The sequence below is a fragment of the Pygocentrus nattereri genome, chromosome 1, assembly GCF_015220715.1.
Source record: "Pygocentrus nattereri isolate fPygNat1 chromosome 1, fPygNat1.pri, whole genome shotgun sequence".
NCBI lineage: Eukaryota > Metazoa > Chordata > Actinopteri > Characiformes > Serrasalmidae > Pygocentrus > Pygocentrus nattereri.
Window position 1 is genome coordinate 17,322,824 of NC_051211.1, and position 143,367 is coordinate 17,466,190.

Genomic DNA, 143,367 nt, shown 5'->3' on the forward strand with positions numbered 1-143,367 from the left:
TAGTCTAAAAGAGATAAAGTGATTGAACATTCATTTGCAAGAAATTTAGCTTGTACGATGAACACCAAGAAAAGTCTTCAGAGACAAAAAGCACCATTACATTATTATCTTACGTGCAGCATCTGTAAAGCCACAATCAGGGATCAATAGTGATTTTTGATTACACTTTAAACACTGAATTTTGTAGATAATATCTGCATTATGATTTTTCTTATATCCCCATATAGACACTAGACAGCATAACCACAATTTTGATAAGCATGTTCATGAGTAGAGATCCTTCTGCCATTAGTCTAGCTGTACATTCTATATATATATATATATATATATATAGCAATTACAAACTGTAGTCCATCAGTTTCTCTGCATAATTTGTTAGCCTCCATTTACCATTTTCTTCACTGGTCAGGACCCCCACAGGACCACCACAGAGCAGGTATTATTTGGGTGGTGGATTATTCTCAGCCCTGCATTGACACTGATGTGGTGGTGGGGTGTTAGTGTGTGTTGCGCTGGTCTAAGTGGATTACACAAAGTAGTGCTGCTGGAGTTTTAAAACACCTCAGTGTCACTGTTGGACTAGAAATAGGCCAAAAACCAAAAACATCCAGCCAGCAGTATCCTGTGGGCAGCATTGCCTGATGGACTACAGTCTGCATTTGAAGAACAATAAGAAGGTGTACTTAATGAATAGTTATGGTTATATATATATATATATATATATATATATATGTATATATATATATATATAAAATCATAAACTGAATGATATATATAAAACCCTAGTTACCAATACATTGTGATACATCCCTGATTGTGGCTTTAAGAGCAGTCCTGTCTCAAGGTCAGATTGGCTTTTCAGTGCAGCATGAAGAAAATGAGACAGAACAGGTTGAGGACTGATCCCTGGACAGTGCTGTCAGTCTAAGACGGCTGGTTAATTCGACCCAGAAACTGCCAACACATGTAGCATGAAACAGCGCGTGTATGTGAGAAGGATGTGTCAGTTGTTGTGTGTTGTGTAGATAGCTTGTCCAGTGTGGTGGTGTGTGTCTGAGTGTGCTTCTGTGAGTGCTGCCGTATGCAAAAGTTTGGGAGCCCCTGGTCAAATTACATTGCATGTTGACATTCTAAGTAAAAATAAGTTAACACACCCTCTACAGAGAACACACGTCTTAATGTAATTACTGTTTATTTTCTGACTTTAACATACTGGAAAAAATAAACACATTAAACACATTTATTTTGTTCCAATATGTTAAACTGTTGAGTTACACTAATCCCAGTCTTTCTCTTCTGATACCAACTCCAATACCTGAACTCTAGGTATCGGCCAATACAGAGTTATATCAGGGCTTTTTTTCTAAAATTGTTTTTAATTCTGTACACCTCAATGTGTCCAACACGTGGCTGTAATTAGAGCAAAAGAGTAATAAAAATGAAAAAGAATGAAAAACAAAAATGAAGTATTACAAAAAACATGTTATTAATATGCTTCTGAATAATGCAACAGGAAAATAAACAGTAATTATAATTACAGTGTAAACATTTCAGTGCAGTAAAGTTTAGCTTTTGAAATATTACAGGCTGCTGCACTGCTAGCAGCTGTATTAGGTGTAAAATACCTCCAAATTGCAGACATGTCATTAGCCAGCATGAGTCCTTCTGCTTGTCTTGTTACATGACATTTAAATTGAGGGTTTTTAAAATGAGGCACCCTTATTATTCATTTTATATTTAACCAAATTATTCAAGTTATTAAGTTTATTAACTATAATTTTTTAGGCTACATGAAAATGATAGCGCAGTCCTATGAAATAGTTTTTCACTTGCAAAACTGATACAGTTCAGAGAAAAGTTGCTGCATGGGCTTTTATTCTGATGCAATTTGAGAGTTTTCTGTTATGTTTATAAAAACTTTTTCTTTTGTTTATCACGTTTTGGAAAAATGCACTTCAAACACTAATGCTGCTTAATCACAGCAATACGTGGCTGTTGGAGGCATGATGCTGCCATGGTGACAGAGTATCAGACTGGTGCATGAACTATAAAGTTCAGCACTAAAATTAGCAGAAAAATGCAATCTTTTAATGTGCTGTATTTAGAGGATGTGTTGACTTGTTTTCACATAGAGAATCAGCAAAACGTGATTTGACAAGGGGTATTCAAACTTTTGCATACGACTGTATCTGCTGAGAGTGTAAAGAGCCGACTGAAGAAGTTTAGCTGTGATTATTATGGCTGTTGATGACATTTCCACCTGGGGGTGCAATATGGATGGAGTCCAGGATGGGCCTCAAAACCTGACCAAACGGGCTAGATGGGCAAAAAAACAAAAACATAAAGAGATGTACAGGTTAGAAAATGAGAGCTTGCAACATCACACTCAGCTGTCTTCAGATGTTTATAACATGTTCAATTCAGAATTGGCATGTCATCACCAGAGATGCGTGAAAAGAAAATTCTGTTTCACATTTATTCCAATTAATTTATTTCCAATTCTAAATTCTTTACAGCCAAGTAGTCTGATTTTTATTAACCTTATTTAAAACTACAACTTGCACTGTGTGAGGTCAAAGAACACCAGAAACATTAACCAATTTCCAGTCATTTCTTTTGCCAAAATCACATTATGAGTAACATTATTTGCTCTTTAATGAATCAGATCGGCATTATCAGTTGCCTACTTACGTGGAGAGCACCTCAGATGGCAGGTCTGTGATGTAGGAAGGAATCTTCTTGCCTGTTAGAAACTGAGCCACTTCATTGGTGAAGGTGTTGCAGTTGTGCTCAAACAACCTGTACCGCTCCCCTCTATACACAGAGCGAGAGAGAGAATAATATTTTGACAACAATTAGTGACACTATTCTTTCGTAGCTCATAGACATTTGTACACTAGTTATACTAGCATCTGTAAATGCTGTACTTTAACTAGAGGTCTAAACGCAGGGTGGATGGGTAGGTTTCTGTTATGCTACTCAGCCAAGTCAGATAAGCCAAATCTGCCTGAAGGGGGAGCTACAGTGCAGCTTTTCATGCTCCATGAAACTTCTTTCCTTCACCCTGATTTGTAGCTCATGCCCTCAAATCTAAATATATTCAGGTGAGCTGACTAGCATGTGGATACACATGGCCACCAGATCATGTAAATCATGGAAAGAAGTTTTATTCAATTTTTCAGGCGTGGCCAGACCAATCACTAGAATTGTTTTAAGCCATCTTTAGGGCACACGCTTGTTTAATTAAGCATACACTGGTATGCTAAAGATTGGCCGCACCTCATCAAATGTTTCTTTGCTTTTCTAAGTAAAATGTTTTATTATACACATCTATAACCTAAGAATAGCTCAACTAGTTTGCATTTAAGTTTGTGTAGTAACTGAATAATAAGCCTTTGTATGTAAGAAGTCTGGGTTTTTAGGGGATAAGCCCAAAGTCTAGCTCATCCAATAGGAAAAAAGCTAAGGGACAGTCCTCATCTTTGGGCTTAAGTTATCTGGTTAACTGCAAAAAATTTTTTTTTGTGAAATACTTCCCTTTTTTAAGTTCTTGCTGGTTTTGGCTTTGATGGACCTCACCCGTATCTAATCTGTTGCCCCACCCTGTAATTGTGCACAGGTGTTTCATATTCGTTTCCCCTCCTGTATTTGTACCCCTTGTTCCTTGCCTGGCATTGTTGGTTCTGCATTCTCAGATTCTGATTTTGTGTGTTTGTGTGTTTTGTAATCTGTTCTGTTTTGTTCAGGTTTGTTTAATATTTCTTTCATGAGTCTTGTTTAGTTTTTTTTGTTTTCTTCTGTGCTTACTTCATTAATACCTTTTAGTCATTCAGATTAACTGCCTTTTTGATCATTCAGACAAAATTGAATAGGAGTTGTTTTTTTTTTTTCACCTCTATTATCCCAAAAATGTGAAACAAGCTTTTCTCTTTACAGTGTACTTTATATTAGCTATAACCATTGTGTGGTCTGTTGAACTTATAAGGTTTAAGAACTAAGCCTTTTTTTAAACAGCAAAAGCACAGCTTGGAGTGTTTTGCATGACGTGTGCACTGTAACCATAACAACACTGCTATCATAGAGTACATTACTCTGCGTTTCTCTGAATAGCTGAACTTAGTCACCTTTTGAAAACACTCTTTAAATACAAATCACATTCCGATAGCTTTGCTGATGTTTCCCACAGGATTGATGTAAAATATGTCCTGCCGGCTGAAGAAAAAAAAAACGCTTGATTTGAATCCAACCAATTACCTTATTTAAGTAAATATTAGTGACAGGGGAAACAAGCCAGATATTTTTATTCTTTTTGAACTCTTGTGCTAAAGGCAGAGGGTTCAGAATAGCTCAAAGCGAATGTTTTCTGTGTAATCACATATTGGATTCAGGTCAAGGTGAAAGCTCCTTTCAGAATGACCAGTACCTGCTTTTGCCTAATAAGCTAAAATAAAAAAATAATAATAATAATTTTTGCAAATTCACAGCTATGAATTTGTCTTGAAATCATCAGTGGAGCCTGTAGGTAAACAATTATTTTTTAAAAATCATTTTTAGGGCTTCTAATGACCCTGCAGATTTAAGTTATAGACCTAATCTAACACCTAAGGTTAAAGGTATGTGGGTTAAGTTAGTGTCAGAACTAAACTTTGTAAGACTAAGTTTAGACAGCCTTGCCTGCCAATTCAGAGGTTGCCTATACATTTTGCTGCTCAATATGGGTGCTAAAGCATGTAATTAGCGCTTTATCTTTGTTGTGTCTTCAAACTAGCTTTTAAGAGGAAGGTGAAAAACTCAAAAACTCAAAAAATTCAAAACTACTCAATTACTTTAGCTTGAAGATGCATTATTTAAGCCAAATTATTCATTTCTTTTAGCATAACTTTGAACACACTTTGCATGCTTTTCAAATTTACTGCTATTCATGTTGATCTCTTTGTTAATAAAATTATTGCTTATGATAAAGAAGTCAAAATGTCCATCTGTTCAAAATTTGGCATAGATCTTCTTTAGAGACCACCCATCAAGAATAATGACAAATAGAGGCCTTTTGAAAAACGCTGATTTCCCATCATTTATCATCTATCTTCTTCAGTCAGGGGGTGAAGCTTTATTGTGCTGAATCGTGCTTGGATCCAATAAGGTTATGCTTGCAGCTGTATTAACTTATGATTCTGTAAAAATGTAGCACACACTGACACACACACACCTGTATGTGGTCTCTCCGAGTGATGATAGGTAGTCCATAAAAATCTCTTCGGTAACCTCAGTGTTTCCCAACTCCACCACTGTATCTGGTGGGCCAAGCATTGTGCCACCCTGCAAACACAGCGCATGTATTACATCCTGCAGAAATACCATGAAAGAGGTAAGAGTAAAAAAGTTGCTGCTGCTATAAATAACCCACGCGACATTTATAGCGAGAAACATTTGCATGTGTTCAAAACACTTCAAGCCAGAAGACTTCAAGAAAGATTTAGATTCTGGACTTTTGAACAGCATCAAATCCAGACTGAACTCTTTCCGTGGACTCTCGACAGAAACAGAAAACTGAGGTAGGCTGTCTATAACCGAGAGACGCTGCTTTAATGCTGTAAAGAGAGCTTGCTTCACAACTTCACACATTGTTAGCTTCCGCTCAGCAGAGTCAGCTGAAATATTCTGAGCTGAATTCATTTTTCATTCATGGACTCCAGTGTGTGTTTCTCTTTCGCACTGCAGCTGCAGTTATCACTCTTCTATCACTTCCAACTTGACCTTCTGTTAAAATGATGCGGTTTTCTGGTCGCTTCAGAATCAACTCTCAAACTGTAAACGTGTCACTAAGCTCCAGTGGCAGAAGCAACTCATGTGTGCTTATTTTAGAGAAGAGTTTGTATTGTTCCATTTTCATTTATATATTTTCCAAAAATTATCTTCACTGTTTAAGTTAACTTTGTATTTTCATTACAATGAGAGTGACTTCCCTCGCCCACTGCTGGCCACACCTGTTCTGAACCCCAAAGCAGCCTAATACTGCTTTTAAACTTTTTTAAAAATCATCTAACATTTTATCCATTGAATCTCCCACACAGTGCGAGTTCCAACAATAAATGCTTTGTCCAGAATGAAAGAGCAGAGAGGATGATGGGTCAGTTATATGTATACATAGTCATCTTTCACCTCATTATAGTGCAGTTTGACACATTGTGTTTGATGTAAAGTATCAAAAATCTAAAATAGAAAAACCTAAATAATTTAGAATAATGTCACTGTTCACATCACATACATGCTGCTTAAAATTTCAGCACTTCCAACGTTAAACAAAGTACCTCATCCATGCTAAACTCTGTTAGCTTTTAACTCCAAACTCGTAGCTAGTTATGTATTTGGCCAAGTTGTTATGACTGCCTATTCTGTTGTGAGTTATAGGTTAGTGGATGCTTATTGATAGACTGTTACTGTTGTGTGTGAGTTTTAAGGAGTTGAGCTAGTCAACAGAAGCATCGTGCTGTCGTGAGGTGTCCTCTCTCTGTTTAAAACCTGTTCAAATATCTGGCAAAACACATCACCATACAGCACAAAAAAATCAAAGTCATCTTCCCCTTTAAGTTCACCAATAAATTACTGACTAATGTGTTTTGACCCTCACTGGGGGCTGTTACTGCGGTAACTTGGCTGACCATCACCGGGCACAGGCCTAATCTATACTTTAATTCATTTTCATACTCAGCAGACGTGATGCATGTCTAACAAAGCTATAACAACAAGCTGGTGGCAAATATAATGGTCCATTAAATCCAGTCCCTGAGCTTGTAGCTGTCTCAGCTGTAGTGCAGCAGAGTAAATGAGGGGAGGTTTACCGGGGGACAGCTGGAGATGCCCACGCCTCCAAAGAAGAACTCCTCTCCATACACCACTATGGAGGTATGCCTGCATGAGCAACAGTGATATGAACACAACACTTTAAACTATTATTACATGTTGTTACACCACCAAAGCAAATGCAATACAAAGGAAATTGGCTAAGAGACAAACTGCAGCCTGGCACAACTTACCAAATTCCATCAAGCTGCTTCCCTGTAAAAAAAAAAAAAAAAAATTGTTGACACCATTTAGGCAAAAACCATACGCTGATCAAATAGACAATAATTTAGACTGAAGAGAACCAGAACACAACCTTCCTTTGCCGTGAATAAGAAACATAAGTACTATCAAATCATCAGTGACCACTTGACCACAAGAAAGTAAAAAAGTGGTAGTAATTCCTCTGCCTTGTGCACCAAGACACTGCAGTCATGAACAGAAAACACCCAAAGCTGGTAAACATGTCAGCTAATTTAAATTTATTTATATCTAATAACGGTGGGTAGCGTTGTCGCCTCACAGTGAGGAAGGCCTGGGTTCAATTCCCCGGCCGGGTGACCGGGGTCCTTTCTGTATGGAGTTTGCATGTTCTCCCCGTGTCTGTGTGGGTTTCCTCCGGGTTCTCCGGTTTCCTCCCACAGTCCAAAGACATGCAGTTAGGCCAATTGGACATGCTAAATTGCCCCTGGGTGTGAGTGTGTGACTGTCTGTGTCTGTTTGTCTGCCCTGCGATGGACTGGTGACCTGTCCAGGGTGTATCCTGCCTTCCGCCCGAAGGATAGGTCTAGCACCCCCCCGTGACCCTGACGGAGAAGCGGCTTAGAAGATGGATGGATGGATGGATATATCTAATAAATGTCAGTGTAGATAGCATATGCCACAACATACAACATGTACAGATATTCACATTGCTGTCAAGGAGCTCTGAAGTCCCGTGAGTGTAAATGAGTTTCTTTTCATTTAGTTTTGCAACATCATTGCTGCCATAGCAACAGCTGGCAATGTTAGGTTACATTAAATGAAAAGTCCTTGATTCTGATGCTTCTAAGGTGTTCAAAAAAACAATCAGTTCATCTTTGAAGTGTTCTTTGGATCTCTTGCAAGAGATTTACAGTATTGTGGAAAGGTCAGCGAGCAAAGCACCCTTCAATTATCACATTTTCAGGAGATGTTTCTGGGAGACTTGATATAAGAATGAAGGGAAAGTTACAAAAATAAAATAAAACAAAAATAGTCCAAACAATGGTTCAAAGTACAAAAATAATTAAATAAAACTGAAAACATGTAGATCAGAAATGAAAAACACAGTTAAAAACTACAGATTAAAAACAATCCTGAAATTAAAATTCAAATAAAAACAATTATAATTTAGCAGGGTTTTAAACTGAGCTGAAAGCTGCTCAAATAGGAATGTTCCACAATCACTCCTCTAATGCTCTCTGCTAACTGGTTCCATTTAAAAGCAGCAAAGTAGCTAAACGCTGCTTCTCTGAGTTTAGTCTTTACGTTCAGCAGGACTGACTGGTTCCTAATGATCTGAGAGTTCTGCTGGGCTCATGTCACTGCAGCATATCAGATAAATACAATGGTCCTACACCATTAAGCAATTTATAGACCAGTAACAGTACCTTAAAGTCTATTCTGTAACAGACTGGCAGCCAGTGTAAGGATTTAAGAATGAGGGTGAATATGTTCACTTCTTTTACTCCTTCTTTTACTCCTAGTGAGAACTCAGCTGCAGCTGCATTTTGAATCAACCGAAGATCCAGGTCAGGTTTAGTCAGACGATCTTGATGTTCTTAAGGTGATTAAAATGCTGTTTCAGTAACTGCTTTGACCTGACTGCTAAAACTAAGACAGTAAGTAGAAGTATTAAGTGTGTTATTGCCAGAACTCCAGTATTTGTCTGGATTTGTTCAATTCCATATACAGCACACCTGATTTAAATCTGTAAATGACTGTTTAGGTACAGTAGGTATTAGATGGTAACTGTAAACACTGAATAGTTTGAAGAGAACTCTGGAAATGGTTAAAGGGAAATTCGTTCACAATTTGGGCATAATTAAACGGTTAAGATGTAAACAAAGTCATGGTGGTTTGATGTAAAATGTTCTTTTCTACAGAAACCTACAGAGTCAGATTTGTTCACAGTGGCGGTGACAGGAACCAGGCGTCCACCTCTAAAAGCTCTACATGAAATGTTTATAAATGCACTACCTAATGCATGAGACTTTGTTTTCCTGGTAGTTTTCAGATAAAGCTTTGGCCTAACCTTTTAATTAAATTATTCATTTTAATCCATTCATGGTTCAGGAATACATGTAGGGTGCTGACAGGCAAAATAGCCCCCAAAAGAAAATGCATTTTTCTGAGATTTGACACTATTTTACCACAAGCATTTGATATAAAAACTCAGAAGACATACTTAGGTGGTATTGGATAATAAATAAAATGGCTATATTTGTGATGTGGACATTGCAACCCCTGTTTCCCCTTCACTACCACTGTAAATATATCAGAGTCTGTAACTTTCTCTACAACAAGCCATTTTATATTAAACCACACTGAATGACTTCGTCTACATCAGAACAATTGAATTATGCAAATGCATAATGCAAATTTTGAAAGTTTGGTGGAATTCCCCTTTATGCTAACACACATCAAATCACAAAGTATTGTATATTTGTATTTATGCTGACAACACTATGTGTTTTTGCTATAATCTGACAATAACATCTAAATTAGTTATTAATAACATATTCTATCAAAATATGCTTCTTCTCTCATTGGTAACAAGGGTGGTGTTATGGTACTCATAGACCACAATTTGGGACGGTCCTGCTTTAAGGCATTCCCAGTTCATTCATTTTAATGTAAAGCAGTTAACTGTGATAGACTACGGCTCCACTGTAGCGATCAGGGTGCATTGATATACATATTTTCAGGTTTCATATGACGTTTGATTCTGAGCTCAAGATTCGATCTTTTTTTTAGATTTACTGTGTGAAAATGTTGTGATTTGACAGAGATATAATAATATGACTTACTACACAGACTGGCTAGCCTCAGATAAATAAAAACTGCGCCACCCTTTACCAAAGTACAGCAAAAATCACCCCTAGACTTTAACACAACAGTCATTTGAGTGAGAGTGCATGCATGATATAATCCCTGCCCTTATTACGCTGATCGGATGGATCCAGATGTCTATCAAATGACACGGCTAATGAGAGACACTCGAAACCGAGGGGCGTATCAGAAACACAACTTTACGTTTGATACACAGTTTCAAATTCAATTTTTTTTATTGTATTGGAATCATTCCACACTTAATATACATACTTACAAAAGATGGTTCTTCAAGGGTTCTTTAGCAAAGGCAATGGTTCTGTATAGGAACTGCCAAAGATGCAGTGATATGATATTGTTATTTTACTTAAGTTACAATATTCTTGCGATTATAAAGACACTGCAATATGCTAAGCATTGCGACTTATTACATTTTTTCAAACTGCAAATGCAACCACCAGGTTTTTGTCAGTAATTTCTCATTCTTACGTCACATTTTGCAGGTCTTTGCACATGACGTAGGTAATAGATATAGAACTGGAAGAACTGGAAGGTAGCTTTGTCAAACTAAGTATGTCCAGTTTTGTTTGGTCTTGTGGTTGGAGCTGATCTAACCTAGGCTTAGCCATAAACAAAGCAGTCAGCCTCTCGTTCGCCTCTTTCTTGTACAGCTTTTGTTTTCTGGCAGCTGAATTCTGGGGCACCAGAATATAACCGCTGCACCATTTAAGATGGAACAGAAAAAGTAGGTATATGAGAAGCTTAAAAACTCAAACAAGAAGCTCCCTAATACCCCAGTGAAACAAGAAGTTATGGGCGACCACCAAACAGGTTGTAGACCTATCATTTTCTGGTGCCTGAGGCCAGTAACTGCTGCACCATTTCAGGTGGAACAAGAAAATCTGAACAAGAAGTTGATCAATAGAAAGCAGACTACAGCCTTGATTGTCATCATCTGTTAACGTCATCTTTGGATGGTGGCGTATGAGGTGACCCCTCATGTTCATAGTATTTCGCTACTATTGTATTTTATTTTATTTTTTGAGTATTTTATTTTCAAAGGACATTCCTTGCAGATCACGTGTCCTATCCGCGTCCTTTGTCCTTCCGCTGACCTCACTAGACCTCAGTCCTCATCTTCTGTTCATATTTGCTATTTATTTAATATAATTTCAATATTTGGGATTTGTGCATTGACACAATATTGCCATGTAAAACATTGTGATAATATGCTGTATTGATTTTTTCCCCCACCCCTACTGAATGGTTCCTTGCATGGTGAAATGGTTCTTCAAATTAATGGAGAATGTGTTGTATATGGTTCTGTATAGAACCTCTTTGAAACTGGTTCTATATAGAACCAAAAGAGTTCTTCTGTTATTACAAGCCTTTTTTTTTTGGTTCTATACATACATCATTTTCAAAGAGGTTCTATAAAGAACCATAAACAACACATTCTCGGTTAAGCTGACGAACCATTTCACCATCCAAAGAAATTGATGGTTCCATTTCAAATTCATGATCCTTATTATTAATTAATCCTTATTAGTCCCACAATGGGGAAATTTCACCTCCACATTTAACCCATTCGTGAAGTGAAACACCACGTACACTCTAGTGAGCACACACACACTAAGGGGCAGTGAGCACACTTGCCCGGAGCGGTGGGCAACCCTATCCGCAGCGCCCGGGGAGCAGTTGAGGGTTAGGTGTCTTGCTCAAGGACACCTCAGTAATGTGCTGTCAGCTCTGGGGATCGAACCAGCGATCTTCCGGTCATGAGGCTGGTTCCCTAACCTCCAGCCCATGACTGCCCATTCCAATAGAACCATTCCCTTTGCTAAAGAGCCTTTAAAGAACCCTCTTTTTTGTGTGTGTATATTCAGTTTGGAGATGCAGTACAAATGCAATTAACATTAACATTTTCAAAAATCTTTACTGGTTTCTCTAATAAATCTGATTTACTCTTAAAGGGAGTCAAGTAGTGTAGTGGAGCTCTCAGCCATGGTCCAATCAGAGAGCCACCTGTGTTCCTTTCACTAGAGAACATAGGTTTGGTTCCTGTGTTCATCCAAAGAGACAGCAGTGTAGGCTACACACCTACATGTTAAGGTGGATCATTCAATTCCCTACGATAATAAGAATATTAATTTAAAAAATCATCCGTGTTACATGGCTGATGTTTCAGTTATACAGCGTGTCACAGTCACGCAAAAAAATGCAGAAACCTTTTTTTATTTGCTTAGAGTGACCAGACTGACTGTGAAATGAAGGCAGAGGTCAGCAGCACCGGTGCTGTTGCTCCATCCATCTATTCAGCGCCCTTATCGTTGATCACTGTGTTTTCCTCACCCTCGTCCACTAAGCACGATATGAAAATGCGCATTATCTTCACTCACCCAGCATTATAGGGCTCAGCTGGCGAGCCATCCCCCTCGACAGATCATAAATATAAAGCTGGACTGGAAAAGCTGTGCCGTTAGGATCCATGCTGTGTTTGTGATGAGCTGGTGAGCAGTTGCAATAAATACGCAGTCGGTAAAATCAACTACTTCTACACTCAAATGTCTGTTTTTCTCTGCTATCTGAATTAATGTCACTGTGGACGCCACTAACCTAAGGGGTTTATAAATAGCCTACTTGTATACGGTCATCAGCATCAGCCCTAGTGTCCGACTGAACGACGTTGCAGCACCCTCTGCTGTTCAGGAGTCAGGCAGCGGTTCTCTCTCTCACCCACCAGGGGGCGACAACACATATATATACATTTTTTCATACACAAGTTTTTAATTGGTTCAAATAATGGAAAACTTATGGAATCTTGCTCGCTCTTTGGAAATAAATTAGTTTGATGACATGTTAATGTTTCAAAATACACTGCTTTCTCCCTAGTCCAGTGCACATATGGAAACTACGTGACCAAAACATGTTGAAGTTAAAAAGGAGTGTTTGGAAAGGAGATTTTTTTTAGCAGGACAGCAGAGCCAATCAAAACAGAGAGCATTTACATATATCAGTCTTAAAGGCAAAAGAATAAGTATAGATAAAAGACAGGTTGGGGGTCATGAGAAAATGGTGAAAGATGGTGAAGATGGTGAAAGAGAAGCCAGAAGAGTGCGGCAGAGGCTGGTAGAAGGCCTACTCTGTACAGCTACAAAAGACCTCCTGATATCATGGCTGGATGGTGGCTATCACAGCGATTTAGCTGTGCCTAGCCCTGGAAGGAAAACAGCTCACTGCCCTGGTCAGCCTTCAAGCATCAACACAGTGCTAAACAGCAGAGGAGCTTGGGCAGGTGATGATGTGCAGAGCAGGCCCAGAAGCGAGCATTGGGAGAGAGACTGGTGTGCTGGCAATGCAGGAACAGGGGACATCATACTAAACAATGGCACAAGCATGAGCTGGCAGGGAAGCCAAGGCTACCCAGGAAGATCGGTGGCCAATGTGGACTGGGGGTCAAGTGCAGCATAAACGGCAGACAGCTCACCATCGACACAGGCACATTTCCCTGCTCTGACCAGACGTACTCCTACACACTAATAGGGGCATATCAGAGAGCTGTGAAGCAGCCACCCCCTAGCTCAGGTCAGTTACAAGTGGCCAGGTCCACCTGGAGAGGAGAAAGCAGCTCTTGGTCATCCTGGGGGGTCTGAGCCAAGTACACAAGTTCTCAAGTTCCGGCTCTCACCCATATGGGATGTGTGCATACTCGGCTAAGATTTCCTAGTGGCAGCTGGGGCCCTGCTCAATCTCTGGAAGAATTGCTGGGCTTGGCGATGGGACAAGTGAAGCTGATCACAGTGGCTAGCAGAGGAGCAGACAATTGAGGCAGTGCACACGAGCAGCATCCTCGCCAACAGTCACGTGCAGTGGACAGGGGCAGAAAGTAAAGGGGTGTGGAGAGGAATGCTGCTGCTGCTGCCATTAAACCCGGTAATGATGGACTTCACACAGTGAGCTGCAAGGAGTCCCGTTGTGCTCAGGAGGAGGATGCAGGGCTAAGACAGCCTCTCTGCTCTGGCGCATCAATCGAGAAAACAACCAGTGAGCTGCAGTTTGGCTGCCCACCAAGGTCAGAGGAGGATGGCACACCCAGGACAGGGTGTACCAAGGACTGGTGTGCCAGGAACTGTGTGCAGAGGACTGGGGGCATGCACTGCCAAGAGCGGGTAGTCCTGGACACTTGTGCTGCCTGGGATGTTACATGTTTCAGGGACTCTGTATTGGATTGTATAGGGCTGCATTTCAGAAGGTCACAAGGCTCTGTCCCTAACTCTGTAATGAGACAACTGTTGCTGTTGTTGTTGTGTTGTTGTTGAGTTAGTTTAAAGTCAGTATGTGCTATTTGTGTTCTATTATGGTGGACTGTTCTACCATAAGAAGAAACAAATGGCTTGAACTGACCTGCCTGCTCCTTAGCTGTTTATGCGCTTTTTCCACTTGTGTAAATAAAAGAGCACCTCTCATGGGCAGAAACAATGGCCTGAGGCTGAGAAATAGACTCCTCACCACTGGAGCTTGGTTTTCTGTAATGTAGAAATACAATACTCTGTCTCTGTGCTGGTTGTGGTGTTTAGGGCACTTGCTAATGTTGCTAATGGGTCAGAAACATCCCCTTTTTCATCTATCCATAGGTGTCACTGGTGTTTCCAATCCTCATTGGTGTTACACACAAGAAAGGTAACACCAGCAACACCAGTGACTTTTCAAATGAAAAATGCATTTTACAAAACGGCTGCTACAGAGCATCAAACCACATGTTGTCAATTATGGAATATCCACTAAAATATGTAATTTCATCCATTTGTATTCTATTTTTTCACAGTTACCTAAGAATAAAGTAGGTCACACCAGTGACAAGCATAATATGACATCATGAGTCAAATGGGAACGTTTCTGATAACTGAAAAGACACAGTGAACTTATCATGTGCTTTCCTTCATAGATCCTCAGAAAATAGGTAAAAGAAAGTCCAGTGATGTCAACAGAATGATTTTTATTTCAAAATAAGAGATTTTTTGTTATGTGGTAACACCAGTGACATGACTCCTGGGGACCACAGTTTTCATTATATAATTTAGAATATCTATTTGACATTTGGTTTCTTTGTGTCATTTAATTGATATATTTCATAGTCATATACAGATTACTGCAGTTAAAATAGCAGAAAAAATCAAAATATGGCACTTTACACATTGTGTGAGGACAAGCGCTTCTGTGGTGCTTTATTATTCTATGTGATTGATTTTATAGCCAATATTGCTAAATTGATAACTCAAGGTTGTAATTGTTTTATTTTAAAAAATATAAATTGTAATCGTAACATGTTTTTCAAGGGTAATATATCTGTAAAGGCTAGGGACACAAAAATGGACGTTTCTGTAGAATGACCCTAATGTTTACAGGGGCTGAGTAGGAAGAATTAAACCTGGGGGACCTTTTCTCCAAAATGAAGCGCAACAAGTTCAAATCTGTATAGAGATGTGCGATGTGGTGTTGAACATAAAGATCCGCTCTGCTGCTTCTCCGCTTTGCAAAACCTCCTCAGGGTTCCGACACAGATTTTTTTCTGGAATAGGTTCCACGTCTGAATGCAGGTGCTCTGACACAAAGATCAGCGGCGCAGCACAGTCGTCTACCAGAGTGTACTCTGTTTACAGAGCTCCACAAAGTAGTAAACAGAGTCCAGAGCCACAGACACACAGGGTCATACAAAGTTCAACTTGTTTTACGTTTTACAAAAATCTCTTGTGCTGTTACTGGAATAATCTTTGACTCTCATGCTGCTCACATGGACCACTGAGTGTACTGATAAAGTAAGAACCTGCTTTGTGTTTAACCTGAAGGGGCTGGTAACCTATTTTCTGAACTAGAATTAGGCTGGTCAGACAGCTAACAGGCTAAAAGATAGTGAACAGCCTACACAACTCCATCATTAACATCACATCTTTTAATTTAAGTACTTGTAGTGGGATTGCCCGTCAAACTGCAATATAAAAGTCTAAAGAATGTCACTTGAATGGATTACATGCTTCAAAAGGCAGAAGTCGTGTCAAGCCCTGGCTGAATCCCAAGCGCCTTACGTACTCGCTAAGTAGTTTGCTATGGGGTGGTTGTGGGCTAGAGGTTATGGAACCAACCCTGTGACCAGAAGGTTGCCAGATCAATCCCCTTGGCTGACAGTGCCCTTGAGCAAGGCGCCTATCCCCTGATTGCTCCCACGGGTGCCATGGATAGGGCTGCTTGCTGCCCCTTGTGTGCGTACGTGTGTTCTCTAGTGTGCATGTATGTCAGTTTTTCACTGCATGGATGGGTTAAATGCAGAGGTCTAATTCCACAGTGGGCTGATCATTTTGAAATCAATAGTTATGGAAGTTTTGAAATTCTAGCCTCTACAGCCAAATAGAGTACAATTTGTTGAGTATGGATGTGGCTGAATTGTTTTTAATGGCTATTTTTAAGCTTTATTATGCACAGTTGGGGTGCAGCAGCCAGTATTTGATTTCTTACATTGTGTGCCCCCGCGACCCTGACGGAGAAGCGGCTTAGAAAAATGGATAGATGGATGGACATTGTGTGCCACACAGGGAGCAGGGAGCAGGGAGCCATTTGAGATTCATCAAGGCGCTGTTGGATCGAGGCTATATAAGACTTGGGGTTGCAATTTGGCGACCAAAAAGTACTTGTAAAGCAAAGGTTTTTACATTAAACAGTGCTGTGTTACAACATGTTCATTGTTATATGACAAAAAGTTAAAAGTTTCATAAAAATGACGGCAGCCATGGGCGACCTAACCTTCTTCCCTTCTTTCAAGGGTCCATGGTTGCTTGGGAATGATACCACACCTAAAGGAACTACATTTCTTGGTGGAATACTTGTATATGTTGATTATTAATCATAATACTGTGGTTGGTGTAGTGTAGTGGGTAACACCTCTCCCTTCTACGCTGTAGATTAGGGTTCAATCCCCCACCTGGGTAAGCATCCTACACTACACCAATAAGAGTCCTTGGGCAAGACTCCTAATACCACCTTCACCTACCTGTGTAGAAGGATCACATTGTAAGTTGCTCTGGATAGGAGTGTCAGCCAAATGCTGTAAATGTAATAACTTAAATCCTATTCTAAAAATGTGTATTTAATCCTGTTTTATGTTGTCCGCCACTTCATAAAAGCAATAAGCCACGAGAGGCTGTAAGTTATTTGATCTTATCTCAGTGAGGGGAGTTTTAGGCACTCCGCTTCACGCCACAGCGACACATGGCCTTCAGTGGCTTACTGCTTTAAAATAAATTGCAGTGAAAATTAGGAAGCAGACAGGGCCAAAACAATCTCCAAAGTCCAAATGTTCCCTTTTCCAGTATATATCATTTTAAAATAGTTTTAGAAATGTACGGTATAAACTGGAACTCAACAGTATTAGATGTAGTTCCAGATCAAAATGAGCTCATCTAGAGATAGAAACTCTGCTGCAGCAGGGATATTTTGCTTTGATCTGCAATATGAGTAAGAACATCTTCACAAATCCATTTAATAAAACATAAGAGTAACGAGGAACTTACGTCATGGCCTTCCCGACGCGCGTGTCATACCTGTGATGTGTGCTGTTTTTTTCCTGGGGAACACTGGAGGAGGAGGAAAGGCCGAGGAGAACAATGAACACGCTGAGGCCATTAAATGACTCACCACTCAACCCCCCCTCTGGTCTCTTCACTTACAAGAACAGGCCCACCTTTTCCTGCATTTCTGCCCCCCCCCCCCCCCCCCCCCAACCCCCGAGCGCGAGAAAAGTATGTTCACAAAACTAAATGAAACAAAATTAAAACATAGAACGAATGAATGAATGAATGGATGGATGGATGAATGGGCGGATGAATGAATGGATGGATATTGATAAATAAATGTTAGCATTAGCAAATATATAAATAAACACATGAGGAAGAGACACCAAACTCCATGGATTAAACCCCTAGGAGGACCTGAATGTGCACGTGCTTTATTACACTAAAAAGCTTTTTATAACTTTTTTGTTGCTGTCGTTCGGGGCTGCTCCTCGCGCAGAAAGCGAAACAGAAAGCGGACACGCGCGCTGTTTTACAGTACTCGTGAAATGTGCGCGTCATGTCTTCTCCTGTGATCCAGGTCCAGCTGTTTTCGGTGTTTCGGCCCTCGCACTGTTTCACTTCTGTGGCTCTGTTTTCTGTTTTATCTCTGCTGCAGGGAGTGAAACCGAACACCAGGGGGCGCGCGCACAGAACTTTTCCCCCCCAAAGCAGCGCGAGAGGGAGCGAGATTGTGTGCGTGTGTGTGTTTGGAGTGTGTGTTTTGTGTGTGTTTGTGTGTGTGGAGTGTGTGTATAGTGTGTGTGTGTGTGTGTGGAGTGTGTGTATAGTGTGTGTGTGTGTGTGAAGTGTGTGTGTGTGTGGAGTGTGTGTGTATATTGTGTGTGTGTAGTGAGTGTGTGTATAGTGTGTGTGTGTGGAGTGTGTGTGTATATTGTGTGTGTGTATTGTGTGTGTGTGTGTGTGTGTGTGTGTGTGGTGTGTGTGTATATTGTGTGTGTGTAGTGAGTGTGTGTATAGTGTCTGTGTGTGTATATTGTGTGTGTGTGTAGTGAGTGTGTGTGTGTGTGTGTGTGTGTGTGTGTGTGTGTGTGTGTGTGTGTGTGTGTGTGTGTGGAGTGTGTCGCAGATTTTAAAAGCTGGGAGCGATTCCGAAAATGCTAGAAATGGAGCGCGAGGCTGAAGAGGACGGAGAGAGAGGAATAGAGGAGAGCGGAGTTTAATACTGGGCTCTGAAAAAGGAGAAAAACAGAGGAAGAGAGAGAGAGAGAGAGAGAGAGAGAGAGAGAGCGAGTGACTGAGAGAGAGAGAGAGAGAGAGAGACTGCGAACGAGAGAGAGCGAGAGAAAGAGAGAGAGAGAGAGGGAGAGAAAGAGAGCGAGAGAGAGAGAGAGCGAGTGACTGAGAACGAGAGAGAGAGAGAGAGAGAGAGCGAGTGACTGAGAACGAGAGAGAGAGAGAGCGCGAGCTGTAGAAAGTCGTAGTGCGCGCTGCGCTGCTGAGCTGAGCTGGTCCGGATGGAGCTGTCATCGCTCGGCGAGCAAGTGTTCGCTGTGGAGTCCATCACCAAGAAGAGAGTTCGGAAGGTAAGAGCGGGCAGATCGACACGGACCGCGGACACTTCCGTTAACTCTGTTTACCTCGCGCGTTCAGGTTACGTTTGGCAGTGCAGGACACTTTTACACCGACCCCCCCCCTCCCCCCTCCCCCCCTCCCCACTGCCCCCCGAGCATCTTCTGCAGCGGGGACGTTCGGAACTTTATTGTTGTTGTTGACTTTCTATACAGAAAACAGTAAATAAACAAATAACCCGAACTCGCGCGCTCCTTTCACTCCACTTTTATTGCGCGTTAAGTTAAAGCACTTGTGCACGAATCAGGGGTGCGCGTGCGCGCGCGTGTTTTCGTGAACCCGTCAGGGTGCGTGTGTGTCATCGCTGTCGATGTGCGCGCGTGCAGGAGTGTGTGTAGAGGTGCGTGCGCAAGTGCAGTGCGTGTGTGTAGGTCGAACTCGCTGCGCTCTCGAGCGCGCGCTCAGCTCAGAATGAGCGTGCTACGCAGTTTTTATTTACACGCGGGTCAAGGCCCAGCTGCTGGATGACGCGCTGAGCGCGCGCACGAGCGAAATGCCGAGAAAACACTACAGTACTAAGCGCGTGTTGCTAAATTCAGGTCTAGCTGCTCGGGCCGTGCGCGCGTGCGAGCCCAGCGCGGGGCGTCCGCGGGCTGCTGCAGGGCGGCGCTGTTGTTTTCGTCGCTGGTGTTGTTGGTGACTAACGGCCAGAGCTGCATGTGCTCTCGTGCAGCAGCAGTAAAGAGGGGGCGGGGCCGCCTTGCGCAATCGCGGGGTTGTTTACGCTGTCGCCGTGGCTCCGCCCAGTCCATCCCATAAACGTTCTAGAATCTACGATTTGATTCGAGATCGCGAGCGAGCGCGCGGGCACACACCCCCCTGCCTCGCGCCTCGAATGGAACGGAATGGAATGACGTCACCGCCGCCGAGTGCTGCTCCTCAGCTCTGCGTTCGGCAGCGCGCGGTGCGGATTCCGCGCCTTAAAGGGACAGAAGCGCTTTAACAGTGACGCACGTGCTGCTGTTTCGTCTCTTCTCCCATTTTTTCTCGCTCTTTCCATCTGTTCTCCCTGTGTTGATCTTCCTCTCTCCCTTCTTATCCCGCTGTCGTTCTTTGTCTTTTTCATTTCTCTCTTCTCCCTCACTCTTTCTGTCTGCTCTTACTCCCTTGCTCTATCCGCTTTCTCTCCCTCTTTTCATCTTCTTTCTTTCTCTTTCCAACACTCCTTCTTTCCCTTCCTTTCTTTCTTTCTTTCTTTCTTTCTTTCTTTCTTTCTTTCTTTCTCTTTTCCCTCACTCCTTCTTTCTTTCTTTCTTTCTTTCTTTCTTTCTTTCTTTCTTTCTTTTTCTTTCTCTTTTCCCTCACTCCTTCTTTCCCTTTCTTTCTATTTTCTCTCACTTCTTCTTTCCCTTTCTATCTATCTTTCTTTCTTTCCTTCTTTTCCTTTCTTTCTTTCTTTCTTTCTTTCTCTTTTCCCTCACTCTTTCTTTCTTTCTTTCTCTTTTCCCTCACCCCTTTTTTCCCTTTCTTTCTTTCTTTCTTTCTTTCCTCACTCCTTCTTTCTTTCTTTCTTTCTTTCTTTCTTTCTTTCTTTCTCTTTCTTTCTTCCCTCAGTCCTTCTTTCTTTCTTTCTATTTTGTCTCATTCCATGTGCTTCCTTTCTGTCTTTCCCTTGTTCTCTTTTCCGTTACTACCTTCCCTCTTTCCATCTCCTTTTTTGTTCTTGCTCCCTCAGTCCATCTGCTTTGTCTCCCCTTTTAAATCTCCCTGTTCTTTCTTTTTTTCTCTTCACTTCATCTGCTTTCTTTGCCTTCTCGTTCTTTCTCTTTTTCCCTCACTCCATGTGAATTCTCTCCCTCTTTCCATCCCTTTCTCTCTCTCACTCCTCCACTGTTTTCTCTGGCTGTGCTGCTATTAAGAGCAGCTAAAAGTTGAATGTTTGTTACAGGCTGGTGTAAAAGGTTTCAGTCATTAGTGGACAGTGTGGGTGTGTTATGGCATGATGATGATGATGATGATGATGATGAGTTTTTTAACATGGGCAAAACTCGGTTTTTAACTCTGATATTCTGTCTCTTTTTAGGGAAATGTGGAATATCTACTGAAGTGGCAAGGATGGCCCCCAAAGTAAGTAGATTGCTTTGAAATAAATTAGCCAAACAGACTGTCCGACAGGATGTACATGATTATGGCCAAGAGAACTGAAATGGTATCAGGTGTGCTGTAAAAGAGCGAGGGTTCCCAAACATTTTCATGCCAGACCCGACTTTAAGACATAAATGCATTCAAACGTTATGAGGCTTTCTATTAAGTTAATTTTGTGCTGGAAATTTTGAATAACATAAAGCATTAAAAACATCTAAAATACACTACAAATACAAATAATGACCAGTCAAACATTTTTCAGAAAGATAGCTACATTTTACTCATTTTGATGTAAAGAGGGAATTCACATGCACTGTCTATTAGTTACCTGATTTGGAGTGGCATGGACATGCCCACTTAGTGAGCCCTGAGTAGTAATCCTTTTTGAAAAGTCATTATTTGTATTTGCTACATGTTTTGGAGATTTCGATTGTGGATTTTAGCATTTTATCTGAAATGTAACTCCATAGCTTCAGCCCACTCTGATTTATTATACTGTTAATATACATATTATACCTTCACTTACCCTATACTTACTATACACTTACCTAACTGCACTGCTGATGTGGAACAACAAAACACATGCACAGTTGAGGATTCCTCGCAACCAGGAATCATCCCCCAACTCAGACACTGCCAGTTTGTCCTGACTCACAGTTTGAAAACTACTACTTAACTCGATGCCTTGGGCTGCTATGCTTATGCAGTAACTTCCGCAGCCCTGACTCTATTAACAGTCACACACACTGAGCAAAATAGGTTCAATGGCACACACAGTACTGTGCAAATGTCAGAGACCACCCTTCATTTATTTAATTTCCAATTAAACCAACCGTTAAGTTCACCTTGCCCATGTATCAGTGGCAGGATGAAAGCAAAAAAACATTTATAAGCATATTTACATTTCATTTACACAGAAGCCTGTCTTTATTACAGCTTCTGTACTTTTCAGGATACTTGCTTTCAGTATTGCTTTCAAGAAATGTGCAGGGATGTTTTTGCACACCTTCAAAGTTCAGTCTTAGAGGTTGGTTGCATTTTCTGCTTCTCATAATCCAAGTAATCCCAATCTCATTAATTGATGTCAAGGTCTGGACTGAGTGGTGGTCAATGGTCAGTCCATTTTTCTGAGAACAGCAACAGCTTCTTGGCTTGATTTTGTGCCTACTTCCTTGTCTCAGTGATAGCTTCTTGACAGCTACACATCCTTTCAGACCCATAGTGTTGAGGAGTCTTGTCACAGTAGAACACTGTAGAAAAACAGCCGTGGATTTTTGTTTAGATCTGAAGGAAGAGTGGATCTTCATTTTCTGCACTCTCTCAAAAATAAAACGAAGCACTGTTTATGAGCTACTGACTGTTTTAGTGGTCTACCATGGCTTGTTAGGAGTTAAATATTTTTTCTTTTTCTTTTCATCTTTTTTTGGACTCCAGTTTAGGAACTTTGCTTATTTTCCTTCCAGATGCAAGTTGATTATCTTACATTTAATCTTCTTAGAAATATCACCAAAATATCAACAACATTTATTTATTAGCTGTTTTGACTGGAAATGAAATATATTTAGGTTGGTCTCTGACTTGACTGCTGGGATAGGCTCCAGCTCCCCTGCGACCCAGAAGGATATGTGGCTTAGAAGATGTGTGTGCAAAGTACTACATTTGACACTGTGTGTTTATATATGTTTGGCAGATACAGCACATGGGAGCCAGAGGAAAACATACTGGATCCTCAGCTTGTTCTTGCCTTTGAAGAAAAGTGAGCATCTCTCTACTGGAGCAACTTCATTTGTTCATTTATTTGCATTCAAAAACATCGATACACTTCACCCCCTCCCATTTTCATTTGGTCTCTTCATTTTTATTTTTCTCTTTGTCCTGACAGGGAGGAGAAGGACAGAGCCCAGGCTCACAGGAGGAAAGGGCTGAGGCCCAGAAGACTCATCTTACGGGTATGAAGAACTTACGGGTTGTTTTGGTAATGCTTTATCTGAAGGCTGCCTACATAAGGACTACATAACACATGCATAAACAGTGATTAATGAAGCAGCACATGAGTATTTATTACTTATGTCACTAATCGCAGTTGTTTTATGAAGTTCATTTAAACTCTGTATTGACATAAGGGGCCACAGAACTGATACACAGTGTTTGTAACAAGGCATCTGCTTTATAAGTTCCATTACTTATGAATGTTTCATAACAGTGTTACAAATAGAACAGATGTCCTTTCTGGCCCTTTTTGTCAACATAAATGTCATTAACCTTAATGAAACATCTTGTGATTAGCAGCATAAGCTGTTTATAAGTATTCATGTCGCTGATATCCGAAAACAAAACCTCATATCTCCTCTTTTGTTACTTTGTACTTATTTAGAGTTTGAAAATAGCAGCTGCTCTTCACAATATGCTAAGAGTTTTATGATGAGTTGACCAACAGAATTGTTCCATTCTTATGATGAGATTGTTAAGATGAGTTGACCAAGAATTGATCCGTAATTACTTGAAAAAATCTAGCTCTATTAACTTGTATTCAAATTTAAGGATATTTTCCACTTTCCTATAAAGTTTCCATTTTGGAGATATGAGGTTTTGTTCTGGCAGCAGTGATATATTTATAAATTATGATATGCTACATACTCTCAGTGGCCCTTTTATTAGACACATCAGGAACAATTTACTGTAGAGCGGTGTTCATAAGGCTTCATGACACCTACATAAACTCATCATGACGATTGATTTACTCCTACAAAAGCATTTACAAATGCTTATTCCTTTAGCCATTGTCAAGTTGGTCGAACCACAGTGAGCATTTTCTTGGCTTTTCAGTAAACCTGTCATACAGGCTTTGAGGTCAATTGACATTAAAGCCTCTATGACAAATGTTTATGTAGGCTTATGTCAGTTGCCACAAAGGGCTGTTACAGGTGTCTTGTAGTGTTATGAACACGTCCTTAAGTAAAGTGTTGCACAGACACCCACCTTGTAGCTCCACTTTGCTGTAGAGAATAGAGCCCTTCTTTTGATATTTCTGACCACAGAGCTGCTTTTTTGCTGTATATGTTTGGGTTGTGGACCACTCTCAACCTAGCAGTGACACTGACCCCAGTAACACCACTGTGCCTCATACACCCATGCAAACATCACACACAGTACCATCCCACTACCATGTAAGTGTCACTGCTTTAGTGGATTCAGCTACTTTTATTCATAAGATGAGCTGAGTTCTTGGGACAAAGTTAACACTTGATGAATGTAAGGAATCAGAAGACGCAAGGAAATCTGACCAACCAAGTTTATGAACCTGGAATTCTCTAAGGACTCTCTCAACCCCCCCATTTGCATCTTTTTCACCTCATGGTAGCACTGTGCAAAGGAGAAGGCCCTGACCTCGATCACTGTTCTCATACCAACCCAGTATGTCTGGAAACTTTTGATTTAACAAAAGTAAATTTTGGATACAAACTAAGCTTTAAGGCTTGGAAATTCCCTCCTGGGTTCCCTCTATCTATCTTGCTTCCCCACATACACACATCTCATAATCTGACACCTTACCCAACTCTTTACAGCCATTGTGTGAGGGGAAGATGTCCGGCTCAAGACTCAAGATAAAATACACCATGACCAGACAATCCAGTCTGCAACCACAATGGACCCACTCACAAAATGCCTTTTTGCAAACATTCCGAGTGCATTCCATGAATCAAAAATTCTCACAAAAAATGCAATACTCCAAGCAAAATAGAAGTTCTGCCGTAAACATCCACAGGAAACGTTAATATTATGTACTCAGCGTTTTTTTTTTTGTTTTTGTTTTTTTTACTCTATACTATGTAACTTCTTTGTCATTTAACCATTGAAGGCTTTAAATAGGTTATATGTTCATTAGTATTGAGTATCCCTCATTGAGTATCCCTTTTTTCCATGCTTTAGCTCTGCCCACAAGACGTCTATTCATATACAAGGATGGAAGTAGTTAAAAGCTCATTCCCAATGCATTTTAAATCTGCAGATTTGTATTTTTTTCTTTTTAAGTTTTAGTTCATCATGTCTGTGTTGAGTTGAATTTTTTATTGTCATTCACACAGTAACCTGACAGACATGTTAATTATTAGACTTACCACGTTTGCACGTTGAAAAGTCTTAAGCGAGCTGCGGTCGTTTTCAAGTTGTGCCAATTCATTTAAAAATACTGCTTGGTCAGCAATAGGTCATTGTGAAATCTGTGAGTGTAGTTCAAGAATTATGCTTAGAAATAAAACAGCGCCAACAAGTCATCGCAGAAGTTTGTTTCAGCAGCCCGTTATTAACCTCCTCCCTGACGTCACCAGCCAGCCACCGCAGAAGAACCAGAAGGGTCTGGCATCCTTACGAGAGGCCGGCTGAGCCAACTGATAGCCCGCCTTGCCCATCCAGGTCTTGTTGGCTGCAGCACTCTTGGGGTTCACCTCTCTAACTGCATTGTCCCTAACCAGGGACCATCAGGTCATGCATGCGTGGCACCAGGGGCTCTCACCCTCTACGAATAAGCAGTAAGGCACTTTCTCTTCTGTATATGATCAGTCTTGAAGCTGTGTTACACTGCGCCCTTTTAATTTTATACCTAGATTTGTTGTTACGGTAGCACTTATATTCGATTCTGTGTACTGCTCAAATCCTATAAAATAACTATTTCTGAGTTTCAGCTGACCACAGTATGATCATGCAGTGAATCTCATGTCTCTTTTGTAATCTATCCTTTGGTGCCTTGTTATAAACAAATGACCATTTATTAAAGTTATTATGTCTTTGGTTGTGTGTATAATTATCACAGCATGATTAATCGATCAATGACTACAGGAAAACCTTAACAAGAGTTGAATACAAAGGTAAGTTGTGTTTATGATGCAATTGGAAACAGAATGATCCACTACCCAACTAATACCTGGTAAACAGCAGTCCTGTGTTCAGAAACTGACCAACAATCAGCGTAGTACTGGGGCGGGTGGGTGGGTTGGGAGGGGCTCAAAATGCTGTACATCTGTTGGAAGAAAACCTTGTGTCAAGTTCTTAATTTGTAATGGAAGTTAAATACAACTTTATAAGTCATTTCTAGTAGTCCATTCATCATGAAATTTTAACAAATGTAAAGGGAAGTTGGCAATTTGTATAGCTCTAATAATAGACATGTTAATCATGCTATAACATTGGTATTTATTGTATGTGTAAAGCCCACTCCAATCAACATATTACAAAACAAAAAGAAAACTCTTAAAAGTGGCTTATGATGTGTTTTGGAACGAAACCTTTCAACTGTAATTTTTCTTTTTTACACAGAACATCTACACTATGGAACTACGAAGTGCTCACAAACTCCCAGAGAAGCCCACCCCCCGAATCCGCCTTTCACTCACCCGCGCTGTGGGGGCAGAGCTAGACCAGAATGGGCGTCGCTACAGGACAAGGGAAGGCGGAGTCTATCACCACAGGCATGAGAAGCGCAAGAGTAGGCACTATTCATCCAAACCGCCGGTCATTGCCGAAAATCCACGGCAACGACCTTTGACCCATCAAAAAGACATTATGGAGGAGGAGGAGTGGGAGGACGAGGAGAAGGAGGGAAAAGAGCAGGAGAAGAGAAAGAAGAAGAAGACAGAAAAAGACGATGAGAAAACAACATACTCACGTCATGACATTCCAAGTGGTATGTGTAACATGGCATTGGCATGACAACAGTTGCTAAGATACCATGCATGTTGCATGCGCTGAGGTCAGAGAGGCCATGCTGAAATCTCTGAGTTGTCACGACTCAAGAGTTAGCGATCCAAGCTAAATACAGATGGCTAACTCACTGTGAACACATCAGAGGAGGGGGAAAAAAGCACCAACCACAGCACAGATGAAGAAAAACACCAGTCATACAAGAGCTCTGTGCTCAAGTTCAGTCCCTCTGCCATGCAGCACTATGACGAAGCCATACAAAACGAAAAACACAGTCTGCCTAGAGATAGTTGGTGTGAGGATGAGGTGTCAGTGATCAGTTGGTTGGTGATCTAATGTTATGCAACATTTTCAACAACAACAACTAAAAAAAACTGGCACGTTTTAGGTGTTTTTCCTCCACCGTTAGAGTCACAGCACTATCATTTCAGGCATTATCATCATCAGCAGGGTGAAACTCAGAGGCAAACACACTGCGCACAGAGATGCCTTTCACAGCAGCCACACACTCACAGACCCTGCTGTTTGTGAACACATCAGCTTTATGAAACGTAGCTCTGTATGGACATTCTGCAGGGTTACACCCTGCTAAGCCTTCTCCATGTGTTTTCACAAACCCCAGCTTCTTTCATATTACAGGCTTTATTGGTCAATTTGGACCTGATCTTTCTCCCTTCATGGTTCACATTCACATGTGTAAGTGACCCATATCAGTCCAAAGCGTGAACATGCTGCTGTTAACCCACTTCCCCTCTGTACTGGTTGATGGCCATAGTGATTTGAGCATGTGCACTGAAATATATAAAAAAACAGTACAAAACCTAAAAGAACAATTCTGATTTGACCGCCCTTATCATGGCTCAGATCTAATTGATCTAAAAGGTCAGAGTTCACGCTGCTCTGAAAAAAAAAACACATCCGCAAAGGATGCATTTGTGGTGTCAGAAGTGGGGCAGTACTTTGGGGCAGTGGGGCAGTACAGAAGTTGGGCTGTAACTATGGAAATGTAGCATAACCATAAAAACACTAGCATAACTGTGGAAATGGGGTGCATTGTAACCATGGAAACAGTGCAGTGTATAACTTTGGAAATAGATGACAAACCATATCAGTGGTTCAGTTTGACTTCAGATGGATTATAATCAGTCAACCTGTGTTATAATTCTGTCTATAATCTGGATTATGATAGTAAGACAGTAAGAGTAGACACTATTTGGCCTAATTTTTAAAATTAGGGTTAGGGTTAAAGTAGGGTTAAAAGTAGGAGACATGACCTTAGCCATAATACTGGTGAAAACCAGTAATAACCTATGCAATGTAGATTTAAAGATTATAAAGTACACACACACACATTATATATATATATCATATATATATATAAAGGTATACAAATAGGAAGGTAGTCTTATGTGTTTTAATTAACACAGTATTTTGGGCACAACAAGAAATTATGAAATAATAATTTAACGTAATTATCTATTTAAAATCATGTTCTCTGAAGTCCTTTCCGTCAAAATTTGATTGCTACCTTTTAAATAAACTATGAATATATATTTTATTAGAATTTCAATCTTCAAATGTCAGTCATTTCAGCATTATTTATAGCTCTACCCATCACTTCAGGACAAATCTAAATTCATTTTCCTTTACCAGCTTCTTGAAACCTTCAAAGTTGCACAAGATTGACATATTAATACCATTCTATACATTTTATCTGCAACCAAATAGATTTTATTTTATTGAGAATATTAGTTTTAAATTGTGAACGTTTAAATATAGCAAAGAAAAAGCAGGATAAACAAATGTTCTCCACACCTCAATGCTTTCTTTTTCTGTTGTGGTTGTGTATTGAATGTCTAGTCAATGATCTGGCATGCATGAGCACAATAACACAGCATTAGCCTAAAGTTTCTCTTTCTCTCTCAGCCCAAGAGATGACCGGAGACCACATCCCTTCAGCAAAACAGAAAGCTGTCGTCATGGCCAACCAGTCAGAACACTGCGCTTTGTCATGTGAACGCGGGGACCAGCTAACCAAGCATGTCCACACCGAGACCATTTCAGTTCAGAGACTAACAGACCAATCAGCGGTCAGCACAATCACAGAAACACATGAGCCAATCAAAGACAGGTCAGGAGGCGTGGCGTCTGCACCAGTGTCGCATAATGAGACTAAAATTGACCAATCACTGAAGAGCAGCTCAGAATTGGTTTATTCAGCAAAAGAAGTGGGTTTGATTGACAGGGTCCAAAAGCGAGCTTCAGTAATCTGCTTGATTGACAGCTGTATGCAGGACCAGGTGAAAGAGGCAGGTCAGACAGACGTGTCGGCGGACAGTACAGAGAAAGAGACAGATGAGGATGAGGTCACAGCCGAGTGTACGACTACTTTACAGCTGAGTGCTGAGGTCAGGACAGACCAGTCGCAGGGACCTGGCAGCACAGAGCATCCTGGGAAGGTGATCGTGACCGACGTGACTATTAACTGTGTGACTGTGACGTTTAAAGAGGCCATGACCGCAGAAGGGTTCTTCAGTGGCTACGGCCTGCAGGTCTGAGAGGCAGTGAAAAATAGGAGACAGGCATCAGAATTACAGCTGTTGAAGGAATGTTGTGGCAAAAAATATGTTTCCCCACTTACTCCAGATGTAGTCAATTGGTACATCAATACATGACTACAAATTTAGTTTCTTTAGTTTAGAACTGGAGCAGGGAGGCTAACATTGCTAACACGAGAACTCAGTGGTCATCAAAGTCATTTCTGTAAACATGCATCACCAAAACTCTCAGCCTGCTTTGAGGCATCCAGGTCTTCAATAAGGTTGTGTGAACTATTATGGACAGTAACAATGAACAAAACTTCAGGGAGACACATTAAACAACATGGTCTGTTTTCACGTCAGGAAAAAGACCGTAGCTGCTTCCCAAATTCAGGGGCTGCATCCTTTGGAAGCTGCATTTGAAGGCTTGCGTCACACAGCGTGACTTGTCCATCCCATTTCCAAGGCTCCTTCACATGTGTGCTTATTTCCCGTGGTAATGAAGGACCCAACGGATGGACCCTTCGCCCTCCAGTATATCCCGAGGTTCATTGTGTGTCCGCGAACATAGCTGAGGAGCAAACTGCAGGTTTACTTTTAAATGAATGTATTGGGTTAAACTGATTCGAATAGCTAATGATACAGATGTTAAAAAAGCCAGGGAATGTGGTCTGACGCAAGACTTATTCTAACATTTCGTTTTGTTTTAGGGAGCAAGGAGCAGACAGAGAGAAGCACCTCCAGCTCTAATCAAGGAAAAAAAATCTTTGAAGAACTTTAAAATAACTTTGTCAGAGTGGCATTTTGTGACGCACCGCTAAGGTCAGGAAAAGCGGTACTGTGACACCAGCAGGAAATCTGCCATAAAATAGACTGATTCATTTCAGTTCAGCCTCCACAGGACATGCCGTCGTAGACTGCATCCTTCGAAGAATGCAGCCCCTAAATTGGGACACAGTGAATGACCATCATAAATATGGAGGAATCCGATTGAACATCAGTCCTGCTTTGTCAGTACTAGACCTCATAATAGTTCACAATATGCCGTATTCTAAACCACATCAAGACTGCACAACCTTAATGAAGACCTGGATGCAGTTCGAGCAGGTTGAAAGTTTTGGTTGTTGTATTTTTACAGAAACTGTGCTCTTTGGGTGTTAGCGACATTAGCCTCGCTTTGCCAGTTCTAAACTAATGAAGCCCAATTTGGACACCAATCACGTCTTGACTGATCGACTACGTTTGGGCAAAGAGTAAAATTGGGTAAGTCTGATTTTTGAACGGTTTCTTTAAAGGAATCCTTCACCTCTAATTGTAAACATGGCTAAAAAATCTGTGAGTGCTAATAAGGACAAGCTTGCTTTTTCCTTTTAATACTTACCGGCACCTGCTAACTTTACTAGCAGTGTATTAGCAATGCTAGCCGTTCTAGGTGAACATGAGAGAGGGAGAGATTTCCACAGCGGTTGATTGATCTGTCAGTGTAGTGAGGTCTTTCAATATTTATCCTTTACAGATGCTCTCATTCATGTCTGAAGGCTTTTCTTGGTTTTTCTCTCTTCGTTTTAGTCAAAGAGTGAATAATCGGTGAAGGATTTTTGATCATGTTCAGTGTTGCTGACAGTGAAGCCTTAAATGCACGCAAACACAAACATTTGCTCTCAAAGCATAGTCTGTGTTACTGTTCTAACAAAATGGAAAAAAAAATGGTTAAAAAAAGTTTACGTAGCTGACATTACTACTTTGTAGAGTCTATAGCTCTGTGCGACCTGTCCAGGTGGGCTGGAGAAAGGCAAAGGCTTACCTGGCTCAGGTTTGTCCTACCTGTGGCAAGAGTGTGCACCCTCATTGTGCTTCAAGGCCTTCCTGCATTTTTAAAGAGACAGTATCAGTTTACATTACAAAACACTGCTGCAGATGCTGTACTGAAGCATAGGCCCTGTTCGCAAACGAATCCAGTGTGCTTTCGATGTATTTATAGCATGTATCCAGCTGAATTTAACTTATGCGATCGGTTAATGTGGTGGAACTTCCAAAAAAAAAAAAAAAAAAAAAAAAAAAAAAGAGCCTTTGTCAACTTGTAGTTCATCTATGGCAAGGTGATATTTTTATTTGTATTTACAATAAATAAAATGACAAATGTGTCAAAGTCTGTTTGTTAGTCACTGTGATCATATCGACAGTTCAATCCTGCAAAAAGGTGCATGGTTTTTAAGTTGGAATGTGCTAAGATTTTTCACAGAAAGAGAAAAATAATCGTTATTAATGATACTAATAATAATTATTGATGTAGAATGTTCTGTGCTGATGTCAAATGAAGACTGGCTGACAACAAACTCTTTTGTACAAGGATTAGCATTGACCGCTTTGGTCGAGGTGAAGATTACTTGGCACATCACACATTAACCACAGCCAAAGTAAACTGTTCCTGTGTTACACTTTCAGGAACAGGGCAAAAGGGCCACATCTGGGCTTTCTGTGCAGTTCCCTTCATGACCTCAAGAGGTCACACACACACATGAAGATGAGAACTGTATCAGGAGCTTCATGAAATGGGTTTTCACTGGTAGAGCAGCTGCATACAAGCCTAAGATCTCTATGCGCAATAGAGTCCAGTGTCAGCTGGAGTGATGTAAAGCACCCTACCACTGGACTCTGAAGCAGTAGAAACGCTCTCTGGAGTGATGGATCACACTTCACTGACTGGCAATCTGATGGACAAATCTGGGTTTGATGTATGCCAGAATGTACCTACCAGAACACATAGTGCCAATATGAAGGTTGGTAGAGAAGGGATAATTGTTTGGGGCTGTTTTTCAGGGTTTGGGCTCAACCTTCCAGTTCCAGTAAAAGGTAATGTTAATGCTACATCCTACAAAGACATTTCAAACAATTACAGTGGTAGAAGTTTGTCCCAGCATGACTGGGCCTCTGTGCACAAAGCATGGTCCATAGAGACATAGTTTGATGGGTTTGGTGTGGAGGAACTCCAGTGGCCTGTATAAAGTACTGACCCCAACCCTAGTGAACACCTTTGGGACGATCTGGAATGTTGATTGTGCGCCAGGCCTTCTTGCCCAATATCACTGGCTGTCCTCGCAAAGTCTTTTGACTGACTGAGCACACATTCCCACAGACACACTCCTAAATCTTGTTGAAATCCTTTCCAGAAGAGTGGAGGCTGTTACGGCTGCAACAAGGGGGGGGGGGGGCAACACCATTTTAATGCCCAGTTTTGAAATAGGACATCCAACAAGCTTGAGAGGTGTGATGGTCATGTGTCCACATAGTTTTGCCCATATGTTGTGTATGTTTACAGGATGACCCAAAAAGATGAAGTGAAACACCAACAGCTCAGAGCTGGATGACAACCAAAATCACAATGAAAGAGCCGTGAGTACGGCGACACCCGACATGCCTAATCGAGTATGGGATGAATTTGACTATGATGTTGTTGATGTCTGTACAGCTGGAGGAGGTTCATATTGAGCACCTGTAAATTTATGTAATAAACTTCATGCCCATTGAAACCATTTACAATTTACTGCACTGTTCTGTAACAATTTACAAGTGAAATCATTTTGAGATCGGGTGAAGCCTTTTGAGTCATCCTGTATTTTCAGTACATACAGCTACACCTCAAGCTTGAAATGGGTTCCATTAGGCTCACTAGTGTGTGTTAATTTAAAAATAAAAGGGTCCAAATTTAGGAAGATCCATTATGTAAAAAAGATCTACAACTCAAATATAGTAACATGGACTTAATCATGTGGTCAACCATTTCTCCATGTAAAACTTTAATGGCCAATATACAATACTGTGCAAAAGTCAGAGACCATCCTTAATTCAAATAAAGTCTAGTCCAAATGGCCATGAAGTACATCATTCATTTTTCAGGTGATACATCTGAGGAGATTAGATAAGATAATCTGCTTGCATGTGGAAGAACAAAAGGGAAAAACTGAAGTTCAAACAACTACAAGAGAAAAATGGGACTCCTAAAACATGTAAGACCTGGTCGACTACCACAGATGTCCTCTTCAGATGTACAGAATTTAAAGCTTCTACCTTTGACAGGAGAAAATCAAGCTTCACTCTTGTTTCAGATCAGTTTGTCGAGTTATCTTACAGTGGAAGGATCAACACCATGGGTCAGAAAGGAGTGGTAGTGGTCAAAAAGCTGTTACTGAGAAAATGAAAATGGGCAAGAACACCCCAGGTGCAGACCTTAATACCTTCTAAAACTAAACTTTGCAGATTTCTTTGAAAAACTAAAAGCAGGTCTCCTGAAAAGAAGGAAAGCTTTCTGCTTTTGTTCCTGATGATGAAAATGGAATAACGGAATGGCCTTTTAACTGGTAATAAACGAGTGATGACTTTTGAACAGTAGTGTGGCTTGATATGTGACAAATGAACAAACTAAAAGTGATGACGTATTTTATCTTCATTTTATTAAAAAAAAAAAGGTAAGGAGTCCACAGTTTGAGTTTTCTTTGTACAGTAAAAAATAATTAAATTAAACTCCCAAATTTCAGAGCAATGACATTTCTGAGAGTGGAGCAAGGGCAGAGGGGACGGAGCGAGAGAGAGAGAGAAAAGAGAGAGAGAAGAGAGCGAGATCAGTGGCATTCTCTCTGTTGGATAAACTCTAAATTCATCTATTCATCTTGGCATGAATAGCAGCTAAACAGACAACACACAAACTTTGATGAAGACACACCTCCTTTCCCCAGCAAGTGTCACATGGCGTGTGCACACCCAAACGCACCCATACACATTCATAAGCAAACACACTCGCGGAGCAGGTTGTACGGGGTATGTGCATTCAGGAGGTTTGTCCCATGCGGGCAGAATGGCTAGGCATTTCAAAAGTGGCACAACTTATTAAAAAACAAACAAAAAAAAAACCCACCACCACTGGCCAACAGGACGCACCACTAAACCTTTTCCTCCAAACACTGATTCTTACTCTACTCAATCTTATAAACTTGCTGTGGATGTAAAGGAACGGCTTCCCCATTTTGACGGGTATTAACAAAAATAATCTATGAATTGTAGCAGTCTCCAGGAGCAATAAAAACCCCAAAAAACGCTGGAATAAATAACAGAATGCAAAACCAAGACAACCAAAAACTTGACAAAGAAGATATGCATGATGTTTGGATAATTAATAATTTTAACAATAACAAAAACAATGATAATCAATAACATTTGTAACACTCCACACTGTAAAACTAGTAACAGAGACTGGTTCATGGAGCAAAAATATATATATATATGTATATATAGAAAATAAAGCCCATTGCATTCAATGATTCGGTCTTTTAAATTTAACAGTTTTAAAATCTTAAAAATATATCTTAAAAAAGGTAAATACTCCCCTAGACCCAGCCCCAAAAATATTACCTGCATCATATTCTCTGAGTCTGAGAAATAATCCTTTCTCTGTACACAATTTGGGGGGAAAAAAAGCCATAATTTAGCATTCACCTCTTATACACGTTTATGTTGATTAATTGCTGTATCTCCCATAGGAAGGTCAGAGTTCAATGTGTTCATACTGACAAAACATTAAATAATTCATCACTGCAATATAAAAAAGGCTAACACTGTCTCTGGCAAGTGTCCATGAGTTCCATAACTACATAATGTCTAATGTCATATTCACACCAAGATCCTGTCCACTAGGGGAAAGCATGTCGTTTGCTCCTGTCGTGTGGAGTCCTGCCATGCCACTCAGTTGTGGCAGCATAGAGTTCTGATCTGTACCGAATCCGCCAGGGTCCATAGCATTCTGCTGCTGCGGAGGTGGTGGGGGTGGAGGAGGCGGAGCCATGCCTGGCAAGTGTTGTTGAAGGTGGCTGGGGTGTGGTGACCCTGTCTGGGTCTGGGGGGAAATGTGGTGGGGCGAGGGCTGGGGCTGCTGGGTGCGTGGAGACGGGCTGGAGTGTGGCGGCTGTGACTGCGGACGTGGCGATGGCTGAGGTGAACGCACCTGGTTGCTGAGGGATGTGGAGAGTTGCTGTTGGCCCTGCAGGTGTGGTGACTGTGACATCTGTTGTTGCTGCGGGCTCATAGGATTGTTCTGCTGTGCAGGTGAAGCTCCACCGAGGTGCTGTTGCTGCTGCTGAAGCAGTCGCTGGTGCAAGGCTTGCTGCAATAGTGCAGGGGACGAGGGGGGCTGAGGCCTTCCCTGCGTGGGCTGGGCCTGTGGACCACCTGCACCAGAGCCTCCATCAGGCCCCTGTAGTCCTGCATTCTGCTGCTGCTGCATCTGCAAGTGGTGTTGGTGCTGCAGTCTCTGCTGCAAGGCTGCTGCAGCCTGTTGCTGAGTAGGGTTGCCTGGGTAACCCTGTTGCTGGGGCTGCTGCTGCCCAGGTTGTGCCCCTGGTGGCACTTGGCTCACTGGAGGTACCTGCATGTTTCCTTGCTGACCCATATAGCCTTGCTGCTGTTGGAATGCAGCATGATTTCCCATCTGCTGCTGTTGCTGTTGGAGCTGGAGTTGCTGTTGCTGTCTCCTTATTAGCAGCTCTCTGAACTGTGGAGTCATGTTGGCCATGTTGGGAGGTGCCTGCCCAGGCATTCCTTGCTGTTGCTGCTGCTGCAATGCAGCAACTTGCTGTTGCTGTAGCATAGGCCTTTGCTGCTGTTGCATTTGCTGCTGCTGCTGGAGTTGAGCCAGTTGAGCTTGCATGTTCATACTCTGTCCCATATGCATGCTTGGCTGAGGCCCACCTCCACTGACTCCAACTGGCTGCCCACTCATGGCCCCTGGCACTCCTTGAGGCCCAGCTGGGCCTCCGGCCCCACCTTTATACTTGTGAACTCTCTGCTTTATAAATGCAGCCATCAGCTGTGGGTTGGAGCGCAGAATGTGGAGGACTTGCTGTTGCTGCTGCGGTGAACTTGGCGACCGTAGAGTTCGCAAAAGGTCCTGTAAGGCTCCTTGAGGGAGACTCCCACCCGCAGGTCCCCCTGCAGCACCGCCCTGCAGGCCTGCCTGTACCATATTCATCAAGGCGTTGCGACTGGGCATTTGCTGTTGCTGTGGCTGCCTGTTGTTGTGACTGCTGCATTTGCTGCTGCATTGCAACCATCCCAGGTTGACCCATGATTGGAGGTCTCTGTTGAGGTGGCATGCCCTGTCCTGTCCACTGCTGCTGAGGAGGCTGAAGCTGAGGATTGGCCCTTTGCTGCAGCTGCACTTGTGGAGGGAGTTGACCCTGCATGTTAGCTTGGGGCGCAGACTGCTGTTGCATGGGGCCTGTTCCCACCATCATTCCCTGAGGTCCCTGCGGCTGCTGCTGCTGCTCCATTTGGGCCCTGGCAACAGAAGCTTGTGCCTGTGGAGGTAGCCCTGGCCCACCTACCATGCCAACCCCAGTATGAGTCATCCCCATCTGCCCCTGGGGTTGTTGGTGGTGGGGATGTGGTGGAATCATGCCGGCCTGAGTGGCTTGTCTTTGCAGGAGACCTTGAACTTTTGCCATCTTCCTTTGGGCATCTGCCACTTGCTGGATTTTCATTGCAATTTCCACAGCGGCAGGAGGAGGACCTGAAGGCGGTTGCTGCTGCGTTTGTGGGGGAACGGGCACGGCTCCTGGATTGCCAGATTGCTGTGGAGGGGTTGTAGGACCAAGGCCTGGTTTGCCCTGGGACTGTGAGTGAGGAGAAGAGCCTGGAGGTCGAGGGCCATACTGAGGCAAGTTGCTGGGATGTGACAACTGTCCTGCCTGTTGCTGGGGAACCATCTGTGGCTGTGGCGAGGTCATCATTCCCTGAGCACCAGACAACTGTTGAAACTGTTGATGGACAGGGAGCTGGGGAGGCAAGTTACTCTGTTGTTGCTGTTGTTGCTGAGGGTTTGTGCCTGGAACAGCTCCTATTCCAGGTGGGGGGAGGGGTGTAAGACTTTGCTGCGTGGGTGTCTGTGGCGTGGTAGGTTGGGTACCCATTGATGTTGGTGTGCTACGGCCTGTAGCACCATTATCTGGTGATGGAAGACCTCCAGGTGGGCCACCTCCACAAGGAGGCTGCCCAGCCCTCTGCATGGTGGCCATGCGCCTGCGCAGCATCTGCGCTTGCTGGAGCCTATGTTGCAGCTGCTGCTGACGGAGCTTGTGCTTTATGTTGAGGCAGAAGGGTACAGGGCATTTGTTCTCCTGGCAGTGCTTGGCGTGGTAGCAACACAAGGCAATGAGTTGTTTGCAGATAGGACAGCCACCATTCGTCTTGCGCTTGCAACCCTTCGTGTGCTGTACCACTCGCTTCATCTTCTGGCAGGATGGCAGAGAGCAGTTGGCATTGCGACACTGGCAGGCGTGTACCAGGGACTGGATACAGCGCTGGATACTGAGACGACGTGAGTCGCCAGGATTCTGAGTGGCCGCTGCAGCCTGGTTGTTGCTTTCATCGTCCAAACCCAAACCAAGCTTCTCCATCTTGTGCTCATGACCCTTAGTGTTGTAGCAAGTGATGCAGAGGTCATAGTCCTGCAAAGAGCAATAAGAAAGAAATGTCATTCAGTTTTTCCAGAAAGTTCTGTCTTTGTGATGCCCTCTCCCTCCTTTTTTAAATCTACTTGCATAACATCCAAACTTTCTATAGGACCTCTATAAAAACAATCTACTAACAGCTACATAGCAAGCAGCTAATAGGCCCAATCTACTTTCCTAGTTACGAATGAGGTAAGTACAATGCCCACAAATACAGCACACAAGAGTGCACCCAGCTGTGTTCTCACCTCACAGACAGTGCAGTGGAAGCGTGTCTCCACATGGTGTTTGCATTCATTGCAGGTGTAGACAAAACGATCTTGGCTCTGGTTGTGCAGTTCCACCAGCATACACATGGAGCTCCACTTGGCTCTTCGCAGAGAGCTGAACTCCAGGTGCTTGTCACGTGCTAGTGTCAGGAAGGCATCACGTCCGTCCATCAGGTCACAGGCCATCAAGGGATCTGGATCCACAATAGGAGGTAGGGAGTTGGCAGCAGGGCCAGCAATGAGACGGATGACAAAAAAGACCTGCAAAGCAGAAAAAAGGGTGGTTCATCAAAAGATCCAACTTCTAGGGAGTGAATGCATGAAAGGCGCCGAGGACCTGAGTGCAATTTACCTCTTTGTGTTTCTCCATGGTAGCATACAGTTTCTGGGACAAGTCGTTGGAGACATTGGGCATTCCTGGTTTCTTCTTGTTGGCTCGACTTAAGCTGCTCTTGTTCTTGCTCGTTTTCTTGTTGTTCTTTTTCTTGGCATTTTTGCTATCGCCTGTGGTGGCCTAAAGAGTCACAAACATCATGCAATCACAGTGGCGTAGCAACAGATGCCTACTAAAATGTCAAATTCCAGACCAATTATCAAATTCAAGATTTGCATGTAGGAAGCAAGGCATATGTTCTGTGACCCACTCTCCATTTCACCATGCAAGGTCAAATCTTTTGACAAGGCATACAGGCCAAGTAAGTAAATCCTGTATAATATGTCGGGCTCCTGAGCAAACACTTACATCAACACTTTCGCTGGAGGTGCTATTCTCTTCTCTCTTCCTCTCCTCCTCTTCCTGCTCCAGCTCTTTAATGCTCTCTTCCAGCACATTGGGCCAGAAATCGCCCTCAAAATAAGGCAGTTCCTTTGCACTAGTCAAACGATCTTCAGTGGCTTGCTTGAAAATGTCCTAGGAGAGGAAAGGCAAAGAAAATGGGCCAGGGGTTAAAATGAGATGTGGAGCAGAGCTTTACATAAACATAGTAAGAAAGTTGTATAAAAAAAAAAAAAAAAAAAAAAAAAAAATCATGAATAGCTATAGGGAACAAGGGGAGGTTCAAAGCTAGAAAATGGGGCAAATGTTCAGCAGGGACTTTGGACAGTATCCTTCATAGCTTAGTAAAACACTACACCAGTGATCTACCTTGTAGTCATGCACAATTCGTTCAGCCACAGCCTTATCCAGCATCTTCTTGTACCACTCCTGCAGACGTTTGGGTTTTGGTATCTTCTGCTCCGGAGGATGACAGTGGAAGATGTAATCATCACCTTCGCTGGGTGGGCATGCCCAGATATGTCCAGTGGTGAACCCCAGTTTTTTAACATACTCAAGGTAACCTATGAGGATCTCGTGATAAACGCCAGTCCTCAGTTGACGTGGCTGGAAAAAGTGCACACTGTCCAGGTAGGATATATACACACGTCTGCATGAAAGGCAAAAAGAAAGGAGTGTGAGTAAATGTGTGTTATTTCAAATCCCATTTAACATATTACAAAAAAGTATTAATTTCCAAAGAACAATACCATCTAGACATCCTGACATTTAAGGAACAGCCATAAAAAAAGATGGAAAGACAAGGTCCAGTTCTACATCCCATTTGTAAGAATCTTATAATGAGAGTATGTGTACTAGGGAGAGAGTGACAAGTGAGTGTTTGTGGGTAGATTTTCTGTCACCTCTGATTAGGTGGGGGGCAATCTGAGCCATATTCTTGCACGTGCATTCCAAAAAAGCACACATCAGCTCCGTCAATGTCCTCGAATGCAAACAGTGCTTTTGTTCGGTATGGAAACGACTCAGCCATTTCACCACTGTCCACAAACCTGCGGGTACACACACACACACACACACACACACACACACACACACACACACACACACACACACACACACACACACACACACACACACGGAGCTTTAGTCACATTTCAACAGCAGCAACAATGTATGCTACTACTTGGGCTATCGAATATACTCTTTTTTGTATATTTTATTGAATATTATCTTGAATATTCATATATACTTATAAGAGTATGAAAAATGTTCCACATGAATAACTGAAGGGGGGGGGGTGTCTTATTTTTAACCTGCTTGAAACCACTTTATATCAGAACCCACACTCTAAACCATGTCTGCTTTTTGACCCGGTGCAGTCTGTTTCTTTCAGCTCTGGTAAGCTAGTTAGCCAGCCCATGCTTAATTATTTTATGCAATAAAAGCAACCAAGAAATGGCTAACTAAGCTAACAATCCAAAGCTCCAGAAAAGTTATTCAGACTGCACCTGGATTCAGAACCAATTTCATCACCTCATATTGCGAGATTCTCGCAGGCTGCACCATATCGCTCCACTGCCTGTATGTTGCAGGTAACAAATTAGTATTTGGCTTAATACCCCTCCCCAAGCAATGAAACTGCTTGGGTTGCATGGGTGTTGGTTATTTGAATGGCTTTCTCCTTTTCAAACATTTTAATTAGATTTTCCAGACAAAGATCTACATTTTGATCTATTCATTCTATTTCAGTATGAAAGAGGAATTTAGGCTTGGTACAACACTGAAAATGACATACATGCAAAACATTGTTAAAAATGTCTTTGTCTATGTCTTTGCATTAGGCTAATGTATGACCAAATTTTCCTAACAGGAATGCAGGATCGTACCTGGACTTCATGCCTGGCTTCACCTCTACCATTTTGTCAGAGACGTGCACCACCCGGATGGTGACATCGCCACTTTCCGGATGGTTCTGCCGCTTCAGGAACTCATTTACCCGTGTCTCCAGGAAGCTACCCAGTTTCGTCTGAGGAAGCCCTGGGAGCAAGAGGAAAAAGTGGATAACGTTTGCTGTTAGTACGGTGACAGCAACATGTCTGCATAGAGTCTGAGGGTATCAACACAAAAGTCTTTTACCATCCTGAACTTCAAAAATCTCAAGGATGCTTTCTATAAATAAGAGTGTATGGACAAGTATCGGCATTCCGCTTACTTATGCCAGTGAGCATTCAGATTAAGCAAAAAGGAGACTATTCCAGCACGTGGTAGCAGTCACTAGAGGTTGTAGTTAACTGCTCGTTAGTTATAATTACATTTCCATGGTACACAATGCTTAACAAAAAGTTTCAGATTTACTTAGGCTGTTACAAATGGCTGCACCCACTCCTGTAAAGAACAATTATTTTGTGTTCAAATGTTTTGTATCTTCAATAGGCAAAAGAAAGGAACTCCAAAAGGTATTTATTAAAGAATAAAACTATTAAATCTTTTTAACACTCGCCCTTTTTAGCTCTCCTCTCTCTTAAGCCAGAAGAAAAATGAAAAACCATCCACTTACTTTTGGCTGTGTATTTATTCTCCTTTCTCGTCTTTTTGGATATCTTCAGACAGCCTTCGCACACAAAGCTGAACAGAAACGGGAGGAGGAGGTGAAAAAAAACTCTTAGCATGCTCAGCTAGCTGTTGTTTATTGCTAATTTGTTAAATTTTCTTTGAAGACTGGAGGCTCAAAAGTCAGACAAAATCCAGCTCACCCTAATGGCCATATTGTCTCGTTGTGCAGGACACAGATTTGATGCATTTTACGGCCACACTCAGTACATTCCACAAATCTGCAGGAGAGAGGGTAAATATGTCAATAGGAAAAAGAGAATGAATGAAATCAAAGAACTTATTAGCAAAAGAAAAAAAAAAAGTAATAACCATATAATGAAAAAAATAATTTCTCGATCATCCCAACTCTGCCACTGACATCAGTGCAAATAGTACATCAACCACAAATGCTGCAATACCATTATATTTTAAAATCAATTCCATCAAATGTCATGTCACATCTTTCAGCCGTTAATTCCTTAAATCAGTCAATCTGCAAGATCAGGCTGTTATTCAACGGAGCAAGAAGTGAACATACAGCTCAGGGTCGAGTGTATCATTCCTCTTCTTCTGAAACTGGTCTTTATTGATGGATCTGTGAAAAAAACAGAAAAAAAGGGGAGATGGTAGAGGGAGATGATATGATAAAGTGTGTCAACCTATTCCTCAACAACAATTTAACTATGTACCACGGCTTTATACAGGTCAACAACTTGACAGGCATCCATTGTGTACCCTGTTCTCAGAACCACTCTTTTAGCCCCGTAGAAAATAAGTTCTTTAATTTTTTTAAACTGGTATTTTTTTGTATATTTTTCTATTATTATTATTATTATTATTAGGCATTTTAATTTGCCTGATGATCTACTGGTTTGCTATTTTGTTAGTACTTTTTTGCCAAGTTTACAACAAGTAGTAAGCCCTGCATGTCTTAATATAATTAAATGCATAGTAACAAAAATAAACTGAGTGAATACTCAAGTACTCTTAACAGGAAACAGTTAACAAAAGATGAAGCAATAAAATAACTGAACAGAACAAATCATGCATAGCTTTTCAGTTATCTTTACTGAAAAAAATAGACAGAAAACAAAAGTATAATAAGAATACTTTAACTAAAACCTGCTGATTCAATGATATGGTACATTTTAACTGGTTTAAGCAACAGCAGCTCTGACAAAACCAAATAAAATCACAGATAAAACAACAAACAGCAGTGATGCATTACTTACGTTTGTGGCTGTGTCGGATCGTCGCCCAGGGATACGTTCTCCCCCTGGATTTCGTTGAAACACTTCTCACAGAAGTGGTACCTGTTAGCAAGAAGCCCATATTTGGGTGAACTACACCATTCGCCAAGAGCACAGCCAATCACAGAGAAGGCACGCGGAGGGAGTCACCAATCAGGGCAGGGCAGGCCGGGGAAGGCAGCGCGCAGGGTCGTCGCCGGATGCAGCCAATCATGAAGCAGCGTTTTTGTGTGGGCAGATTGATTTGATTGGTTGCGTGTAAATTTCGGAGAAGGATGATTGGTCGCACCAAAGCAGGCCAATGCAGACATCACAAGCGTTAAAGAAGGAGGGAGAGAAAAGGGGGAAGGGGGAGAAGGGGGAGGGGAGGGTAGAATGAACAATTTAAAAAAGTGTGAAAAACAAAAATGTTACGGATGAGAAGAAGAATGGAGGATGGAAAGGTGGAGGGGTGGAACAGAGAGAGGTGGAGAAAATGAATCAACACGTTTCAAGACAAAATAACCATCTAGCTGGAAGCCAAGCAAAGCACAGACACCCTCCCATCCACCAGCCCCTAAACACACTCACACACTTACTCACACACACAAAGGTTGGAGCTAAATTCATGAATTCAGGAAATCCCTAAGCCTAACTACATTAACCCTTAGAAGTTGCAGTTTGTCAGCATGATAGCAGCATGCTGTAAATTTATAATCAACTGTTTCTCACTCAGAGTTCAAAATGATGACCTCCAACTATTATTAATACATATTAATATGGATAAATCTGGGGCGATACGAGGAACAATATCATGGCACTGCTTTAAAAACCTGATGCTTGCCTAAACTCAAAAATGGATTGACCCCTACCTACTTGATGGCAACGTTCAATGGTATGGCTTGGCCTGACCTGCCATCGTTTAAGACAGATGAAAGACAGAGTTTCTTTTCTATCCTGGAACACAAGTGGTAGAACCAACTTCGACTGCTGTACAAATAGCTAAAGCCCTAAAAGTCTCAACATCTTCAAATGCCAACCCAGCCCTTCAAAAGGCCCTTAAGAGACATTAGTCTAGCACTTACTGAAATGTCTTGTACTGAACCTTATGTCATGCCTTAATTCTGTATTTTGTATCTGTTTCTAGTTTGTTTCTGGCAGTGTCTTAGCTCAAGGGTAAGTACTACGTTTAGTGAACTAATAGTTTATAGCCTAAAACCTCTACTAAATTCTGACCACTGCTCCCAAGGCTGCTGCTTTTGTGATGTAAAGTGAACTAAATTTTCTCTTCTGCCTCCCTATACTCTGACTAGCACTTTAGACTGCAGTAAAAAATTAAAACGTGGGAACTAATTCTAGGGTAAGCATTGAGCAAAAATGCTTGTTGTACATCTGATGTGTTTTGTCATCATATCATTTTGCATTGCAATGTTTGGCGAAACTGCTGACAATTCCCGGCTCTAAACAGTACCCCACTGAAACAAGTGGAGATTCTAAACTTTCAATCCATACCAAATCTGCATTTGTATATGGAAGAGATGTTGTAATATGATTTCAAATGCATTGTACACAAAACAGTCTTCTTTTGCACAATGAAAAAAAATCCTTCACATTGTTATAGACTGCCAATACAAAATGTAAATCAAACATAAATTAAATGTAATGAGCTATGTAATCAAAAATATACACTGAAACAGTACAGAAAAAGCACTTTTGACTTCACTTCACTTCTAAGGGCTAATTATTTATAATCAGTAATTTTGAATAAAACTGCAAGTTTTGTGTTCAATTTTAACTGACTAAAGTGACATTTAACAAATCTGAAATGGAATTTAATCCAACCCTAACAAGTGAACACGAGTATGATACATGAATGTGAACACATGCATATGCTCATTCACTCACGCACACGCGCGCACACACACTCGTACAGGGCGGAGAGAAGGACAACAGAGGCCAAAAGAAACAGGTGGATACGGAGGAACGAGTATTGGTGCAACTGAGACCCATCATCCTATCAGACCATTTCAAAGAGATCCAGCCTTACGCCTTTCATTTATGCTCAATCAGCCCCAAAAATGCACACAATGCAGGGGAAATCTCCAAAATGCACAGCTTAGTGCGCTTTCAACGAGAATTATGCACTGACTTTTCCAAACAAGACTTCTGTTATAAAGCACCATGTGTAGTGGCAAAGTTCAATGCAGATGTACAAAATGACAGACTGGTCATTTACTGTGGTAATCTGCTGGTAGACTGAGGATTCTCTTTGAAAATGTCCACATTGTAAGTCAAATGGTAAAGCAGGAGTGAGTGGTGGTCAATAAAAACCACTGAAAATTCCCCCCCACCAAACAAATATCCACCTGTGATTGAACAATGCTTTACTTCATGAGATGTGTGCTCAGGACAAAATTGCTCAAGAACATCTGAAATAACTGATATTGGAAAAATGTAAACAAAAGCATGCTGATCTATAATGGTGCAAGTGGATATGTGGCCCTATTGAATATACGTGGTTTTTCTTTCATGTTTTGGTGTGCATTGGTTGCAATAAAAAATGTAATGTAATAAATGAAGCTGCCAAGCTATACTCGTGTGTGTGTGTGTGTGTGTGTGTATATATGTGTGTGTGTGTGTGCGAGCAAGACTGACCTGTTTTGGTAGCTGAAGTAGGCAGCGTCTCGTGGGATAGTGCATAGTTGTTTCCCATAGCAGCACAGAGTTTGAGGAGAAAACTCCAACTGGGAGGCAAAGAGAGAAAGAGAGAGGAATGGAGAGAGAATTTTGTCTTGATTAATTACATGAATCATTCATACCTAATGCTGTAAAATATTAAAATTCCTGCCATAAAAATGACTGCAATAAATAAACCACACGAAATTGTATTTACTGTATTATTTATTAACTGACATAGTTCTATTAGATTCAAGCCATCATTCTTTGAATGTTGTTTATTATTTATGTCAAAAACCCTTTTTGTCATGCACTGTTAAAGATGAAAAGAAGTATAACCATGACAAAAACACTGGTCCAGTGCAGAACACAGATGTTTAAATAAGCTTTTTTTTTTTTTAATTACTTGCTAAAAACGCTATGGATGCAGGACAGATTGAGCTTGAATGAGACTAAAGTAACTGTACTAAAATATAAATTTAAATTCTTTTGTATAGGCCGTATGACAATTAAGTATTATAAGAATGCAATATAAGTCTAAAATGTTTTATTTGGGTAGTGGTGGTTGGGTACGTTACTAAACCTTTTCAGCATATTTGGTGCTTATTAGGGTGGGCAGTATGGCGATTGTGTCAATACAATTTTCTATTGCCGCTTAAAATACTTCACATCATTCAACATGTTTCGTTTCAGAGCACACAAAGTGCTACTTCACTGAAGTTAGTGCAGTTCTGTATCTGAAATGTTGAATAAAACGTATTGAAGACAAAGTGTATTGATAAATTATATGAATTACTCGTTCCTAACCCTATACAACATAACTAGCTTACATACAGTTCTACTAATTCTAAGTATCTTAGCGTGTTATGTCCAAGAATATGCTGGTGCAGAAGTAAGACAAAATCCTAACAAGAACAAGTGTCCGGTGCAGAACGATGCATTGCAGTGTACTGTGAAAAGGTCTTGATGTCATATTTTTGCCATATTGCCAAACCTATACATGCACACATGCACACTCACCTTCCTTCCGCAGCAATAGCCAAGAGTCTGCATGACTGGGTCAATCTCCTGCTCAAACACTTCAGCCAATTTTGAGCAATACTTATACACACGCGAGGTCTTCCTGTTGTAGAGCCAGGCGTTATTGAACATGAGCCAGACGTCGTCTACGTACTGCCACGGCTCCTGGTACTGCCCCGTGTCTAGCTTCCGTTTTATGGTGGAAAGATCCATGGGATTCTTTACAATGTCAAAATAGTCCTGGAGGAGCATGAAGGACGTAAAGGCAACAGGAGAGGCGAAGATTGAGATGGACGAATGGAAGGAAAGGGGGCCGTCATCACCAGGCAGGACAGCATTCCAGAGTTGAGGAAGAGGCAGAGTTGTAGGTCATGGATAAGGATGTCATCGTTTTCGTCGTAGCAACAACGTTCAAGTGCAGCAGAGAAAGCAGACATCCAGCAGTGAGACCATGGTAGAGGTGAAAGTCGGGTCAGAGGGAGAGAAGAGGGGGCAATGTTGAGCGCTGTGGAAGAGTTCATGCGCACAAACAGAGAAACGTAACAGATTCCTGCTCCCTCATATCACCCTGCACCCTCACACACAAACACAAACACACAGAGATGCTTCCATACATGCATGTGATCTAATACAATCACATGGAGGACCGTAGGCTATGAGAATGAGAGGAGCCGATGCTGCAAATGGCTAGCAAAGGACTACATCAAGGGACTTCAGATGATTATTTGTGAGCTGTAGACTTTATTGAGCTTTGGTGATACTTGCCAGACAGTAATTAACTAGTAACGAGTTGCAATGGCTCAAAAAGTAGGCAAAGTATAATTTAAGTTAAATTTTACGCATTAAACAAAACAGGTTGCATCACATTATAGTGTAGGTTAAGTTTATATTTCACTAACACTAAACAACTATAAGCTGCCACCTGTTTGATTTAGTAATGTACAAAAATTATGTCTGAACACAAATACAGACAATGATTTATTGGTAATGTGATTGATGTTAAAACGTCTGATATATGCACAAGAAACACAACACTCAACCCATGATTCAACTTATGATACTAGCATCACGATTTGATATTCTCATGATATTTTGAGCAATATCTGAATGAAGCAAAATGATGACCGTGCATCCATGTTGTTCCACGTCTTGCCAATAAGATTCGAGGCACAGAGGCAGGAGTGGTGCATATGAAGTGAGCACGCCAGAGAGAGTTGTTGATTGATGTTGGTTGTTCGCAAACTTTGGTGTTTAAACAAGGCAACTGTATTAGACTGCATAATTCATAGAATGTTCACTCTCCATGATGCATTATCACAGTTTTGCACTGTAATATCACAATGCAATGATGCAATGTTACATCTAATTTGACCCAAATAATTTGTCGTGGTTTGTTAGCTAATGGCTTAATAAGAAGGTAGAGTCTGAATTACAAATTACTGCTCAGAAGTCACTCAGCCGTCCTACTGAATGGTCATCTTGGAAGACCCTTGAATGTAGCCAATGAAGCAACTGGTCTAAGCAAACACAGCTTGTGTTGTGTATTTAAGGGCCTAGGTCTAAAGCTCTCTGATGCAGGCCTGGTGCCACACTGACCCAACACCCCAAACAAAACCAAACACTGGGATTTTGCACAGCTGCAGAAAATGTGGAGATAAGCAGTCGATAATGCATCTTATGTTAAGTCAAATGGCCACATTTATATGGAAATATTTACAACAAATAAATACTACTTCTTTAAAATTGATACACAGCAAAAAAAAGGGAAAAAAGAGGTAAGAGTTGAGTTTGTTGGGTCTGTATTAGCTGGGGTTTGGGATTAATACGTGTTGAAGTAATGTGGTCGCACGGGCGTGAGTGTGTGAGTGTGTATGTGCGGTTTGGCTGGTTGGGTGCAGAGGGAGACTGGACTGTAACATCACACATTAATGAACTAGAGCAGCACACTGAATTTTTAGCAGCATTAACAGCAAACTGAAGCAAATGGCGCAACCTTGAGGATGAACACAGCATGACAGCATTCAGAGAGAGAACAGGGACTAAAATAAGCTGCTAAAAACTCTTCAATATGGCTAACAGACTACAGGCAAAAGTACAGGAGCAAGTGGTCCAATTTTAAAGTTTCAAAAAGCAGAGAGCTTTGTATTCACAGAATATTCACCTGTGTCACTCTTATGCCTCGGCAAAAAAGCTGCATCTATTTTTACACAGTTAATATTTTTTTTCAGACTTTTAGCCTGTAGTGCAAGAGCCACAAATCTTATCCACAAAAGGCTGGTTTGGCTGCATGGTTTCGTTCCAATCAAGTAGAGGCACATCTGATTCCACCTGTTAAATCAGTTGCTCTCAGTCTTCAAACAACTGATTAGTCACATGAAGTGTGCTCTGGTTCAGCTGGAACGAAAACCAGCAGCCACATTCTCTTCTATGGGTAATGATAAATTGGGGGCTACAGAACAGTGCTGCTTGGCTCTAAAACACCAGATTTAACATGACAATTAAATGTTAGAGCAGAGAAAGCACTAAAGCAGAAGAGCCCGATCTTCTCCACAAAGGGCCAGTGTGGCTGCAGATTTTCTTTCCAATCAGGAAGGAGCACTCTTCACATAACTAACCAGGCGTTTATTTGCAATTAAAACTTGCAGCCATGCCAGTCCTTTGCAGACAAAATCGGGCACACCTGCTGAAAGCAGTTGCTTTCAGTCCCAGTTCTGGGGGGACATGTGTGTTTCTCTTGCTCTAACCCACCTGGTTCAGCTCATGAAAGGCTTGGTATTGAGCTAATTGATTTGAATCAGGTGTTGAGTCAGCTGCATTAGCCAGGAGAACACAAAAAAAGTTCACCGAAAGAGATCCCCATAACTGGGATTGATCATCAGAGCATTAAATCATACAGTACTAGAGCCTGCCAAGGCTAGCATTTGAGAACACTGTTGTAAACAGTAAATAAGCACATTAAGCACACTATGCTATGGGAACAGTGAAGCTGAGGCAGTAAAAGCGTGCCAAATACCCATACAGTCACATTGCAGCTGATCTAAGAATGGGTGAGGAAGACTTGTTGATTTTAGGATTGTCACTACTGACTGCATTAATAAATAGTTTCAAAATGGACTTCACTGTATTATACAAAAAATAAGCTTAGTCAAAGATTGTAAACTAGTCTTTCTGGGGAAAAAAGTTAAGCAAGATAACTACGAAGCCCCTAAAAAGGCTACTAAAATGACCAAAAAACACTGGCAAAAATCTGGCAATCAGGTGCTGGTTCTTACTATAGGAGAGATCAGTGGCAATCTAAAATATGCATTGTGTTTATTTAAATGACTATTCATAACAAACTCATGGAGAACATACATTTAAAATTGGTTTTTAAATTGAGTAATCAAGTTTAACTGAGTAATTGCCACAGCCCAACTTCACTATAGAGAGTCAGAGTGCAGCACAACAGGCTGTACCAACAGTAATGGAGCTAAAGGTCTACCATCAAATATCCTACAATGTAATTTTGGACAAAAGCGTAGGGTTTTTTTTTTTTTTTTTTTACACAAGTCTTCGTGTTGAAGTTTTGCTAAGACTTTACAAATCTTAATTGTAATGAAAATGAGAAAGTGATTTAAAACGGTTTGAGCAGCTAAATATCTTAAGTTTTTGGGAGGGAATGTAATTACTTTCAGTGCCAAATATCAAGATGTGTACAATCAGTGTTTTTCATCAGGATTACAATCAGGATTTTCATTTCAGTGCTTTACTAATGATTTCTTTAGACCAGCATCTGTCTCTGAAGCGCATGTGTTTTTGGCACACTTCACACTCATACAAAAACAGATACATACACAAACACATGGCCTAATGCAATCAAAACGCTGTTAAAACAGCTAAAGGACCAAGATAACATAGCTTGAATTAAAAGCAAATACTGAGGTGCCTGAAAATCAAAGTACCCCCAAACCTCTATAAACCACAAACACACAGTCAGTTACCCTTGGAGGCAAAGTAACAATGTTCACTATAGCTGTTTTGCAATTTGATTGATATGGCCATGAGTTCTGACAAGGAGAGACTGCTAAGGAACACAGAGAGAGGCGTTTTTGTCATCCAAGTAAAATCCTTTCTGTTCCCTCTCTCAGCGCAGGTCAAGGATCATGTTATTATTGTTAACTTTATATACAGCTATTCTGGTGATTTAGTGGCGATTTTAGCAGATGTAAGCATCGGGCCAAACTCGAGCAACAGGCATCGGGCACCAAGCATGGACATCAGCTCTACATAAAGCGATGTGCTATGAAGCGGTTTGAGATGTGAGACATTACAACCACAATCTTGGACTTGGACTACACAGCCAGTTTTGCTTACATTCATTTTTATCACTGCAATCCAATCACAAACCAATGTGGAGGTTTAAAAATTTGAGCGATATATGCAAGTACATAATTCATTATGAATAAGTTATTCAGAGAAAACAAAATTATTTGGTCCACACTGACCTGATTCACCAGCAAAGCAATGAACACACAGCCACAGAATTCATTGCATTATGTGGTGTACAGTGAGCTGAGGGTCAGAGAACTCAGACATACATACACACACGCACACAATCTGGGTGAACTTCTCTACACTCTCTCGTTCACACATCACAAGGAGAGGAAGGTGTGAGAGAGAGAGAGAGACAGAGAGATAGAAAGAGGAAAAGGAAACATGATTCTAATGACTCTAGAGCTAGGTTTTTTGATTGGAGCACAGGAAGCAGAATGCGTGTGAGCGCAGGGCCTTACCAGGTTAGTTTTGTTACTAGTTCGAATACGTACAGGTATCCCCAGCAGCTGGGGGTCCACCGGCTGGCGGAAGGGCAGAGACTCGGGGTCCTGCCTGTACAGAGCCTCCAGAGTGGGCATCAGAGCCTGCCGGACCTCCTCTGGTTTAAAGACTGAAAAAGAGAGAGACAGAAAAAAACGTGCGTATATAAGCTCAAAAGGTTGGGCACCTGTGGTCAAATTACAGAACAGTTTCATTCTAAAATGCCGCACATCCACTTGTAACAATGGAACAAAGTAAACATCTTCAACAGAGAACTTCTGCATATTTTAATAAAAAAAAAAGAAAAAGAAAAAATCTATAGTGTATGAAATCCGAACATGATGAATTTTTTTCTCTATTTAAAAAAGCCGCAATCTCTGATGAAAAAAGTAAGGGTAGTGACTGGGGTACTTTTTGTAATGTGTTGCGCATATACACTGATCTATGTGATATACATCTGACATATAAATTTGCTGGATGGGATTTACATTTCCAAGTGAATATCTGTTATAAAATATGCATTTCACTAAAAACATGCACACATATAAGCCTACTTTTCTTCTTGCTCTGTGTACTGGTGGTGGAGCTGTTTGTTGTTGCTGGTTTCTCCTCTTCCTCTTTGGGTTCAGTCTTCATCTCCGATTTCTTCTCTTCTCCCGTCGCTGATAACGACGTCTCCATGGGCTCCTCCTTACAGTCGTCACCAGATGGCTCCTCCTTCTTAATCTGTCCCACCAATGGAGGAAGAGATGTTTGTATTGTGTGATCACATCTAACAGCACTGAGACACTGAGGATTTCAGCACAGTGAAACTTTTTTTTTTTTTTAGACATAGACAAAATTCAGGCTTAATGATGTCTGACATCATATGACAAAAATAGATGTCACAGCTGAAAACAGCAGTCATGATCTCAGACGACATAAGCAAGTCTACTTGAGACAACAGTTTGTAATTTAGTCCTACTGTTTGAACAATGCTGATTGATAGGGTAAAATGTTCCATTACTTGTTAGCTACCACAGCCTTGTAGCTCTAGTGCAAAACTACAAAAGCAAAATTGAGACTTCAAACATGTCTTGGCTGATTTACTACATTTACCACAATTGAAAAATTACATTTGATTTTTGGCCAAACCATCACTTTACCTCGTTTTCTCTCACCTCCGGTTTTTCCTCAGTCTTCATCTCCTCCTGCATTTTCGTCACTGTGGCTGAGGCTTTGCTCTCTGTCTCGTTCTCCTCCTCTTCCTCTGATTGTTTGACCTCTGTTTTGAGGTCAGCCAAGGACGGGCCTTCCACAGAAGTGAGCTGGGGGTCAGGGAAATTAACCGAGGCTGGAGTGGATACCTGCCCATCCAGAGATGACTTCTGAGATGGCTGAGGAACAGCAAGAACAACATAGTTTCACATTAGCCAATTAAAGAAGAGACACACAGAGACATTAACATAAACAAAGAAAACTTTGAAGAGTACAGTATGGAGAAAATAGCCAATAAAACAGATCTACAAATACAAATTAGACAATGAGCAATAGCTGTCCTTCCGTATCTGAATATGCAAGAGATAAACAGAAGTGTAAATCTGCATTTACTGCAGGCATTTTGGAATGTTAGGACTGTTTATCATATAGGGAATGTATTCTGTTAGAATTTCATAATTTAAATTTTAGGCTATCTGACATAAGAGAGGTGTAATGCTGTCTTTTCAGATGACAATACCAACAAGGAAACAACGTCAAGCTGATATGCTTTTCTTTAAAATACAATTAGAAATTAAATATTTATAGTCCATGCTCAAACTTCTTATGCTCTTATCATGCAACATTACTGCATGATTAATGATGTTACACATTAAAAAAAATATGGTTCTTCAAAGGATTTATAAGCAAGTTCTATTCGGAACCAATGCATGCTTAAATGTTATTTTACATGGTGAAATAGCGCTGTATATGGTTATATATAGAATCGTGTTGAAAATGGTTCTATAGAGCACCAAAAAGAGCTCTTCTATTATGTCAAGCTTATAACAACCATTTCACCATGCGAAGAATCATTTCAGCAAGAAAAGGTTCTATATAAAATTCATGGTTTTAAATAGAACATTTCCTTAAAAAAACCCTTAAAGAATCATCTTTCCAAAAATGTAATATGACTGTACTTTGTTTTGTGGTGCTACATGCAGAGCTAGCTCTGTGACAGAATCGGGCCGGACACGTTACTTTATTCTTTGATCTTCGATCTAGCATTTTCCACTGATCTGATACCCCTGATCTGACACCAATATCTTTCACTATTTTGAACTGTAAAAATCTACAATAATAAAATGTATTGATTTAACTGATTAAATGTTACTATAAATACTAAACAGTTTTTCCAGTCACATTTGTACATTCAGTGTACTTTTAATTCTAGACTGTACCAAAATAAATCACATTGTGGTGAAACTTGAGAATTAATCACTAATTTCTTGAATATTTTCCCACAGAATCATAATAAAACTGAATCAAGGTCAGATTTGTACTTTTAACAAGAAAATTTTAAGAAAACTCAGAAGTCAGGTTTGTCTGTTAAAATGAAAAGAATAATGTAGACAGCAGTCTAGAAAGACAGTGTCAAGAACTGTGCAACTCACCGGAGTATGAGCATTCAGCCCAAGAGCATTCTGGGAAGGCACAGACGACGCTAGCCCCACCTGAGGAACTCCCGAGGCTCCACCTCCGTGCGTCTGCGGCTGCATCTGATTGACTTTCTCTGGCTGCTGCTGCGGGGCAGGAGGGGCCATGGTGACGGAGTTTGGTGTGTGTGGCTGGGGCGTGTGGCTGCCAGGCAACTGGGGCGGAGTCTGATGAGGGTTGGGGGTGAGGCTTCTAGCAGGAGACGGTGTATTTTGCTGCAGGGGTGGAGCATGTGTGTGTGTAGTAGGCGTTTGTGGACAGTGTGTGTGTGAATTGGGGGGTTGTGTGGAGGACGGGAGGTTGGGGGAAGGCCCCAGTGGGCCAGAACTCGGAACAGCAGGTGGAGTCGGAACGGCTGGACTACTGACTGGCAATAATGGAGGAGTGGACATCTGAGCAAGCAAGACAGAAAGAAAGAAAGGAAGAGAGGGACAGAGAAAGAGAGCACTATTAGGTCAACTTTATTTACTACTTTTAAAAAATATTTCAGAAATCAAAAATATGATTGACAAAGGTTTATATATAGACATTGGATGGGTCAATCACTCATCACTGCTGCCATACTGTGGACACACTGACGGGTGAACTCCACTATGATAGCACCGTGGGCACACGGATACAGCATTTCCGCTATGAATATTTTGCTGTGGCTGCTTTCGAATTTATGAAATGTCATTAAGTCACAATTACAAAACTCTGCAGAGGCCTTTAATTTGCAACGATGGATACAGGAAGTGGAGACACAAGGTGACACCTATCCTGGTCTACGTCTATACACCCGATGAGACGGAGAGAGAAATAAAGACAGAGAGGGAAGATAAAAAGGTAGATTAAACTAGCTAGTATTCAGTTAGAATACAATTTCAGTCTAAAAGAACATTAGCAATATAAAGTTATTCTTTACTGATGTTCATGGCCAACTAATTAACGTTATTATAAATATTATCATCATCATGACGGTATCACCAAATAATAGTCCAGCTAACCTACCATTAAATGTTAGCGAAATCCGTGAATCATAAAATCAGTAATGTTACTTCAATAAATAGCAGTAAAACTGTTGTCAAATTAACTTCCATTTGCAAAGTTTTCTCTGTCACAGGTAAATGGTGAGGTGATGGATCAATTCTGCAGCTGTGCCCTCATTTTCGAGTGTTAACCATTTACAATTGGCAAGTGACATTGATGACTGACTTTTGGAATCTAACCATTAATGTCTCGCTAGACAATGAATGCAACTAAGAGAATGACAGGATATTAACAGTCCTCATATAACTTGAGTTAACACTGATTAATACCATCAAACACAGATACACAGCTATTACTTTTGAGATCACAGCGATGTCAGTGTAGTTGATGATATAAAAGACAGAACACTGCTGACCCTTCCACAAACTAAATATCAATGATTTTATTGATCTGTATTTTAGCTCCTGCAATGTGTACGCGGATACATTATTTACAGGATATTATAGATGTTGATTACCACACGAACCAAACATAGAACAAGAGTGCTCACCGGAGGCAGTGGTCCTTGTGGCCCTGGCTGATTCAGTCCCATGCTGCCCTGGATTGGGCCAGAGCCAGCTCCAGGGAACTGGTTCTGGTTCTGCATGAACTGCAGAGAACCCATGTTGGGCTGAGCCATTCGGGGTGCTCCCTGTATACTCATCTAAAAACAACAAAAAACAAAAACAAACAAACAAACAAACAAAAAAACACGCATTAAATTAATTTCAGTCAAACGACAGATTACTCATTTTATTTCTATACCAATAAGCCAATTTATTAGACATTTCATTAAATTCTATGACAAATCTTCAAGAAAATATTTAATGCAACAGGACACAATCCTGGAAAAAAAAAAAAAAAAAAAAATCAGAAGACACATTTTGTATCTTTTTGTGTTATTGCATGTAGTGTTCAGAAAAACATTTTGTAATGTCAGTTGTACTTCAGATCCCTTGCCCAAGTGGGTTTTGGAATGAAAATTTAGTGCATACTTTATTGAATAACATGCATCATTCTTACTGATAACGTATTTAATTTATTCAAATTTCCTTAAATTCACAAAGCATGGTGTAATGAACTGAATCACAAATGTTGGAGCTGTGGAAAGGGTTGTTTCTAGGTGTTTTCAAGCCTTGATGAAGTATGAAAACTACATGTTACTCTATTGATTACCTGATTTGGGTTAGCACCCATGGGCAGTGGAGGTGTCCCCCTTTGAGCCATGCCTTGCATTCCCATTTGAGCAAACTGATTCATACCTGCACAGGCGAGAAGGAGGGTTGGGGGTAAAGTTAGTGTTTCTAATTAGAGCGTTATTTAACATCAAGCACCCTAAACATTTTATGTGGGTCTTTATACAGCAAAGGAGGGATCACACTGTAGGTCTGATCAAGCATTAGGTCTTGGGTAACTCATTTTTCTTTTATTTAACTTTAACTATAGAGCTACAAGGAGCGCCCGTGTGCGTGGCGTCTGTGTGTACGTACCAGCAGGATTCTGCATTCTGCTGACCATCTGGTTTGGTCCAGCGGGTCGAACGAGGGATGGATCTGCCAGAGGGCCATCTAAGTGAAAAAGAGACAAAGAGAGAAGTTTGTCAACATTACCACACAAGAAATAATACATAATACATAAATGTATTACTCCGCTTTCTAAGCTGATCTTGTGGCCATAAGCACAGAAGCAAGTTTCTCTCATGCACATATTTAAAATGAACATGAATCCTTCAGTACCCAAAAAAAACAAAAAAAAGTGATTTTCACTTTCTGCTTTGACTCCCTGAGGTTCACTCCACATTGTTTCATTATACCAGTTAAACCAGCCAATGACATAGGGGGGGATCCTTATTTTTCACAATACGGTTACTAATTCGAAGATCTATTATTCGATCCTGCTATCTAACCTCCATCAGCAGGCTTTCATCAATTGGCCCTACAGGCTGGTAACTGGAATCACTGAAAATCGCTGCACTACAATAGCACTCCTGTTAAAAGCTGCAGCAATGCTTGTATGTAGGAGTTGCTCTTAATAAAGAATAAACTTACATCTGTATCTGCTGCGTAAACTGACATGCTCAAAAACACATCCTTCTGGAAATAATTTTGTTCAACCACTTAACTCTGAACTTCAATTTTTTTTAGGTCACCATCATTTTTAATTATACAGCCATCACAGCATACTATAAAGAAATGCTCCGAGTTCTAGAAAGAAGTTGTCAATTGCTGCCATGCCAGCTACCACAGTAGGAACGTTAAAAAAAAAAAAAGTTACAGTTGTTGATTTCTGACTGAAGTCTGATTTTGATCCAAAACAAGCTCTGGATCTGAAGTTGGAGGGTAAAAAATGTTTGGTATCAATGGTAGATACTTATAAATGTACGGTTTCTTAAGTGACAAACAAATAACACAAATAAAATTTAAAAATTAATCGGGCCACTGCCTCTGCATTTTTAAGCCAAAATTTTAAGCATTGTGGCCAAATGCACAGGGCAATACACAATGTCTACCACAGTGTGTATGTACGCACTCTGTGGCCCCTGCTGCTGTAGTGTATTGGTTGGCATGCCTGACTGCCCCATAATGCCTTGTTTCTGCAGCCTCGTCCTCCTCTTCTCCTCCAGTTCCTTCTGGATCTTATAAATTTTCTCTGCTAGCAGGTGATAGTACTCCGCCTGGAGGGAGAAATATGAAATATAGAAGCCGTCACTTTATATTATACTATTAATTGTATTAACTGAGTAATCAAGTAATCAGCATTTTTTTAAAGAGCAAAACAAAACTCAACAAACTAAACTTTGTATCCCTACTAAAAACTCAAACATAGAAACACCATACGTTTTAGTGCTACTAACTTGTGACTGAAAACAGCAGAAAAAACAATATCTGTGTAGGAGAAACCTTGGTGCGTGTGTTCTCACCCTGCTATTGGCGGATTCATACATGTCTCCCTCTACTTTTCGGGCATAAGCCACCAGGTTCTCCATCCTTCTGTCCTTCAGAGCCGCAGGGTCAGGAGTGGGGAAGATAGCCTGCACACTGCTCATACAGACAATAAGTGTTGTACAACTACTGCTACTTATGGCTGATGATTCTTAATAAATATCACAAATTTCCACAGTTCCTTAACACACAGCAAAACTTGCAACATCTACAATATTAGTAGATTTGAAATATAAAAACAGTGATTATAAACATACAAACAAATGCATAAACAAACTGCTTTATTAAGTATAACAAAATAATTGCAAAAATCTTTTTTGTAAAAAGAGAAACCTGCATGACCTGTTCTCCAACCTAAAATGACTGTCTATTGAAAATGACTAGTCTTTTGAGAGCCATACATAATGATGAGCACACAGAATGCCTGTGTGATGAGCATTCAGGTGTCATGTGCGTAAATACATTTAATAATCTATTTACATCCAATAAATAAAATATAAAACACAAATTGGCCAATGTTGGCATTAGACTGACATAGTAACTACACTGCATATATCATAAATCAACAGCTCAAAATTGAGCTAAAGCAAGCTTGCTTCATGCCAAAAGTCATATGGCACAGCAGCAAAGACAAACTGACAAATGTAGCAGAAATTACTTTGTACATGCCTCTAGCAGCACGCACCTCACTGTAAATAATAAATAAGTAAATAAAATTATAGACACACACACACACACACACACACACACACACTTATATATATATATATATATATATATATATATATATATATATATATATATATACACAAAATCTATTTGTGTAGTGTGTTTATTTGCTGAGAAAAGTGTTAATATTTGAATAAACAAAATTTATAGAATGTTAATATTGATTTTACATATAGTGATTTTCTGGATGTCTGTGTTTGTTTCACCATTTACAAACCTCTCCTTGAGGAAGCCCAGTATTCTATGTAGTTACAAAGCAACTCCTGGTTTTACCAATCAGTGCTTCAGTAAATTGTGCTCATGATGGAACTGATGATATTAACAAGATTAATATCATATTAAGTTAACAACAATGTATGTGTAATATATATATATATATATATATATATATATATATATATATATATATATATATATAAATATATAAAAACATGCGTGTATTTATAATAATAATGATAATCATAATAAGTGTTGTATTGATCCTTGCAGCCCTAATACAGTCTGTAGAACAGACATTGTTCTTAAATCAACATTAACATCCCAATTTTTTCTACTGTTTAATTGCTGTGAGGAAAACAACATGTTTTCTTTCATTCCCTTCAAATCAAAGAGGGTCATCATTACAAATACTGATAATAAAGCAAAACAAAAAAGAAAATGACTCATTATTTCTACTCCCTGTATGTGATGACTAAAGTGAGCAGTAGTATCTGTGACAAATGTTTGTGTGTGTACACATCTGTTGGATGAGTGGGGGTCTGCTTGTTAAGATTTGGTCGGTTTGATGAGGCTGCATGGGTTTGTGTGAACATGCATGTATGTGTATGTTACTTACAGCTTATGAACGAGGTGGTTGCGAAGGTCCTGTGTGATGTCTTCATGCCAGCTTTTTCTAACCCCCGCTGAGGAGGGAGGTGTGGCCACAGGGACAGAACCCAAAGCCCCCACTCCTGCTCCCTCATTCATCAGACTGAGGGAAAGAGAAAGAGAAGATATCTATATATACGCTTTGGGTCAACCTACCACTGATCTGCACCCACCCCGGCATATATTGGGGGCAAATATCCTATAATATGCTGGAATTCAGACTTTGGAATCTATTAGCACTAATGAAGTGGTAGTGCACCCATAACACATTACAGTGCAGTGTCATAGTGCGCCATCAAACAGTAGGGGTGGGAGACAGCAGTGAACTGCCTGGAAGCAACTCTTCTTTTTTTTGCTAAAACATAAAGCCCAAAGTACTTCATTAGTGTGGCAATACTTCCACGGCAAGCTGTCTAAAACCAAACAGACACAGTCTCAAAGGTAGGTAGATTGAATGATAATAAAACATACTGTTTCTTGACTTTCCTGCATTTGTGAACCTTCAGATTTGATAAAAAGAGCAGTTAATTTCCTACTGATTCATTGATTAATTTCCTATTGATTGATTTCCTACTGATTAAACTGATGCAGGAAATTGCATGCAGATAAGATTCTGAAAGCTGTGGTTGTTTAAGCCAAAGACTGTATATGGCCTCACCAATCCTCTCTGTTTGTGTCATAAAAGCAGATGGCTTTTTTTGCATGACTAGTCGAATAACAGAAATTAATACACATGTAACTCCTATAAACATAGCTCTAGTCTACTATCAATGCAGTAAAAGGCTATCACTTCTGGCTACCAGTAATTCCCAATGAACCCTGTCACTGTCACTACAGATTATATTAGTAACTGCATAGTAAATGAGTTTTAAAGGTGCAACAAAAAGGGGACTTTAATATAATAAACTTCAGCATTCAAATAATCTAAAATGCACACAGTCCTTAAGGCACTATGTATACATATGGGTGTTTCCATCAGATTTCTTACTATAAGAGAGCAGTAGATAATTTAACATATGCCTTCTTACAAACTGACACTTTATGACTGCTGATTTAGCAAGAAAGTAAAGTTTAAATAATGTTATTATTATTTATTTCTTTCAACAGAATAATTGTGGCTGCCCTGATGTGTATTGTAGCATTAGCACAGTACTGCATTTGTCTAGTGCAGTATTTTGTACCCATGTGTGTTGATGCTTCGGTGTAGTAGGTTGTCTGGTAGGAGGTTGGGCTGCTGATTCTGGGCCTGAACCCCAACACCGCCATTAACACCCATTGGGTTGGCACCTGTGCAAAAAGAAGTGAGATGCACATGTTAATTTTAATACATCTATATACACATCAACTTGCACAATAAAAATATAAGTATTATAAATTAGACAGCAAACACTAAGCGTTTTATTCAAGATATTACAGAATATTACGGATCTTAAATTTTATTTTAACTTCATTCTGAATGTTATACAGATTTCTCAGTCATTTTATTATACAGCTCCTTTCACAGACACATCTGATGTTCCTCAATTTATTTCAAACAGCTTCCTAGATACATAGTATTTATTTGAAAGCTACGAAATTACACAGTACCGGCATATTAATACCATTTAATACCTGGAAATAGGCACACATTTTTATTTATTCAGAAACTTTTGAACAATACTGTATTTGTATTTCTGTCCGTGAAGTTCTGTCCATGAGGTGAGGGCCAAAGTCCTAAACAGTTTGGCAATTTTCCTGCACACTAACTAAATCTGTTAGGTAACTTATGAGTTTAATCAAGTGTGCTTGAGTAGGAAATTTACCAAACTGTCCATGAGCTAGGCCCTCCAGGACCTAACTCCTCCAGCCCTGCTGTGGGGACTCTGCACTCTTAGGTGTGGATTTACTCACCCACACTGTTAAGTGGCCTCATGCCTGTCTGCCCCGCAACCCCGGGAGGCGTGGGGGTGGGTGGTATTGGGTTCTGCCCGGTCGTCTGTGTGCCCTGGTAGGTGAGGCCAAGGGCGGCATAAGCTCGCTCGATGGAGCTCGGGTCAATCTGGCCTGGGGGGTTCAGGCTGGGGGCAGCAGGGGCACCACCTGGGACAGAACCGCCTATAGACCCCCCTAGAGCCATACCAGCTCCACCCAACAGAGCTACAGAGACAGAAGGAAAGCGCGATAAGGCAGACAATAAGAGAACAAAAAAGAGAGGGATGTAAAAAGAAAAAATTAAAAAGAATAGACAAAAAAGACAGAACACGGAGAAAAAACTAAAACAGAAAGAGATTATGCTTTTTAGAGGTGTCAAAGTTTTAATTATACATAACCTTTCAAAAAAAATAATGTAATTAGCAAGTGCCATTTTTTCCATTTATCCATAAATAGGTAATCAAAACCCAAGCAATTTTGACATTTAATCAATATAAAGTAAACAATAATAATATGTTCCAGGTCAAACAGAAACAGGCTGTGTCAATGAAAGTGCAAGCACACTGAATTGTGGCAAAGAAAGAAAGAAAGAAAGAAAGAAAGAAAGAAAAAGAAAGAAAGAAAGAAAGAAAGAAAGAAAGAAAGAAAAAGAAAGAAAGAAAGAAAAAGAAAGAAAGAAAGAAAAAGAAAGAAAGAAAGAAAAAGCGCAGATGGCTCCAGCCAAGCAGCTAAACTAGCGGTTTATTACCTTGTACTTGTGTAAACCGCTAAACAAACTGCACACCTATTAGCTTACTATACTACAGAGCACCTACATTTGGAGCCCTCTCTTTACGACAGAAAAACAAAAGAACACTGCAGAATGTTTCAACCAATTGAATTCAACAAACAGCTTTGTGAATTCAGTAATAACAGTAATAACAATTCCTGGCAGTAATTAAGACAAATCTTGTCAGAAACTGAAAGTCAGAACTTTTTTGCCATTTATGTATGCTTTTGAATAAACATATTAAACTACAAAATAACAAAGAACATACTTTTATCACTGATAAGTCTGCTTTAAATACAACAAAACAACTTAAAAATACATAAACAATTTACACAGAGAAAAATTAAGATTACTAATTATTACGTCTAATACTTTGCTCTCTGGTGCTGTTCGTAATTTTTCTTCATTTCAAAAACAGTGAACTCCCCATCCTGAGCCCCGCCTAGCCCCACCCCCACCCCTTATACTGCTGCAGCTCAAACTGTTCCAACACGCCTGCGCTGAGTGGTACAGGAGAGGGAAGGAAACAGTGCTTTTATTCATTATTTCTCGTTTTAATTCAAATTAATTTTGACATTTTGCTGTAGTCCCATTTATTCCTTTTAGTTTCTTTTCCTGAGTATTTTCTCTTTTGGTGCAAACCCAAAAGTGTAACTTCTGACCATTTTCTGAGAAAACGTTTCAGTGGACAAAATTACTGTTCATTCATATTTGATTTTGACAGCCTATTTCTTTATGTTTCATACAAAAAAGGGAATAACCCAATAAACATACAAGTTGACAGAAAAGCTGACTTTGACATGGTTTCTTCTGATTAAATCTGATAAAATCTTCTGATCTTCTGATAAAAAAGAGAGGATAGTAGAATAAATGTAAGCATACGTAAATGTGCGCATATACTCACACTGCTGGTTCCTCTTGTCTCCTGCATTCTTCAGCGGCAGACAGACAGGACAATCATGCCGTGTGCAGTTCTTCCAGTGAGAAATGATCTGCCTCGAGGATGCACAGTGAGCAACTACACAGACACATTGAGAGACGCGAAAGAGAAAATTAAGCTATGCAAAGAAGACTTAGATAAAGACAGTCGAACAACTGAACAGACAGATGAGCAACACATAAGGATGGCCATTTTAACCAGTTTCTGATATTAGATATTCACATATCTGCCTTTTAAAGCATTATTAGTATTTAATTATCCCAGCCAAAAATACTGAACATTGGTTGTTTGTTACGCCCAGATACCAAATGAAGTGATCTGTTCCCTATCGTGTTTCCAAGTTTTAAGCATATTTAACAGACTACTTAAAGAATAATAACTCAGAACTGCACAACTTACTTTTATATACCTATATGTCTTCATATACAGCTTTGCTTAGCTGTGCCTACTGCATGCAGTGTGAGACAAAATATCCTTTGCCTGAGTAAGTTCAAGCATCTTCTGCAGGTCTATCTAAGTATTTAGATAATACACGTTTTAGGATAACCATATATTCAAATAAGTTAGACCCCCCCCCCCCCCCCCCCAACATCTCCTTTATTATTTCCTTTATCCCATTTCATTAAACACGGTGAAATTGTTTTTCTTTATATCAGAACGATAGACAGGTCCTCACCCTGGCAGGACTTTCCAGCCTGGCAATGGGTCATGTGGTTAAGAACATTCTTCATGGTCCTGCAGTGGGGCAAATTGCACTGGCGAACTTCACCATTGGCCTGCTCCCTCCGCTGGCATTTATGGGCATGCAGCAGGAGCACCAGCTGCTGCTGAATCAGTTTCCGCTTCTCTGGGTCTGCTGTAGGGGGTGCTACAGCACCGCCCGGACCAGATACACCACCCACCACACCCGAACCAGGCTGAGGAAGCAGAGAGAGGATGGACATTAAGAACATGCATATTAAAATCCCATATAATTCTAGCTTTCTTGGGTACTTATCAAAATCTGGATCCTATCAGCACCTCAATGCAAACACAAAAATTAGATTCTTAAGTGGGAAATGTATAAAAGAATTTATATATATATATATATAAATATATATGTATAAAATTGATTCATTCCACCAAAAAATTTAAATGGACACTTTGTATTAACACACAATTACGCTATACACAGCAGAAGAGTCTTCTGCAGTTTCAAATGAAACGTCTTTAATGACTGTATTTGAATGCAATGTTTGCTAGTAATGTTAGCTGACTGGAAAACTAGGCATGAAGCAGTAATTTGCTTTCGTTTAGTGCAAACATACATTTTAAGCTGATAAAACTCAACAAAAAAGGCCCTAGGTAGTTAATTACTTCAGTGTATATAGTGTCTTGTGCAAAACTAGTGAGCATAGTGCCCAAACTAAGACATTAAGTATGTGTAGAAGTGTCTCTGGTGATGCCACTCACGAGGCCCGGGATGTTCTGGCCAGGTTGAGGTTTCTTGTCCATGCTAAACTGGGTGAGGCTGTTGGGGAGAGCTGCTTTGTTCTGGTGGGAAGGAGCAAGAGACTGACCCCCGCACTGACCATATCCAGCCACATAGGGGGCAGAACCAGCACCAGGCATCATATTCATCTGAAAGAAAGAAATTATCACACTTAACAGACTGGGTTTAGTACGGACAGAGCAGGGGTCACCATTAATGACAGTTTGACTGCCTGGGGTAAATAAAACACTACATCGGGACAGCACTACTGAAAATCACTTGCCAGGTTGGGCAAGTTGATGTTTTGATGGTATTGACGACAATCAACTTGGAGAAGAATGTACTTCATACTGCTGTCATTCATTTTCATATCCAAAGATCTGACCTCCTCAATGTGGTAAAATGGAGTAATCCAACTGTTTGTCATATAAAACGTAGCCAGACACATTGTTTGTTGGTAATTGCTTGCACTGAGAGGCAGGATTCAGCATGTCAGCAAAGCAGAAATAAGACCCGGACAAGCATATTTGCAATTTTGCGCAAGCACTTAGAAAAGGAGTGTACATATTCAGTCCTGGAGGGCTAGTGTCCAGCACTCACCTCCACTACACCTGGCAATTACATAAGTTGAATGAAATGTGTTTCAGCAGAAGAATTCTGTGCATCAAACTGTGCTGGACTGTAGTGACAGCAGCACCCCTGCCTTGGACGGCTGTGCCATTTGGGAGCCCCTACAACATGACTCTGGCAATAACCTGACCTCCATGACTAATTAAAAACTGAACATCTACTTAATGAACAAATAGCTGGGTAGCTGAATATTCAGGTCCATCCCTACAGAATTCTTAAATCTGCAGTAGTGATTTAAGAGGTAGGGATTAAACTTTATAAACATGCTTTCATTACAGATTTTCTAATACATTGTTTTATTTTGGTCTAAACCACAGGACACAGAAAGGAAAATGTTACTACAGGAATCTCCATTTCCAGTGGGATGGACACATTTGAAAATAAATTATATTGTTTAGAACCACATTGGGCTTAAATCACTTCAGACTAATATAATTTCTTACATTTTTCATTTCATTTACATAACTAATGTTATTAGTTAATTGTTTTATATCAACTATCTCCTGGAGTAGGACAGGCCAAGCTTTTATATGTAGTCAGAATATGTACAAGATTTTTCACTCACTCATTCTCCAGCACTTCAGTGTATTTGCACTCCTGAAGGATGAATGTGAGATGGAACCAGCATACAATGCAGCACATTGAAAATGGAGCATCCTTGCAAAATAAATAGCTGAATAAAAACTTAGGGAGAAAGAAGTTCTTAACACCTAGTCTGGACGCACCACTCCATAATGGACTGAACATATTTTATATTTAAGTAACGCACAATGATATCAGAATGATATCAGTATTGGCAGTAAACAGCTTAAAAATGGCTGCATCTGACTGATAATTAGAGCTGACATATTATAAACTGATTATGATAATGTAGTCACTCCAGAAGAGCAGTACATTTAGGGTTTTGGTAGGACTGAAAACCAATAGTTTTGAAATCCCAATTTGAAATTTTGAAATCACAAAATCTGCAACAAGCCTACAACTTTTAAATGATAAATGTAACCTAATAACATGGAGCCTGTTGAACAAACCCAATCAGAAGCAACTGAACACCCATGTGCTGCATACTTGACAACACAACAACGACCAACTGTCAGTTTTGCAAACCACAGGCCAGAAGAAAATGGGCATCTGCAGAGGTGTATGTGGAAAAATATCAGCATTGACCCACAATTCCCATTTCAGTGCATCCCTTATTTTTTTTACCTACCTGTGACTGTCTACACTGATTTGAGATCACCTGCTGCTTTCATCAGAATGACTTGTACCATCAGAAAACATTCACATAAAAAAGGAAAACGTACCATCTTCGAAGATACCCATGACTGAAATTGTTGACAGTCTCTGCCATCACACGTCAGCTATTTCAAATTTCCATATACAAGTCAAACCAAAAATTTGTGCTAGACCAATAAGATCTGCCAATGTTTATGTTCCAAGGTTAAAACTTGGAGCTGAATGATTTGGGTAAAATATTGCAGTTTCTTCTTACCAATATTGTGACTGCAATTTAAAAGCAATTATTTCCTATATATTTATAACTTAGAATGTAGTGCTAGTTCATTAGCATTATTTTTAGTTTAGATTTTCCCATTTAAATACTGTTAAAACACGAACAAAACAGGACATTAAACATCCCTTAAACACAAACAATTTGACAAATGTATTCTTTTAAACTAGAATTATTAAGTTACGTTTTCACCCTACTAAGGCTAATACCAACTAGATTAGTTTTGCCTTTTAAAAAAAAGTGTTCTTTTCACCTTACTTCTCTGAGATGCTTGGTGGGCAGGTGGTATAGTATAGTGGCAATACTGCTGCCCTCAACCCAGCACACTGGGGTTTGAGATGAGGCCTTCTAATATTACGTTTTATACATTTATATATATTTTATGTGTGTGTGTAGCTTTTTGAGCATACTCAACTCTAAAAGTTACCTGTGGTAAACAAAACTGTTTCAAAGCTGATACATTTTGTCCCGTGTACTCTACCCAATTAGGAGGATCTACTGACATTCAAATATAAAACGTACATAATTTTCAAACATTTTGTTTACCACAAGCAGTTTTCTAGAATGGCATTTGTTTTCCCCCCAAAGAGAGCTCTACGATGACTTAACTTTTTAGACGTCTATTGGCTTATGCTTTAAAAACGTTTAAGTTAACCTATTCAAAATGGACACGGATTCTTTTTTCACATTCCCATCCTTTCCCATTCAAGGGGTAGGCTTTTTGCACCAGGCAAATTTAATTTATTTTTGGTCTGACTGTGGCTTTGGGCATTACAGTTAGAAGCTTGTCTGTGTGTGGGGAGTCATCACGCTTTACCTTGTTCATTGGTCCTGGTTGTTGGGGCCTGAGTGACGTCTGCCCCATCTGCTGCTGCTGCTGTAGAGGGTCAGCCATCACTCCGCCATTACCCGCCATCGCTGCACCAACATTTGCGTTGGCGTAACCCATCCTGGGTGCCCCATTCATCACCTGCCCTCCCATCATGCCTTGCGCTTGCCCGTTACCCTTCTGACCACCCATCATACCCCTGTTCAAGCCTGCCACCATGCCACCAGGTGCCATCATACCCGGCTGCTGCTGCTGCTGTTGTGAAGCTGGGTGCCCCAGACCTTGAGGTCCAGGGGACCCACTCAGGCCCCCCATCAGCCCAATAGAGGCTGCGTTACCAGGGCTGCCGGAAGCCGCAGAGTGGGCAGCAGGGGCTCCAGAGCATAGCAACTCTGAAAGCTGTTTGTGTTTGGCGGCTGCATCCTGGAGCGGGCCACCCAGTGCTGACTGACCCCCGCTGGACATGCCTGAAGGAAGCTGGCCCAAGTCCACTCCTCCATTAGGGAGCGCCAAGTCAGAGGAGTTAATGAGCTCGTCAGGTAGGTCATGCTCCAGGTCAAAGAGTGAACCAAAATCTGACAGAACAACAGAAAAAGAGAGAATTACATGACAAACAAACACCTGAGTCTTACATTAATGGAGAGAAAAGGAAACGGTAATCTGAAAGCCTTCTGAAACGAAGAAAAGTGTGGAAGGGGGCAGTTTTCAGCATGTAGCATCAATCATTCTGCAATACTAAAGCTAACACAGACTGAGAAAGACAGTGGGCCAATACACAGCAGGACTGGGCTGCATCACGCGTGCGGGGAAAGGGGAATTTTAAAAAAAACACTCCCCGTCCACAGTGCTGAATAATGGGTGCACTAATAGAAACCACATGGCACATAGGCCTTACAACAATCAACAAAAAAACGGTGAGACAAAATGGGGGCCTTCACACACGCTTCTGCAGGAACTGTCATGCCAGGTCACAGGCAGAATAAAATCAAATCTAAAGCCTATAAAAACTGTGCAAGATTACTGAATGCATCGTCTTATTGAGACAATATTCATGGCCACACTTGCGAAAAGTTTACATTTAAAAGATAAAACCCCAAACCACACAACTGCGTTTCAAGGATGCTAAACTGCATTTAAATGGACAAGTAAATCATGCTGCACAAGGGCAAAACGATGACATTATCACTAATGTTTTGAATTACATTACAATATCTTTTCTGGGTATGAGTACCCTGAGCACTTTGAGTAATGACAACTGCAAGCATAATAAAAAAATACTTTTAAAATCCATTTTTTTGTTTATTTACTACAATAAAAATGGCACTTTTCCCCCCAAAATGCTGCACTGCAATTCTGATTCTGGTTCATTTGGTATAACTTGTTCATAAATATCTGGAAGGAAAAAAATACGGAATATCTAGCATCATGTAAAACATCGAGGTGTTTTACTTTTGCCATATCACCCACCCCTATGCTGTAAGCTAAAATAAAATACATACAGCACTTCGATAAAGACGATTTCTTCCCGAATGTATCGTCTGCGAGCAAAACATACATCACAAACTTCATTAACAGCTTAAATAAGCAATTTGAACCGTGTGGTGATGATCTGCTCTGAGCAATTCCAAGCATATACTGTATCATCATCCTCTTTTCAGTTAGTTACAATTTACAAATACATGTTGTACCTAACGTTATTTCACCGACCACACGAACTAAGTCGACTTTAAATTGCAAAGGAAATGTACGCCATGGTAACCTCGTTTTTTCCTCTTAATTCCCCCCCTTTTGCAGAATTTCGTCGCAATACTTCAGCTGCACAAGTCTGGCAAAGAATAGCAAAGCTAGCCGGCTAGCTAATAAAAACACAAAGCCAATTAGCTGGCTAGTTAGCTATAGCCAGCTTGCTAACTTGGCAAAAGCGTCAAGCACAGACACAAATTACGAAATGTGAAGAATTCATCGCTTGAAATAAACAAAAGAAACCAGTCACGAAAGCATTACAACTAGGTAAAGAAATGAACCATGCAAAGCGCATAAGCTACAGCAGAAAACACCACCACCGTTAGCTAACGACAGCTAGTTATCTAGCTAGCCAGCGAAGACGCAGCCATTGACGCTAACGTTAGCTTAGCCTAGTTATCTTATATAGGCAATGACATTTAAATCAAATAAAATTATTTACCATTTCCATCGCTCGCAGATAAGGAGAGAGCCGGCGAAGACAGCTTAGGCCTCTTGGCTGAAGACGGGCCGGAGTCCAAAACATTATCGGCCATATTTTTCTTCCACAAATGACTATTAAAGCATAGATACCCGCAGAGGACAGTACAGTTTCCCTTATCCGAAGTCCTGGGAGTCTTTACAAGTTTTATTCCCTTTTTTAAAAAGTCATCAGATAAGCTGAACTCCTCTCCCCCTTTAACTTACTGGGGCGGTGGGAGGGAAAAGTCTCATCCGAAAATAAATAAGTTAACGTTATCTTCTCCTCGATTCTGCTCTGGGTTAAGGGCTGAAATCTCCACTCTTCTTGTGATATTTAGTGATGTGGTGGTGTATTAGTGAAATCTGGGCGAAGGGAATAGTGAAACGTTGTTGGAAGCTGTTCATTAAGGGCTTTGTGTGGACTCATGTAGCCTCATGGGCGACGGAGACCTGGTGCCGTGACCTCTCCTCCAAGGCTGGATCCATCTTCACTGCCATAGCTGGAGACCAAGTGGAGGCTCTGGAGATTGGAGATGTAGTTGAAATGGTAGATTAAGCAGTAAACTGGAAGCCAAAACAATCTCTTGGTTATCAATTTCTCCCTCAGGCAATGGTTATGAAAACGCCCAAGATCCAGAAATTCTCCATTTGCATTGGGTTTCCATAACAGCCAGCGTTGCTTCCTCCAAACATCACGATTTGCTCTGATTTTGGGGGCTCTGTACTGTGGTCCCCCAAACGTCTCATCAACACTGCAATTTCTCCAAGGCAGCCTTCCACTCTGTCCAGCTAGACACAACACTTAGATGGCTGGGAAATGTGCAAAGGGAGCACGGTTGTTATCAAGTGCACATAAAGAAATGCATGCAAACCTCCAGAAATGCTCGCAACCAAGTCAAGATCAAGTCATTTGTGCTTCTTCGGAAATGACGTGCACAATACTACTCAACACCCCCCCGGACTGCGACCTCTACTAGCCTTCGCTTCGATTTGCTGATTTTTCTGTTTCTAAACTGCAAGTTGAACACTCGGTAAGGGGTGTTCCTCTAATCCTGCTCAAGGTTTTAGTAGTAGTGTTTGACAAAGCATCAAAGTGACCAATAAAACGTGCAGGGCTATATTTTTGCATGTATGCATGCAGCAGATTTCACCCTATCCGTGAATATCATCCACTGCACGGAGACTTGACTACAATCTTTGCCAGAATCGAGAAATCTCTGCCCATCGCCTTTGCACTTGAAACTTGTCCTCGTGCACACAACGTCCAAAGTTCATGCGTGCAAAATAATCATTTCAGCTCAAGACCGACGACCGAGTGTCAGGTCCAGATTTTGATGTGCACCGGACCTCCCCCCACCACCTTTCTTGCAAGAGTATTATCTGTGGACAGCTGAGCAATGTGGCTACAGTAATACAGAGTGGACAGCTGGATTTTTCGTATCAGTTCTGATATCTGTGTTTCAGCTCACTGAACAGAAAAAGTAGCTTGCAAAAAAAATAAATAATAAGTGTGCCCACAGGAATAAGGAGCTAGCAAGCTAACCAGCTCGCAATGTAAGAAATGAGGAAAAAAAATCCTCCGGTAAGCAGAGAGAGCAGAGAATAATGTCAATAAACGAAACGCAGCTGCAAGGAGAGCATTAAGAGAGCACAGCCTCCCATCCCAGCCCCTCGCACCGAGGGCTGCTCTGAAAGCTTCCCCAGGCTTTGTGATGCTCTGAGCCCCCCTGCATTTTCCTCTTCTCCCTCTCTCACTTCTTCTCTCCTCTTTCCTTCACTTTTTTTTCGCGCAGCTGTCGTTTAAAAACCGACCGGCTCCTTCGTTCTTCCGCGCCGAACCGAGGACGAGGGTTTTTTCCACTTTTCGTGACCGAACTGGCTGCGAGTGAAATAAATCTCTCTCAGCGCTGCGCTCCTCTCTCTCGCACTCGCAGGCTTCTCTCTCCCGTCGGTTTAAAGCCTATTGCCCTCTTCCGCCTCTCCATTAACACTCCCCCGTTGATTTTTTTCTTTCTTTCACAAGAGGGCTTTTTCCTCCTTCTCTCGCCCGCTCTTTCCCCTCCTATCTCGGTTTGGGTGTGTGTGTTTTTCCCCCGTTTTTCCCCCTCTCCGCCGTGCTGCCGTCGCGCTCCCCTCGGTCTCCGCTGCTTCCTTCGCTCTGCCCTGCACTAACAAAATGGCGGCTTGTTGTTTCTACTCCTTTGCCATGGGGGGGAGGGAGGGAGGCTTGGAGGTACAGCAACACTAGAAAAACGGGGGGTGGGGGAGTTGGGATTTCCTCACTATTTCAGACTTGCAAGCTTCTGCAAGGGGGCATATATTCTTTTTAAAATGTTGTTTTTTGTGGGGGGCCATATTCCCCAAAGGGATGTTTCTTTTGGTTTTATCCTTGGTGGAGGAAACAAAAAAAATGACCAAAGATTGAACATCCTTGAAGAAGAAAACCCCCAAAAAGTGCAATAGCAGTGTTTCCCCAAGGATTATAGGCTGGACTCACGTACTGAATCCCAAATGGCTCCCTATAGTCCACTTAGGTTAGGTGTAGGTGTAGAAACCTTTATTTTACAACCTTTGTCGTGCACTACATAGGGTTTCTGAACCTGGCCCTCAGGGCCTGCCAAAGGGTCTATGTTTTTGCTCTGTGAGTTGGGATCAAGCAAAAAATGTGGACTGTCTGAGGGGTTCTTGACTGTCTGACCTCCACTGTATTAGGGAACATTTGAAATTCCCACTGCAAAGACAGGACACTTGACATGATTATTCAACGGTTTGAATATAATTTTCTCAACTTCAGTCCTGAAAAGCCCACTGCGTGCTGTGTTTTCTTTTTTACCAGAGACCTATATGTCATTATTTCATCTTTAGCTAATTCTGAAAGTGAATTGGGTATTTCACAGACCAGGATTTCTCCATTTAGCTGGATTACTTGAGCCTAAATCCAGCCCATCCAATAGGATAAGACGTAGGTCACTATGGAATGGTCTTCCTTTTGGGCCCAAGTGGTCCTGCACTAGAAATAATGTTCTGAGAAACATCCCTCTAGTCTTTCAGAGCAGGAAAACATGAAACTATGCTGTACTGGTGGACCTCTGGAGCTGGCGTTGGGAAATGGTGGTCTATTTCAACGTAGCCATGCACTAAGCTGATTTCCCTCCAAGACTCCACCAGAGTACAGGACATATTTGGTCTCCCTGACCTTTGGTGCAGAAGGAACTAAAGCTGTGAACAGGATTTGCACTGTTCCTGACGAGGGATCCCCACAAGTATTTCTTAACGGTGGCGGCATGAGGACCATCCTAACAACCCCTCAAGAACTTTGTGCATAGGAGGCTATGTCTCTGATTTGACTGATTTTTCAGGAAATGATTAACCGCATTGTGAAATTTTACCATGAATATTGTGGTATGATTCAGATTTTTTTTTTTTTTAGAACACCTGAATTTAGTGGAACATAGATCAATTTCAACTAGCAGGCTTTATTTTGGATTTTTATGCTTGAAAATAGCCCAACAACATGGCCATAAAATGAGAATATACTACACTGAATATTATCCTAATGGGTAACAGTCACCTGTAACATTCTCAAATGAATGCTGTTCAATTCACACCTTCAAATGAATGCATTTTTACATCCTTCCTTTGAGGTACACTGCTAAAATACGTGCTTGCTGTAAAATCGTAACTAGCAAATGTCATAATTAGTAAGGACACAACTGTGGTTTAAATACTGATAATTCTGTAGGATTAAAAATTTATTATGACTAACAAAAAAAAAAAAAAACAGTTTTGGACAAGAAAACCATACAAAGTTAGTCACACTCATGCTGTCATCCATCAGATCCAGCAAATATCCATCTCGCAGTTTTCTCTCTCTCTCTCTCTCTTTCTCTCTCTGTTGTATGCAAAAATTGGTGCCTCTGTTCAGATTACATATTTTAGTTATTTTCAGAGTAAAAATAAGTTAGCACATGCTATACAGGAAATAAAATATGGCATATCTGCAAATTTAAGTGCACAATTAAAATGTATTTGCTGAGTTTAATATACTGAAAAATACATAATAAATAAATAAAATATAAAATGTAGCATAACGTCTGCATTTTATGTTTCTTTGCATCTTTTAAATTCAGCATATAAACAGTAATTGTGCATTAAAATGTATCAAAATTAGTTCTGTTCATCTAAGAAAAATCTAAATTAGGAACCTTTGCATACAACTGTACACTCACATAAACCTTCCATAGATCCATAATTTCACACACTCTCTCCTCATACAGTGACGATTTTACAGCATGGCTTGTCTGGCTGACTTCAAAATTCCTGCTGTGTCCTATACGCCTCCAGCCCACACTTCATCCTCACTGATGCCGACTCATCACCAGGAGAAGGGCACTAGAAGACCATTAAAGGCAAAGAGCCCTAAAACAGGAAAATCAAAGAAAGGAGGGCATTACAAAAAGGGTGCTTGAAAAGTAGAGAACTATGGGAAGGTTCCATCAGTGGGATGTGTTGTGAACTTGTGAAGTTTCTTATGTTTCTCTCCACCTTCATTATTTTGTCTGTGTGCATGCTGTCTCCACGTCCAACACTGTTTTTGGCGTGTTTTCAGACAGGATAAGTGGACCACCATGTTCTTGGATCACCACATCGTCTTCTATCCGCACTCCAAGGCCACGAAACCTCTCCGGACACGACTCGTCATCCTCACTGAAGTACAGTCCTGTACAGGAAGAAAGGGACGGGGTAGAATTGGGTGATATTTCATTGGTATTGTTATACTATGATATTGACATATTGCTTTTGTTGGAAAAAAAAAACCAAACCAAACCAAAAAAAACAACATGTATCCCCAAAACGGTAACTTTCCAGAAGAAGGGAAAACCTACTTTACTTTTAATGTAAATCAATGGAACCAGAATTTTTTTCTGTTTAATTTCATTTGTCATGAAATTCAAACACAATATATAAGCCAACAGATATTTTCAAATTAAGTCAAAAACCAAGAAACAATAAAAATGGAGATACAAGGTTTTGTTCCGACAGCATATCCAGATATCCAGGCCCTTACAGTTAACATCAATGTGCCATTTGCTGGGTGCTTGGTGTAGCAATTAAAGGAATTGTTTGGTGAAAAATCTATTTAGCACAGTTTTACACTTACCCGAGATGTAGCAAATCAGTCAAGACATGTTAGGTGTTCAAATTTAGCTTCTTTAGTTTAATGTGCTACAAGGGTAATGTTGCTAACAAACATTAGAAGTCGATATTCACCCAAATCTTTTCTGTAAATATGTCCTCAAAACATCCGTCATCCCCCTCAAACCACAGACAGGCCTTCATTAAGTCATCTAAACTTCTCAATGTGGTTTAGGACACAGTACGGCTATAACCTATACAGTGCTGCGATTTTAAACCTATACAGTGCTGTGAAAATATATTTGCCCCTCACCAGATTTCTTCTATTTTTGCTTATTTGTCACATTAAAATGTTTCAGATCATCCAATTGATTTTAATATAAGATAAAGACCACAAGAGTAAACACAAAATGATTGTTCCATTATTGAAGATAATGATTTATTCAAAACCCATTTCACCCATGTGAAAAAGTAACTGCCCCCCTACGCCTAACAAGTGGTGTGCCACCCTTTGGCAGTAACAACTGCAATCAAATGTTTGCTATAACTAGCGATGAGTCTTTTACATCGCTGTGGAGGAATTCTGGTCCACTCTTCTTTGCACAATTAAGTTTTGATTTGGCTAAATTGAGTCGGGGCGGCACGGTGGTGTGGTGGGTAGCGCTGTTGCCTCACAGCAAAGAGGGCCTGGGTTCGATTCCCCGACCGGGTGACCGGGGTCCTCTCTATGTGGAGTTTGCATGTTCTCCCCGTGTCTGTGTGGGTTTCCTCCGGGTTCTCCGGTTTCCTCCCACAGTCCAAAGACATGCAGTCAGGCCAATTGGACATGCTAAATTACCCCTAGGTGTGAATGTGTGAGTGAGTGTCTGTCTGCCCTGCGATGGACTGGTGTCCAGGGTGTATCCTGCCTTCCGCCCAAAGACTGCTGGGATAGGCTCTAGCACCCCCCCGCGACCCTGACGAAGAAGCGGATTAGAAAATGGCTGGATGGATGGATGGAAATTGAGTTCCAAGTATCACTTATGTCTTTCCACAGCATCTCAATGAGACTCAAGTCAGGACTTTGATTCAGCCACTCAAAACCCTTAATTTTGTTTCTTTTGAGCTCCTGCTCCTGATCTTTAGGTCACAAATTGATAAACAGATATTGTCTGGACAGATTTTCTGATAGAGAGCAGAATTCATGGTTCCATCAATTTTGACAAGTCATCCAGGTCCTGCAGAAGCAAAGCAGCCCCAGATTTGACTGTTGGTATGATGTTCTTAGGGTGGAATGCATTGTTAGCTTTAGGCCAGATGTAACGGGACGGGACGGGACAGGACGTATACATTTCAATGACTTTGTTTCACATCTATATCGGAATGTGGCATCATCTGCTGCTTTTTGAGACGTTCTAGCCTGCTTCACATTGCCAGACAGGTTCTATTTAAGTCATGTTTAGATTCAACAGGTCTGGCAGTCATCATGCCTAGGTGTGGCTAGTGAAAGTGAACAAGAGTCATTTAAATTTGGTTAACTGATTAATTTAGTAGATAATGGGTAATTACTTTTCCACATAGGGCCAGGTAGGTCAGAACAGCATTTTTCCTTCAATAAATGAAATTGTCATTTAAAAACAGCACTTTGTGTTTATTTGGGCTATGTTTGCCCAATATTAAAAGTAACTTGATCGTAAACATTCAAGTGTGACAAGTATGCAAAAAAACAGAAGAAATTGATAAAGGGGCAAACACTTTTTTTTCACAGCACTGTAGCTTGTCTTTAGTTTGAAAATGGAATAGTTACTGTTCCGTATAAATAGAAAGAGCAGAAACATAACCTGTAGCGTACTGTGTGACTTCAGCTCACAGTAAGACCAGGATGTAGTTGAGAGACATTCTGAACATGTATTTACAGATTTGGGTGAGAACTGACTATTAAATAGATTGTGTTACAAACTACTATTTTGAACAAGAAAACATATGAATAGCCATAAGTCACACATCGAGTGTGATACTCTGATTAAACAAAACAATAATAAGCACTTATGGATCCAAACTGAACTCTGAATGAGCCTGCAAGCAGAAAAATAAATGCACCCAACAAGAAACGAAGCACACAGAAAGCGTGGACTCTACATGCTTAAACTGACAAAATAATTTACTGTTGTCAACAGGAATGTGCACATACCAATATCTTTTTTTGGCTTTTTATTAATGCTGATACCATGATATATTTAGAAAATATAAATTAACAATTTTAGGGCAGCGTTTAGAAAATTACTGCATTTCTGCTCAGGAATGCTAAGGAGCAATAACCACTGAAGAACTTGGTTTTACAAATTTAGCTGCTCATGAATATTCTAGCCCCCATGAAGCCCTGTCCAAATGTATTCAGATATTTTTGAAAACATGAAAACTTTTTGAAAAAAAAAAATTACTGAAAAAGAATTTCCAAAAATGCCTTCCATTGTAGAGATTTTTTTAAAACTCTTTTTTTGAAAAGTGTTTGTGTCTTTGTGAGGGTGAGAATAAAGCTCACATCACACTGTGTTTCTATAGCTGTTTACATTTATTAAGCTTGCAAAACTTTGCCTGAAATGTGATGGACAACTGTGTCATCTGTCTATGCTGAGCAATTTAGAGGTGATTTGGCAGCAGATATATTTGTCACTGAATTTAGCTTCACTTTTTCATTAAACTGTACTTCAGAGGTTTATGGATGTACTGTACTCAATTCTTTTAAATGGGGTCATCTTGCAAATATTAAAAAAAAAAGAAATACCTCAATGATATGACTTGAGCATTAATCCAAACCCAAGCAAAAATTGAATTCAAATCTGTGTAAAATATTAGTTTATGTAGGTCTGATGGCTTGCAGGTCAACGTTTACACTGCCGTTATGTTTTTTGAAAATCCCTGTTTTAGCTTCATGGCACTATATTTTGTGCAGTATGTATACTCATAATATTCTGCTTCAGGCCTGCATTCTCATGTGGATGTAGAGATTTCCAAAAATGCTGCTTTTATGAACAATTTTTTTTGTTAATTTTAAAACGTGTGGACGAGGCTTCAGGGTTAGAACTAAACTCTGCAGTCAGGCTGCAGCTGAACGATTGCTTGTATAACCGATTAGCCTATTGACTATTACTTATTATACCTTCTGGCATTTGCTTTCACAATGGTGTCATCATTTAAAGTCCCATCTGTACAATGAGTACAAAAACTGTACAATTTTTCTATGTTTAATTACATCCGTATTAATTAAAGATAATGAATGAAGGATATAAATCTAACCTAAAGGATATAGTAAAAGTTATATCATCCCTAAAATTCCTGTACTGCAATTCATCAGAATGTCTGCTTGAATCACATTATAGGCCAGCCGTCCCGGTGTAAAATATCTGATGCCGTCAAAAGCAGAAGCACGATTCTCAGAATGTCAAGTTCGCACATGTGAAACTGGAAGTGTTAAAATGTTAAAACATGTTACATCACTCTGGAAAAAGACAGCACCAAACACATTTATCCCACTTCTGACACAAACCTTTGGGGCAGTCGTGGGCTGGAGGTTAGGGAACTGGCCCGGTGACTGGAAGGTTGCCGGGTTGATCCCCAGCGCAGACAGTCCATGACTGAGGTGTCCTTGAGCAAGACACCTAAACCCCAATTGCTCCCCGGGCACCGTGGATAGGGCTGCCCACCGCTCCGGGCAAGTGTGCTCACTGCCCCCTAGTGTGTGTGTTCACTAGTGTGTATGTGGTGTTTCACTTCATGGATGGGTTAAATGCGCAGGTGAAATATCCCCATATGTAGGATTAAAAAGTGCCTCTTAATAATGGCTGCTTTTGTCAATTTTGGGGTCAAGCTGACATAAAACCTTAGACAGGTGAAATTTTCCCGTTTGTGGGATTAAAAAGTGTCACTTAAATAATACAGTTGCACCTCAGCGTTTACTCTAGGTGTTTAAATCAGTGTTTTGTAGCTCACATGGTCAATGGGAGATCTATATATTATCTTGTGAACGTTACTTCAAAACAATTGCCACATACATGATTGCCAAGTCTGAATGAATGTGCTTGGGCTATCTGATGTTAGAAAAGATATTTCTCTACCTCAATAAGCCAACATCCACATCTTCCACCAAGCATCATCCCTTTGCTTTTAAAAGACAGAGGCAGTTAATTTACTTAATTAAATATATTAAGTAAATTAAACTTAATTAAAAATATCACATATACAAATGTCCGCTTCGTAAGCGCTTCTGAATTTGTTGTACAGCACTGTTGGATACTTGAAGGACAAAGTAATAATACATTTCGATTCTTAGACTAAAACGATTCTCAACGGCATTCAGAATGTAAACAGCACCTAAAGAAGTTAATTGAGTGGTCTTTTGGCAGGTAGCTAAATTTCATTTGAATATCAATTTCATTTTCTCTAGTCTCCCACACCCAGTTCACTTCAAGAAAGGCTTGATAATTAATTAGTTCATTAGCTGCATCAGGGCAGTGGTATCTCAGGACCAGGATTGAGAACCACCGTTATAAAGCATTACAGAGCACTTCAAGATCAACATCAACAATGAAAATCCTCATTAACTCTTTGATCATTTATTTTGTTCTAGCCCTACTTCACAGAGCAAAAGAAATTTAAGAAGTAAAACACGAAGAACGTCAGATTTAAAGAAATCAATGTCCAATCGCAAGTAATGTTTGATGTTTGTATACAGACTGCTTGTCAAAAGTTTGGGAACACCTAGCTTTTCATGCCTGTTTTCTCAGATAAAGATTAACTAGGTTTATTCTGAGGAAAACAAGAATAACATTAAATTGTCACAATGATAAAAAACAGTGAAACTATACACTTGTAAAAATGTCTTTTTAAAACCTCCTGCTTGCCTATTAAAAAGCTTATAAAAGCAAGTATTATATTTGTTTTAATGACAGATATTCACACCATTGATGCTGTTTTCCTTAAAATAACCAGTGTTTAGTATTAAACTAGTTTAAGGTAAAATAAAAAGCCTGGATATTAGATGAGGAGTGAATTCAAAATAAAAAATATAATTTCAATGGTACAATTATGTTCCTTGACTAAAAGGTACCGAGATGTACTCTTGAAGGTACCACCCCAAGTATGACGGGGTACTGCCCCAGTTTTGTACCTTTTTTTCTGAGAGGGGGTGGATTTCTGAGGTGGGTTTGACAGTATTGTTCCCAGGTGAAAATGTTAGTAGATATTAATATGAAAATTTGAGACTAACATTCGAGGATAATTGCTGTGTTGAATTATTTAGTTCAACTGTATTTAGTTCAACTACAAGTCACACAGGATAATGTGCTGTTTTCTAGGTATTTTGATATATTTGTTAAAAATTTGTTGCTTACCTTACCAAGGTCAAAAGGTTAGTGGGTATGAACTTCACTGCTCATGAAACATGGCTCTCTTTTAGCATTTCAGTAACATGATCTTAGTTGTTATTGGCCAAAAAAAAATTAAAAACACTACATCGATATCAGCTAAATTAATGACTGTGAATGGGGGGAGAGGAGGGACTAGTTAAAATGAAAAACTCATCAAATCTACACAACTCTGACATATTCAGTATTCACATCAGCAAATTTTGCTGTAAGGTGACAAGTATGGATGTATGCCATCTATAAAAATGGACAAAAGTATGGACAGAATTTAGGTGGCTACTATTCTTTGTAGCTATGCGACTCCATCCACTCTCCCATTTCCATCTGAAGCCTGATCCACTGAGCTGCTCTTAATCCATATCTGCTGTATTGACTGCTTGAATGAATAACGTTCATTTCAAAACTGCAATTGATTTAATATGATCTGCTATCCGTTAACCCATAGAGGTTGCCATTACTGTCAGTAAGAAAAGCCTCTCATGATTTTAGTAGCTCACTGAAGCTTACTGAACTAAACTGAGAGCAGTGTTGTTGTGCAGCAAGAAAAACTGCAAGGGTTTTCATATTTTTTGACATTGAAACAAAAAAAACAGTAAGCATTCACTTAGTTAGGTGAATGAATTGTATAACTACATAAATAAAATTATCTAATTATATTTAAATAACAAAAGTATAGCAAAACTATCATTACATATTAATTGATAGATTGATTAGAGCTTGAAACATTTCCAAACCATTACTTTTCATTAATTTCTTGCATGCTACAGATTTTTGTTGTTGAAAGAATTCAGCAACAGGATCCACAAAGTCCACATCAAGAGAAAATGGATAAAAGATATATAAAATGTGAAACGATTCAGGAGAGTTCAGTTTAGTGCAGTCAAATGGATGTTTATATTTAATTTTTTGTCCAAAAATCTATACATAATGTGTTCTATGTACAGAAAAGGCCAACATCATACCACAGTTATGGCCACCAACATTGCAATTTTTATAAAAAAGAAAAGAATGGCAATGTCTTCATAAATAGAAATTGGATCATTAGAATATTGTAATGAATGTTAAATGAAAGTTATTAAACAAACTTTAAAGAAAAGTAACAGAATATGGCAGGAACACTATTAATGGCACCCTTTCCTAATATGTTGTGCATGCCTTTTAGCAGCAGTGACCGCCTGCAAATGTTTTTGGTAGCCATGTACAAGCTTCTTTCATCTGTCTGCTGGTAGTTTTTCCCCCCACTCCTCCACTGCAAACTTTTCAAGCTCTTGATGTTTGCAGGATGTCTCTTCCCTATGGCAGATTTCAGCTGTCTCTGAAGATTTTCACTGGGGTTGAGATCAAGACTCTGGCCACTCCAATTTTTTTTTTTGCCATCATTTTTTTGTGCTTTTGATGTGTCTTTATCATGCTGGTGGACCCATGATCCTCAATCCTTACACTAGGTAGCACATTTTGCTCTGAAATTCCTTGGCAATCTGATTTCATCATTCCTTTAATTCGGTTGAGTCCTGCAGTACCTAAGGCAGCGAAGCAACCCCACAATATTATGGATCCACCACCATGTTTAGGGTGTTCTTGAGCTTTTAAGCTTCATTTTGTTTCATATAAACAAATTGCTGGTCTGCACTGCCAAAGAGCCTTACTGTTGCTTTGTCCGTCCACAAAACATTTGCCCAAAAGGACTGCAGTTTATCTATATATGTTTTGGAAAGATCAGTCATGCCTTCTTATGTTTTTCTTTCAGCAATAAAGTCTTCCATGGCCTTTACCCATGAAGTCATTCTTGCATGAGTCTGAGGGCGTATGGTACGGGTTAAAACCATCACTCCAGATTGCTCTAGGTTTGCCTTTAGCTCTTTGGATGTTACACATAGTGTTTCTTCCACAGTTCACATCGACCTTCAGAGACTTTGCTTACTGATTTTCCTCTTTGACCCATGTCCTAGGAGGTTCTTGACAGTTCCATGAGCAATAAACTTCCTAATTACATTACGCAAGTACTTTGGCAAGGACTTTGGAGATGGTCTCTTACCCTTTACCATTCTTGTGTTTGGGGATAAAAGCACTTCTGATGCTCTCAGACAGTTCTCTTGTATTCAGCATTGTGGAAAGGGATTAGGGAAAGTAAAGGGGGATTTTTAAGTGTTAAAGCCATCATTCATTGGTTAATTAAAAGACATGTGAGACCTCATTTATTATATGAAATTTATCAGGTGAGTCCAATCTACTCTAATCTTAATGGAAATCATCAATAGGGTGGCAATAACTGTGCCATATTCATCCATCCATTTATACGCTTTCTCCCAGTATTCTTGTTTTATATATACTGCATATTTTTACCCTTAGCTGTTGTGTAATGGACATGAGTATATACTGACCAAAAGTGATTCACAACATGTTTTTTGTAGATATTATACAGTATGTGCGTAAAATGTAGGGTTGCCAATAAATGGTGGCACTGTATATCAGCACCACACAGCCTACATCACATTTTGGAAAGTCTATCCAGACTAAAAATCTTTTGGGATGTTGTTTGAAAGAACTCCTTGACGAATTAACTCATTAAATAATTTTGCATGATGATGGGCCAGTTCAGGTCAGTCCTAGACAGAAAAGGCTTGGGTCAGCTTCAGACTGAAAACTTGAGGCGATTTGGGTTGTGTTGAATTCAGACAGATTTCTTTTGGGCTCTGTTTGGATTCATGTTCAAAACGTAACAATGTAGGTCAGCTAGGACTCTGACAGGTAGTCACCGGGCTGTGTTCAGGTTCTAGAGTATTAATCGAAGATTTGTCCAGTTGCAACTAATTTCTTATAAATATCTGGTTAAACAAACTAACATAGGTGAATGGCAAAAATGCTTACCATTAAACACTTAATTGAATTATTAATAGTTAAAGTAAAAATAAACAAAGGCTATCAGTAAAGAGCATTTCATGCTCTAGCACAGTCAGGGAATGGACAAGCACTCTAATGGAGCTTTCATGTTGAGCTTTGAGTTTCGTTCACTCTTCCTCAGATCTGAATTTTGTGGGTAGGTTAATTCAAAGTGATTTGTTTAGCAGTGGCACAGACACTTAATGTTTCCATTTTTGACGAGCACCAGGGACTCTGAACAGATGAGAACTTGAAACAGTAAGAAACAGCATGCAGTTCTCTGTTCATCTATTTTTAAACACTCTGCTTTTGTCATCAACTTTCCTTTTTCCTAAATGTTGTTGCTTCACTACTCAGACCAAAAATTGTAAATGAAATTAAAATCCACAAAAGTATGTGAAATTATTAGATAGCTAGACGTGCTATTTAGCTCTGTAGCTAGACTCTATTCAGGTGGTCTGCTTTTGGCTATGATATTTACATAAATGCCTGGGATTGGATGCATTGGTTCATGGTTAGAAAATTAATTTGCATATGCTGATCGACTTTGCTATGGTTACACACAGCTCTCAGTTTGGTCTGCTGAAATAACCTGATGCGTCTGCATCCAGAAGACGGCACCTCAACAAATGACCCCTCTACTCTATAGGCCGCAAAGCACACCTGGATTTACAGCAGACTTGGACACCTCACTTGGCTGTGTTTAAGTTGGATTCTACCTACCCGGCTCGATGGTGACGGCCATGCCTGGCTGCAAGGGCTGAGAGCGGGAAAGCTCAGGAGTGTCATGGACATCCATACCCAAATAATGACCTACATGATGGGGACAGTAGCGCCTGGCAGCCTAGAGAGTGGAAGACAGAGAAAGAGAAGGAGAGCGAGAAAAAAGAGGGAGGAACAGAGAAAAGGGGGAAAAAAAAAAAAAAAAAAAAAAAAACAGTCCATAAGAATACAAATGGAAAGAAAATGTGGGGAGAGAGAGAGAGAGAGAGAGAGAGACAAAAATCATCAATGGAGGAGGAAGAGTACAAGAGAAAAAGCAAGAAAAAAAGAAGAATTTGGGAGAGAAAGAATAAAGAGACAAGTATGTGTGCAAGAACAAAGAAAGGAAGAGATAAGAATAAGAGGCAAGTGAATCAAAAAAGTGAGAGAAGAGATAGGAGAGAGATAGCAAGAAGAAGGTGAATTAATAATAAAGCTACATTAACTCCGGCATTTCCATTCCTAGAAAGCACAGTTCCTAAATCATTGGACGCCTGTAAATAAGCAAATGTATTAACACATGCTGGCAGTCATTATAGCACAGGAAACCACTGTAATAATGTCTATGTAACAAATGATGAGGTGTTGGAGCGCTCCTGGAAAATCGTGTTTCTTCACAAGCGCACCATGTCAGCTGGTGTATTATTGCTTTAATTATGGGCTCCGCAACAAGCGGCTGTGGCCATGACGCTGTGAAATTCACCCAAGGTGCCACCACATTGCCAAAGCATCATAGAGCCAGAGGCCTGCTGCGGTGAGAGTGTGTTAGAGAGTCGTGCCATTTATGGGCACTACATGCGGCACTATGGCATTTTATAGAGGCGTAATTGGGTCAGGGCTTTACAGTTTAAATTGGCCCAGAAGAGCTTATAGTCATTTCCTGACCACAGCTCTCTGGCACAAAATCCTAAACAAACACACACAGCACGCAAGAGCCAGACTGGAGTTAGAACTTTTGAAGAACCTCCGTTCTCAAGGAATTTCATCCTTTGTTCCTTAAAGAAATAGAATTTTAAAAAATCCCAGTTTTCTCCTTACCGTGAAGTTAGTCAGGCAAGGCATGTTTGGTGTCTGAAGCATGCTTCTGTAATTTTGTGCTGGAGCTACAAGCTTAATGTAGCAAACACATTGATTCTTACCCCAGTTAGAGTGCAGTTACTGTAGTGATCATTTACTTGAGTACAAGCAAAGGTTTTATTAAAGGAAATGACTAAAGTAAGAGGAAATATGTTGTTTGCTAAAAAATCTGCTCACATTAATTACTTGAGTTACTTTAAGATTAGTTAGCCAGGCAGCCAACTGCTTGTATGCTTCCTTAGGATGGGAGTTGTGAAAAGTGGAGATATCTATGGCTGCATTTACACAGCAGGTAAAAGTGGCCCAAATCTGATTTTCTCACAAAACCTGATTTTTTTTTTTGGTTGTTCACATTAGCTTTTAAATGTGACCTGTATGCTACATTAGTCTGAACAGATCAGCTCCTAAACTGACCTGCATGCGCAAAAGAACAATACTTCACGTGTCGAGCCCATCCAGAGGTGAACAGTCATGACGGCCAGCGAGCGCTAGTCGCTCCCGGAGCTTTCAGTGTCGTCTTTGCCAGCATCATAGGAGCGATAATAAATCTCCAATGTTTCACAGCTGGGCTCATCACCCAGAATGTGTTCGAGTTCGCCGTAAAAAGGGCCCGGTACTCAGCCACGGTCACCTCTTTTGTTCGTTTCATTGGATTCTTTAAACTGTTCTCTGATGCTGCAGCCTCGCTCCCCTACGAACACGGAGCAGCTGCAATGAGTCTCTTTTCATTTTTTAATGTTTGAGTCTCAGCAGCATGAAATTATGACGAATGTCGAGTTGGACTGACGTAAAAGTTATCAAAAAAGTTCGTGAATTCTGATCTGCCTGTTCAGACTGCAAATCGGATACGTATGGGATTTCAGAACCACATATGAAAGCTTCTCAAATCGGAAGTTCAACGCATTTTTTGCTGTTCACACTGACACACAGGTGATACACCTGTGTCACATATGAGGAAAAAGATCGGATCTGGGCCACTTTTACTTGCTAGGTAAACATAGCCTCAGTGTTTAGCAGCTGATAATAGCGGTTTTCTTTAGTTCATGTGGAAAGGAATCAAGATGACAAATTGGATCGAGTGTGTTCGTCATGTGCGCTGCTGAATATTTTCTCTTTCTTTCTCCACTAAATTTGATGTCTCTGAACACGTCAGGGCATGAATTGCAGTGTTGGGCGCTGCTATGACTGGCTTTTGAATCTTAACCGTGCTCTGTTCTACTTGGTTTATAATGGAAACACATTTGTTTTTTACCGATGGGTATCAAAGTTTAAGAAGTACAAGTACTAGAAATAAAAGTACTTACAAAAGAAATCCAAGAGGACCTAACTGGTTTCTCACCGTCTGGCCCTCATCGCCCCCCAACACTCAGCAGTAGATGCTGGCAATGCAGGAGTCTTATGCTAGCTTTCACCCTACCATCTTAGTAGCATTGTGTGATAAACGGAGACCAGCGAAATTGGCCACAAATAAACTGGGCAGGAAACTGGGTTACAATTTATTTCATTTAAAAAAATAAATAAATAATTAGTAAGTAGTGATAGTCATTTACATAGAACATGTCTGTGGGGAAAATGGTAAATTTAAGTATTCCTGTAGGTACAAGGGAAGCAACAAGAAGCAATCTCATATAGCAGGCACACCAGCTTTTTCACCTACACCAAGATCAGACATAAACCCAGTCATCAATCCACTGAGAGTCTCACATTTTAAGTCTTTATAAACTGCCCCAGTAGTTTGAAGTAACTACCAAGTAGTTAGTTACTACCAGCAGTGGTTGGCCTGCATATTGGCCATAGTAAAATGAATCATTATGTGGAATTGGAACATTCTGTTACATTTTACAAACATGTTATGCCCTGCAATGTCATGACATAAGTCTACAGCTTGATAATGCAGTCATCATTGCACCTATTTCAACATTGTCAACAATAATCAGACTATTCACATGAAGGAGAATGGTAGATTTACAGAAATCCAATGAACACTGCAGCAGCCTTCACTATTATGTGTGTGTCCACTCTCTACTGGCACAACTTCTGCTCAGTAAAGAAGTTCAAATCAGACAACTGAGATGTTAAGGGAAAAAACAAAAAAAAAAAAAAAAAAAAACCACAAAACTTAAAACTTACCAGGCAGGCATGAAAAAAATGTTTACGGGCCGTTTATTTTACATAGACATGTGCTTTGATATTCTGACTTAGCCATTTTAACTATTGCAGTAAAAGAGCTTTTTAAACACCATATTTACAGACCAAAGATGAAGAAACCTTTTTACCAAAAGCTGATGCTTTGAAAATGTGTTTTTTGGCTTTGGAAATCGATAGAAAACAAAATGCTCTGTCGCAGTCTCATTTCTACACATCACTTAGGCACATTCTGAGCACAGCTAGAGCTTTAAATTCAAAATGCACATACGTGCATTGCTAAAGAACTGAAAGCGTGATAGCAACGCTTATTAGGCAGTGATTAGGCTATAGTTTTAGATGCAGTGTGATGTACACACATTCACAACAGAATGTTAAAAGTGTTTAGGAATATCTAAATGTTACAGTCAGGTGTGGGTGGATTAGTGAATACCTTGATAGCGTCTGCGTCATTGGCACTGTGAGGTAGTACTCGGAGCTCCCTGAGCTGTTTGGCTAGCAGAGTAAGCATGGTGGAGTAGATGTGGTCTAGACTGACCCCAGGAGAGCTGAGAGACAGGCAGGCCAGCTGCACCTCCAGCACGGCCTCATAGAGCTCACGCTGGGCCTCACTGAACCTGCAGCAGGGGTGAGAATATTACTTTGAAAATGTATTCTGGTTCAGATAACCTTATTAACTCCATCATTTCAGATATGTGTGCAAGGATCTCCCAAGATGTGGTAGCCTACAGTTATACACATTAGTAAATGATCAGTACCACAGCTGCTGTGTTAAAATGCTGTTTAAATGGCTGCATGCCTAGTGGATGTACTAGCCTTTTAAATTATTATGTACATGTTTTCATATGTTGAATTTCACTGCCATAAAAAACAGTTTACTCACTTTCCATTAACTGGCCATGTGCGTGTGACATCACTGACATAGCCATAATGTTCACATCCTCCATCTAACAACACCATCTCTCCATCCTGGAAAGCAAGAGAATTTCTATTGGTGATTCTGCATACATTAAATACATACAGACACATTAAAGATTTAAAAATAAAGATCAATTTAGTTCAATTTAATTGAACAATCACTGTCACTGTATTAGGGCTGTTGAAGGTACTGCATTAAAATTTACTGCATTATGGTCACCAATTTTTTGCCAACTGACATAAACCCCTATGAACATTTATAAACACTTATTCCAAAAATCTTTTGTCATATAGGTTTTACCAGCTTTGATAACAAGTTGACATTAACATGTGTTTTTTTCAACAGGTTGTGTCATGATATCTTCTGGGGTGAGATTTTGCATCTCAGTGACATAATGTTGATAATGAACATTGTCTGTGGCCATCAAAATCTGAATGTAAATTTTTTAATTCATGATTGACGTTGTCATATCATCAGCATTCTGTCCCTGTGATGCACATTAAACTACGATGTCAGTTATTACAACGTGTTATGCTATTTCAAAAATTACCATGACAACCTAATGCGACGCAAAATGTCACCTAAGGTTTTATGTCAGCTTGACCCCAAAGTTGACAAAAGCAGCCATTATTAAAACATTGAGACACTTTTTAATCCCACATACAGGGAAATTTCACCTCTGCATTTAACCCATCCGTGAAGTGAAACACCACACACACACACACTAGGGGGCAGTGAGCACACTTGCCCGGAACAGTGGGCAGCCCTATCCATGGCGCCTGGGGAGCAATTGGGGTTTAGGTGTCTTGCTCAAGGACACCTCAGTCATGGACTGTCGGCAGTGGGGGTTGAACCGGCAACCTTCCAGTAACAGGGCCAGTTTCCTAACCTCCAGCCCACGACTGCCCATGATGACAGAAAATGCCTTTTTAAATAAGCAACTATAAATGTTATTGCAGAGTTATGAACACTGACCCACAGTAAAGCTAACACTGTTGATGCATTTTCCTAGTTTGATGCATAAAACCAATAACTGTATATTTGACATATACTGATTATGCCAAAACATCATAACCACCTGTATGTCATCTTCCTCCACAAACAATGTTTGCAAAGTGGCAGCTTGTATCATCCTGCTTAAAGAGGCCACTGCCATTGGGGAATTTCATTGCCCTGAAAAGATGCACCTGGTTTACAATGATGTTTAGCTGGTGGCATATGTCAAATTGACCTCAACATGAATGCACAGACTTAGGGATTCTCAACAGAACATTGTCCACAGTATCACACTGCCTCCACCAACTTTCTTTCTACAGAGCATCCTGTAGCCATCACTTCACCAGGTAAAAGGGACACATGTAACCAGCCATCCATGTGATGTAAAAGAACACAGAACTCTTTCTGACCTGCTTCAAAGTCCAGTTCCAACACTTGTGTTTAAGTGCTATTGACTGTTGACAGGGGTTGGCATGGGCTCTCTGACCGGTCTGGTGCAATGGGTATGATGCACTGTGTGTTGACACATTCCTCCCATAACATTCATTAAAAATTTCTGAGCCTTGCATCACTGTAGCTCTTCTGTTAGTTTTGACCAGACAGGATAGCCTTCGATGTGTTCATGCGTTGATGAGCCTTGGGCATGCAGCATCTTGTCACCGGTTCGTGGTTTGTCCCTCCTCTAACCTCTGCTCAGCAGTGCTGACTGGGAGCAAACCACAAGACTTGCCATTTCAGAGATGCTCTGATTCAGTGATTTGTCCATAGGAATATGGCCCTTGGCTTTGTAGGTCTTCATGCCTGCCCATTTTCCCTGCACCGACTGAACCGACTGTTCCCCTGCCATCTAATATATCCCAGATCTTGACATGTTAATCAGCGTTAATGCTTCATCTGTGAGTGGTCATAACGTTTTGGTTCTTCAGTGTGTATAATGCTTTACATCACTTCAGTGTTACAGTACCTTAATTATCTGATTGTTGTTGATGTAGTGAAGGGTGTTGGCTCGGTTTCCACCAGCAACCACCGGAGGATACGCCAGGAAATTAGCACCATGTGCCCGACACTCAAAATCAAACTAGGAGCAAGAGAAAAATTAATTAATCCTCTTAACGTTCATTTATTCAATTTTATTTTCTCACAATATTGTTACTAAACTTGTTTGTGAAGCACATTGGACTGCTACCTGTATGGAAAGTGCTCTTCAAATAAAGCTATTATTATTACTGCTATTATTATTATGATTATTATTGTTATTATTAAATTATGTATTTTGTTGTTACTTATGTTTGTACACTCTTTTGACAAGCGTCTAATCCATCCTTCACTTTACATTAGCACCAGTTAATATTTTTATGAATTTACCTAACCAGATTAACACTATTTCCATCTATTGCAGCAACAATCAGCACCCCCTCATGTATTTTAGCATTAATTAGCACTTGCCCCATTTTTCTTTAGCATAGATTAGGGCCTTCCCCTTTTAGTTTAGCACAGATTAACACGGTCCACATTTTCTTCAGTGTAGATTATCGCACTTTTCATTTATTATCATAAATTAGCAAGTCCTCATCTACTTTAGCATAGATTTGCACCGCCCCGATTCACATTTCCATGACTTAGCCCATGTTCCTGCACAGCTTTAATGAGACAGCCACCTCCTCCAGTTTAGATTAGCAGAAATCAATACTTCACTCAATTTACCTTAGCATAGATTAGTGCCTCATCAATGTCCCCTCTGCATATTGCCATGGTTTTCTTAAAAGCCTTAACAGACACAAGGCAGTCAGTCCACGCAAAACATTTGCTGTACATTATTCACAGTAAAAATATATTAATCACAGCAAATTTCAACTCTCACGAACCTTACTGAAAAAGAGAACGGTCAGATGGTCAGCATGGTCAGAAAATTGTGCGCCGTTGTCTAACCACGTATATTTCAGTTTGTCAGGCCAACATGTCACAAAGCATGGCATCATTTCTACTCCTGTGGCATTGCTCTGAGGGGATTCAGGATTTGTGAAATTTCCCCCCCGGAAAAATGGTAAGTGGATACACATACATGCAAACTGACCTGTGCGGTAATGCGACCTGCCCCCTTCATGAGCTCCACTTCAGCAGGGCTTTTGATGGCTCTGAGTGAATGAGTGAGGGGCCGCAGAGAGCGTGCCACAGCGCCTGTTTCCAGCAGGGGGCGCACATGGGTCTGATGCAACCTAGGGTGGCAAGGCTGAGAGCCATCATACCAAACCGTCCCTCCTGAGTGAGAGAAGAAAAAAAAAAAAAAAGAATTATTTATGTTAGCACAGGTCACCATGTGGTTACATAGACTATATTGCCAAAAGTATTTGCTCGTCTGCCTTCACTTGCATATATCAATAGGGTTTAACATGATGTTGGCCCACCTTTTGTAGCTATATCAGCTTCAACTCTTCTAAGAAGGCTTTCCACAAAGGTTTGGAATGTGTTTATGGGAATTTTTGACCATTCTTCCAGATGCGCATTTGTGAGGTCAGACAATGGACGAGAAGGCCTGGCTCACAGTCTCCACTCTAATTCATCCCAAAGGTGTTCTATCAGGTTGAGGTCAGGACTCTGTGCAGGCCAGTCAGGTTCTTCCACACCAAACTCGCTCATCCATGTCTTTATGGACCTTGCTTTGTGCACTGGTGCACAGTCATGTATGAACAGGATGGGGCCATCCCCAAACTGTTCCCACAAAGTTGGGAGCATGAAATTGTCCAAAATCTCTTGGTGCTGAAACATTAAGAGTTCCTTTCACTTGAACTAAAGGGCCGAGCACAACTCCTGAAAAACAACCCCACACCATAATCCCCCCTCCACCAAACTTTACACTTGGTATAATGCAGTCAGAGAAGTACTGTTCTCCTGGCAACCGCTAAACCCAGACTTATCCATCGGATTGCCAGACAGAGAAGCGTGATTTGTCACTCCAGAGAACACGTCTCCACTGCTCTAGAGTCCAGTGGCGGTGCTTTATTCCACTGCATTAGATTTTTGCATCACGCTTGGTGATGTAAAGCTTGGATGCAGCTGCTAGGCCATGGAAACCCATTCCATGAAGCTCTCTATGCTGTTCTTGAGCTAATCTGAAGGCCACATGAAGTTTGGAGGTCTGTAGCGATTGACTCTGCAAAAAAGTTGTCGACCTCTGCACACTATGCGCCCCAGTGCTTAGTCTTATACACCTGCTGCCGTGGAAGTGACTGGAACACCTGAATTAAATAATTTGGATGGGTGAGTGAATACTTTTGGCAATATAGTGTACATGGTTTGGAAGTCAGAGATTAGTAACCGTTAGCTTATTGCACATTATAAAGTATTATTTGAAAAAATTGCCAAGCTTAGTTAGTCCCAAAGTGATAGACAGCTCTTCACACCCATTATACCTAGTACTGTGCTGTAAAAATAAGATACGCTGCACAACAATTTTTAGTTAACTCAAATTACGAGCACTGGGGTTCCTCCAAAACTCAAAACTATTAGCTTGTTTCTAAAAAATAAATAAATAAAAATAAATGTTGTGAAAATTAATATAGCTGCCTGTGTATAAAGTGAAATTGCTTATGCTTCATGTGCTTCATATTAATCCAGAATCCTTTCAGCTTCTCTCTACAGCTGCATCCGTAATAGCTCTGATGTTTGAGGGGGTGAATGCACCACTGAACAAAACCATGGATTTTAAGATGGATGTGCACACAAGGTTGGGTTAAATAACACTACGAATAACACTACTGTGATCAGAAACCAAGGGAAGTAAGATTAGAGTGAGGATGTATGATTAGACTACACACAGTATTAGAGACTGTGTAGTGGGGTGAACTGGCACTCAATGATGCCTTCCAGGTTTGTCAAACACTAGCGGGTCCAGAATCAATGGGTTATTATGGAACTTTCTGCAAAATCATTGATTGTATTTAAATGTGGTGTTTCACTGCATGGATGGGTTAAGACTGCTGAGGTGAAATTTCCCAATTGTGGGACTAATATGGGTCACTTATTCTTAATGTGTGTCTCTCTCTCTCTCTGCTTTTATATATCACCTTGCCAAACAATCAGCACTCCGTAGCAGTAATGCTAGCATCCTACTGCCCAAAACTGCCGTTTGCCTTAGTGAAACAAAGATCCTGGTAAGTTTTCATACTTTTAAATGGACTGCAATTATCTCCTTTGCAAAATGAAAGGAAGGTCCCAGACAAATGGTGTAATTTGTCTTTTCCAGCCATTTAGGTTGATTCACTACTATTCACTCAGGACTCGCCCTCTAGTGAAGTCATGTTTCTAACAATAGGAGAAATAGGAAGTGGCCAAAGACAATAGATTACAAAAATGATTATTAGCTGCAACTCTACTTGGCACTTTTATTTATTTATCTTAAGGCTCTGTGGATATTACCTTTAAGGCTTTTGAGGACCATGCCCAGCTCCTCAATACAGTGAACCCTCTCCAGTCCAGTCAGTGCAGCTGCCCCGTCCCGCCCTGACCGTGGCCCATCCCACAGCTCTCGGGCTGGGTCTCTACGGGGCATGAACAGAATGGCCTGGTCCGGTCGCCTGGAACCAAACATCACAAGAGCGCTGTCCGGCTCCAGAATCCCAGTCAGGTAGAGGAAGTCCTGGTTCTGATGGAATGGGTAGGGAATGTCATTGGTCATGTAACGGATGGGGTGTGACAGGACAATGACAACGTGGGCGGAGTCAGCGGCACGGCTAGAACCCGACAGCCGCTCGGCATGAGCCTCAATGAGTGATGCAAGACGCTGCCGCCGCAGCTCGAACTCCATCTGAGTTAAACCTGGAGTTACCTCACCTAAGAGAGAAACAGAGAACATAATAGTGTGATCACTTAAAAACCCTCTCTTGGTTTTGAATTAATCTTTAGATACACTACATGGCCATTACTTGGTAATTAATGAGTTCAGGTGTTTCACTGCTAACAGGTGGGTAAAATCAAGCCCAATCTCATTAGCCAAACATTGCTACAAGTCAGGTAAGGAACTTTCTGCCCTGGACATGGACCCCTTGACAAGGCCTGCACAATATGCTGTCTGTAATACGTATGGGGACACCTTGCTTTCTTTTGAAATGTGAAATTCACCACCTGTTACTTTTTTAATAAATAAACCAACAAAACAGCTGCGAAAATAGTTGAAGCATAAAACAATCATATTTAATTCAGCTTGGTGATGATCAAACTGTCTTCCTTGGCATGGTTTGCAGGCTTTGCCTAAATAACTATTTCATTTTTTACCCGATTATCTCCCCAATTTAGCTATTTCCAATTCCACCCGCTAGCTAGGACTCCCCCATCACACGATACTACCAACGCTAGGAGGCTGAAGGCAGGCTTCCTCCGGGTCCAACGTCACAAAACAGCCGAACGCGCTCGGAGAAAAGCGCCAACTGCCAGATCGGTTATGTCAGCTAACAGACGCCTGCGCTGACTAGCATCATGTTGAGTGATGAGAGGAGAAGCGGGCCATCCTACCCACCCAGAGAAAGCAAGGCCAATTGTCCCGGCTACGGATGGCTGTAGCACCACTAGGGATCGAATTTGCGATCTCCTGATGATGGGGCCAACACTTAGACAGTTGCGCCACTTGGGAGCCATATTTATTTATTTTTAAAGTTATTCAGAGTGGTCTGATGTGATGTTCACAACAGTGGTGATAAGAACCAGACGTCTACAGAGTTGTACACCCCTCACAGTAAGCTATTACATTAAATGGTTATGAATGACATTGTTTTACGAGAGTTTTGAGGTGACGTTTATTTTAAAGGCAAAATCCATGACTAGCAGAAAGATACTTGCAGGGGGCTGGACCTCGCAATAGTCCTAAAGAAAATGTTTACCACCATTTTACCATGACCAACATTACATATGAAAGCTCAGAAGACACGTTCACTGCTGGATTAGAATAGTAAACAAAAAGCCTACATTTGTGCTGTAGGCATAGTGACCGCTAGTTCCTTAAACTCAGGCCCAGTTCCATTTTGCTGCTTGCCCCTACCACTTAACCCTCCCCCATCCGTTTTGCACGTTCACACTTAGGAGTGTAGGGTGTCTTGATTGTTGTTGAGATAGAGGGGTAGGGTCAAGTGTTAGGGCTATATGGCTCTCCACACCCTGGTTTTTCAGAGACACACTCCAAACAGAGTGTCATGAGAAAAAAAGAAAAACTGACAAGATGGCTGCACAAGCGACCAAAAAAGCCCACAAATGTGTGGATAAGAAACAAAGATAACCATTGTATTATCTTACTTTAAGGTTATTTCAATGAATTATGTTTTTCTTTATAGCAAAAAAAAAAAAAAAAAGAATCGCTAGCTAAATTACCCATTCCACATTAAATGGTACAGCAGTTCATGTAGAACAGGAAAATTCTAAAAAGAAGCTGGCGAATAGCTGACTTCAGCTTCATATCACAGAAGAATTAGGCTTAGGCGATAAGAAATAATTGCCGCATCCTTGATCCCTTTCTTTAAGGCATTTGATTTCCTAAATTTAGGTGAGGTTGCTGAAGTTCTCTGCTACTCTGCCATCAATGTACACTGGCTGGGCTGCCTACAGAGCACCGCTAATAGCCAGTTAATGAAGTAACATTATTTTTCATTTGAGCGTTGTCCCATTTCGTAGGGGAAGTCACTTCACTTGTAACTCAGCTCCAAAAGGCAAGGTGACACGCAAAGCAAAGGTAGAGGTAAAAATAAGAAACAGCACTGGGCCTTAGTTTATATCTCACCAGCGCAAGGAGTTAGAAACTTTGCTAAATGGGTTGAATTCCCTTTTAAAAGCATGTACTGAAACACTTTTGTTAAAAGACAGTTGAAACAGCTAAAAGGTTGATTTGAGGTTGAGTGCCTATAAGTGCTGACATCACAACAAGGGGATGAAATGGGTGAACTCTGACATTTATCCTAAGCACTGCTACTATAATTGTCACAAATATTTACACAACATTGTTTTCCATAAATAAACAAAGAAAACATGCTCACTTTTTCTATTTATTTGCCGAGTTTAACATTAATCAAACACACAGAAAGTGCCATAATTCTGCACAGGCCACATTTTATCATTTATTTTCCTCCCCTAAAATAGTCAAATGCAAAAATTTGTGAAAATACATTTAAGACATGCTCTACAAAGTACACACTTCTGCACATATTAATGCACAGTTAGTTTATTCACTAATTTAACAAATTGCGGGGGAAAATTATGTAAAAAATTAGCCTGTGCAAAAGCTAGAGCACGCTTTATACTTTATACATAAAAAATGGCCATATTTGTTTTCACTCCCTTTCACTTAGAAAATCACCAAAACAAAATTGGAACATGGGCGTTTTAAACTTTTACTTAAGCCTGTAATTATGTATTAAATTGTGCAGAAGCATGTTCTCTCTGGCAAAACTTATCAGCTAATCAGCAAAGCATGTAATCTAACCAGCAGTGACCAAACATCTTCATAGGACTGCATCTCTCAGGGATTCTCTTCATATAGTTCAGTGTCTGTGTGGTACCATATTTGATGAGGTGCGGGTGTGTATAGGGGCTTGGCTGTCCCAGGTATCGTTGAGGAACTTTCTTGGTCTTCCATCCTCCTGTCTTCACAGACACGTTCCTGCACGGACACCTAAAAGCACCTGTGGAGAGGATGAGGACAGGTAAGGCAAAAAGACATGACACAAACAATCCAAAGTAAATACTGAAGACTATACAAAACCACAACAGGAGAGAGACTCAAAGTGGCAGGTGAGGTAGATTTCACCTTTTTCCCTTTGTCTCTGAGATAAGTACTTCAATAAAAGACATTTTCCTTTATAATTTAGAATGAGGTTGGTTGTTTTTGTTACTGTGTCTTTAACACGGATAAGCAAATAACCTCTGTTCTAATTGGTTGTCCTTATTGAGCCTCATTCAAGCAGCCCTTACTGACACACTCTTTACAACCTCAGCATACATTGGGCAGAGTTAATGGGCTATAGACTGAACAGACAAACAGTTTCTATTCAACGACTGGATGGGTTAGTGTTTGTCACACTAAACTCCTTTTCAAGAAAAAGAATTTCTTTCCTTTTTTCCCTGTAATCAGCCCTTTAAGATTGATACACGTAAATTACCTCTGCTCTGATTGGCTGCCATGAATTGCGCCTCATTCAAAAAACAATCAGAGCTGAAAGCCTACTTATAAGTTCAAAACTAATACACAGATATACACTATATTGCCAAAAGGATTCACTCACCCATCCAAATCACTGAATTCAGGTGTTCCAATCACTTCCATGGCCAGAAGTGTATAAAACCAAGCATGTAGGCCTGCAGACAGCTTCTACAAACATTTGTGAAAGAATGGGTCACTCTCAGGAGCTCAGTGAATTCCAGCGTGGTACCGTGATAGGATGCCACCTGTGCAACAAGTCCAGTTGTGATATTTCCTCACTACTAAATTTTCCACAGTCAACTGTCAGTGGTATTATAACAAAGCAGAAGCATTTGGGAACGACAGCAACTCAGCCACAAAGTGGTAGGCCACATAAAATGACAGAACGGGGTCAGCGGATGCTGAGGTGCATAGTGCCCAGGGGTCGCCAACTTTCTGCAGAGTCAATCACTACAGACCACCAACCTTAATGTGGCCTTCAGATTAGCTCAAGTACAGTGTAGAGAGCTTCATGGAATGAGTCTCCAAGGTCAAGCAGCTGCATCCAAGTGTAGAGTGGGGGTGTTTTTCAGTACATTTCAAAATGTATTGGTCTGTTGAAGCATTAAGATTTCCCTTCACTGTAACAAAGGGCTATAGGCCATTAACTGAAAAACAGCCCAATAGCATTATACCTCCTCCACCAAACTTTACAGCTGACACAATGCAGTCAGGCAGGTAACATTCTCCTGGCACTCACCAAGCCCAGACCCGTCTGTGAGACTGCAAGATACAGAAGCGTGATTCATCACTCCACAGAATGCTTCCACTGCACCAGAGTCCAGTGGCAGTGTGCTTTGTGATGCACGTAGACTTTTATACACCATGCGTCTCAGCACTCTGAGAGCCCACTCTGTAACTTTAGGTGGTCTGGGACTTTGTGGATAAGTTGCTGTGGCTCCTAAATGCTTCCATTTTCAATAACTCACAGCTGATTGTAGAATATCTAGGACGTAAGGAATTTCATGAATTGACTTGTAACAGTGGCATCCTATTACAGTGCCATTCTTTCACAAATGTTTGTAAAGGCAGATTGCAAGGCTGGGTGCTTGATTTTATACACCTGTGGCAATGGGACTGAATGAATGATTAAGATGTGTGACCCAATTTTTTATTTCTTTTATTCATATAGTGTAAATCCCCCTGTTCATGTCGAAAGTCTAAGTAGCGCTTTGAACTTGAACTGTTTACTGAATGAAGCACAATATCTGGTAGCCAATCACAACAATGGTAATTTGAAAATTTCTGTTTTCAGACATATGGACCCTTTAAAAGGCACAATACAGCCTCCTTCAACCAGAGAGGTTAGAAAACTGTCATGAAAAAATAATTATGACTGTTTTTGGCACATAATACCACACATATATAGTAAATTTACCTCAGAGAAAAAGTGAAATGCAAAAAAAACTGAAAAAATATTATTTGTGTAGTCCTATAGGGGATGGGCTTTAAGCCACGTTAAGCTTTTACAATCTCCACACGTTGTAACAACTTGCAAACGTGTTTCTTTGGCGTCTGGTGGTAAATCTTTATTCGTCATTATGAAATTTTGACTTTCTTAGCTACTTATCTTTGGGGTTTCCGTGTATTCAATTTTGTTCAAATGACTTGACTAATATAATGACATCCCACAGTAACGGCAATCACACCGTTACATGTAGACAGAACCGTGATGTGAAGTCCCTAAAAAACAGGCATTAAAGTGCAGGCTGGATAAGGCTGAGGACAGACGAACATTTCCTACCTGAACTCAGACGGGTTCTGGACACAAACTGGACGGCAGCTTTCAGCAGGCGAGAGGGAGGCTGCAGCATTTTTAGCAGAAGCAGAAACGTGTGTATATGTGCCGCCTTTCAGCATGAAAGGGTTTCTTCATGTGGACGAAGGACGATTCATAAAACAAGAACATTACGGAACACAGTAACGGCACCACTTCCACTCCGGGTAAAACCCAGTTCACATGCTCAACACGCAAAGGTGAACCGCTCGGGCCAGCCCCCTTTTCAAATCCGAGCACCGATTGGTCGAGGAAATGACACAGCGCGCTCTCTGATTGGCCAAATCAAAGTGACTGCATTCAGGGAGCGACGCAAGTTGACTCGGGGCCTCTGGAAGCGCTGTAATAAGTGTAGATATAGATGACTAGGAAGTGTGTAACCTCACTGTGGACATTTTGTATTAGACAGACAGACAGACAGACAGACAGATAGATAGATAGATAGATAGATAGATAGATAGATAGATAGATAGATAGATAGATAGATAGATAGATAGATTGTAGGGTGACTTGACTACTGACAAAAGGAAGTATGCGTGCGTGTGAATGTGTGTGTGTGCGCGTATATATATAATATTTGTTACAATATTAAATTGTCATAGCGAAACAAATACAGCATACAAAAATCTGTCGTATATACTGTTTAATGTGCAAATAGACGCACTTGTATTACTACACCCATAGTCTACTCTAAGTTTTCTTTTTTATTTATGACAAATTTATTAATATTTCTGCCTATTATATGTAAGTTTATGCGCAATTAAATGTCTTGCTACTGTAACACTGCATATCTCTCTCTCTCTCTCTCTCTCTCTCTCTCTCTCTCTCTCTCTCTCTCTCTCTCTCTCTCTCTGGAGGAAGTAGGGGGCGGTGTAGGGATTAGGGCATCAGAGCACATTACAACAGCGCATAGCCTCTCTTTCGTGTTGGCGTCATTTTGCAGCCCGGCGCTCGCCTGTCTAAAACAGTGACGGGCTAAATGCCCAAGAGAGTCAAACTGAAAGGCGCTTTGGTGAAACAAGAACGCCCACGTCAGGAGCGCACACGCCAGGACCGCCCACGCCAAGACCGCCCACGTCAGGACCGCCCACGTTAGGACCGCCCCTTTTCTTTCATTGGTCGATATGTCCGCAAAATGGATTCTGTCATTAGCGGAGACGGCTCAAAGGCAAAAATAGGACAGTTTTTGTAAAGACGTTAATCATTCTGAATTAGTATTGTTTCTGCATGTTTACTTAACGAGCATCTGGCACTGAAAAACAAATATGTGCGAATTTATAGCTTCCGATGACTTGTACAGAGTGCTGTCTCACCGTTTATGACCCCTGACATGCGCAGTAGGTTTCTTTTTTACCTGTATAAATTCTTAAACATTGGAATGTAAATAGTACATGAATCTCCAGAGCAGCACAGAACAGCATAAAACATTTTAACACACTTTAAGAGCTTCTGAGCTCCAGTCACAGGGTTTTAAAAGGGCGCCTAGTGTACGTGCGTGACGTCAGTGAGCGCGAACGGCCAATGAGCTGCTCTGTTCGCCGACCAATCAGCACTCAATAGAAGTAATGCTAGCGTTCCCCTGCCCGAAACCCGTTTGTTGTAGAGAAATGGAGAAATATACGCATGTTTCCTTTACTCTATAGTTAAACACATCCTTCTACTTTCCAACATTAAAGAAAAATTCTGGGCAAGTTATTTGAAACTATTTTACCTTTTCGTTTTTAGCCGTTTAGCTCCATTTACCCCATATATTGTTGACTCGCTGGCGAGCGCCCTCTGGCGTTTGGCAGTCATATTTTTAATAGAACAGGGGGAACAGGACGAGGCCAGGCTCGCTGTGGTCTCTCTACACGGCTCTGGAAACGCCCAGCCATTAGACCCTCCTCGCTTCTGCAGCCCGGCGTTCGCCTGTCTGAAAAACGGCAGCGCTGCTGAGCACGGGGTTAGGCTGCTGCTGGGGTCTGCTAGTTGGAATCTGTGCGGGAGGAAAGGAACCATAATACTGCAACCTTTAATCCAGGTAGCACGATCACGGGATTGCGATTGTTTAGTGAGCACGTCCACATGCGGCTGTGCTTTGGCTAGTTTATCGCGAGCGAAAGCAGCTGAAGCGAAAGCAGCAAGTGGCGCGTTTATTCCAGAAGCTTCCATTATAGTCGCGGGCAGCTCGGGCCGCCGGGGCAGTTTTGTGCTGATTTGTACTGGAGTTAGTGCAGACTGGATGGAAGTAATGTAGCCTTGCCAATGCTAATGCAGTGCCTCATGTGCCCCCAGCAGGTTTAAGGGCCGTGTTTGCTCGCTCCTGTCGGGATTATGGACCCGCGGAAAGTGACCGAGTTGAAGGCTTTTGTGCAGCTGTGCACGGATAATCCCGCCGTGCTGCACCTGCCTGAGATGGACTTCTTTCGGAGCTGGCTCAAGGGGTAAACACGCATACTCACTCTTGCCGCTCTCAGCGCTGATCTGGCTGCTCTGCCCCCTCTGCTCTGCGCCATGTGGCTCCCACTGCTGGGTTCACTGTGTAGGAAGCGGTGGGAGTTGTTGTGTAAGGTGCTGGAAGTGAAGGAATGTGATAAATCATGAGTGTGTGTGTGTAAAACTGTGTATAACTGTGTAATGTAGCTATGAGAGTGAATGAGACACACGTTGTCATATAGGTTACGTTGAATTTGACCTTTACATCCGATGAACTCAGACGCGTTAATTTTTAAAATGTATTTTCTTTGTAGATTTAAAGCGCAGTTCCACCTTTTTATACCCAAAGTATGGATTCAGATTTAATGGGCCCATATCCTACATTTTTTGCTACATATTAAACTTTTACAATTTCATAGTTTCCTAACCTCAAAAGTAAACAAGCTGTTTTTTTGTTACTGTGCCTTTAAGGCTGAAACATGTGAACTGCCTCTGTTCTGATTGGCTGTGCTGTATTGCACGTTATTAATAAGCAGTCTAGGCTGAAACTCTTCATAACTTAAATGCCAATGCGCAGAGCTGAGCTGCTGTAGGCTCTGAGTAGGTGGGTATATGCATATGAGTTGTTGTGACATCACAAATACAACAAACTATAAATGGGATGTTTTTGCAGTGCATTTTTAATACATTGACGGCATGGAGTAGAGAGTAAATGTCATTTACTGAAACTTGAGCAGTGCATTGAACTGCTTTCTTAAAAAGAAGCCATGGTATGTGCCCTGATTTATTTATTTACAGTGGTGGTGATAGGAACCAGAGGTTATGATGTCTACAACATAAGTATAACCATTTTGTTTACTGTCCAGTCAACCTGCACAAGGTCTCCACATCTTTGTACACAGTGTTGATAATGATGATGATATAGAGGTGAATAATAGCTTAAATACCATTAATGGATTTAGAAAAGGAAAAAAATGAAAGCACAAGGCTATTTCAGAGGCTTCAGGGAATTTATTCATAATCATTTGGTCTAATAACTTTCTGTGAAGGGGCTTTTAGAGGCTTTAGATGTCTGGTTCCATTCACCATCCCTGTGAACTCTGGTAGTTCCTGTAGAATGCATTTCTCCCAAAAATCTGAAGCTGTTATTAGTGAAAATAAAAGGCCAGAGCTGATCTTTTGGTTGCCGAAGTTCAGGTTACGTGGAACACAATTTAGATACTGACACAGAAGAACATCAAAACAACTGTGTGTGTGTGTGTGTGTGCGTGCGCGGTCACGCCCCCCTGCATCAGTCGACTCATGGAGCTAGAAAGTTCCAGTAGCCCATCTGTTAGTACAGCATGCTGGCAACTGTGCATTTCAACACATATTAGTGTGTAACTCTCTCTGTGCTGATCGTCAAATGCACTTGTGCTCTTTCATTTTCAGGCTGGGAGCCACCATTCCATTAGCAACCAAAAACGACGGCTCCTCATGCAAGGTGAACAGTTTTTTTCATGTTTTCTATGATTTTAAATTCTGAGATCAAGACCATGTTTTATTTGATATAAGTTAAGAATGTTAAAAACTTTTGCTACGGAGCTGTAATTATATTTTACACAGGTCGGTTTGGTTCAGCTAAATGAAAGCTCCTTGATAGAACTTTTTCAGCGGCCACTGCACGACCCTCTAACAAAATAACCCCACAAAAATCACAGTTCATAACTGGTTTATTAAAAGCACTTAGGCACGGTTGTGTGTTTAGCACAAGCTCCTCGTGCTCTACCAGAACCCACCTTGCTCTGATGCGGTGCATGCAGATTTCAGGGTGGTTTACACAGAAGATGATAAATGAGAACCTCATAAGACAGCAAAGGCTGCGTCAATGATATATTTACATATAGATCATTTTACAGAGACGTTTTGGAGAGTCTGCTGCCATTTATGTAAAATACTGAACATATCGCTGTTGTCAGAAGGAAACCCCATATGTCCATTTTTGTCATTTCTCAGTTTTTGACACAATTGGAAAGTACCTGTTGTCCTTTACATTGTGTATGAATTTAGTGAAGAATGGACCAAAAGAAATAGCCCAAAATGACTTGTGGGGACAAAAGTCTGGTTCCATTGACTTGCATTAAAAGTAAAGTAGGTGTTTTCCTTTTCCTGTAACGTTCCCATTTTGGAAATAGGTTTTCTTCCGACAACAGCGATATGTAACATAGTGGAGGTTAGTAGGACGAGGACCACTAACCGAATTATTAACAGTTGATTTTAGAAATTTAGCACACTGAAATCTTCACATCAAGTTCTTTGTTTAGTTTTTTTTTTTTACTTACCACAGAGCAATAAAGTTAAAAGTTTAACTCCTGATGACTTAAGCTGTCATTTTAACCAGAGTGTCTTAAAGACGCAGACGTTGGGTAAGAAGCCCGTTTCGCTAAAAAAAACAATGGAAAACATCACAAACAGCTAAACTGTGATGAGTTTGAGGCTCTGCTTTATCTCCAAGCATTAAAATACTACAAGAGCAGCCAAGAGCTCTGATGTGAAGGACAGTGTATGAGTCAGTGTTTGGACTTGATATGAAAAGCCCTTATGGCTGCCTCTCTTTGAAACAAAATACACTGTCCTCAATGTCTTGACTGTCTCTTGGCACCAAACCTCAAATCTGCAACGCTGTAGCTTTACAGAGAAGGAAGTGATTTTCTTAACCTGTATTGAACGTTAATGTCATTACAAATTTGATTGATGTCATGTTGGAACATTTCTGTTTGTCAGACACTAACGGTATCTGGAGTTTTCAAATAATAAAAAATTACAATCAAAATGGCCATAAAGAGCATCCAGTACAATCTTGTGTGCATGAAAAGCACCCTAGTGGACTCGGAGCAGCCTTGATGCGCTGTGTCGCCTAAAGCACAATGTGGCTGCTGTCACAGAGTGATTAGCCGAGCTGTGTAGCGCTACTGTATGAAATTGCTTGCTTTAGTGTGTTCTCTTATGTGAATGCCGCAGGACCTCACATCACATTTGGGTTTATTTCTTCACAGGGAAGCTGCCCATGTGATGCAGGGCCACCTCCCACAACAGCCCCGCCTCCACAGGCCGAGCCTTCCCCGCCCTCAGAGAGCGAGGAGAGTGAATTAGGTATCCGGACGCCCCTCTTTCTTCTAAGAGCTTTTCGACGGTCCACCAGTGCTCCTTTCACCTTGTCACAGCTGAACCTGGTTTACTCTTAACAAGCATAAGCTAACGTGGCTAACGGTGCATGCAAGCTTGTTGAAGTGAGCATGGTGCCGCCTCCAAGTGAGCCCTGTTTCAGGAACCAATTTTTTACGGCGGTCTGCGCCAAAAGGAGGGAATTCAGCATCAGAGCATGCATTCCTCTTCTTGTAGAAGTGCATCAGAAGTGTAGTGTCTGTATGGTCGACCTGTTTTAACATTCAGTTCTTGACACACGCTCATTATTGTGGCCTGAGCTGCTACTAATAATGAAAAATTTGCATTTTACAACAAAGTAGTCTGAATAACTAAGCAGAAATTTAGAAAAATCAGTGAAATTTGGGAAGTTGTGTGCATGAAGTGTTGCAGTTGTATATGCCTCAGTCAGGTGTGTTGTAGCGTTGTTGACTGCACTTCATCTAATTTAAACCGTTTGCCCTTTTTTAAAATATTGGTGCAGTAAATTAAACGTAGATATTGGTGAAAATTTTCTGCTCACTCGACTAGACTTATTCCTAATCTAGCTAAAGAAAGGTATCAGGAAATTAGCAGCACATTTATTAGGCTTCTGCTGCATTTGACTTAAAGTAGGGGAAAAAACTGCATGCCTCCACAAAAGATAGCATTGTTAGCAAGAAGCTAGCCAGGTAACATTAACAGACAATGTTCAAGTTTGTGTTGCATTTATCTTCTCACAGCTTTGAAACTTACAGTTAATATTGTAGTGTATAAAGCTCATATGGCTCTGCACAAATTCCATGCCATATCTGCATCAGGTTCATTTTGGTGGTTCCTCTTGCATGCAGTATGCAGTTTATTGCTTTTTACAATGTAAGCATGAGCTTAAGCTGATTTTAACCGTTTTAACAATTAACCAGAAAAAAAATGAAGACTCCCAACTTTAGGAATGAGATGAGGTGTTTTTTTCTGTGGATTTTGCTAGTCAGAGGAGGAAAATTCTGAATTACGAGCTCTAGTTTCATGCAGTATTACAGTCAGATGTTTTCTTGGCCCGATGAAGGAAAATGTGTACTGTGTGGATCCATAGTCATACACGTTGAAAAGCAGTCCAGCTGAGCATCAGCCTCAGTGGTTTAGCACTAACAGAGCACAGATGTGATTGTGTTAAATGAAATTGTGTCTCCCTGCAGAGATTGACATGGAAGGAGTGATCGAGCCAGACACAGATGATGCTCAGGAGATGGGAGACTATGAAAACCTGGAGGTAATCACTCCACACTGTTAGGTGCAAAACCACCGTGGATCAGTGAATCACACACGGGGTCAATACTCTCCGGGACACAACTCATCTCTGTGCTTGTGTGTGAGAATGTGTTAATATATGTACCATTTTTTTCTATTCCAACTACTAGGCTAATGTAGTTTACAAGTAATAGGTTATACTCCACTGCTTAGTGCAATGCAAACTGCATGTCCAAATTATCATACACTTGCCTCAAGCAGTGTGAAGTCATTTTAAAGAGACTTGCTTACAATTGTATGCAAATGTTTGAATGACCATTCAACATATTAGTCAAATTTTCAAGTCAAGTCAAATTTATTTGTAGCGCTTTTTACAACTGATGTCACACAGCAGTGTCACAGAATTCCAGTAAAGACAAAGTTTTAGCATGTATGTAAAAATCCCCCCAGGTGAACAAGCCAAGGGGCAACAGTGGCAAGGAAAAACACCCTCAGAGATGAGGAAGAAACCTTGGGAGGAACCACGGCTCACAAGGGGGGACCTTTCCTCCTCTGGTGAATCTACCTCAGAGTTATTATACTATTAATATTAATAGTAGTAGTAGTAGTAATAGCTAAGAGTCGATGACAACTTCAATGTAGGGTGGGTAGTTGGGGCATGGGCAGCTGGTCTGAAGCAGGTAGCAGATGAGCTTGACAGTCAGTCGTCCATCAGTGTCCGGCCGGACAGGTGGACGGTCGTTTACTTGGAAAAAGGCAGGGAGATGGAATTAGTTTTGCTCTGTTTGTTTATACGTAAAACAGGGAAAGTGAACATTTACAGAATGTGGCTAACGACTCCGGCAGATCTGACTATGACAGCTTAACTGAAAGGAGAGATCCAGAAGGAGACACAGACACGGCAGCACTCTGAAACAGTTCGGCATCCCTCCGCTCCACCGTCCACAAACCTGAGTGACCGCGTGCGAGCAGCAGGACGACAGCATCAGCGTCTCAGTTTACTATAATTCCCTGTATCCATGAACCCCTGGATCTTCTGCCTTTATCTAAGGGGGAACATTACCTACCAAAAGCTAAACTGAACAAGTGTGTTTTCAGCCTAGTTTTAAAGATTGAGACTGTGTCGGAGTCCCGAACATTTTCTGGAAGATCATTCCAGAGTTTGGGGGCTTTATAAGAAAAAGCTCTTCCCTCAGCGGCAGCCTTATGAATTCTAGGAACTATTAATAAGCAAGCACTCTGGGATCTGAGTAGTAGTGATGGCTCGTAATAGGAAATAAGGACTTGCAGGGACTCAGGAGCAAGCCCATGTAGGGCTTTATAAGTCAATCAAAGGATTTTATAATCAATACGGAATTTAAAAGGCAGCCAATGAAGTGATGATAGCACTGGACTGATATGATCAAATTTTCTAGTTTTAGTGAGGACCCTGGCTGCGGCGTTTTGGACTAGTTGAAAGTGCATCCTGATAGTAGCGTGTTAGTCTAGCCTGGAAGTAATAAAGGCATGTACTAGTGTTTCTGCATCATTTCTTATCTTGGCAATGTTGTGAAGATGTAGAAAAGCTGTCCTAGTGATGCTGCCTATGTGTTGATCGAATGATAAATCTGAATAAATTATGATGCCAAGATTTTTTGCTGCTGAGCCAGGTGTAACTAGAAATTCAGCGAGAGTGAAAATTAAATCTGATGATTAATTTCTTGCCACTTTTGGACCCAGAAGGAGAACCTCTGTTTTGTTACTGTTTAATAGGAGTAAGTTATGCAGCATCCAGCATTTCTTGTCTTTTACACAGTCCTTTATTTTCTTTAATGTGTATTTGTCATCAGGCTTGGCTGATATGTACAGTTGCGTATCGTCTGCATAACAATGAAAGTTTACGCCATGGTTACTTATAACTGTGAACGGTAACATGTATAGTGTAAATAATAATGGTCCTAAAATAGAGCCTTGCGGAATTCCAAATCTTAGTTTTGAATAATTAGAAGATAAATTGTTTACACTGATGAACTGATTTGAATCATGATAGGGCTGTCCCTGTGATTCCAATCTTGTTTTATAAACTTTTTTAGCAGAATATTGTAGTCTGTCGTATCGAAAGCTGTGCTGAGGTCAAGTAGCACTAACATGGATACGTAGCCTTGATCAGAGGCAAGAAGATCATTAGTTATCTTAACTAGAGCTGTCTCAGTGCTGTGATGTGGCCTGAATCCAGATTGGGATTTTTCATATATATGACTCTTATGTAGATATGAACTAAGTTGTTGGGCCACAGCTTTTTCTGAGGTCTTGGATATAAATGGTAAGTTAGAAATAGGCCTGTAATTAGACGATATGCTAACATCAAGATTTGGTTTCTTGATCAGAGGTTTAATAACTGCTAGTATGTGCTTTGGGTTCATGACCCAGGCTAATGGACCAGTTTACTATAGTTAAAAGAGGGTTTATAATAACTGGTAGTACTTCTGGTATACTGGTAGTACAGTACTGTGCGAAGGTTTTAGGCATCTAAGCAAATTTTTAAACAATATACCTCAGCAGTGAGTTTATCACAATATACATTAGAATTAAGTCATATTCATAATTCAAATAAACATAAAAACAATAAAAAGTAAGTTTCTTGGGCCCATGTCTTTCCGTGACACCTTCACAGCCACCACAGAGACATGTTAATATCATTATTAATATTCTATACATTTTGTTTATTCAAATATCAACACTTTTCTCAGCAACCAAACACAAACTACACAAATAAATAGATTTTGTAAATGTGTCTTGGGTGCCTAAGACTTTCACACAGTACTGTACATTAGGAAAGTTATATGCTATAAATATTTCACAGGCTACGTTTTCTGACTTTTTTCTCAGTATGTTAAATTCAGCATGTAGTTTGCACGATGATGAATGATGGGACGTAAGCTTCAATTACGTGCTAGCTAACTATGTTAACCTCCATTAGAAACTCTGACCAAAATGGCAATCTCTATACTGCCCTCTGGTGGAGGATAGAGTTCAGGCAGCTTATCACAGCTTCTCATCTGAGAACATAGAACTTTGGAGAGAAGCTAATTTGCATGTGAAAAGTCCTTATTACCTATTCAGTTTATTTTTACTTTTTATGACTGATAGAATATTCTAACATAAAATTGCTATATTTCCAAAATTATTCACTCACCCATCCAAATAATTTAATTCAGGTGTTGTAGTCACTTCCATGGCAACAGGTGCATAAAACCAAGCACTTAGGCATGCAGTTGTGAAATTTCCTCACTACTAAATATTCCACAGTCAACTGTCAGTGGAATTATAACAAAGTGGAAGGGATTGGGAATGACAGCAACTCCGCCATTGAAGTGGTAGGCCACGTAAATTGATAGAGTGGGGTCAGCGGATGCTGAGGCATGTAGTGTGCAGAGGTCGCCAACTTTCAGCAGTCAGTCGCTACAGACCTCCAAACTTCATGTGGCCTTCAGATTAGCTCAAGGACGGCGTAGAGAGCTTCATGGAATGGGTTTCCAAGGCTGAGCAGCTGCATCCAAGACTTACATCACCAAGCTCAATACAAAGCATCGAATGCAGCGGTGTAAAGTTCCACCACTGGACTCTAGAGCAGTGGAGGTGTGTTTTCTGGCGTGGTCAAAAAATCCCATAAACACGCTCCTAAACTTTGCGGAAAGCCTTCCCAGAAGAGTTGAAGCTGTTCTAGCTGGGTGGGTCAACATCATATTAATCCTTATGAATTAAGAAAGGGATGTCACTCCAGTTCATGCGTGTGTGAAGGCAGATGAATGAATACTTTAGGAAATATAGGGTGTATCAAAATGGTGTGTAAGAGATCTTAATTTTATTAGTAGTAGCCAGTTTATTGTCTGTATTTTTGTCCATTTTTGCCAGAGATGAACATTCTGGGCTTTCAGAGAAGACCTAATGCATTGTTTGTAATTTTTACAATCACTAGAATAATGCTTGTATTTAAACTCTGCAAGTATTACTCTAAGTATTACATTGCTACTCTTGTTTCAGTGTTAAGTCCTGGATTAAAACAAAAGGATTGAATTCTTTAAATGCCAAACAGAAAATTGAGCTATCAAGATTTTTTTTCCCTCTATGGTATTTAGGTAGCTGTAGATATTGATTTCCACTAGGCGGGACCATTTGTGTCAGAAAAACATACTTTTATGTAACAACTTTTATGTTTTTTTTTTTTTTTTGGCAAAAGTGATCTGTTTAATTAGAAGATAATGCTGCCTTTAGGTGACAGAGGAGATGATGGACCAGGCCAATGAGAAGAAAGTGGAGGCTATTGAAGCTCTGGGAGAAGGTGAGGGAACGATAAGTAGAGGTAAACCTGCAGTTTGAACTTCCACACTGATATGGACCAGCTCTCTTATAACAATTCAGGTCATGTTTTGGGTATGAGATACAGATTATGACTGTAAAAAAGAAACCTGATCTTATCTTGCTTTGAATGTAGTAGTAGTAAAAATTTAGAAAACTGCCTGCATTGTAGTTCACAGAACTTATTGTAAAGTACATTTCTGTGTGTTTGTGTTCTGGGGTGCTGGTTTGTGCAGGGGAGCTACAGAAAGCTTTGGATTTGTTCACTGAAGCCATCAAACTGAACCCCAGATCAGCCATCCTCTACGCCAAGAGAGCCAGGTAACACCCAACTTCCTGCTGTCACTTTACAACTAGGTGTATGAGGCTGCTTTGTTTTCAGTACTTTTCTAGGATGCCCCTTCTTGTTTTAAAAGAAATAAACAGCTTAGCACATCTGAAATATTTTTATTGTGCAGAATAGTAAAAAATAAAACTGAACATTATGTAGATAAACCCATGTCAGTATTAATTACTAATACTAGTCCAAATGGTGTTAAGTGTTGTTTCACATATGAATTTTGGCTTTGGTACATGCTCAGGCACATAAATGTAACTGCTACATCATTTAAGATGGAATGGAAAATTCTAATAAGAAGCCAACTTCAGCTTCATCAAATTCCGGTCAGATGGTGCTGGGATTTGGAATATTGCACTCAGTATAACTGTCCGTTTCAGTTGGTCCATGGCTTGCTTCGTACACAAGGCACCAACCGCAGTCGTCTGATACAACTGACCAAACAGGCTGCTTCTCAGGCAACAGAAGTGTGGCTGCCACTCTGATGTCCATGTTAGACTAAGGCTGATCTCAAAAGACTGGCTATGCCTTTAGGTCCACTGCCTTGAAAACAAACACAACGTTTTTTTTATCTAATATTTTATTTTAAATTGCATTTATCCTACTATTGTAATAGAACTTCTGTAATTATATCCCGATCGGTATACTTTCTAGTATACTCCACCTTAATTTTGTTGAAAACCCGCTATACAGCCTTTAAGTCTCAGATTTGTGCAGAATGTGTGTAGAGCTGTGGCTCACCATGACTGGGGTTTGATCATGTTCTTTTGTTAATCATAGTAAACATTCTACAATGATAATTTGTTTGTTTGTGCATCTCAGTGTGTACATTAAGATGCAAAAGCCGAACGCTGCCATCCGAGACTGTGACAGAGCCATTGACATCAATCCAGACTCAGCACAGCCTTACAAGTGGAGAGGGAAAGCGCACAGGTGAGGAAGAGCAGGTATAGCTTATAACGGGCAAGGAGATATAAGATATGATAACAAGGTTACCATAGATACTTTTTTGGTTTTTATAAAAGTCTGGAAATGTCATTTTTGGACTATTCAAGATATTTGGATTTAAGGAGGTCCGGTTATATTTTCATTGATCAGTTCACTCTGCTGTGGTAGAGGTGACCTAAATGGCCGTCGTTCATAACCTGCAGTAGTGAGGAGTGTTTTCAGAACATAACAAAGCAGTTTAAATGTCTGCAGTGTTGAAGTGTATTAAGCATCTTTCGTCTAAACATGGCCGTGTAAATTATGAGTGTGCGATTAGTGTGTTCTACCACTGAAACTGTTTACCAAATACACTCCTGCAAGTTTTTTACTGTCAAATTCCAACATGCTTCACTAGCCACATGCACCATTTCTGGCAAGTGAGTTCAACGATGACGCAAAGCACTAACTGCATGTTGGAGCCATATGAAATTTAAGCATATTCGCTGCCCTGTATGGTGTTTTTTTTTTTTTTTTTGGTTTTTTTTTTTGTTTGTTTTTTTTTTTTTCCTTTTTCCCCACAAGTCCTCCAATAAAACCTAAAACCATCAGTTCAAAGTATATGATAAAAAAAAATTAAGTGATTTAACTGCATATCTGATTGAAGGCAAAAAAAAAACAAGTTGTGAAATCCCTAATTAAGTTGCAAGATGATACAAAAACACCATATTGAAAACTGGATCACGTGTATATTGAAATCTGCCAACCAGTCGACAGTGGTGCTGGGGTCTAAAGTGAGAAGTGATGAAAGACTAGAAGACGGCAGAGCTGATAACAAACACACTGAAAGACCTTGTAAGGATTGTGCAGTCTCAAAGCATATAGTATTAATATTTTTTTTCAACTGATGGGTTTGAATACACTAGATATTTAATATATGCTGTATTTAAATGTGCTTTTTTGCTGTGGAAATGGTTTTTTGTTCGCAGAGGTCTAAAAAAGGTAAATTTAGTTTTATCTTGTTCTAGTAGTAGTACTAATAATAGTAGTAGTAATAATAATCATTGCAATAAACAGTTAGCTTTACATATGTCATTCATCAGATATAACAACTGTTGCTTTCTTAAGTATTCTAAAACATCTATAAACATTAACAGACTCATTTTAAACTATTTATAAACACTTTGTAAGAATAGACTTATTGCAAAGTGGTATTAAAAATAGAAATAATTTATCAAATAAATGAAATCCAGAATTGTATAGGTAAACCAAACTAACAAAATGGAAAGAATAGCTTAAAGTGAAACATAATTATCAATTAAATATTACATCAGTTACTTTATCTTTTATATTCTCTTATATACGCTCTCTCTCTCTCTCTCACGCTCTCTCGCTCTCTCTCTCTCTCTCTCTCTCTCTCTCTCTCTCTCTCTCTCTCTCTCTCAGGTTGCTCGGTCATTGGGAGGAGGCAGTTAAAGATTTGGCTACAGCCTGCAAACTGGACTATGATGAAGATGCCAGTGCCATGCTTAAGGAAGTTCAACCCAAAGTATGTACATGCACACCTTGTCTCACACATACATACAGTTATTAAATACAGTACAACCCTAGCTAACTTTTGAGTTGGAGCAAATTAAGACTGAAACAATTATCAGTAATATTGACAAAAAAAATCTCCAGCAAATATTTCCTTCATTGATTTTTCATGTATACATTTGACATCCAACCTATTCAGAAAAAAGATAGTAAACTGTCTCTAGAGTGGTACCTCTCACACTGGAGTGGTACACGCAAGGTACCACATTACATTGCAGTTGTAAAGGGAGATTCACTCGAAAGAGGCCTTGAATATTCTGTAATAACTCTCGCTAGGATGAAGCAATCTGAACGAAACAACATGAAATGTGATTCTCAGTGTATGGAGCTTTGAACAAGCCGGGAAGCCTCTGCGTTGGAGTAATTGGGTATGCACTGGCCAGCCGTCGCTATGTTTAACCTCTGTTTGAGACTTCCAGGTGCATTTCCCCGTACCCCTTCATGTGTCTGGCGGAAAACTGACATCAGTTCCAGCATAGCATGTAATGCAATCGCTTACACATACGTCAAGATATGCAGCGTATTTTTTTGTTTCGTATTGCTTCATCCAGATGGGGCCTCTTTTGAGTGAATCTCCCTGTATCCCTGTGTGATGTATTGACTCCACACACCCAGTTTTGAATCCAGGCTTTTTATTTCATTCTTCTGTTTAAAAACATTAAGTTATGAAAAGGTACAAACTTATTAAGGTATACAGTTTGACTTTCAGGCTGCTGTTGTACCTTTGAGGGTACATTTATTGTCTATAACTTAATGAACAGTAATATACCTGTACAGAACCTTTTTTCTGAAAAGATGTAGAGTGATTTTACAACTTAACCTGAAGAGGGCAGCAGCTAACTTGTAGTGTCATACCCATGAGAGCAGAAAGAAAAAGAACAATTATGGCTAGAGATTAAGAAAGAAGTAAAGTCTATGAGGATTTTAGGCATGGTTATGTACAGTGCATGTAAGTGCACTGTAAGTGATTTGTCAGAATTAGGTAACATTACGCTTGCAAACATCTCCAAAGCTCATGTTACATAACCAACATGAGTTGCAGGAATATTTTAAGCTCTGTCCATTAGTTATATATATTTAACAGGCTATTGAATATTGAGCAGCTCATGCTGTCACAGAATCACATACGTTCACTGGCTAACTACTATACAACGACTGGTTAATTAGCTTTAAATACAACTGTTTGTTTCTTTTTGAGAATTGCCATCCACACAAGCTGATTGTTTCAGTCAATCACTTCCCATGAATATACTTGAAATGTATAAGCCATAGTATAAATGTTCATAATGATATTTTTGAGTAACGTTTTTCATCATTACTAGAACTGTTGTTTGGTCTAGAACCAGTCTTACCTGAACATTGGTTCTTGGGAAAAACTGGCCAGTTAACTTGGAGTTTGTCCTCACAGGCCAACAAGATCCTGGAGCACCGGCGTAAATACCAACGCAAACGGGAGGAGAGAGAGATCAGAGAGAAGAAAGAAAGAGTGAAAAAAGCGAGAGAAGAGAACGAGAGACTACAGAGGGTAAGAGACAGGAGTGAAACAGGAATGCTATAGATATTGATCTATAAATGTACAGTCTAGCTAATGCAAGTGTGTGTGTGTGTGTGTGTGTGTGTGTGTGTGTGTGTGTGTGTGTGTGTGTGTGTGTGTGCGCGCGTGTGTGTGCGTGCGTGCGTGCTCAGGAGCAGGAAGCCAGGGAGCAGGCAGGTGGAGCACATGGAGGATTCCCAGGTACACATATTTTCTGGAATATCTTCTTTGTCTAGGAGTGGAATTTTCAGCTAGATATTAAATGGTGGCAAAGCAACGTTAAGTTCATGGCTCATCATCGTTCTGTAGGTGGCGCTGGTTTCCCTGGAGGTGCTCCATTTGGGATGCCTGGCCTGCAGGAGCTCTTTAACGACCCTGAAGTGCTGATGGCCATGAAGGTAAGGAGCTTGCAGACCAATAATATGCATTTTAACATTTTTAAAAACATTTATCAGTTCCGATTGCTCTTTCAAATGAGGAATTTCAGGTTCATGAAAAGATTTTTGATTAATTTAGACAATAAGATGCCACAATAAAACAATTAACAGTTTTCCCCTAATGTAGGTGATCAGAACATACTTTAGGCCAGTCAGCAGTCCAGATTTCAGAACAAACATGTCTGTTGGCTCATAGATACTAAGACTTTGAAATTTAAAAGATATTGACATTTGGTGTTGAATGACAATGTTTTGGTGCTCAATAGTACTGAAGTAATTAGTAATTAGCTCTATATCATATAGGTATTGAAGTTCGATGCTCAGTTCTACCCCACTAGCTAGTACGCTGCAAATTGCATGCTTAACTCATCATATACTGGCCTCAAACTAGGTTGTGTCTAGTATGTAATCTCAATTAGACTTACGTTGTTTCTGACCATGTAAAACCTACTGTTTCTATGAAAATTAGAACGTACATTGCATAATTAAAAATAGTTTTAGCAGCTATATTTAAGCCTGATTTTTGGCTGTATGTTTGTCCACGAATTCCAAACCGCTAATAAAATTGATAGACACACAGAATATGTACTAGGACTGGACCGTATGACAATATATACTACCATTGTATGCTTTAATAAATAAATAATGAATATCATCACTACTTAAAAAAAACAGGCCATCTCTGTTTCATTATAAAGAGTGCACGATTAGCCTTGTTTATTGAAATATTGTGAAAATATCTTTTTGCCATATTCCGAACTCTGTGTTTACTAAAAGTTGTTTCCAAAGTGGTGAACTAAATTCCACATTGTTAACAGCATTCCCAAGTCGTCAACTGTTGTGTCTGTGTACATTCAGGACCCTGAAGTGATGGCAGCATTCCAGGATGTGGCTCAGAACCCAGCCAATATCGCCAAGTACCAGAGCAACCCCAAAATCATGGCTCTTATCAACAAACTCAGCTCTAAGTTCAGCGGCCCACAGCCCTAGAGGGCTAAAAGCAGAGGAGTGGGATGGGTGGGGTGTGTGTTTTGAATGAGTGTAAAGGTGAGGGGTTGTTTGCAGTGCTCTGAGGCAGAGCTCTCTCTCTATATCGCTCTCTCTCATGGCTTATTTTCTTCCTTTTTGCTGATCTTCTAAGAGACTGACTGGATAGGTGAGGTCATGGTTGAAGTTGGAGTTACTGCGGTCTTGCTTAATACCAATCCAATCCTTATGTGCAGTGGAGCGGGTGTGGTAGGATGGAGAAGTGTGTGTAGAAGCTTTGGAACGACACTAGGAAAGGACTTCGGTGTTAATCTACACTGATCCTGGAACATTTTTTTTAGAACATTATACCTCCACTAGCACTGAGGGGCAGCCAAAGGCCCAGTCATGGCAGGACTCTTCAAATCTCAATCGCAGTGTCCAGGCTAGGTCTAATCCCAATCCTAAACCTCTTCTACTAGTCCAGTTCTGAAATCATGCTTTGTAAAATATCCCCCAAAATCAAACTATTCGGCTAATTAACATGCGTTGAAGTGGGTGTGTCAGACCTAGTTAAGTGCTAATGTGGGAACCACTGCCACAAACCCTTCTTTCACTTAAGCAGAGTAACCATCGTAGATTTGATCTAGTGGTAGACTTGATCTATCCATGCTTCACCTATAAATCGGTTCTTTCTTAGCTACAGTTGCAGTGTCGGCAAAAACCCTCATGAGACGTTGTAGCTCGTCACATTGTACGCTTTTGTTAAAATGTGTAAATTATTTACATCAAACTGCTACAGTGTTTGTTTACATAATGTTGACTCTTCAGTTTAAAATGCTACGCTAACAAGATGGGCTATATTATTGTAGCTATTCCACGCCGGAAAGAGCAACAAATCTACTGCCATGCTAACGATAGCTTGATTTAGCAACTGGAAACTACTATGTACTCTTAATGTAGTATGCTTAGTGTATTTTGATAAACTGTAGTTGCAGGTGTGTCCTACAGTTTCTCATTATGGGATTTTTGCCATCTGTAACGCTTGTCCAACCAAGCAACAGTTGCTGCGAAAGAATGCATTTGTGGGCAGAGCTCGACTAGGTCAACTGGATTGAACATCCTTGGGAAGACAGGACATCTAAAAGGCAACGGATGTAACTCCCAAACTGATATGCTGGAGCAAAGACAGCAGGGGTGTTTGACATGGTCCAATCACTGATTGAGTTACTGAAACTGCAAATACAGAAAATAAACCTGTTAAATATTGATGCATTGGACTTCGCACAGCTATTATAGGGTCATGGGAAAGAGAACAGTTTTTGAATTGGTCTTATACATGAATACAGTGTTATACACTGAGGGCCTCTGCTGAACTGGGCTGACTGTAATGATTCCTTTTTGATTTTCAGAGGCAAATCACTAATTTCAAATGAGATTTCACATCCCTTTTCATCCTCAGGTCTTTGTTAAAGTTTTCTCTTTACCTGCATTGTAATCTAGATCTTGTATTTTTCTGTTATTCTCTCCTAAACGCAAAAAAGGAAGAGAATCAAATGATAATGGTGTTTATCCTTCAAATCAAGGAGGATGAGCGTCTCAAATGGAGATGAACAATGATGTCAATCAATAAAGGTTTTGGTTGCGGGAGTGTCTGTGGGTTTTAATTATCAGTTTTTCAAGCATACTGGCAGTACCAGGTAAGACAACATAATGAGGAAAATTATACAACCCATGATTTGACAAAGTGCTGCATTAACGTGTTTTCATGGTAGCCATACAGTGCAGTTTCTGCCTGTTTTGGAGGATGACCCTCAGTCGTACTATAAGTAGTTTTTCTTCATTAAAGTTTATGGTAATGTGCGTAGTTTATGAAAATGATATGTCAACATTTATGTGTTTTGTATTTTAAATGTTTTGTGGCAGATTTATTTACATCAAGACAGTTTTGCTATCAGTTTTATCTCATCATGGCCATCTTTATAGAGGTGTGAATTTTCACAGCAGGGGGTTTCACTTCTTATTGCTCACTAGCAGCTCCACAACAAAAAGAACTCGCAAACAGAACACAAAGGTGCTTGTATAGTAATGAGCACCCAGGTAGTTACCAGCTGTTAGCTTGATAAGGCTTAGTAAGAATTACAAGGGCATTATAATAAATTCCCTTATATTCAAGTGTTTATTTTGTTCTGCTATTAAATTCCACTTTCTGTCTCAAGGTTATTAACTAAAACTTGGGAAGGTCTAGGTGGATAAATTTCTTGCTTACAAAGTTCCAAATAAACAAGCGAATGGCAACAATGGTTATCGTCCAGTGCTTAACTATTGATTTAGCCCAGGCAATTAGTAAAATAAACGCTATATTACTTTTAATATACTAATTCAAAATTGTATGGTCATTGCCTATTTTTACTAGCATAGAGAAATAAGCAGTGAATCTTTCTGACAAAAAAAGGCTTAATATATTTTTTAAATATTTGTGAACAGAAGTTCAATGTCTCGTCTTTCAAGGTAAAAATAAATTCAACTATAAGCAAGGTTATACTTCGTTACCCCACCCCAATTATAATGTTCTTATACAACATTAAATTTTTATTTTCCTTTGAAAAATGTATTTCAGTAACAAAATTTAATGTTACAAAATACTTTTAATCCTACCTGCCTTCTTTATTCTAGTCTTCTTGGCTCTCTTCTCACCACAAATGCTTGCCTTTGGCCCCCAGGACAAAACGTTTGGGCATCCCTAGTTTAGTCTGAACATGTTCAAAACTGACAGAGATAGGTTACGCCAACATGCATGTTAATTTGTGGATGTTAGTCCTATAGTCATAGTCCAGCCATGGAGCTCCATATTAAAATGTTAAATGTTTAGTACGTGTGCTGGAGCCAGAAAACCAACAAACTGAGAAGTCACAGTGAACAGGCAGTTAATAATATGCAATGCTAATCTATCAAAAAAAAGAAAAAATCATCGTTGGTTATGACATCAGCTACAATACTATAAAAACGGCCCTGGGCCTTCATTTTTCAAAAATAGGCAATATTAACAGTTGTACAGGAAACAGTATGCTGTAGGGCTAATAATCTTACAATCGGAATTGTTGACACCCTGATTGTCCAACAAGGAATGAATCTTGTGATTGTGTCATTCTGTTATAAACTATCACGTGTACTTTAAGTAAACAAGCATTTGAAAAATAAACCACATAGAACTGACAGGTAATGCTCAACAGGAATGATGGACAGACACTTTTATTCATAATTTACAACAATTCTTGTTCAACTTATCAAAAACAACTTTTTAAGCTAACAAAACTATGTGGTTAATATGCAGGCGTATTTCAGCAAAAAGCAAAGTGCTGAATAAACACAAGACTGTTGAACGTGGTAAAGCAATCAATCAGGAGAGAAAGTTCTGGCTGATCTTCATGTTTAGTGCCCATACCTGAAATCAGACCCAGAACAGAGCATCAGGAAGATTCAAAACAGGAAAAAATTACACAAATGTTTATATACTGCTTGGTAGAGTGCTAGCTCCTGTGAAGTGGTACTCAACAAGGCCCCAGCCACATCATATGCCACAGCTGGAATCAAAGCCCAGCAGCGAAGTGCATGTCAGTGTTGGAAAATGTACTGGAAGACAGTCACACTAACTCCAATGATGACAGACAGACCAGTGTAGCAGTACTGAGTGTTAAATCCCACCTTTACTTCTACTGATGTTGCACAACACTGATTTTTGGTTTTAACAGCCAACACAGTGTACTGGACTGTATGTCATATACTGGGTGATTGAAATTCACCTAGTTTCTGTGCCTTGTTTCTTGTTTATGTTTACAATACTGTATAGGTTTGACAAATAACATATGATACGGTGATCTATTTGGAGAATTTTGTGATACTGAGATAGCACTAGTAAAAACCCTGCAGTGTAGTTTGGTTAAAACTGTAGGACAATGTACTTTAAAGAAGAGAAGTCACTCACTTCTGGAACTCCCATTCCCTGTTATCCAGGGGGCACACCTGCCTTGTCTTCAGCCAGCGGGAGATGCAGTGGAAATGAAAGGCGTGCTGAAAAAGAACATACAAACAGAATTGGTGATTGTGGGAATTCTTCCTTTTTTTTTCTAAATATTAACACTTTTAAATACATTTAAATACACAGTACATGTGTCATACGACTGCACTGAACAGCAGAATTCTAAGTCAATGTAATGATTCCTCCATGCACAAGAGGGCATAGGATAAATATCAGGTATAGCCCAATTCACTCCAGAACCCTAAAAAGCACCACACAGCATTGCGGTGTTCATTCCTGGTCCTGGAGATTTCCCACCTTGGAGAGTTGAGATCCAACACACTTGGCTTTAACGTTCAGATGCCCCTGTAATCCAATCTTACCTCCAAAGGGCTGGTGGCTGCAAGTTTTCATTCCAAATGAGCAGGAACACACCTGATTCTACTTGTTCAATGAATTGCTCAGCCTTCAAACAACCGACCATGAGCACTCGTGTTTTGGTGGAATGAAAACCTGCAGCCACACTGGCCCTTTGCAGGTAAGAATGGACACCCCCTGCTGTGGACCTTCATTAACTGGATCAGATGAGTTAGATCAGGGTTGGAGCCAAACTCCGAGTTCCCCTGGCATAAATGTTTTGGAGTCATCAGGCCCTTATTCCAACAACCTGAACCTATAGGCTCATTTTCTCACTTAATAATGACTTAATAAATGGTTGGAAGAAGACTCTGAAGGAAGGCAGATCTCCAGGACCAGGGTGCGTAACCAATGGAGTAGACAAATGTAGTCTGTTGATGAATTTACTTCTAGCAATACATCTGAAGGCTTTGGCTGGACAGTTGACACCTTTAATTCTCCTTTTGTTTAATCACTACTTAACACTTTTAAGACAATTGACAATTTGATAAACAATGACTGACAGGACTCTCAACCCATCACTGCTCAACAACCATCTCTGGGCTCTACTTTCTCCAAGTAACAGAAAAACAAAGATATGCATTGAGAATGGCACTGGCAGTAAATTAGTCCTAGTGTATAATACATGTCAGGGGTGGCACGGTGGCGCTGTTGCCTCACAGTGAGGAGGGCCTGGGTTTGATTCCCCTGCTGGGTGACCGGGTCCTCTCTGTGTGGAGTTTGCATATTCTCCCCGTGTCTGCGTAGGTTTCCTCCGGTTTCCTCCCACAGTCCAAAGACATGCAGTCAGGCCAATTGGACATGCTAAATTGCCCCTGGGTGTTAGTGTGTCATTGACTGTCTGTGTCTGTCTGTCTGCCCTGCAATGGACTGACGACCTGTCCAGGGTGTGTCCTGTTAACCTTTAGCCCTCCGTTTTGCATTTTCACACCTAGTGGTAGGATGTTCTGTTTTTTGTTGAGGGGTGAAGCATGAGACTGTAACTGCTGCTCCATTCAAAATCAAACAGGAAAATATGAACAAGAAGCTGGCAAATAGTTGACTTCAGCTTTATATCACCAGAATCTAGGGTAGGCAGTACTAAATAATTATTGCATCCTCCTTCTTTGAAGGCATGATTCCCTAAATGTAACTAAAGTCCAGCAGCGCAGTTGCTGAACTTAACCATCCTCTGCTGTCACTGCAGACTGGCAGGGTCGCCTACAGAGCACCACTAATAGCCTGTTAATAAAGTTTTTTTTTTGTACATTTTTTAAAGGATTGTCCCATTTCTGTAACTCGGTACCAAGTGGAAAGATGACAAACAAGGGGTGGGGTAAAAATAAGAATCTGGATTGGGCCCAAGTACTCGTCACTCAAAGCCTTCTCATATGACATGAATAGCTGCTGGATTAAAAGATTTCCAGTTAATCCAGTTTTTGAAAAATAAATGTTTTTCAATGTACTTCTCTTTGTGCTACTAGACTGTAGTCCATTTGACTCCTTAGAGATTCATATATTGTTCTTGCAGCATAATCTGCTGCTAATAATTGCAGATGCGCAATGGTGAAAAATTCAATTTCGTCAGTGGTATTTTTAATAGGTTGGGTAAAGCATTGACAGTTAAACCAAACAGTTTGCCAATGTAAACAATCAAGCACAGATCAAGTGAGGTTTCTTTTGATGGTCTGTTTGTGATACTTCTAGACATGAAACATCCCCATTTTCATGCAACGTAATAGGTATAATTATACATTTTATCTAGGCATATCTTGATTTCATCATTTTGACTCTTATGGAAGCAAATGTGGACTGTATTCCAACCAAACGTCTGAGAAATCACATGTATAATTTGGTGCTCTTTAGTCATGGCAAAGTGTAAAGAAACAAACCACATGAAAAAGATACAAAATCATAAAAGAAACAAACAGGACTTCAGCTGTGAAAAGAGCCTTACATTACACACTCCCCAGGCCACTGTGCACTCCTCTGATGTAGCTGAAGCCTGGTTGGCCTGGCACTCTATACCTGCATCAAACCCAAAAGAAACAGATTAGATAATTATAGAGTCTATTAATAAAATATTCACATATGTGCTCAAGATGTAATCCCTCACGTTTTCACCAAAAGAAAACTGTGCGCCTATTTCAGATAAAAATGGCATGTTTAATCTTCTACATTCTCTTTTTTTATTCAAACAATATAAAATATTCCCATAAAATAATCATCTGTGATAAAGAAACTGGACAGTTTTCATATTAAAATGCAACATTCCTTTATCTTGCCCACCCAACTGCTAGATCCAAGTTGCAAGAAGACAAAAAAAACAAAGAAGGGTGAGTAAATACTCACACAGGTCCATAATATGATTTCTGCAGATGGCACAATTATCCACCACAATGTCCCAGGCCCAGAGAGCCACTGCATTCCACTACAGAGAGAGAGAGAGACATGTTAGCACCACTCAAACTTTACGTTGCAAAATTCTGCATAATTCAACTGCTGATATGTGATCAAAGTCATTCAGAGTGGAAACCCTGTATTCTAGAGAAATTTACAGACTCTTTACACCGGTGGTGACAGGAACCAGCAGGCACTATGTCTGCAATATAAATATAGCCAATTTATTGATTATCCAAAACCTGTTAACCTACATGTCTGCTGGGTTTTCATACATAATGTTGATAACGGTACACTAGTGGTAAATCTAAGAAAATAAGCATCCTTATGTACTATTTTGCCATAAAACAACCTCTCCAATAATCATTTATTTTAAAAAAATGTTTTAGGCCAAAGTTTTATTTCCAAACTATCATAGAAGATCATCTCGTGTAACTGTAACAGTTGTGTGTGAGGTAGCTTCTAGCATTAAAAGCTTTAGACGCCTGGTTCCAATCACCCCTCCTTCGAACTATTCTTATTTAGACAGTTTCTCTTAAATAGAGTAACGTTATTTTACATGAAACCGCTCACATAAATTTCATTATGAATATATTTTCAAATCTAGGTGGAATGCTCCTTTAAACTGAATCAGCAAAGACAAATGAAAAATCACTCAAAACAATAAAGACTGTAAATCAGTGTCACGGTCAAGCCGTTCAAGAGTGGGTTAAAAAAAACGGAATGAGCCTGAATGAATGAGAAATTTGATAATTATGTGCAATGACAGGCAGTCATTTAGACAAACAGACATGGACTACAACTGAAAACTGGCTAAACTGGCACATTTAAAGAAAAGAAAGAGTTTTTTTAAGTGCAGCGTCCCAAGTGTATAAACTACTACACTGATCCCGAAGGAAACTAATGGTCAACAAACCAATAGAAGCAAACGCAACATGAGCACATAACAAGCCCAGGTTCATGTTCAGACATTTATTTCGAAGCTCTAAAATTAACAAAATGTATAAAATGCATCTGAAGCACTGCAATAATGTCTAACGCGTAAGTGATGCGGCGCCACCTAATCGCTCAGGATTTAGCCTACTTTAAGAAACAGTTAATCCCAACAGCTCTGGAAAAGTCTAGCTTGGGCTCATATTACACATTTGTATCAGTTTTACAGGACAGGCGTCAGTTTGACAATATTAAAGAACAAATATCCTTCATAAACTGGAAAGAAACAGTGCAAGCTCATGCTAAAAGCTAACGCTAAGGCCAATGTCCTAGTAGAGAAGAGGGAAGCTAACGCTAACACATTGACATATAATGGAGAAGCTAGGCTAACGCTAATGTCTTAGAGAAGAGAGAAGCTAACGCTAACACATTGACATATAATGGAGAAGCTAGGCTAACGCTAATGTCTTAGAGAAGAGGGAAGCTAACGCTAACACATTGACATATAATGGAAAAGCTAGGCTAACGCTAATGTCTTAGAGAAGAGGGAAGCTAACGCTAACACATTGACATATAATGGAGAAGCTAGGCTAACGCTAACACATTCAACCGGCAGGAAGGAACACGGTTCACTAACCGGCTGAACATACTACTGCTCGGTAATTTGTCCGTTTAAGATAAAACTGTCCGCGGTCTCTCGTTTCTTTACGCTGTATTTGTTACCTTTTTTACTTCGAAGCGCTTCTTACTGGCTCCACTGTTTGTCCCGCTCGGGGTGTCTACGTCCATTGCAGCCGCCATGTTTCTCCGCTGAACCGCAAATCTCGCGAGGAAGTCACAGGGTGGATCTGACGATGTTGCCAGTCGGGGTGTGTTCTTCTTAAAACACGTATATATATGTTTTTTAAAATATGTTCTCAATTTCTGTCTGGCTCGCTTCCCTCAAACTAACTTTGCTCGTGTTCTAACCGAAAAACGGTATATATTATTGTGTGTTTCAATTTTGGTAAAGAAGCGAAGGAAAAAAGAAGTTAGGTTCCACCGAGATTTGAACTCGGATCGCTGGATTCAGAGTCCAGAGTGCTAACCATTACACCATGGAACCACCTAACATCCTGTCTCAGAATGTCTGGTGATATGGTTTCACGTGGCTTTATCATCTTTCTCTGTTTATGATTATTAATACATTATGTGTCGCTGTTGGAGAGATGAAATTCGGCGTAACACCGGTTTCCAGAACTGGAATCAAGCCATTTTAACTGGAGATTCTCAGCTGACAGGAACATATAGGCTAAACCATGACTAGACTTAATCAGCATGGAGGAAAACTGCACTATATGTCCAGAAGTATAGGTTAACGTTGCAGCCACTCCTTCAAACGTAGCGAATCCTCACAGCAATGTTCCAACGTTTAGTGTAAGTTAAGCCCAGAAGACTGTTACTGCATCAAATGGGGCCAAACTCCCTGCTGGGCAGTTTATCATGGTACAAAATGGATGCATTTTAGGATCTCCCAGTATTATGTTTAGTTTAAAAGTGTGAAAAAAAAAACATTTTCAGAAAAATCTGAAAATTGATTGACATGCTTTTTTATCATTTTAACGGATTGTAAAGCTGTTTGTTAAAATTTAGTTTAGCAAGGAACTATTTGTAGGTCACTGAGTCATTAGTATAGTACTAAATGTAAAACAGCGTCTTACAAGAGACATTTGATTATCACTATTTTTTAGAATTCCACACATTTTATACATCACTACTTTATACTTATACATACTGTACAAAATACTGTACAATAAAAGTCATAAAAGAGCATATTTATTGCAAAATACACCAATAGTAGCAGCCATGATGGCAGTTAACATTCAGTGTCCTTGCTGCATAAACAGTTATTGTATTGCACTACTGCCGTAGTAAAGCAGCAGACGAGAACACTTAGACTGAAGATGTCTCCTGTTTCTTTTCAGCTCTGAGAAACTTTCTCATTTTCTCTCACAGATGTTTTCACTGTTTTATATCTGATTCATCTCTCCCCAGCCTCAGCAGACATACAAGACATCTATAATCTCATCATTTTCTTTATATTGCGCTCTTCTGCATCCCTGTACTCTTTCAGCAGTCTAACAGTGCCGTGGAGACCTCATACTTTTACCATTCCTGAACAGAATGTTTTGTAATGAAAGTGGGGTTTAGGGCAAATCAGTAATCAGTGATCCATCATTAATACAGTATTAAGAGATGCTTTATTTCTCCTGAGACAATCTTCTGAAAGACTTTCTTCCTTTGGAGTCATTGTATCTTCTTGCTCTTTCTCTGTGCTGTTTTCAGAGCTGATTTTAGGGGTCTGTTAGGTTCAGCTACTGATGGTTTCACCCTTGGCTTGGTCTTGGCTGGTTTAGGTTTGGATTTGGTGTTGGAACGCTTAGTTGTGACTCCATTCAGTAGTGTGAGCTTGGATTTGGAGGATTTTGAGGTCTTGGTTAGGCTGGTGGAGTTGGTGATGACATGGGGTTTCTCAGTGCTACAGTTCTTGAAGTCCACTTCTCTGACACTCTGACCACGAAGCTCAGCAGGGTAACCACACGTTGCAGACACATTCAGACCAGCCTGCTCCATCCATCTGAGAGAGAGAGAGAGGATGGTTTGTTTTAGCAATTTTAGTGTTGCTAGGCACCACAAGGCATTTTTCCACCAGTCAGTGTGGTTTGGTATCATTTTCACTGCCAGTTGAAGTGGACTGTATCTGAGTACCTATGCTGAATTTGGTTACCCAAATATATTTTATTTTATTCAATATCTGATTACATTATTAAATAGACAACATAGTTGACCAAGATTTGACTATCCATATATATCATTTTTTGTGCTTAGCTTAGAATTTATGACACAATGAATGTATATAACATGACTGGTGGTCCCTAAATGTTCAGAAATTAGCCAGTATGTGAGTGTGTCTAACCTGCGGAGCGGCAGAAGATTACAGTCACACATTAGAGGGTTGTGGTCCAGTGTGAGGTGTTGTAGTCCAGTCAGATGTGAAAGGTCAGGCAGCTGCTCCAGCTGATTATCCTCCAGAGCGAGAGACTGTAGAGATGAGCCCAATCCAGCCAGAGCCTCCTGACTCAGCTACAGTGAGAAGCACAAATATTGGAATAATGTTTTTACATGTTTATATGTTTATATGTATATATGTTTGCTAAATTTCCTTCGGGATCAATAAAGTATCTATCTATCTATCTATCTATCTATCTATCTATCTATCTATCTATCTATCTATCTATCTATCTCTCTCTCTCTCTCTCTCTCTCTATATATATATATATATATATATATATATATAATAACTGTATTAAAGATCAAAAGATGAGCATGACGCAGCATATCAGCTTTTTCTAGACAATGTTTTCCATACAGCATAAACCATACAAGATATCAACTTAGCTCAGCATGATAATTGGGACAAGTGAAGAACAGGTGAGTCTGATTGCACAGATGTTCCATTTTTGGAACATTGTTATGTTATGTTCCAATTGTTATGTTGTCCTAGGAGCTTTTATTAGTATTTATAATTATGCTCTATAATCTGTAGTAGTGCAATTTTTTGTCCTTTTAATGTCTGTTGATGACAACGATCTCATTCAAATATGATATGATCACAGGTGTTCAAGGGGGCTGTGAGCCTTGGTATAAACATAGGTATACATGGCAATATATTATATTTTATTATATGACCTGTATTACATATCATTGCTGTCATACACAAGTTCCTCGTAATGGCTTTCGTTTCGTTTTTTTTTTACACTATTTGAGGAAGACATATTTAACTGTGTCTCACATATGCCCCCTACCTTCTTCAGCCCCTGCCCATCCAGGTACAGATGCTTTAGACTTCTTCCCACTGCCTGAAATGCCTTTGGACCAATCCAGCGAATTGGATTCCTTGAGAGATGGAGCTCAGCCAATAGAGGGGCATGGCCTAACAACTCACGTGGCACATCTGTAAGCTGATTTGCTCCTAGGTGTAGGATCTCGAGGTTTGTGGCAGGGTCTAAAGCCTTTGCTGAGACAGTGGAGATGCTGTTATTGGTCAGGTAGAGTCCACGGAGCATGGGGATTGGTTGGAGAAGCCCTGCAGGCTCCAGCTTCGTGATGAGGTTTCTCTCCAGGTGCACTTCCAGTAATTTCGGAATGTGTGATAGCGTAGCTTCAGAGGGGAAGTGGGTGAGTTTATTTCCATCCAGGTGGAGGTACATGAGTTGCTGGGCTCCAGCGAAGGCCTCCTTGTCCAGAGAGGAAATCTCATTGTTTGATAAGTATAGGTACATGAGCCCCTTCAACCCACGGAAAGCTCCAGCTTCAACCTCATGGACCTTACAGCCATCAAGGTGCAGGGACACCACCTCAGGGATGCCACGGAAGCTGTTGCCAGGGAGATAGTGGAAGTGGTTGCTACGCAGGTCCAACAAGTGGGTGCTGTTGGGGAAACCACGGGGGACTTTGGTGTGGCCACGATCTTCACAAGACACATGCTGAGCCTCAGGCTAACGGAAAGAGAGAGAAAGACAGATAGAGAAATAAAGCATAGAAAGAGAGAGAGAGAGAGAGAGAAAAAGCAGGATTCATGGCATTACATCACTTCAGGTTTGGCGAAACATCTAATTTGCACAGTAGATTTGCTTATGTATCAATAATAATGGATATCTATAAAAAGCCTGAGTTTTGTCTGTAGTTCTGTCCATTTTTATAGGTAACAAGATGTAATACAGAGCCAGAAACCACTCAGGTGAGTCTTTTTAGCCTTGTTCACACTTGGCATTTAAATGGAATTCTACTGATTTTTCAAATTCAGATGTAAAGAAAGTCATTCAGAGTAAATACTTTGAGGATATGGTTATGATGAAGGATTTTTTGACATGGATAACTGCTCAAATGTAGTGAAACTACACTTCTCTTCTGGGTTTTTACATGTAATGTTAAGAAAAGTTTATTTATGTAGCGCCTTCCACAACAGGTGTTGTGAGCAAGCCAATGATGACAATGGCAAGGAAAATCTCCTTGGCATTTGAAGGGACATTGACGCATGCCCACTATTTGCCTTTTGTGTGGGCCTTAGCAAGAAACACATCATGGTGAACACAGCAGTGATTTCTCACCCAAAATTCTGATTGAAAGAGAACAAGCTAGGACTAATCAGAGCACTGGGGTCTATTTACAGCTGTCTGACCAAAATCGAAGAAAAGAAGGGATTTAGGTCATTTATCTTGCCAATGAGCTGCCACTGTAGAGCTATACATGAACAAATGTACTATTTTAACCCACTGACTTCTTTTCACAGTAATCATAAAATGCATTTCCTGCTTGCTTTGGGGGTCCCATGGTTTTTGCTGTATGCATGTATTTCCTTCAATAACACTGACAGAATATATTTGGAAATGTGCATGGAAATGTGATTTACTAACCAGAAAATGAACACGATTTACATCCTTATTGGTGATCAAGCAGGTTATCATTTATAAAAGTATCTTTATTTTGACACTTGTACATTTTTTTATGTTAAGAAAAGGGAGGAGGGGGGTACAGCACCCCATCATTTCAGTAGTAGTTTAACGTAGAGCTACAACTTTTCACATACAGAGAGCCAACAGTGTTCTAGTCAATCTAATATTTATGATAGTCTATTTGATTATATGAATTAAAAATATTCAAGTGGATTTCCACAGGTCGTTGGGGCCTGCAGATCGAGGCAACGGTCCATATCTTAAATTTAATTGTATATATTGGTTAATATGCTTGCCTGCACATGAATCTGAAGACCGTTTGCTAAATTAATCAGCTCATATCATTAAAAAATATTCATTATTTTATTTGTCATATTACATCTTTAGTCTTTTGCACAGGCCTGATAGTTTTCTGGCGCCACGCCGGAATTCCGGCATACCGACGTGCCTGCGAGAAAAAAAAGGTTCTCCTAGTGCAGGGGTCGGCAAACTTTTTGACTCAGAGCCATAAAAGCAAAATAATTGGAAATTTATTTCAGTGAGAGCCACATAATATATTAAAACGACGACGACATCTCACTCTAGCGAACGGGGGAGGGGGGGGGGGTGGGGAGTGACGACGCCGACATGTCAGTCAAGCGAACCGAAACTAAATAGCGGACGTTTGTGATATTCCGCCCGAACATTTTTTTAAGTCTCAAAAATAATATACGTTAATTAAATTAATTATTTTCAAAAGCTGAGCCGCATCAGAGGCTCCGGAGCCGCGGGTTGCCGACCCCTGGCCTCGTGATCTGACCATAGGATCTGACGCTTCTCTTGATCTGACATGCGCTGACATGCGCAGGTTTCACTGTATACCAAGGCCTCGCCTACTAGTCATTAAGCCAGTCAGAAACAGGGGGGCGGGACTTGCTTTGACTAAACAAATTGATAGATTCAGTAGGAAATCCCGGGAAATACACGTGCGAATTTTTTTCCACTGTCAACGCGAAACGTATAAACTCAGCCATGGAACACAACTATATTAAGCCCGGGGAATATATATTAATATATTATATAATTAATATAATTAATATAATATAATATAGAAGCAATAAGGTATGTGACTAGTTAAAAACAGGTATGGATTCCTGAACAGGCCTGCTAGTCCCAAGAGTTCTGATAATCTGCACAAGCTTCTGAAATATAGGATTATATTGGGTTTGTTTATCTCATGTCTGAATGTTGTTCATGTATTTCAACAAAATTCAACACAATCTATCATTGAAGGAACTAATTCAAAAGCAAAAACTCTTTGACAGTAATGAAGATCAGGGTTATACATAGACATATATCTGCACCCAGGGGCCAACAAGTTATGTGTTAAGTGTGTCGCATACATAGCACCCCCACCCTGCTCACCTCCCGAGCAGAGAAAAAAAGTTCAGGCTCAGGAATTTTTCCCACTATCACCCCTGTTTGCATGAGTCTCTGTCAAATGCACACGTTTAAATCTAGCACGCTCCAGGACTCTTGACTTCAAGCACCATCCAGGATAGGCAGGGCCGGCCCTTCCATTAGGCGATATAGGCAAATGCTAGGGGCGCCATATGTCCAGGGGGGCGCTCACGTGCATGTTTTTTCTTTTTTTTTTTTTTCTTTTTTTTTTTTTTACAAATGAACAATTAATAAATATGAAAACAAACAAACTCCACATAATCATAACTTAATTGTTTAATAATATTAGTCAAATTAATTATTATTATAATAACAACATACAACACCTATCACCCGCCCCCGCGCGCTCTGCGCACCTCGTTACTGTTTCTCTGTGAGGAAAAAGACAACACCACAGAGTGAGTGACATCTCCCCGTAAAGATGTCTGAAAGGCAGAAGTCCTTTGGTGCCCAGGGCAGAAAAAGGAGAAAAGAGGAGGAAGAAAGGCAGCAAAAAACAGAGGTAAAATAATATGGTGAATTAGCCATGTGTATGTTGTACGGTAAAAGTTCCCTTCAGAAAAATAGTCACTAGCTAGCAAGTGATAGCGTCAGCTACCACCTTCCCTAAACTCATTAAAGAAATTTGAAAAGACCCCCCCCCCCCCCATTTTCACTAAATAAGCAGGTCTTAATCCTCGTTGATTAGAGACTCTCTACAATAAGCTTGTTCTCTGCACTACTTTATGTAAAATAGTTTTCAAATATTTTTTGTGCAGCACCTTTATATTTATTTATTGTTATACGGTTATATTTATAATTCATTTACTTTTTATTTGTTTCTTTAATACTGATTTTACTGTTTTACTGTTGTTTTTGTTCTAAAATAAAAAAAAACCTCAAAAACATAAAGCTTTGCAGTGTCTGTGTGAGTGTATAAACCTGATGATTGATGATGCAGGGGCACCAACCAAAATCTCGCCTAGGGCACCACATTGGTCAGGGCCGGCTCTGAGGATAGGCCCATATCTATATATGCTGTCTCACACTGAAAGCCTCAAATTCTCTCTCTCTCACTCACACACTCACCTCACACCGGCAGTTCTCAGGGCAGTTGTCTTTCGACTTTAGCTCTGTCGTGGTTACTGTCCTCTCTTCCTCCTCTTCCTCCTCTTCCTCCTCTTTCAACCCTCCAACCCGTCTCCTGCAGCGCAGGTCCTGCTCCAGCACACCTTCTAGTGGCTCGTCTGAAAGGTGCGGTGGTCCAGCGCAGTTTCCTTGCAGTTTGACCCCGCCATCCCGTGCCCAGACATGCAGGTCCAGCAGCACACATGTACACCACACTGGATTAGCTGAAATAAAAAGAATATTACAATAGCTGTTGTTGGAACAGTTTTTTTTTGTAGTCAACACCAAACATGTAGTGACATAAGACTGGAGGAGCTGAGGTTTTTAAAGCTGCACTATGTAAGATAAAAGGAATAGCTTTACTGAATCAGAAGAAAAAACACTCTAAAATATGGTGTGTGTGTGCTGCTACAAGTCACATGTAAACAAAAAGCTCTTCCTCAAGTTGCCTGAAGTTACATATTTCCACCAGACAGGTGTCCAAATCCCCCAAAATTTACATAGTGTAGCTTAAAGAGATAGTGGCTTTATTCTAAGTAAAAACAAATGAAGTGGAGGAAAAGATAAAGTGCCAAATTGTTACAATGCACAATTGAAGTGTTCTCAGAGTTTCCCTAGAGCCAAAAGAAGAGCCGAATGAATGTGAAATAACTGTGTTAGAATGTGTCAGAAAACAATAAGAGTTAACTTGTTTTAAAAGATCTTCAACAGTGGAGGTGGTGGTTGCTGCTCATGGTGGAAAGTTTTACCCAGTCATTTAGTTACTTAGGGGTGGGTGGGACAAATGACCTGGTTGTCATAGAAGGGGTTACCTAAGGGTGTCCCAATCCAGTGTTTGTTGTTTTTTGTTATGATCAAATTCGATTGATATATCCAATGATTTGGCTACCAATTATACAGTATGCACATAATGGTGTAAATATATGTATATCTTTTGTTTTTTTGGATGATTTTACAGTATGTGGAATACCAGGTTGTGGAACACCCACAACCCACAGTAGTGAACACCTTTAAATGTTATACTTTCTAATTGTGGTTTAAAACCAGAAGCAATGCAATGTTTCAGTAAAGCACAACATTTCCAGCAGTTTTATTTTTAGTCAGTCAATATTCAGATGATCCTTAACAGTAAATATGTCAAAGGCATTTTAACTTCTAAATCACATTGTACTTAAATGATTGTAACATTAAGCCTAACTCTACTGAATAAGCAGCCTGTATCAGTTACCAACCAACAATAATTTGGTGTGTTACTATAAATATTAAAAAACGTGTGTTGTGCTGTTACCAGTGAGGTTGATGCTCTGGAGCTGTCCAGGTCCTATAAGTGGTTGGAGGTAGTGTAGCTGGTTATGACTCAGGTCCAGGCAAGACAGGTGTGGAGAGAGAGACAGTGCTGCTGCAGAAACATCCTGCAAGGCCATGTGTGCCATAGACAGGTGAGTGAGTTTAGGCATTGACACACTCATCTCACCCAAGAACGTCATGGGGTTAAAGCTCAAATCCAGGTGAGTTAGCCCCACTAGTCTGAGAGAAACAGCAAGACAGGAGAACAGATAGAGACAGAGAGAGAACATTATCTTCAACTCTGGTGGTATATGCCTCTGACCACATAATGGGTTTCATTTTATTACAATTCTTCAAGAATATATTTGAATGTATTTGTATTCTGAAATCTCTAATGTTACATAAATTCAGTAGAAATATTTTGGTGTGATACAAAATTATTTCAGCAGTTACCACACCATTGTGGGAGCAACTACCTGGGCATAGTGGGAGTTAACTGATCATGGCAGGATGAGTTACCTGGTCATTGTGGAAAGTGTTACCTTATTATGGTGGGAGTTACCTGATCATGGCAGGAAGAGCTACCTGGTCATGGTGGAGGAGCTTACTTGATCATGGTACAAAGACTTACCTGCTCTTGGTAGGAGAAGTTACCCACTCATGATAAGAGTATTTACCTGATCATTTTGAAAGGAGTTACCTTATCCTGGTGGGAGTAGTTACCTGATCATGGCAAGAGGAATTAACTGGCGGACTTATTTGCTCATGGTGGGAGGACTTATTTGCTCATGGTAGGAGGAGTTACCTATTCATGGTGTGATGAATTAACTAGTAATGGAGGGTCCAGTTACCTTGTCTTGGTGAAAGAGTTACTTGGTCATAGCAGGAGAAGGTACCTGATTGCGGTTCCAGAAGTTATGTGATCATGGCAGGATTTATCTGATAATGGAATGAGAAGTTACCTGATCATAGTGGGAGGAGATCCCTGATCATAGTAGGAGGACTTACATGGTCATGGTGGGAGGAGTTTCCTGGCCATCATGGGGAAAGTTACTTAAACCAAAAGTTATTTGATCATGACTAGAGATAACTGGCTACTGTGGGAGAAGGGCATGTTGGGAGGAGTTCCCTGGTCATGAGAGGGAATTTACCTTATCTGGTGATAGTGGGAAGAGTTACCAGTTCGACATGTGAAATAACAGGTCATAGTGGGTGGAATTATCTATTCATGGTGGGATATGCCTTGTCATACTGAGAGGAGTTACCTGGTCATGGTAGCAGTGGGGAAGAACTGAAGCTCGTTGTGACTGAGACTGAGGTGGGTGAGGGAGAGAAGGCTGGCGAAGGCTTCAGTCTCAAGATTATTAAGAGAGTTATGGTTCAGAGGCAATGACTGTAGATTCAACAGGCCCTGAGAGACAGAAGAGGGAGAGATGTCACTTTAATTTTACATCAAGAAATGCATATTTAGACAATTTAACAAAATAGTAGTAATCTGAGGGGTGAAGATAATGAACATAGGGTTCAAGAGGTATAGATTTTTTCCAGTGGTTGAAAGTTTTTTTGGAATGGCACCAAATAAAACCAAGAAGAAGAAAGCATCTGTTTTGGAGCCCAATATATGAATATTGTGTTTGATTAAATAAGCCTATAAACCAGCACTGATGGTAGGCTGTACTTAATGTACCATTAAGAAGCTTTAAATGAAGTGTACTGGTGGATTTGAGAGAGTATTGGAGTACATACTTGAAAGGCCATATTGGGGATATAAGTGAGCTGGTTATGGGTGAGAGACAGCAGGTTTAGTGAACCCAGTTGAGAAAATGCTCCTGGCCTGATCTCATCAATGCGATTACGATCCAGCAACAACTGTTTCAGCGATGACAGGCCATCAAATGACTCCTAGAGAAAGAAGGAGAGAGTGACAAAGCAATAGTGAGAGAGAAAGACAGAGAGAGAGATGGAGTTTTCTGATTTGCAAGGGTAACTAGACAAACATACAATAGACTAAATGCACAGGACTAGTATATTGAATTCATATTAAACATTTATCTGAAAGCAGATTGGTGTTATATTGTTGAAAACATTGATTCCAAACTTTTGAACAGATATTCCAAACCTTTCAACAATAGCGTATATGTAGAAGAAAAACATATTTAGCACATATATCTTCACACATGCATACCTGGGGAAGGATCTCAATGTTGTTGTTGGTGAGGTCGAGTTGAACGAGGCGTGCAAGACCCCTGAAGGTTCCCTCTTGTATGGAGTTTATTCTGCAGCCCTTCAGGCCCAGGTGTGTGAGGTATGGTGTGTGTGTAAACTCTCCCCGCGCCAACTCCCCCAGGTTGTTCCTCTTCAAATCCAACTTCACTGTTATCTGTGATGAGATTGTGATCATTAAGAGGCTGGTATTGAGAAGATTCCATATTTACACTATATCACTATATGGCCAAAGGTAAGTGGACACCGTAACATACACATCTCTAAGGACTTGTTGAACATCTCATTTAAAAACCTTTGTACGTCAGCGCTCTGTGAGACCATTCTATAAACTTGTGTAAGCCACCACTTTGCAGCTGAGCTGCTGTTGCTCCTAGATGTTTTGACTTCACAATAACACTGCCTACAGTTAATTAGGGCAGCAGAACTTTGACCAATTACTGAGCTTTACACTGGTTACAGCAAGGGAAATCAAGTGTTCAGACACTTTTGTTTTTGCTATTTATTATACTTCCAGTGTACACGTCCACTTTAAAATGTATGAATTCATAAGCATACTCACATATATATGTATTACATATTTATATGTAAAGCATATATAAAAAATAAATCAAGTTCTGAGTTGATAAGACCACTTGACTTAAGGTTTGGGCCAACTGGGAGAGCAGAGAGAAGCATGTAAAGGACTCGCAGAATGCTGTGCACCTCTCGACAGCCTTTACTTAGTTAACTAAAGTGGGTAAATGTTGGCTGTTAAGCTGAAATATGTTTTTGGTTTATTCTGTACTTTTGTGTGGTTTCTAGTGTTATGAAATGTGTATCCTGTTTATGTTGCATTTGGGTGTTGGTGACCTTCCCCTATTCCCCCATGTGTGAGTAGTTTCTGTTCTGCTGCTCAATAAAGAGCATTTTCCTTGAACAGAAAATGGCAGACTCTGCTTCTTTTTTTCTGTGCCGAGGCTACAATATTTCTTTATTTATTTTGTTAATTTTTACCCGATTTTCTCCCCAATTTAGTCGTTTCCAATTCCACCCGCTAATTAGGACTATCCCAATCACATGATACTACCAACACTAGGAGGGTGAAGGCTAGCACAGGCTTCCTCTGAGTCCTGTGAAACCAACCACTGCTTCGTTTCGAACTGCCACTCACACAACGTCACGGGACAGCCGAACATGCTCGGAGGAAAGCGCCAACCGCCAGATCTGTTACATCAGCTAACAGACACCTGCGCTGACTATCATCATCATCATGTTGAGTGATGGGAGGAGAAGGGCGGCCATCCTACCCACCCAGAGAGAGCGAGGCCAATTGTGCTCTCTTGGACTCTCAGCTATGGGTGGCTGTAGCATCACCAGAGGTCGAACTCTGCTGATATCGGTCCAATACTGATACTGGCATTGGATCTGAGCTATCTCTACTGCCAGTGTTCATCATATAGATATTGCCTGGATGTATACTTATTTTTATGCACCTGTTAACAATGGCTGAGACTGAAACACCCATTAAGAAGGGATGTTCACATACTTTTGGCCATATGGTGTGTCAAAGAAGGTGATGCTTTATTAGAAATCCCCAACTTGTAGTTTCGTCTTGGAATTAGAGACAGCATATGTATAATTAGAGTACATCTATATATTGCACCTATAAGATAACTGGAGCATTTAATGTGGGCAGAGAGGGGAAACACAAGGTAGGGCTTTCTAATAAAGTGGATGGTGAGATGGTAAGAGAACAGTGAAAAGAACCTCATCAATGGTGGCAGGGACCTGGGTGAGGTTCTTCCCTGTGCACGATACAGTGAGCGTTTTGCTGTCACAGATGCAGACACGAGGGCACTTCCCACATTGTGTGACTGCGGGCAACAAAAGCAGCACTGTGGTCGGCCACAGGATGGCCACAAACTCCACCAGGTGCATCTAGAAGCAAAAATGAGCACAACATGGATGTCAAGTGAACTGTTTCTAAGTAAATAATTCATATTTTACTCATTTATTTTATTTTTCCTTAAAAAAAGGCCTGCCGACAGGGCCTGGCCAGTTGGGGGTTAAGGTCAACACCTTCTTCTAAGACTCTCCTACCTCACAAAATTCAGAAGCAAAAGAAAGTTTGAGAAGCAGAAGTGAGTTTCCAAATGCAAAATAGGATAATCACAAAATACGCTCCAAAAAAAAACAAAGCAAGAAGTGGCATAATGCTAGCGAATAAAGTAAGATAAGTATAGAGTAAATAAACTGAACATCTTTGGAAAATGTCATTCTTATTATCTATTTCTGCAGCATATTTTCTACATTTTAATTTTTAATATTTTGTTTGTGTATTTTATTATTTTATTTAAAACTTTTGCCAAGAAATTTATTCCATAAACACTGTGGCTGGAATACTAAAATACAAAGTATTTATCCATTAATATTTCAGGGAAAGACTGCTGGGATAGGCTCCAGTACCCCCCTGCGACCCTGATGGAGAAGCAGCTTGGAAAATGGATGGATGGATGGATGGGATTTCGGGGAAAGTATTACAACATGGTCATAGTACATCATAAGTCACAACATGATAGCAGTTCGGTCTGAGGTCATTTTTACTCTCAGCGCAGGTGATTAATTTGCAGATTTTTTCTACGTTTACAGACAATATAGTTACCTGAGTTGGAGAGACAGAAGGAAGGGAAAAAAGAGCCAAAAAGGAGAGAGTGAAGAAGAGAAAGACCCTCACAAAGAAACCCGCAAGGAAGACACTTCCAGGTTAGTTTAAAACATGAAACATCACTTGTGTTAGTGATTAATGCAAGCGTAGCTCAGCTCTGCCACTGCTAGCAAACATAATAACTGTATAAAGTATCTAAAAGTATAAAACTATCTAAGTGAAGTGCAGCAAAGCAGAATGCAGCATTAGTGGCATGTGTGTTAAAAATGGTCTGGGTTTGAGTGAGACCCCTGGCCTGAATCCCTTCCCTTGTCTACTATAACACCAAGGTAACACATTTCTCAGTAGAGTGAATACGGCCGGGCAGAACTATGGATCATTCATCCTGCATATCCCTGTAATAGGAAACGTCTTACTGACTAAATAGGTTAAAACACTTCAAAATGTGTTTTATTTTCTATGTAGCAGGACATTGGTCAAGGTAAGTTTCAAGTTTCAAAAATGTCACAGTGAATGAAAGCTGTTAACATATGATCATTCATGAGTTTAGGTTATGTTATGAAGTTCCAACCAAATCTTTTTTGAGAAATTAACAACATTAAGGTCTAAATGCTGCACCAGAACTTAACAGCTTTAATATAAGACATTTTACAACCTCTCATTCTGTCTCTAACCTTAAACATCTTAGAAAGAGGAATATATATACATACCTTTTGTGTGGCTCCTTCAGTGCTGCAGAAGTTGAATGACTTGAGATGCAAGAGAGAAAGTCAGAAAGAGGTAGGGAGGGGAGAGGGAGAGGAAGAGACCCTTGGCTTAAAAAAATACCTTTATTGCCACTATTCATTCTAAAGGTGTAGAGTACATGAATTCATGCTTCTAACATCTTAAAATAGACAAATTAAATTATATGTAATTTATTTTAATATAATTTCAGTTTTCAAATAGCAAGAGTAAATAAGTTGTTCAAGTCCTTCTTTTAATTGTGAAAAGTCAAAATTTGTAAAATATTCCTGAGTAATGAAATCCAAATTTAATATTACTACTTGTTATGTCTCCTAGGGGTAAGATGCACAAAAAAAGAAACAAGACTGTCCACCCAGACGCCAGACCAAAACAAAACTGAAAAAAACTACTAAGAACAAATACAAGTTTGACAGTTTATTCGATGATTTACATTTTCCTTGTCATCGAACTTATTCTCAACAAGCCACTGAAACAAAAAACAAAACAAAGGAACCATAACTTCAGGGAGACCCAAGGCCCAAAACAACAAACAAAAAGCCTTCTTCTTCTTCTTTTGGCTGCTCCCTTTAGGGGTCGCCACAGCAGATCATCTGCCTCCATCTTGCCCTATCCACTGCCTCCTCTACTTTTACACCAACCATCTCCATGTCCACCTTCACTATATCCATAAACCTTCTCTGAGGTCTACCTCTTCTCCTTCTACCCGGCAGCTCCATCTCCAACATTCTTTGCCCAATATATCCACTATTCCTCCTCAACACATGTCCAAACCATCTCAACCTGGCCTCTCTGGCTTTATCTCCAAACTGCTCCACCTTCACTGTCCCTCTGATCTGCTCATTTCTAATCTTGTCCAGCCTTGTCATTCCCAACGAAAATCTCAGCATCTTCATCTCCGCCACCTCCAGCTCAGCCTCCTGTCTTTTAGACAGAGCCACAGTCTCCAAACCATACATCATAGCAGGACGCACTACTGTCTTGTAAACCTAACAATAAAAGAAATATAACTAACTTACCTAACAAAAGAAGAGAAAAAGAAACTACAAAAACACTCCCTCACTACACTACCGATAAACAAAATCCAACAGATCAAACAAAAAGGGCAGGTCACCCCTATGTTTCCTTTCTAACAGAAAAAAAGAAACGAAACTACCACAACATCAGAAACCTGTAGGTCAGTAGATGGACAAAAACCCGGTCTAGGCAAACATAGTAGAACCAAGTAGAACCAAGTAGTTCTGAAATAACTTTTTGAAAACAAGTTTCAGTTTAAAGTTTATTTGCAGATTAGTTAGCTAAGATTAATAAAAACTTGCTTTAAACACAGGTTTAAAAATGAATTTTGCTTTACTATATTGCATCTGTAGGTCTCCGTTCATAATTAGTAAAAACAAATTTACTATAAAATGAAAGTGTTTGTATAAATTCATGTTACATTTTTATTATACACGCATAAACCAAAAGACAACAGGGACGTTTTGCATAATGTGATAGATATTTGAAGATATTTGCCTTTGAAATGCAGTGGAATGTAGTACAGATACATGAAAAAACTACATCAAAATGTATAAAAAATATGTCTTGCAGTCATATCTAAAGTGCAATAAAACAGATTTTCACATTCCTACAGTATTTTGTTTTGTTACACATTCATGTTACGTGTGAATTTGAAGAATGTGGCACTTTTTATAATCAGGAAATAATGTAATAGAAAATAAGCAGAATCTATATCTATAGACTATCTATAGTCTCAAGTTGTTTTTTTTCACAGTTCAGAGTCACAGTTGAATGAATACTTCACATTCTGTGGTTTCTGCAAAGGTCTATAATTCCAGATTGAATTAAATTGAATCATATTTGTGCTTCACGGAGACAGTTTACTGATTTCCTCCTTTAATACTGAAAGTGAAAGTTCAGTGGCAGTCAAGCCACCATTTTGTTCAGTTACAGCAAAATGTTCGTCAAGAAGCTGCTGATGAAAGGTGAGATATGTTACTGATAAATTGCTGGTAGAGGAAGAGGAGATTTGACGTAGTGGAAAATATATTTTTTTGTTGTGTCTGAATGTGTTTTTTTTTTCAACGCTTGTGAAATAAAGACAGTACGAAACAAAAGGTAGGAAAAAAGGAACAAATGCAGTAACAGACCGTAGTTCCTTTAAACGACAACAGGAATCAGACTTTGTTTCTGGTTGTCCATTATTAGGAAAATTTACACTCATTCAGGAGTCCTACACAGCAGTCATTCTGAAAGGATGGGAACTGTTGGCATCTTCCTGATACAGTGAAGCTTATTTTGAGATATTCTGGTGAGTATTTTGCAATAATCCTCCGCTTACTGTTGAGTTTTAGGTACCTTGAAAATTACATGTAAAAAACTGTTTATCTGCTCAGCGTGTGTTTACTTGCCCAAAAACACTTATTTTGCAATTATTATTTTAATAATATTAAAGGGGAATTCCACTGATTAAAAAAAATAACAAAATAAAATCATGAAAATGTAAACAAGGTCATTCAAGGTGGTTTTGGTTGAAATTCTGGAGAAACATACAGAGTCAGAATGATTTGCAGTGGTGGTGGTGAACCAAACTCGAGAGTATATTGCCTGTAAATGCTTCATCACAGACAGTTATTACAAGAAATGGTCATGAATACACTGCTTTTACTGTAGTTTTCAGATAAGTTTTTGGCCTAAAATACATTTTTTAAGCATATTCATGGTGGAGAAATACATGCACACATAACACAAAATAGTCCCTTCTATTTGATTATTATAAGCATTACACATAAAACTCTAACAACATGTGTAGGTGCACCGGATGTTTTGGATAGTAAATAAAATATATTTGCATTATAGACTTTATGTCCTATCATCATCACTGTAAAGACATCCAAATGATAGAGTTTTGCTATAATAAACCATTACACATCAAACTACTCACAACTGAATTATGCAGAAAAAGTCTTTTCATATGATATTGATTTATTTGTGGGGCTCAGTGGGCTCTTTCACCTGACACATGTGAACATGGACTCCCTAACGTCCCACTTTGGATATGATAGAGTCTGAAACTGGATATTCTTTAGACAATGATCCAAACCAATCCTCTATACCTTAAAAATGTCTCAAAATGCAGCTTTCACATGCGCTAGTGGTTCCTGGCCTACATTTTGCTTAAAATTATGGGAACTGAATTAAAGAGAAAAGTCCACAAGTGAGGACCAGGGTCTCTGATTTCACAAACATCAGTGGTAATGAAACAAATTACTTATGATATTTGTATTTAGAGTAATTAGGAAGCTACAGCAGTTAGTGTGCATGGATTTAATATTTGCTGATTCAAATTTTTATGTGCACTAGCAGCAACGGTGGTGCAGTGAGTAGTGCTGTTGCCTCACAGAAAGAAGGGCCTGGATTTGATTCACATGGAGTTTGCATGTTATCCCAGTGTCAGTGTCAGTTTCATCCCACGGTCCAAAGACATGCAGTCAGGCTCACTGGACATGTTAAATTGCCCTTAGGTGAGAATGTGTGTGCGAGTGTATATGTCTGCCCTGTGATGGACTGTTGATGTGTATGTGTTTGTGTGTGTGTGTGTGTGTGTGCACTGGTAACTAAATACTGTAAAAACAACACTTCGAATTCACCAGAGGAGCTGTGTTTTATGTTACATGTATCGTAAGAGAAAGACTTGAAAACTGATCTGCAGGATTCGGTGACAAAGTTGTTTTTGTGCTTTGTTTTAGGAGTGAAGTCTATTTTTTATGTGAAGACTACACTAATATTCAAAGATGGAGACCCCTTATCAGGACTTGAATACTGAGTCCCCGAGCTTAAGCCAGAGGTGAGCTATGATGTCATACAGATTTAAAAATGTATTTTGTTGTTATACTGTCCTGTGAGTCGCTTTGTATAAAGATGTCTTAATGGAAATGTTAAAAGTTGATATTTTTATAATCATCAGCTGTTCGCCTCACACATGTTCCTCCAAAGTCTTTTGTGATGACATTTGCTTATTTACTATACTTACATGATACTTATATGATATGTATTACTCCTATGATATTTTCATATTTATTTAAATAGAATTTAATGGCTAGTATGTAAATCTCTGAAGGAATGACATGATCCTAATGCTTTTTTTAGCATTACACAACTTTACCAGTCTTTTGTTGCCTCCATCCCAACTTGCTGGCATCAAATTTAAAATAAGCATACATTTTTTTAAAATAAACAATAAAATTTCCTAGTTTTTAAACATTGGAAATGTTGTCTCTTTACTGTTTTCAATTCATTATAGAGTTTTATCTGATTAGAACATCGTTGCAACTTGTTTTTATTTACATTTTGCAACCTGCCTACTTTTTTAAATGGGGTTATACTTGAAGAGTGTTTGCTAGTAATGGTAACAACAACAGTAACAAAACCAAAAACCTTTAGAAAAAAAAATAAGTGAAAGAGAATTTTAAATAAGAGGCGAGAAATAAACACCAAGTACTGAACGAAAACAATGAAAAAGTGAAATTAAATGAATGCTAAAATTATTATATGGTCTAGTTAAACAAGAAAATAAAAAGAAAGCAAATCACCTTTATCTGTGCTTTTGTGCAGTCTAGTCCTATTAAACATATCAGACTCTC

At 40.2% G+C, this 143,367-nt stretch overlaps 8 protein-coding genes and 1 non-coding gene across 15 annotated transcripts in view; 3 read left to right on the forward strand and 6 right to left on the reverse strand.

Annotated features, from left to right (window-relative positions):
• Window positions 1-1,142: 1,142 nt before the first annotated feature.
• desi1a (desumoylating isopeptidase 1a) lies at window positions 1,143-12,597 on the reverse strand. The gene is made up of 6 exons (XM_017720628.2): window positions 12,312-12,597; window positions 7,035-7,056; window positions 6,840-6,909; window positions 5,207-5,316; window positions 2,692-2,814; window positions 1,143-2,316 (listed from the first exon to the last, which is right to left on the reverse strand). The coding sequence occupies exons 1-6, from the start codon at window positions 12,400-12,402 to the stop codon at window positions 2,223-2,225; spliced, it is 510 nt and encodes a 169-aa protein (XP_017576117.1). The 5' UTR covers window positions 12,403-12,597; the 3' UTR covers window positions 1,143-2,222.
• A 6,247-nt stretch (window positions 12,598-18,844) lies between these two features.
• cbx7a (chromobox homolog 7a) lies at window positions 18,845-31,494 on the forward strand. Of its 2 annotated transcripts, XR_001858914.2 has the most exons (7): window positions 18,845-19,060; window positions 21,130-21,173; window positions 22,882-22,947; window positions 23,074-23,140; window positions 26,505-26,871; window positions 28,815-30,017; window positions 30,139-31,494. XR_001858914.2 is itself a non-coding variant. In XM_017720625.2 (6 exons), the coding sequence occupies exons 1-6, from the start codon at window positions 18,992-18,994 to the stop codon at window positions 29,444-29,446; spliced, it is 1,245 nt and encodes a 414-aa protein (XP_017576114.1). In that variant the 5' UTR covers window positions 18,845-18,991; the 3' UTR covers window positions 29,447-31,494. The 2 variants fall into 2 exon arrangements, 1 of the variants encoding a protein (XP_017576114.1); XM_017720625.2 differs by having other exon boundaries at window positions 28,815-31,494.
• A 2,363-nt stretch (window positions 31,495-33,857) lies between these two features.
• On the reverse strand, window positions 33,858-71,922 carry ep300b (E1A binding protein p300 b). The gene is given in 31 exon segments (XM_037541947.1): window positions 33,858-36,476; window positions 36,478-37,923; window positions 38,175-38,456; window positions 38,548-38,709; window positions 38,938-39,105; window positions 39,340-39,619; window positions 39,873-40,019; window positions 40,857-41,007; window positions 41,528-41,595; window positions 41,724-41,801; window positions 42,101-42,157; window positions 42,795-42,905; window positions 45,447-45,535; window positions 46,488-46,727; window positions 51,260-51,411; window positions 51,836-52,007; window positions 52,427-52,657; window positions 53,912-54,346; window positions 55,474-55,626; window positions 56,139-56,224; window positions 56,453-56,530; window positions 57,492-57,636; window positions 57,883-58,000; window positions 59,469-59,603; window positions 60,682-60,787; window positions 61,391-61,636; window positions 63,085-63,198; window positions 63,797-64,037; window positions 64,573-64,740; window positions 67,549-68,135; window positions 69,746-71,922. Coding segments are annotated over 31 exon segments (7,947 nt in total). The 5' UTR covers window positions 69,840-71,922; the 3' UTR covers window positions 33,858-35,069.
• Window positions 71,923-73,221: 1,299 nt separating this feature from the next.
• Window positions 73,222-99,287, reverse strand: xpnpep3 (X-prolyl aminopeptidase 3, mitochondrial). Of its 2 annotated transcripts, XM_017720623.2 has the most exons (12): window positions 99,045-99,287; window positions 96,621-96,743; window positions 93,499-93,912; window positions 91,157-91,341; window positions 90,948-91,082; window positions 90,787-90,849; window positions 90,047-90,160; window positions 88,051-88,136; window positions 87,601-87,784; window positions 83,907-84,027; window positions 74,311-74,485; window positions 73,222-74,184 (listed from the first exon to the last, which is right to left on the reverse strand). In XM_017720623.2, exons 1-11 carry the CDS (start codon window positions 99,112-99,114, stop codon window positions 74,316-74,318), a joined length of 1,665 nt encoding a protein of 554 aa, XP_017576112.1. In that variant the 5' UTR covers window positions 99,115-99,287; the 3' UTR covers window positions 73,222-74,184; window positions 74,311-74,315. The 2 variants fall into 2 exon arrangements, with proteins under 2 accessions (XP_017576112.1, XP_017576113.1); XM_017720624.2 differs by lacking the exon at window positions 90,948-91,082.
• Window positions 99,288-100,938: 1,651 nt separating this feature from the next.
• st13 (ST13 Hsp70 interacting protein) lies at window positions 100,939-117,685 on the forward strand. 2 transcript variants are annotated; one of them, XM_017720626.2, is made up of 13 exons: window positions 100,939-101,097; window positions 101,352-101,500; window positions 102,924-102,975; window positions 104,528-104,624; window positions 105,851-105,924; window positions 110,157-110,223; window positions 110,477-110,561; window positions 111,400-111,510; window positions 112,948-113,050; window positions 114,506-114,622; window positions 114,784-114,832; window positions 114,941-115,029; window positions 115,927-117,685. In XM_017720626.2, exons 2-13 carry the CDS (start codon window positions 101,391-101,393, stop codon window positions 116,056-116,058), a joined length of 1,086 nt encoding a protein of 361 aa, XP_017576115.1. In that variant the 5' UTR covers window positions 100,939-101,097; window positions 101,352-101,390; the 3' UTR covers window positions 116,059-117,685. The 2 variants fall into 2 exon arrangements, with proteins under 2 accessions (XP_017576115.1, XP_017576116.1); XM_017720627.2 differs by having other exon boundaries at window positions 100,943-101,097; window positions 101,355-101,500.
• Window positions 117,686-119,254: 1,569 nt separating this feature from the next.
• Window positions 119,255-124,645, reverse strand: rbx1 (ring-box 1, E3 ubiquitin protein ligase). The gene is made up of 5 exons (XM_017720630.2): window positions 124,505-124,645; window positions 122,801-122,879; window positions 122,406-122,476; window positions 120,020-120,105; window positions 119,255-119,479 (listed from the first exon to the last, which is right to left on the reverse strand). The coding sequence occupies exons 1-5, from the start codon at window positions 124,580-124,582 to the stop codon at window positions 119,467-119,469; spliced, it is 327 nt and encodes a 108-aa protein (XP_017576119.1). The 5' UTR covers window positions 124,583-124,645; the 3' UTR covers window positions 119,255-119,466.
• Window positions 124,646-124,814: 169 nt separating this feature from the next.
• On the reverse strand, window positions 124,815-124,886 carry trnaq-cug. Its single transcript has one exon. It is a non-coding gene; the product is annotated as a tRNA-Gln (tRNA).
• Window positions 124,887-126,067: 1,181 nt separating this feature from the next.
• On the reverse strand, window positions 126,068-137,253 carry chadla (chondroadherin-like a). The gene is made up of 9 exons (XM_037540273.1): window positions 137,083-137,253; window positions 135,296-135,490; window positions 134,857-135,012; window positions 134,376-134,521; window positions 133,112-133,350; window positions 131,779-132,047; window positions 127,627-128,313; window positions 126,738-126,904; window positions 126,068-126,398 (listed from the first exon to the last, which is right to left on the reverse strand). Exons 1-9 carry the CDS (start codon window positions 137,251-137,253, stop codon window positions 126,068-126,070), a joined length of 2,361 nt encoding a protein of 786 aa, XP_037396170.1.
• A 3,396-nt stretch (window positions 137,254-140,649) lies between these two features.
• The window catches only part of LOC108441209 (NLR family CARD domain-containing protein 3-like), a 16,439-nt gene continuing 13,721 nt past the window's right edge, over window positions 140,650-143,367 (forward strand). For 3 of the 4 annotated variants that reach the window (XM_037541952.1, XM_017720616.2, XM_037541956.1), the window contains exons 1-4: window positions 140,650-140,709; window positions 140,933-141,035; window positions 142,474-142,571; window positions 143,339-143,367. The exon at window positions 143,339-143,367 is cut by the window's right edge and continues 88 nt beyond it. In XM_037541952.1, coding sequence (XP_037397849.1) covers window positions 142,519-142,571; window positions 143,339-143,367 — 82 coding nt within the window. In that variant the 5' untranslated portion in view covers window positions 140,650-140,709; window positions 140,933-141,035; window positions 142,474-142,518. Of the gene's footprint in view, window positions 140,710-140,825; window positions 140,843-140,932; window positions 141,036-142,473; window positions 142,572-143,338 lie in introns of all 4 variants that reach the window. The other variant, XM_037541953.1, reaches the window with a different exon arrangement.

Excerpts from the sequence above, each read along its gene's own strand:
- desi1a (XM_017720628.2), bottom strand. The coding sequence starts at position 12,402 with ATGGATCCTAACGGCACAGCTTTTCCAGTCCAGCTTTATATTTATGAT. Across the intron at positions 7,057-12,311 it reads GCTGAGCCCTATAATGCTGG|GGAAGCAGCTTGATGGAATT; the intron begins GTGAGTGAAGAT and ends TTTTTTTTACAG. Across the intron at positions 5,317-6,839 it reads GCATCTCCAGCTGTCCCCCG|GGTGGCACAATGCTTGGCCC; the intron begins GTAAACCTCCCC and ends CTGTGTTTGCAG.
- cbx7a (XM_017720625.2), top strand. The coding sequence starts at position 18,992 with ATGGAGCTGTCATCGCTCGGCGAGCAAGTGTTCGCTGTGGAGTCCATC. Across the intron at positions 21,174-22,881 it reads TGGCAAGGATGGCCCCCAAA|ATACAGCACATGGGAGCCAG; the intron begins GTAAGTAGATTG and ends TATGTTTGGCAG. Across the intron at positions 23,141-26,504 it reads CCAGAAGACTCATCTTACGG|AACATCTACACTATGGAACT; the intron begins GTATGAAGAACT and ends TTTTTTACACAG.
- xpnpep3 (XM_017720623.2), bottom strand. The coding sequence starts at position 99,114 with ATGCTGCAGCCTCCCTCTCGCCTGCTGAAAGCTGCCGTCCAGTTTGTG. Across the intron at positions 90,161-90,786 it reads AGGCACTAATCTATGCTAAG|TTTGATTTTGAGTGTCGGGC; the intron begins GTAAATTGAGTG and ends TCTTGCTCCTAG. Across the intron at positions 84,028-87,600 it reads ATGACGCAGACGCTATCAAG|GCTGCCAGGCGCTACTGTCC; the intron begins GTATTCACTAAT and ends TCCACTCTCTAG.
- st13 (XM_017720626.2), top strand. The coding sequence starts at position 101,391 with ATGGACCCGCGGAAAGTGACCGAGTTGAAGGCTTTTGTGCAGCTGTGC. Across the intron at positions 105,925-110,156 it reads GAGACTATGAAAACCTGGAG|GTGACAGAGGAGATGATGGA; the intron begins GTAATCACTCCA and ends TGCTGCCTTTAG. Across the intron at positions 114,623-114,783 it reads AGAACGAGAGACTACAGAGG|GAGCAGGAAGCCAGGGAGCA; the intron begins GTAAGAGACAGG and ends GTGCGTGCTCAG.
- rbx1 (XM_017720630.2), bottom strand. The coding sequence starts at position 124,582 with ATGGCGGCTGCAATGGACGTAGACACCCCGAGCGGGACAAACAGTGGA. Across the intron at positions 122,477-122,800 it reads AAATCATATTATGGACCTGT|GTATAGAGTGCCAGGCCAAC; the intron begins GTGAGTATTTAC and ends GGTTTGATGCAG. Across the intron at positions 120,106-122,405 it reads TGGCCTGGGGAGTGTGTAAT|CACGCCTTTCATTTCCACTG; the intron begins GTAAGGCTCTTT and ends GTTCTTTTTCAG.
- chadla (XM_037540273.1), bottom strand. The coding sequence starts at position 137,253 with ATGCACCTGGTGGAGTTTGTGGCCATCCTGTGGCCGACCACAGTGCTG. Across the intron at positions 135,491-137,082 it reads TCCCTGCCACCATTGATGAG|ATAACAGTGAAGTTGGATTT; the intron begins GTTCTTTTCACT and ends ATCTCATCACAG. Across the intron at positions 126,905-127,626 it reads ATGGGCAGGGGCTGAAGAAG|CTGAGTCAGGAGGCTCTGGC; the intron begins GTAGGGGGCATA and ends TTCTCACTGTAG.